The sequence below is a fragment of the Bos mutus genome, chromosome X (genome assembly GCF_027580195.1).
Source record: "Bos mutus isolate GX-2022 chromosome X, NWIPB_WYAK_1.1, whole genome shotgun sequence".
NCBI lineage: Eukaryota > Metazoa > Chordata > Mammalia > Artiodactyla > Bovidae > Bos > Bos mutus.
Window position 1 is genome coordinate 93545137 of NC_091646.1, and position 144179 is coordinate 93689315.

General features: G+C 40.1%; 1 protein-coding gene across 2 annotated transcripts; it reads right to left on the reverse strand.

Annotated features, from left to right (window-relative positions):
* Positions 1-1246: 1246 nt before the first annotated feature.
* On the reverse strand, positions 1247-106026 carry SYTL5 (synaptotagmin like 5). 2 transcript variants are annotated; one of them, XM_005889415.2, is made up of 17 exons: positions 105908-106026; positions 82804-83013; positions 59639-59754; positions 57082-57190; positions 53396-53530; positions 37695-37836; positions 31814-31943; positions 29581-29687; positions 26959-27051; positions 26284-26349; positions 21604-21782; positions 19582-19681; positions 17854-18015; positions 7211-7319; positions 5527-5662; positions 2472-2680; positions 1247-1409 (listed from the first exon to the last, which is right to left on the reverse strand). In XM_005889415.2, exons 1-17 carry the CDS (start codon positions 106024-106026, stop codon positions 1267-1269), a joined length of 2265 nt encoding a protein of 754 aa, XP_005889477.2. In that variant the 3' UTR covers positions 1247-1266. The 2 variants fall into 2 exon arrangements, with proteins under 2 accessions (XP_005889477.2, XP_005889478.2); XM_005889416.2 differs by lacking the exon at positions 26284-26349.
* Positions 106027-144179: the final 38153 nt, after the last annotated feature.

Here is a 144179-nt window from a genome sequence, read left to right on the forward strand (position 1 = left end):
ACCTCCCGCCATCTATGTGCTCTTGCCCATCATGATTAGCATAGGATCATGCCAAGTGGAAGACCACAGTCGACAGAACACTGGCTTAGGAGTTACACCCTGTATTTAAGTCCAGATACACTCGCAGATTTTATATGATCTTAGGCAAGTCATCTTTGCTCTATGGGCTTCAGATTTGGACTGTGTAAAATGAGGAACAGGTCCAAGGTCCCTTTTCAGCATTAACTCCCTTTGCATCTAAGTTTGGTGGCTAAAGCCTCTGCATTTCCAAGTGACAGAGGTAGGATGGAACTATTGGCCACAATCCTTCATCTCTTCCAGCACCCTCACTCTTGCCCTGGCTTCAGTGTGAGCAGAGTATATTTCCCTGCCTCTTGATTTGGGGCTTGGCCATGTGACTTCCTTTGAGCAACAGGATACAGCAGATGTAATACAAGTAGGGGCTCAAAAATGTGCATTACTTCTTATTCCCTTTTAGTTAATGGCTTAGAACATTTTATAAATGTTTACAACACAGCTCTCTCAATAGCTAGGTCATAATTAGGGTGACCCTACACCCCAATTTTCCCAGGTCAGTCCTGATTTACATCTGATGTCCTGGTGTAATGATTTAGGTCTCTTCACTCCCCCAAATGGGATGGTTTAGAGTATCAATTACATAGTCACCACAGGGAAAAAAAAACCTCAGTTCATCTTGAAAATTCACTCGGCTAATCCGCAAGTTAGCTACAACAACAGGACCACCCTCTTGCCCGAGCAACCATCACCACAGTGCCTTCTTTGGATTGTGGGGATTCCTGGGGTGAGGAAAGGGTAGCCAGTATCCCTTCTTCTTACTCTGCAAGAGGCCTACGTTCCAAGTGGTTCCCTGTTCCCTTCAACCTTGAGAAAACCGAAAGCCACTCACAATTAGAAGAAGCTAGGGGGCTCCCAATCTCAACTGTAGTTCCAAATAAACATATGCCATTTCCCCTATGAGATAAAGCCCATGAGCTATTGCACAATGTGTTTGTTAACAGGACCATGTGGTATACTTTTTATCATCCAAGTCAAAAAAGCCCTAGCCTGTGGACATAGAGAGTACATGCTTTTATAAGACAGCTGGCGAGATCCTAGCTATTCATAACACTGACATCTCTCCCCTTATGTCCCAATAGGCTCAGGTGAGAAATGGCAAGGAAGCCGACTCCAGGTCGTGAGCCTACCACTGGTAGGAAATAACAACCAGACAGTCCTGGGAGGCCTCACTTTTGAGAGCTGGTACCTTCAGAGCTTGGTCTTTCCCATGCTGGCACGGAGCATGAGTACGCCCTCTACAGGAGTACCGGGATTGTCTGCCATCTTCTGCCAGAGGCGCTGCTCTTCCCCTTGAGAGTCCATCCAATCCACGTTCTTCCCATGGCTCACACCTAAAGAAGCGAAAGGGGAGCATTACACTTTAGAAATGAAATGTTTTCATCTTCTGGACTGATACCTATCAACCTCTGCTGACCAGAAAGACCTTCACTGGTTTGTTCTCACCATATCTAGTGAGTGATGTTAGCGTGGAATACATCCTTTGCAGGCAACATTATTCTCTTCTGCCTAGGTGATGGGGAACAGATTATGATGGCCCTGGAGGCTTGTTTCTTACTCACTTTGGTAGCTTAAATAGAAAGCTGGCTCATCTTGACTGAGTTAACATGTCAGAAGAACAGGCTGAACTGGCTCCAAGGCTCTCCCTTTTGAACGAGGCCACTTCTGTGACCTGGGAGTTGTCATTTTAGTGGCAGAGACAGCCTTAATCTATACATAAGCAGAGCATCACAGGGGTGGGGTCGTTCTCCACAGGGAAGCCAACCCTGTTGCATGCAGACTGTGGCTGGCCTAGTGTTAGGATAATGAAAGTTTGCAGGGCTGCACCTGCTCTGCTGCTAAAACTTTCCCAATTCACTCTGTTATAGCTGTGTCTTGTGGCACCAATTCTGTGTTTCTGTGACCTGTCTGAACAACATGAGACATTATTTTTTAGGGAAAAAAATGGATTTCCTTTCAATTCAACCAGTGTTGAGTAAAGGCTGCAAGCCCTGGACAGCATTGAGAAGAACATGAAGTTGGTCTGGGAAGTCCTTCGCTGTGTATTGTCATTGTCAGAAGCGTGTATCATCACGGTGGTTGTCTCCTAAGCAAATCCTGAAGTAAGGCCCAAGAAAGTAGTTGAAATTCACTCAGACTAAAGTGTAAATGATATTTTATAAGAAGTTCAAATATAAGCATTATGCATCCCAGACTTCTAGCTGAAGGATACAAAGTTACAGAATACTATTTTTAACAGTGAGCCGAACCTTGGCTAAAGGAATAGAGCATCTATAGAAATCTCGAGAGTCAGCTAAGCAGAAATTACATATACACCTATGACACATTACACTTGTAGGAACCACTCCCCTGCCCCACGTCGAGTCAGACTATCTAAGGGTACCCTCATCCCTCACCGCTTCCAGAATTCAAACGAACTCCTCCCAGAAAGATGTTGCTGGAAAAGGCCTCCTTGTCCCAGATGGTAAGTTCTAGGCAAACATGCTTTATATCCTGGGGATGCAGGCCACTGAACACGAAAGTATGATTCCACTGAGGGTTCAGACTCTTTTTTATTACCAGAGTTTTGTGCTTGGTGGCTTTGCTATCATCAGGGAGCAGGTAGCTGCAGGAGAAAACACAATCAAGTCATCAGTGAGACAGTGAAGCAGAAAAGGGCATCCTTGCATAGTCATTTCAATTTCCCATAATTCCTGGTGTGTACCTGGATGTGTGTGTTTGATTATCTTTCCCATCACCTTATATGCTTACATCTGGGTTGATATAGTGGAATGGCTTATTATCTCTTGTAAGTGGGGGCAAGAGTAGAATGCCCACACTGTCCTTTCTAATCCTATTGGTCCTTCCCTCATCTTGAAATGAAAATACCTCCTGTGGGAGACACTCTGTAATAATGTCCTGCCTCCCATCATCACTGGCTCACCTCTGTGGGGACGTGATGCCAGGAAGAACACTTCCTGCCATGCTGACAGGTTCCCACCTTAGGCACCTGTGTCTCTTGGCTTCTCCAACTAAGGACTTTGGTGCTCTGTGAGCCAACTCAGCTTACATGCAGGAAACCCTGGATTACTGGGAATTTCATGTCCCTCGGAACAACCCTCAACCACTGAGTTTTAGAAATTGGTGGATGAGGAGACTTCCCTGGCGGTCCAGGGGTTGAGACTCCCCTGCTGATATCACATGTGGCACAGATTCATTCTTCATCAGGGAACTAAAATCACACATGTTGTACAGCACAGCTAAAAAATAAATTGAAGTGAAGGAAATTGGTGGATGAGTCTCCTAGCTTTCCTGTCCCTTGAAGGGACAATCCTAAGGTATATTTCAAAGAGCTGCTTAACACTTCATTAGTGAAAATGAGCCCCATTTGACCACAGTAGGAACCTGCCTAGTAACACTTTCATCAGCTTCTCTCCCTTCCCTGTTTCATTTTCCTTACTCTTTTTTTGATCATAGTACCTGATGAATCAGGCATTTTTGGGAAGGAGACTTATGGATATGGAATTAGTACATCAAATTAACATGAACAATACCACAAATGATCTTACAATAAAGAAGACACATTATGACACTTGAGATTTCACTTCATGTACCAAACAGATGCTGCTTATCTCCCAACATTCATTCTCTCTCCTATTTGTCTCCAAAAAAAGAAAGTCCTCATTTTTTCAGCTAGGCACAAGATTGTCCAGAATAAAGACTACATTCCCTAGCCTCCCTTATAGCTCGTATAGCCAGGTGACTAAGTTCTGGCCAATGGGATACCTTACCTTTAGTGTTTATTTCCATACAAAGACTGTTGTTTAAGACACTCTTATGTTGGCTCATGGACTGAGTATTTAAGGTTATATGTTATAATATTAAATTTTATAGAAGGGACTATTCTTGCTCTCTCATGCTCTTTAAAAAAAAAATTGAGGTCCTCTTAAAATCAGCTCAATGGTTAACTGTAACTAGGAACAGAATTTACTAGAAAGTTACTGGCCTTAAAAATACATCCTTTATTTTCTCTTCTTTCATACATGTTCAACATGATAAAATAAAAACTATTTCAGAAGAATGTCAGTCATTTGTGCAAGGGCACAAGGAGTTCATGAGCAAGGAGCCATCCCCTCATCCCACCAGTGAGCAGGAAGAGGCCTGAATGGGATGGTAGGGCTGGGGAGACACATTTCAGTGGCAGAATCCACATAAAAGGAAGGAAGAGTGAGGAAGAGTCAAGGACAGATGGCCGGGAATTCAGGCACACACACTCACCAGCAGGGAAGACCCAGACATCTGGCTTCCCTTTATTATTGCCCTTACCAAAGCTAGAAGTGTAAGCATAAAGGTTTGACTCATTTCCTCATGGAGGAAATTACACTTTTCTATGGAGAAGGCAATGGCACCCCACTCCAGTACTCTTGCCTGGAAAATCCCATGGACAGAGGAGCCTGGAAGGCTGCAGTCCATGGGGTTGCTAAGAGTCGGGCACGACAGAGCGACTTCACTTTCACTTTTCACTTTCATGCCTTGGAGAAGGAAATGGCAACCCACTCCAGTGTTCTTGCCTGGAGAATCCCAGGGACGGGGGAGCCTGGAGGGCTGCCATCTATGGGGTCGCACAGAGTCGACATGACTGAAGCGACTTAGCAGCAGCAAGGAGGAAGGAGGAGAGGAATGATACTGTCATCTGACAAAGAATTAACCTCACGGCAGGCATCACAGGAATTTGTTTTACCTTATGTAGCGTGTGGTACTCTGTGAGAGCAGGGTCCACATCTTATATTGGGAACTGCAAGACTTAACTGCTTGAAACATGCACATTTATGTGTTTGTCTGTATGGATGAAAAATATCCTTCTTGTCCTAGTTTTTCTGATTATAAGAGAAAAATCTCAAATAGAAATCAGGAGGGATTTGTCATTTGGGTTACCTCGAATGGGTAAGATGCCCATCAAAAGGGATGTATTCCCTCAAGAAACTGCCCTAGGTTCCACAAAGTGGGCACAAATGCCCAAGAGTCAGTCTTGGAGTTTCTCTAAGGCACTTCCCAGTGGATATCTTGAGGGACGATGCTCTGGCATCCCCACTTTTTACAATTTCCCCCAAGAGAGAAAAAAATCCCAAAGATCCAGTATTTTGGTTGTTGTCACATACTGCCAGCACCAAAAGATAGCAAAGCACAATACAAGAATATTACGTATAGAAAGCTAAACTTTTTCCTCCTTTGAGAAATAAATCTCACAGGAAAATTCGCCAGGCTTGAGGATGAGAGTCATGGGAAATTCTGAAATACGCTAGAATAAGCAGATCCCTCTTGTGTTGTTTGCAATGAAAGCACCAGCACTCAAGGGGAGCACTTTCCTAGCACACGTTTAGAATAAGAACAAGACAGAAGCCTCACAGCCACCCCTGTCTCCTGTTTCATCTCTCACTAAGTATCATTGAAAATGAGCTCAAACCAAATTACCCCTTCACAAAGCTATCAGAAGTGCCTCCTGATTTCACCGCAGTCAAATTCTTTGCCTCTTTGATGAACACTTCTAGGATTCCTCCAGAGATGATAGATGGATCCTTCTTTTTTCCTCGTTTAAAGGTCTTCTTTCCTGCATCAGTCATCAGACAAACAGAGAGAGATGAAGGGTGGGAAAGAGAGGGGGGAGGGAGGGGAGGGAGTGGGTGGAGAGAATGAAAGAAAAAGAGAGAAAGAGAATGAGGGAGGAAGAGAAAAGAAGGGAAGAAAAGAGAGATAGATCATAGGGTCCATTTCAAAACTGACAAAGACTACAAAGATTTATTTCATTTGGTGAGTGAATGAGCTATGTACATTACTGTATATGTTTCCATGAATTCACTTGAATGTTTTTTACCCTAATGGAATCTTTCTGGATCTATCATTCATTTGTATTTGTTGAAAAAAATAAACAAGTTAAAAAAAATACTCCCTAAATCGTATAAAGGAATAAAACAGAAAAGACCCCAAGAGCTGCCTGGGCCACATCCCTGCTCTCCATGAGAAACAGCTACAATGAAAGCCACACACATGTGCCAAGATGCACATAGAGAAAATTCCATAACTCCTGCCTTGGATATTATAGTCAACTCCACGCCTGGCTAGCTCTAAAGGCTAAAGCCCAGGCACAATGACATTTCAGGGTGAGAGAAAACACTCCCCATACCACATTTTTATTCTGATGAAATACTCTCAACATGAATAATGACCACTGCCACCACCACCTTTATTTAACAGTACTGTAAGCACTTTACAGGAATGAACCTATTTAATAGTTGCAGTATCCCTATGAAGTGAGGAAACTGAGGTCAAGAGATAGGAAATTACTAGCAAAGGGTCACCATGACAAGGGTGATATGAACAGAAAGATAATGCATGCTGCCTGTAGGAGCTGAGGAAACAAGGGCAAGAGTGACTTAAATGTGGACTCCATCTGGAATTTTCCTTTGTATTCTGTGTTCCAGGTTAATTTCTTTCTTAAGATGCCCTGAGTAGCTGTGAATCTCATAAATCCAGACAGCAGCTTCCTACACCTCCCCTCTTAGCAGACCATCCCCCATTTCTGCCCCCTCCCCCGACCCAGAGGAAGGTTCTATATACCTTAGACCCCCAAGAAACAAATATCAACATAAAGGTTCATTTCTAATTATGAACTCGGTCCTTTTCTTGTAACAACCCTTCCCCATATATTGCATGTGTGTGCGCGCAAAATCACTTCAGTTGTGTCTCTCTGCGACCCCATGGACTATAGCCTGCTGGGCTCCTCTGTCCATGGGATTCTCCGGGCAAGAATTCTGGAGTGGGTTGCCATTTCCTTCTCCAGGGGATCTTCCTGACCCAGGGATCGAATCCATGTCTCATATGTCTCCTGCGTTGGCCGGTGGGTTCTTTACCACTAGCGCAACCTGGGAAGCCCCGCATACAGTATATACTTCTCAACTCTCCATAAAGGACAGTGATACTTAACCCTTTTCACTTGATGTGAGTTGGCCAAAAAGTTCATTACAGAAGATATTACGGAAAATGCCAAATGAACTTCTTAGCTAACCCAATAACATCGTCCACCCAATCCCTCTCCCTACTTCCACACTTCTAGAAATGGAACATCACTGATCAAAGCCAATGATTTTTCTTCCTCTACCTTGAAATTGTCCTAGTGGAGGCATCAGTTTCTCTTCTGGTGGTATGTAACGTAACATGACTGTCAGCTCTCCTTTGTACTGAAGGCTAATATCAGCAGCACATTCCACCTGGCCAAGAGGAGACAGGTAAAAAGAAAAATTCAGAATGCTTATAATTTTGGAGCCTGTGTTTGAATATACAATATTTACTAGGTGGCTTAGATGTGACAATTTATTCCACTTCAATTATGTTGGCATTACTGGTTTAAGAGCTGCCTCAGGCATGACAAAAGAAAGGCAGGAAAACTCTATGAAGGTATTTGCATATAAATCCCTTTAGTCCCAGCGGACTGTGCGACCCTATAGACTGAAGCCTGCCAGGGTCCTTTGTCCCTGGGGATTCTCCAGGCAAGAATACTGGAATGGGTTACCATGCCCTCCTCCAGGGGATCTTCCTGAACTAGGGACTGAACCTGTGTCTCTTATGTCTCCTGCATAGGCAGGTGGGTTCTTTACCACTAGCACCATCTGGGAAGCTCTTTAAAAGTAAAAGGAATTTGAAAGGGGAGATATAACATGTTGACATTTGGTGAGTCAACAACGGACACTGAGCGCCTGTGATGCACTGAGGTCTGGACCCATCACTAAACATATATAAATAATTTGGGGGAATGAGGCAAAAATAAAGATCTCAGTGATAACAGCCCCAGAAGATACTTCTTTCTGTCTGCCCTTGATGTCACAAGGATTTCCTACTTCAGTGACCAAGAAAGGGAAAGCAGGCAGTAATGTCTGATTCAAATTGGGCTGCTAGCCACCAACTCTGAACAGCTACACTGGCAATTCACATCATTAAAATTCAACGTGGAAAAAATGGCACACTCCAACATTGCTGGTGCAACTGTAAAATGGCACAGCCTCTCTGAAAAACAGTTCGGCATTTTCTTAAAAGATTAAACAATACTTGGGCATTTATCCCAGGAAACTGAAAGAATGTGTACACTGAAAAATTCTGTACATACATATTTGCTTCATCTTTATTTGTAGTAGTACAAAACTGGAAAGAAACTGTATGTCCTTCAATAGGTAACTAGTTAAATAAACTGTGGTAAAGCCATACCACAGAGTACTACTCAGGAAGAAAAAGGAATGGCTAGTGATACCTGCAAAAAGTTGATTGAATCTCTAGAGAAGGATGCTGAGTGAAAAAAGTCAGCTTAATAGGATAACATACTATACGATTTCACTTATATAACATTCTTGAAAAGACAAAATAATAGATACGGAGAACAGATTCAGGGTTGCCAGGGGTAAGGAAAGGGGTTCTCAGGTGGCTCAGATGGTGAAGGATCTGCCTGCAATGCAGGAGATTCAGGTTCAATCCCTGGGTCAGGAAGATCTGCTGGAGAAGGGAATGGCAACCCACTCTAGTCTTCTTGCCTGGAAAATCCCATGCATGGAGGAGCCTGGTGGGCTGCAGCCCATGGGGTCGCAAAGAGTCGGACATGACTGAGTGACACAAACAGGTCTTAGGAATAGGGGTGGCAGGAGCGAGGCAGGTGTGGTTATAAAGACCACAAAGGATCTTTGTGAGGATGGACCTGTTCTGTGTCCTGGCTGTAGGGCTGAATACACAAAGCTCCAGTTCTGCAGTGCCAAGTCACTCAGTCATGTCCCACCCTTTGCAACACTATGAACTGTAGCCCGCCAGGCTCCTCTGTCCATGGGATTCTCCAGGCAAGAAGACTGGAGTGGGTTACCACGCTCTCCTCCAGGGGATCTTCCTGACCCAGGGATCAAATCTGTGTCTCTTACACCTCCTGTACTGGCAGGTGGGTTCTTTACCACTACTGCCACCTGGGAAGCCCAACACAAAGCTACACATGTGACAAAACTGCATAGAAATTAATACGCATGCACACAAATGAAAACTGAGGAAATCTGAGTAAGACAAGTGGACTATATCAAAGTTACCACCTTGGTTGTGCCACTGCATTATAGTTTTGTCAGATGTGACCACTGGGGGAAACTGGGTAAAAGGTATATAGGATCTCTCCATGTTATTTTTTACAATAGCATGTGGATCTACAATCTTCTCAAAATCCAGTTTTAAATTTGAAAATTCAGTGTGAGCACATACCCAAAGCCTTTGTTCTGTAGGTCTCCCAATGAGACAACTGAACTTTAGATTTTTCATAAATAGGGTAAGAAAAGTAGATACTTCCTCAGACTTTTCTTGAGGGAACTTGACTGCTGAGCAATTCTTCAAGGGCTAAGAGCTGCTCTGCTATGAGAGAGGGCAGACTGAAAGAATTCCCAGAAACCCCCAAACCCATAAGAAAGCCCGAGGCTATTCAAACCTCAGCAAAAAAGACTGAGACTGACAAAAGGAAACCTTGCTGACTTCCCTTCATTTCAGTTCAGTCGCTCAGTCATATCTGACTCTTTGTGACCCCCATGGACTGCAGCACACCAGGACTCCCTGTCCATCACCAACTCCTGGAGTTCACTCAAACTCATGTCCATTGAGTTGATGATGCCATCCAACCATCTCATCCTCTGTCGTCCCCTTCTCCTGCCTTGTCTTTCCCAGCATCAGGCCCTTTTCCAGTGAATCAGTTCTTCACATCAGGTGGCCAAAGTACTGGAGTTTCAGCTTCAGCATCAGTCCTTCCAATGAATATTCAGGACTGGTTTCCTTTAGGATGGACTGGTTGGATCTCCTTGCTGTCCAAGGGACTCTCAAGAGTCCTCTCCAACACCACAGTTCAAAAGCATCAATTCTTCCATGCTCAACTTTCTTTATGGTCCAACTCTCACATCCATACATGACCACTGGAAAAACCAGAGCTTTGACTAGATGGACCTTTGTTGGCAAAGTAATGTCTCTGCTTTTTATATGCTGTCTAGGTTGGTCATAACTTTTCTTCCAAGGAGTAAGTGGCTTTCAATTTCATGGCTGCAATCACCATCTGCAGTGATTATGGAGCCCTCAAAAATAAAGTCTGCCACTGTTTCCACTGTTTCCCCATCTATTTGCCATGAAGTGATGGGACCGGATGCCATGATCTTAGGTTTCTGAATGTTGAGCTTTAAGCCAGCTTTTTCACTCTCCTCTTTCACTTTCATCAACAGGCTCTTTTGTTCTTCTTCGCTTTCTGCCATAAGGGTAGTGTCATCTGCATCTCTGAGGTTCTTGATATTTCTCCCGGCAATCTTGATTCCAGCTTGTGCTTCATCCAGCCCAGCATTTCTCATGATGTACTCTGCATATAACACAAATAAGCAGGGTGACAATATACAGCCTTGACGTACTCCTTTTCCTATTTGGAACCAGTCTGTTGTTCCATGTCCAGTTCTAACTGTTGTTTCTTGACCTGCATAGAGATTTCTCAGGAAGCATGTCAGGTGGCCTGGTATTCTCATCTCTTGAAGAATTTTCCACAGTTTATTGTGATCCACACAGTCAAAGGCTTTGGTGTAGTCAATAAAGCAGAAATAGATGTTTTTCTGGAACTCTCTTTCTTTTTGATGACCCAGCGGATGTTGGCAATTTGATCTCTGGTTCCTCTGCCTTTTCTAAATCCAGCTTGAACATCTGGAAGTTCATGGTTCATGTACTGCTGAAGCCTGGCTTGGAGAATTTTGAGCATTACTTTACTAACATGTGAAATGAGTCCAATTATGCAGTAGTTTGAACATTCTTTGGCATTGCCTTTCTTTGGGATTGGAAGGAAAACTGACCTTTTCCAGTCCTGTGGCCACTGTTGAGTTTTCCAAATTTGCTGGCATATTGAGTGCAGCACTTTCACAGCATCATCTTTTAGGATTTGAAATAGCTCAACTCGAGTTCCATCACCTCCACTTGCTTTGTTCATAGTGTTGCTTCCTAAGGCCCACTTGACTTCGAATTCCAGGATGTCTGGCTCTAGGTGAGTGATCACACCTTCTTTTTGGTGGTGATAAACCTTATTAGTAAGGCTGGGAAAATCATTTGAAGCTTTTATTCAGCTACCTTGCCAGAGGCACAAATGAGATTAGGTGGTGAATCAGACTACCCATTTAACATTTAATCTTACTATTCTAAATCAAGTGCCTTATGTGAGGAGTTTTCTTATTGCTTTGATGGTTTCAGGAAAGTTTACTTTATGTGAAAGTCACAAATGGAAAATTACCGTGGATATTATGACAAATGAAAGAGGTCACTGGGTTTGTTTTTCTTTTTGATACTATAGCTAACGAGGGTTGAGGTATTTGCCCTTTCTCTTTGGATCTGAGTGGGCTCTATGACTGCTCTGACTAGTAGAATATGGCAGAAGTGACAATGTGCCAGTTTCTGGGCCCAGGTCTTAAGATGAACGGCTTCCATTTCTTCTCTTGAAATGAATATTCTTGGGATTCTCCCTCTGGGAATCCATGCTGTGAGGTCCACATCACATGGAGAAGCCACACATAGGTGCTCTAGTTGGTGGGCTTAGATGAGTTCTTAGCTGGCAGCCAACATCAAGTGTGAGACATCCAACTGGACCAACCAGCCCAGTCAAGCCCTCAGATGACTTCAGGGTGTTTTTGGGTGTACACTTGCAAGGAAGTTCCAGGGCAATGTCCTCTCCTGACATACTACCATTTTCCACTATTCAGTGAACTTTTGCTCAGAAAAAGGTTGCAGAATTCAATTCAATTCATTCCATTCTACCAACACATATGGAAGGTCTCCTTGTATTGGATTGGACAAAAAGTTCGTTCAGGTTTTCCTGTACAATGGTATGGGAAAACCTGAACAAATTTTTTGGCCCACCCAACAGTAATGATTCTTAAGGCATTTTGCTAAGTGCTATGGGGACACAGAGAGATCCTGCTTTCCATGAGTTTTCACTCTATCTAGAAGGAATATACTCCATAGCAACTCTATCCATCTGCTCTTATTTAACTGATTTGTCACATGAATGCTCTCTATTCCCACTGAAGAGCAGGATGCTCTATACAAAGACCATGTATGCCTGCTCCCATCAGTTGAGTCAGCTGCATTCGTCCCCAGAGCTCTTTATGCCAGGCATATTTGTGGCTCTAATTATATAACTGAATGGCACAAACTGAAGAGTCCCAAAAGACAGCTGCTACTATAAAAAATGAGGTTGACCAACTTATAAGAACTAAAGATGTGAAAATAAATTCGCTATTGGATTCTATTTGGGCTTGAAGCTGTAAAAGATTAGAGGAAAGATCATGAATATTCAGAAAGATTTTGCATTTGGTTGACTTTGCAAGTATTCTGAAACTTTTGTTTCACTCTAGAGAAACTCAAACAAGAAATTGTTGATTAGGATACATTAGGGGCAGAATGTATTCCAGGAGGATATGATAGAGTTTCAACTACTGAAACTATACTCAAAAAAAAAAAAAAGTGCCCCTGTATTAGAAAACTTGAAAATGAATACACATTTAAGTTAAAATAAGTGATTAATAAATGCATTGGAAATTCCATAAGGAATGCAATTGGAAAACATTGTATGTGTTTGACTTCTGTGACTTTGTCCATGAACTGACCTATAATTATTGGTCCTGATTTCTTGAAGAAGGTTTCTACCATAGAGCAAGCTCGGTGTCACACAAACCATTACAGTTGCTCCAAATACAAGTACCGTGCATTCCCTACTGAATGAGTTAAGTTCCAAGAGAGTGCATTTGTAAATCCAATTTGTTCATAAGTCCAACAAAGTTAGCCTAGGTACCCAACTTTATATATAATGCCAGAGACTTGAATTAACTTGCGTGATTGGACGTGCGAATGCACTTTCGCATCTTCAAAAGCTCACAACTCGAAGGTTCGCATGTAGGGGACCTACTAAAGAAACTACTCTGGGGGACTTCCCTGGTGGTCCAGTGGTTAAGAATTCACCTTCCAATGCAGGGGAGGCAGCTTCGATTCCTGAACAGAGAAGTAAGATCCCACATGCCTCAAGCAACTAAGTCCTTAGGCTTCAACTAGAGAAGCCAGTTCACTGCAAGTACTGAGCCTGCTCGCTCTAGAACCTGAGCTCCACAAGAGAAGCCCACAGGCCGCAACTTAGAAGCACCCATGCTGCACTAAAGATCCAGTGCAGCCAAAAAATACAAACTACTGTGGGAAGAGAGAGTAATCCAGACTGGGATAACAAGGGGGCCCTTGTCTGGTTCTTATAGGATGGCAGACATGATGACATATGAAGATGGGGGGTGGGGGAAGATTAGCCTGGGTTAAGGACAGAGGCACCTGGCTGGCCACGGTCCATAGGGTTACCAAGAGTTGGGCAGGACTGAAGTGACTTAACATATAAGCAACAAAGTAGGATGAGTGGAATTCAGTGGGGATTGTGTAGAATGTGAGCACTGGTTGGGAGGTGTGCTCAGATGTGTGTGTACAGGGAGGAAGCAGCAAGGAAGATGAAAACAAGGTTTCTACTCTGGGGTCTTCAGGAGACCTGAAGACACAAATTTCTATTATAGTGTTTTATTAGGATGGGCAGTAGGGTAGCTGGACAGTGAAGGGAAGAGAGGCTCGCCAAGGTTACAAGGTCAGGTCAAGTTCAGGGAGAGTAACCCTTGCTCAGTTCCACAGGGGAGCTCCAAAGACAAGACAGATCACACCTTGGAGTGCTCCTGATCAAAGCAAAGATGCTAGGGTGTTTATACTCCTTCACTCATCAGTTACTGACCAAGGGCTTTGCCCTGAACTCCCACAAGACTGAAATTCCCAGGCTATTCTGGCTTTGGACATCCACATTCCAAGCCCACTCCAGCAGCCTGAGGATGCCTATCCTACGAAGATTGGCAGATACTGGCTGGCAAGAGGGACAGCTGAGGGGAGCCATGTATGAATGAAAATGGGGATACAGGTAAAGCACTGACTCCTCTGCTCCAGAAAACTGGGCTATACCAACTGAGCGCTGAGGGCCAGGGTAAGGGTTAGAATTTACTCAAACAATATCCAGAGTCAATAGGGAAACAGTGAAGGAATCTGACTCAGCGGGGGTGGGGAATAATCTGATAATGCCCATTATCTTTTGCTTTTTGAAGAGACAGGGATCTACTGCCAATCAGAGTAGGAAGCAGAGTTCCCAGCACACTTACAGGGCTAAGGTGGGGTCATCTATCATGGACACAAGTCTGTCCAAAATACCACATAAAAAGAGCCCTTTAGCTAGGCAATGACTCTACAGGACGTCCTGTACATTGACTCTGCCTGAAGGTGGGACAGAGAAGGCTTCCTTTGAAAACCACTTAAGCTTGCTGTTGACATTCAAAGGTCCTTTTTATAATAGCACCTTCTGGGAATACATGAAAGGCAATTTACACTGACAAGCTCTTCTTGTTTTTCAGTAAGATAATGAATTACAGCTAATAAACAATCCCACATCATGCTGTAAAATGGGAGTTATACTGTGAAACTACTTTACAGTAAGTACACCTGGCATCTTGAGTTCTTTCTTTGTCTGCACCAGCCTCCTGATGGGTGGGAAGACATAGTAAAATCAAAGGTAGGTGTCCAGGGACTTTTCACCAACAGATAGTCGATAAGCAATAAGGCACTCTGTCTTTCCAATCTTCCCACTGCCAAAGGATGTCTGTCTTTCTGAATGTTTAAGGAATATTATTTCTGATCCTCTGTTACCAAGGAAATTGGTCCCTGTAGCTCACCCTTCAGCTCCTCAGCTGGATAATCTATGAGAAACATCAAGTGTCCAGGGTGGCTCATGCTAGAGCTATAGTTGATGAAGTGGCTACTGCATTGAAATGACTGAGGAGGGAGATGGAGAATCAAGTTTGGAAGGCATGGTACCTAAGCAAGTCTGAATAACCTGCAGCCTTTCCTCTATACATGTCAGAGAAAGCTTGGCAGGAAAAGATGACGTGGATTAGACACTAATTTAGACTGTGTTCCTAGAAGATGGTAAAGAATCCACCTGACACTGCAGGAGACGTGGATTCAATCTCTGGATCAGGAAGATCCCCTGGAGAAGGGAATGGCTACCCACTCCAGTATTCTTGCCTGGAGAATCCTACAGAGGAGCCCGGTGGGTACAGTCCATGGGTTCACAAAGAGTCAGACGTGACTGAGCGACTAACAGCTGGCTATTCAACTTCTTGCCAGAAACCAATGCTGAGATGAGGATTCTTTTGCAAGTGACCTATTAAGGAAAGGCTCCCAGGCCAGGCCAGGGAAAGGGCTGGGGAGATAGGTTGGGGAAGAGGAGGAAGCCAGGCGAGGGCTTCTGATCCAGCAGGAGAGCTCTGGAGGGTAAATAACACCTCAGAGCTCTTCCCTCTCTCAGTAATGGAACTGAGCTTTCAGACTCCACCATCTATCAGTTATTGGTGAAGACTTGACTTGCGGCAGGAGGGACAGAAGCTCCTAGGAATTTCTGACTCTCTGCCTACATGGGAAAAATCTACAATAGCCTGAGGACAGTCTTCTAAAAACAGTCAGGTAGAGGCAGTTGGAGGCAAAATTCACAACAGACATGGTTAAAGGAATCCAAGGGGTTCTGGCAGAGGACAACAGGAGTTCCACTAACATTAAACACCATCAGAATGTTTCTATCTCAAGCAGCCTCAGAGAGATGCTTCTCACTTGTAATAAAAAAAAATCAAACCACTCAATGTCAATGTGAAGGTGATTACCATGGAAAGCTGCTGGTCCCTAAGCCAAATCAATGCCTGAGAGAATACTGATATCATCTCAGAGCAAATCCTCCAACCATTTCCAAGAAACTGACTGGAAACCCTCCAAGCAGGTTTCCAAAACAGCTCCTCTGTGCTCTTCTGTTACATTTCTGATGGACAAGCTAATTTCACGGACTTAGATGCATGTTACTTGTCCTTCATCAGTGTCACACACCACATGATGTACTGGACATTTTCTATGATTCTTTGATACTCACTCATTATACACAAAAGGAAGCAAGTGCCAGAAGATTTAAATCAACTTAATTGCTATCCTTTATGGTGAGGCTTTTCATTCAAATCACAGAACTTTAATGCTGTAGTGACCAAATATTTCTCATATTTATTAATAATGTCAGAGAAATGTTACGCTATTGTGGACTTATTTGTTGTTAACATTGTACTTCCTCTCTCTACCATATTTATGTGAGTCACAGGAGTGAGGTTGTTTTCTGTTTGAGGATCCCTATTTCCTTGTCAATTTTACCCAGAGCCAAAGTAAACCTCCTAAAGGTTGTCCATGAGTTACTTATACCAAATTTTTGAGGTCAACACTTATAAAATCCACCAGAAAGTTACATTTAACTTCTGAGTCTCAAGCTCCTCATATAAAATGGGGATAACAATGCTTAGCGGTGGTTGTAACCATGAGATGTGAATGATGCTACTACTCATGATGATGAACAAACACTATTATTGATGATCAATGTTTGTTTTTGCTGTCTAGCACCCACTCACCATTTTTGTTTTTTAGTATTCCTGTACCTGGATTTATTTGGGGGTGATACCACCTTCAGGACCAGTTTTATGTTCTGATGGTCTTAAGCCCCTCAATGTATCTCTCCTCTCTGGCTGCAATGATTGGCTAAGGATGGGCAAATAATGTAATGAGAATTAGGAACCAGGTCCAGGATGTTGGCTTGACTATTGGAGGAGGAACTCTTTCCTGTCCTGGACAGTGTGAGGCAAGGATGAGAGGTTTGCAGCTGTTGTGGTGTTCAAGAGAAGCAGACCTGGGATTAGTGAGGGGAGGCCCACAATGCATGAAGTCTGCAAGTGAAGCCAATACAGAGAAGAGAGATCAGGCCTTGCTAAGATCTGAGCATCTGGATCAAGCCATGCTTGATCATCTCTGGTCAATAATTTCCTTTCATTTTTTGAGTAGTGTGAGCTGGGGTTTCTGTCAATTGCAATATAAGGATTCCAATGTAACAAACACTGCATAGCATTTATCCAGAAGCTTGCAACGTGCCTGACACTGCAAATATCACAAGGCAGGCTTCTTCAAGCCTCACAGCATCCCTAAAACTGATGTCCAATTCTTACATCACCAATGAGAACACCAAGGCCTGGGAAGTTAAGTAACTTCCCCAAGGTTACACAGAGAGTCGTGAAGCCAGGATTGAACCCAGGAAGTCTGATCTGAGTCCACTATCTTAACCATCATGTTCTTTTTTCCCTTTTCTATATAAAGAACAATCTTTCGTTACATAAGTGGGACCTTTATCCCATCTCACTTTTGACTTCAAAAATTACTGTAGACATGCCAACTGCATAGAGTGAATCCCAGGCACTGTTGGTTTAGTTTAGAACATACTATCGTAGCATTTAATTTCTAGTACCAGCCTTGAGAAAAAATTTTTTTGACCTAATAGGATCATATAATGTATTCTTTTGTTTATCCATGGTGACTACTGAATACTGACTATATTTTTAGCAGGTCAAATTAATAAGAAATATGATTATGCAAGATTATGGCTTGCATTTTACAGACAGTCTATATCAAAGAAGGGTTTCCAAAAGAGTGTATTTACATTTATTATATCATTCCAAAATAAGCTGCACTAATCTTTTCAGATTATCACTTGACAACTAGAGGTCTTCAGATTCTTTAGGCCTCTGACATCAGTTTTGCTCATTCCTTGTGTAAGTGTTTGACTTATCTGGAAGCATTTCCTACCTTGGGTTGAAGCACAAACCACTCATCACTTGGATTTTCAAAGTTCCATGAGTCAAAAGGAATCTCCACCTCCCCCAGGAAGCTATTCCGTCCAAATCGATCATAATGCCAGACTGAGAGCTGCAGAGTTCTCGTTTCCAGCTGGGCATGGCTGATGGTGTACTGCAAAACCAGATTTACAACATCACACTCCATATCCATTTCTAGGACAGGGTGAAATTTACTTCCACCGGCTTCCAGATCATATGCAGTAGTAATACAAACAAAACAAACCCAAGAGAAAAACACTTCATTTTTCTTCATTTCTGCTACAAGTCAGGTTCTATTCCATAAACTCATTTGCATGAGATCTAGCACTGAAAGATCTATTGACAGGCTTTTCATGGGGGTTTGATAAACTTCAGATATTATATAAAAAGTGCGAGGTGATGAAGCTTGTCCCCTTTTCAGCTTTACTTGCTTTTTACTTGCCTGATTATTTTGTCAACAACTACTTTGTAAGTGCAAGGTTTAATGTATCAAGTCTTTAATTTCTCTGTCTTATTTATAACAATAAGACCCAAATCCAGGAAAGTTTGACAGTGAGAAACTTGCAAATGTCAAACTTCATAAAGTCCAGCCTAAGTGCAGGGGTGAAATCGATATATACATAGATTGAGCAGAAAGAAAATATTGCTGGCATGGTTTTCCCTTTTCCAGCAGAACATTATCCAGGGCCACATACACACACCCCCTCAAAATCTCCTGATTGTCCTCCGCAAATACCACTTCAGACACACTTCAGACTGACTGATTCCTCATCTTGGATTCGCATCATCCTTCCTGTTTCTGGAATGATTCACCTTGGCCCTGCTTCCCAGATCTGCCACGTCATTCTTATCTGTTCTGCTTCGGCTCATCTTTGCTATCCTGTCATGGCTGCTGGATTCACCCTCTGCATATATTCATTCCTTTTCATTTTGATCTGTCTTGATACCGGCTCCTGCTTTCACATATGACCCTGCTGACATATGCCCCCACTCGCCAACTTCCTTCTGTGGTGGACTCCATGACTCCATTATTCTGGCTTCAAGATCCATAATTTACCCTGTGACTGGCAGTAACTTCAACATCCCCGTCCCCTTGGAACTTTCTCACCAGGCCAACTGTGTCCAGGGTGAGGGAAGAGGTTACACGGAGGCCCATGAGAAAAAGTAATGTCTCTAGAATTGGGGCCTGGGTTATATCTTACCTAGGCCACTGTCTCTGAGATTTTTCAAATCTAGCCCTGCATCTCCACTGTTGATTAACCACATGGATAAATTCAGCCAAATTCTGAAACCCTAACAAGAAACAGCACATTTTAATGCTGCATTAGCAGAACAATGAGTATGTATAGAGTGACCTGTTAAGTTAGGGCCAAAACTTTGACAAACTTCTTTAACAGGGAACTAGAAAAAAAATTGTTTTCCCAAGGGTGAAACATACTTTTGGACAAGAGGTATTAATACCAACTCAGATGTAATTTTCCTGGATCACCTCTACTTCCAGTGCAATCTTCAGAGCAGCAGAGAAATAGACTAAGAGTGGTTTACACCGCTTTCTTTTCCAGACACAGAGAGCCAACTGACTCACATTCTGCTTTTCTAAAATACATATAAGCCTTGACATGCAAACCCTTTACAGTTACATCTAAACCAATGAGGTAAATCGAGTCATTAAAGTTACCGTGAAAGAGTATTGATTTACCTTTAGGGTTTCATTGAATTCTGGATTGGTGCCTGTTCTTATTTTGGTCTTGCGCTTGTTATTTCTGGACTTGTCAGGAAGAAGATATGACTTGACATAACTGTATATGATTTAAAAAAAAATGAAAGTAATCCTTGGGAAACATCTACTTTGAGAGAAATGTTCAGGGACTTCAGTGAATAAAAAGGGTAAAAGAAACAGGCTAGTGAGTATAAGAGACAGAACCAAAGAGAACGTGGTTTACATACCAGGACATTTTGAAATATAACTCTGGCCCTTCAATAAGAGAGAAGTTGTAAATTCTTGTGGTAAAAAGAGTGGGTTCCAGAGTCAAGCCAGCTGGGTTTGAATTACTCCAGGTGTCAATGGTTTGGGGGAACTCAAGAGCTTACTTAATCTCTCTGTATCCCAGTTTCATCATCTGCAAACCTGGGATGATGACTTAGGGGATGATAAGGATCAAATGAGCTGACATATACAAGGAGCTAATATATTATACTACTGAATAAGTATAATCTATTATTATGAACAATGCTCTTGATCATAGAGGTAATTTTCCTCTCCACTCAGATGTCTGGACTTCTGATGAGTGGAGTCAATGAGTGAATAAAGAAAAATAGTGAAAAAGAGGAAATTAAAATTAACAACCTGAAGTCACAATAGCAATTCTCCCCAATACCTGGCCTTGAGCAGTCCCAGGATCAGGGCATCATGGCAGACTCAGAAATGCACAAGATGTACAAGACTGAAATGTAAAAAGATGCTACCAGAGTCCTGAAGTCCACCTACTGTGGCTTTAAATGATCCCTTTGAGACTGATGATACCAATCCTGAAGCTCTCTGATATTTAGCTAAGGAGGTAACCGGACCAATCTATTTGTCTACTCATTTGTCTGTTTTGGAAACAGATTTGCTGAGCTGTGTATTAAACCTAGGTTATCTATTATGTAGAAAAAGGGTAAACAGCAGGTCTGAGACTGCTCTCATTCGAATTATCTGTTTATAAGTTTGGCTCTTGGCTGGCATGCAGAACCTGGGTTTTAGGAGGATTTTCATCACTCCAGGAGCAGAAATAAGTGGCTCACTGTGCCAAAAATATTTGTGGAAATAGTATAGCTCCTGCTGAACATCTGCTTTCATGTAGGAGACTGAGATTTTGGTATGTGACCAGCTGAGTCTCTCAATGAGCTTCCCTGGTAGACAACACTCCCCATGTGTTTTCACCACTTGTGGCTGGAGGACTTAAGCACATCCTGTGTGACTCCACTGGGAGAGGTCCTCGGAAGCTTAAGCCTTGATTCTCTTGAACTTTGCCACATATGCCTTTTCCCTGTACTGATTATGACTGTGTGTGGAGACCTGTGAGTCCTCAGAGTGACTCACCAAACTGGCAGTTGTCCTGGGAAGCCCTGGGTCTTACCTTCCTATGGTCTCACCTGCCCTCCCAGGCTGATCCTGGAAATCCCAAGAGCCTCATAATTGCCCTTTCAGGTTGTTCAATTAGGCAAACAGCTTGGTAATTTTTTCTGGAGGGTTTCCCAGAACAAAAATTAACAGGATACTCTCATACAGCCTGGGGTGTGCCAACGTGTCAGCCTTGTATGACAAAGAAGCTGCCTCTGTGTGAACTACAAATCTGTGAGTCCTGAATCATGCTGAGTAATAGCTACTTTAAAATCTTACAGTTCCCTGGTGGTCTAGTGGTGAGGATTTGCTACTTTCAATGCCATGGCCTGGCTTCAATCCCTGGCCAGGGAAATGAGATCCCACAAGCTATAATGCGCAGCCAAAAAAAAATTTTTTTTTTAAATAAAATAAAACTCAGGTAACTACAAATGCGACCATTATATATGCATGTCAGAGAATATTTAGAAGTGTGGCAGAGGAAGAAAGTGATGATCAACCTTCTGATTCTAGATGAATGCTACAAGGCTTCTGAAAAAGAAACACACAAGCTGACAAATACATGTAATTCACATGGGCAGTGACTGAAACAGTCTGGGAAACATGCTATGTGCTTACGCATCTGTCCTCTGTTTCTTTTCATCTCCTATGGCCAGATTTCTGCAGTTCTTGACAAAAATGTAGAGCCCGCCAGTTTCATAGCTGTAGCTGATGTGCAAAAGAATTTCCCCGCTGACCTTCACGTTGCCATAGTCTCCTGTCTCACTGTAAACACTCATCATGCTGTTCAGGCTGGTCTGGAATCAACAAGATGAAAAGAGGCATCCAGGTTTATGCTAGTGATCTCGCCACAGAAGCTATCTCCCACCACTTAATTACAATTCCCGTTGTTTATAACGAGCAGGGAAGCTTACGGTGAAGGAAGAAAGCAAAAGATGGCTTGTTTTTCTGATGTTGCATAAAATCCAAGCCTGAGAAAGGACAATGTCTAGGACCATTAGTAAGGAAGGCAGGATGCTCGCTGAGAGGGGATTAACTTTTTGGGTTAGTGAATAGCCTTTGTTCATTCACTTCTAATGAATAGGGGGACACAGGCATTTCCCATTTCATCTCCTCTCCCCATCCCTGTAGCTTTCTCCTCTTTCACTGGGAGACTCAAGGTCACTCTACTTCAAGGTCTAGAATGCACTCATCAGGACAAAGAAAAAAGAACCCATATTTCTGTGCAAGGATAAGCTACAAGCTTTTCTCTCTGATACCTACATAGAGTATTCCATCCCATAAGTCTCTGAGAAGCCATACTATAACCCAGCAGGACCCTATGGGGCCTTCCCAATGTAGCCCCTCCCCTTTATCTGCTACTTTATTGCCTCTGAAGTACCTTCAATTCAGTTCAGTTCAGTCACTCAGTTGTGTCCGACTCTTTGCGACCCCATGAATTGCAGCATGCCAGGCTTCCCTGTCCATCACCAACTCCCGGAGTTCACTCAAACTCATGTGCATCGAGTCAGTGATGCCATCCAGCCATCTCATCCTCTGTCGTCCCCTTCTCCTCCTGCCCCCAATCCCTCCCAGCATCAGGGTCTTTTCCAATGAGTCAACTCTTCGCATGAGGTGGCCAAAGTACTGGAGTTTCAGCCTCAGCATCAGTCCTTCCAAAGAACACCCAGGACTGATCTCCTTTAGAATGGGCTGGTTGGATCTCCTTGCAGTCCAAGGGACTCTCAAGAGTCTTCTCTAACACCACAGTTCAAAAGCATCAATTCTTCAGTGCTCAGCTTTCTTTATAGTCCAACTCTCACATCCATACATAACCACTGGAAAACCCATAGCCTTGACTAGACGGACCTTGAAGTACCTAGATAATATTAATAGAATCTGATGCACATTTCCTGAGTTGTTTTACAGATGTTAAAACCCTCATCAAATGGAAGAAATTAATGATTTGATGACCATGAGCACATAGCCCCCAGACCTTCTATAGCCTAAGGATTGATCATCATCAACTAATCAAAGAACTGTGCACAAACTGATCACATACTCTGAGACCTGCGACCCTCATCTGGCCTTTAGAAATGCTTTGCTCAAACCCTTCAGGAAGTTTGAGGGGTTTCAAGCACCAGTCATCCATCCTCGACATTTACACGATAAACACTGCACTTTCCTTCACCACAACCTGGTGTCAGTAGATTGCCTTTACTGTACCCAGACAACCAGACCCAAGATTGATTCTGTAACATAACTACATCTTCCAAAAGGGCATGCCATGAGAACATCACTGCCCATAGCTGTCAGGACTCCCCTGACCAGCTGTGAGGCCACAGGGTTAGTAACTAATATGACCATGGCTTTCTACACATGTATAAAATAGCAACTCACAAACAGAACACTAAACAAGAAAATAATACACCAACCAATAAATAAAATTAAAATGCAAAAAGAAACCCTGTCCAAATGTGCCAGAATGAATGAAAGTTCTGATGGGATACTAATAACAAGAGATGCATTTTAAATTAAATGTAACAAAATTATCCTGTAGTGCCAGCAACATGAACTCTGTGTCTTAGCAACAGGATTGTCACAAAAAACCACCTGGAAGGCGTTCAGGAGTGATCTAGGCATTTCAAAAGCCCTGTCTATGAACGACTGGGAAGTAAAGACTATGGTGATTGAGAAGAGAGGTTAGACTGCATACCTTGTATATATTTTTTTGTTTATATATAAAACAAAAGTCATTACCTTCCTCCAATTGCTCAAAGTAGAGACTGATACAAAAGCAGTGGGTGATATGGCCAGTCTCTTTTTCAAGCTTAAATCAAGGGCAAGAGAAAACCAAGGATCCCATAATAATTTGGAAATTAAAACTTAAAGAGCCAGTGAGTGACCTAAGTTGTCTATTCTGTTCCTAAAACCAAACACCAGAATTTTCATGATAGCAGGTGTCTTTGCAAACTTTAATTGCCTACTGGTCACTTGGGGGTCTCATTAAAATGAAGGTTCTGATCCACACAGTCCCAGGTGGAGCCTGAGATTCTGTCTTCTTTTTTTTTTTTTTAAGATTTGTTTATTTATTTTTGGCTGTGGTGGGTCTTTGTTGCTGCACTTGGGGTTTCGCTAGTTGCAACGAGCAGAGGCTGCTCTCTAGTTGCGTTGTGCAGGGCTTTTCATTGCGGTAGCTTCACGTGTTGCAGAGCTCAGGCTCTAGGGCACTTGGGCTTCATAAGTTGTGGCTCCTGGTCTCCAGAGTGCAGGCTCCATAGTAGTGGTGCAAGGGCTTAGTTGCTCTGCAGCATGTGGAATCTTCCCAGATCAGGGATTGAACCAGTGTCCCTTGCATTGCAAGGTCGATTATTAACCACTGGACCATCAGGGAAGCCTTGCAATTCTGCTTTTCTAACAAACTCCTAGGTCCACAGTTCCCAAACTGTGTGTTAAGGCATCCCAGAGCACCAGCCCCAACTCACAAGGGGCACCGCAGCATATTTTAAAATTCCCAGGGAAACACCAGTGACAACTATTAGACACCATGCAAACTGCTAACAGTAGTTCACAGTGTTAACGTTCAATCCCACTTTCTTCTTTTTAATAAAGTCCTATCCATGCGAACCTGAGTTTTAGGCAGTAACTATGACAAAAAACATGTACTGCACAAAAATCCATGAGGAAAAGGAAATGAAAATGCTGCTGCCAACTCATGTAGTCCCCATCAGGCCCACACATCACCTCAGGGGCTATTTAAGAATGGAAAGAGTCGGACACGATGGAGCGAGACTGAAGAATGGAATAAAAATATTATTTTTTCAAATGGTTACTGTGCATTATATTTTCAAATGGCTACTAAGTTGTTAAGATACCAGTGCTTATTTTTTTTTCCAAGCTAACTATTTAACTGGGCTAGGTGGCTCAGACGGTAAAGCGTCTGCCTGCAATGTGGGAGACCCAGGTTCGATCCCTGGGTCGGGAAGATCCCCTGGAGAAGGAAGTGGCAACCCACCCCAGTACTCTTGCCTGGAAAATTCCATGGACTGAGGAGCCTGGTAGGCTACAATCCATGGGGTCACACAGAGTCAGATATGACTGAGTGACTTCACTTTCACTTGGCCTAGCAGCGCTATGAAATTACCACTGAGACACTAGGGGTTCTGTAAACTGACAGCCTTTTATAGTCTCTGTCCCAGGTCACTCAATATTGCTGGTCAACAGAACATGCTTTGAGTTTCAAGGGCTTTAAGAATAAGCCCCAAACCCCTCATGTCACATATGAATCAAGTCTGGCTCACAGAAATTATTGGCGGTGCCAAAACGTTGTGAAATAAAGTTCATATTTTATGGCAGAGCTTGAAAAATTTAAACATTCTTTTTTGTTTTTATTGAACCACATGGCTTGCATGATCTTAATTACCTGACCAACCTGGGCCCTGGACCACCAGAGAATTCCCCAAGAAAAATTTGAATGTGAAAAAGTTCATCTGCCCTTTGGCCTCCTTGCCTGACTTCTATGGGCAGAACAGTTCTCGGAGCTTTCTGAGATGCTGTTCCCAGGTTATAATCTTCAATACAGCACCAATAGAATTTCCCATTTCTTTCTTAGATCGACTGATTATTTTTTTGTTGTTGACAACAAAGCAAAAAATTTCCAATTTTTAGTCTGAGGACCTCCACACCATATCTCACTGACCCCTTGGGTCACTGACTTATATCTATACCACATCCTTCTGTAGCTACTCCTTCAAAGAGGGTCCTCTGTTAAAGCATGAGATCAGTACATAGAAAATTCAGTTTAAGAACCCACTACTGCAGAAGCTTGGAAGATACTGAAGAAGTTACAAGAATTTTACTGCTAACCAAACTCTATGCTTTTAACCAAGCCAATGCTGTGAATTAAACAGAGATGTTTATTCTAAGGGGCTTCCCTGGTGGCTCAGATGGTAAAGAATCTGCCTGCAATGCAGGAGACCCAGGTTGGATCCCTCAGTTGGGAAGATACCCTGGAGAAGGGAATGGCTACCCACTCCGTTATTCTTGCCTGGAGAATCCCATGAAAAGGTGCCTTGTTCACGGTAAACCATTCTGGACCATGTATCTTTTCTCTAGTCCACAGATTCTAATGTTTTAAAAATGTGTTTTCTTTGAAATACTTGGATTCTGATTATATTATTACCTTTTAAAAGAGGATTGCTGGTTAATGATACATGAGTCAGAAAGACTGGAAGAATTGCCTAGCTAATGAGATTTCCTGTACCATGAAATCCATGAAGTACAATTGGAAAAAAGAAAAAGGAAAGGTTGAACACTCACAGTGTCTGAGTCAGCATCAGGCACACTTAGGTAGGTCCATTTCCTGTCAGAGCCTGCTTGAGAATTCTTTAAGGAAGTTGCCCAAAGGTCAAAAGAGAAAAGCATATTAGAGCAACAGATGGAAATAAAAGACACCAAGAAAAGACCTGGAGACATACAGATAGATAAAAAGACACAGGAGCACCTAAAGCCCTCTCAAAGAAGGGTTCAAACACCAAAGTAAGATGGGATATTATTCTGTAGGAGTGGGAAGTTATGGACTTGATGTACGAATAGGGAAGAAAGTTACTTGGCTATGTGTTTAAGGAAAGTGAGGAAAGTGACTGGTGGTAGCAAGGAGGACATCTGAGGAACTGAGAGAATGGCAGCAGGGAAATTTACCAACCGAGAACCGAGATAATTCAGAGGGTTCAGCTGATGAGAGCCTGAACTAGGGAGTGATGAGGTTTTAAAATGTGGTAGGAAGAGGTTTTTTTAAAGTAGGAATCAGGACCCTTAGGAAAAGCCCCCACAAAATTTGAATAAAAGGTACTCTGTGGACAAAAGGCAAGCAGGAGATTATAATAACTTAATTCATGATCCTGTGTTTTCCAAGAACTTGATTCTCTTCTTTGGAAATGCAAAGAAAACCAACAAGAGAAAGAATATTCCAGTGCATGCTCAAGAATTGCTTACTGTTGACAGGCCACTCGCTAGACTGTGAGTATTTGAAGAAAACCGGGAGGACACTAAGTCATCAATGCCATCTTCCATCTCTTCTAAGGAATCCTAAGGAAGGATGGAGGGGAATAAAATCAGTGCCTTGGTGTCCTTCCTAGAAAGTCTTTTCACTTACAAAAAAACACTTTTTAAAATATTTATTTATAATTGACTTATGATTGCTTTATGACATTGGTTTTATTTCTGTCATACATCAAAATGAATTAACCGTAGGTGTACATATGTCCCCTCCCTCTTGAATCTCCCTCCCACCTCCCGCCCATTCCCACTCCTCTAGGTTATTACAGAGCCCTACTTTGAGTTCCCTGAGTTATACAGCAAATCTCATTGGCCATCTATTTGACCTGTGTTAGTGTATATGTATCCATGCTACTGTCTCCATTCATCTCACCCTCTCCCTCTTCTCCCCAACCCTGTCCATCAGCTTATTATCTATGTCTGTGTCTCCACTGTGGCTCTGTGAACAGATTTGTCAGTACCACCCTTCTAAATTTCAAATATATGCATTAATATATGACATTTGAGAACACTTTTCTTAAATACTTGAAATATCAGATACAAATATCTAGAAAAAACTCCATTCCTAGGTTTTGCTCTTTTGCTCTCCATTCGACCTGAATTACAACCATCTGAAGATTGGGGTCCCCTTCCTAGCGATGCTTGCTTTATGGAAAGAACATGAAATGTGGAATCACACAGACCTGGGCATTCACTTCCTCCTTCACTGCTCACTAAAGTGATTTACTTTGAGCAAAGTACTTATTTTTTAATTTAAAAAGTTGAGGTGCATTTGTGTATATATGTGTGTGTGTATGCACATTAATGTATGCCTGTGTATGTCTATACTGTTAAGACACGGAAATGTATCTTGAAAATCTCTTCAATAGAATAAACTATTTTACATATTGGTTTCTTATCCAAAATTCCAGATTCTACTTTTCTTTCCCCACTTTTTATCCCCTGGTTATTTAAATAATACATTTTTATAGTAAAAATTTCAAGTAATATAGATGAAAAAAACTTGTATCTCCACTCACATATTAATAATTAAATTTCAATAATCTTTGATGGATGAACAGGGTACATATACACACAGATAAATGGATTATATCATGCATACTATTTTCTTTCTTTTTTTTTTTTTTTTATTAAGGACACCTTTCTTTTTGGTTTCTCCCCTCTTCCCTGGTCCTCCTTACCCTGGGTGAAGCTAGTATTATGCATCCTGTTCAAATTACATTCTCTTTTTAAAAAGTTTTCTGCATCTATTGATGTAGTTTTTATTTTCTCCTTTAATATAGTGAAGGGGCTTTCCTGGTGGCTCAGATGGTAAAGCATCTGCCTGCAATGCAGGAGACCTGGGTTCGATCCTTGAGTCGGGAAGATACCCTGGAGAAGGGAATGGCAACCCACTCCAGTACTCTTGCCTGGAAAATCCCATGGACGGAGGAGCCTGATAGGCTACAGTCCATGGGGTCGCAAAGAGTTGGACACGACTGAGCGACTTCACTTTCATTTTAATATAGTGAAATATTAATTATGTAAAAGATATTCTTATGTAGATGAATTCTTCTATTCAAACCTAGAATAAAACTTGCTTATTGCAATATTTTTGATTCACTGCTAGGTTTGTGTATATATTCAAGTTTTCTGTATATATTTATAAATTAATTTACCTTGTAGTTTTCTTTTTTTAAACTATTTTAAAAATCAAGTTTGAGTATTCAGGTTATATAAAATGGCTTCATATCATGAATTTGAAGATTTTCAGAGTTTTGAATTTGAACATTTTCAGAAGATTTTCTATGATCAGTAATAGTTTAGTAACATTGGAATTATCTGTTCTTTAAAGGCTGAATACCAAGTAAGCTTTGAAACCATTTGCTCTCATTGCCCACCGCTACCACTGCCCTTTTGTGGTGGATTTAAAAATACTTTGTAGTTTTTTATTACTATAGTAAATAACATTGAGTGTTAGAACTAAGTTTCCTGGTTTGTGTCAGAAAAATTTTAATAATGTCATTTAACATTTGTCTTATCTTTCATCCCAAGGAGTTCAAATTGGATTATAGCTGTTGTAGAAATAAGAATTTCAGATTAGAACCTTCACCTTCACAATAATTTAATTCAACATTCTCATTTCATGAATGACTTTACCTTAAACATTAAATTTCACATAAGTTAGTCTCAATTGAGAAGATAGTTTAGGGGGATAACGTGAGATGTAGAAATGTTCATATAAAACATATAGTCAGATAAGTCTAGTAATGTTGGATTTAGGAAATGTTAGGATTCCTTACGTTCCCTGGGTTTAGATTAAGTGACACACTTTTTAATGAAGAACTGAAATCCCCAACAGGTGTTTTCTTAGAGATACTTGTCACTCATTAACCTGATCACCTGTTACCTTTTCTAAATCATATTTGTTTTTATATGTTAGTTGTGAAGACTAATAGGAAGAAATGATTGTATAGCCTCACTTCACTCTCAACTCATCCTCCCCGAAAGTGGACAGGTTTGGAATAAGCCTGTGCCGTTTCTTCATGACCATTAGACACTCTTCCATATCCAACTTACCAAGTCTTTGTCCAAAGCCCCAGGGACAGATTTGCTCCTTATGCTTATAGTATCCTCTAAGTCTTCTGTAAATGACCCGCTCAAATCTAACTCAGATCGACTCCGGTCTGTAGGAAGGAAAGGGGAAGAAGGGAATCATCTTGTTTTGTTAGAAGGGTTCACTTCTCATTGCAAATGTTTCATTGTTATTCCAATTCTTTCTAGGGATAGGGCACAGACAGTGTCATGAAAACAATAGTCAGAAACTTCATACTGTTTACGCTAACATGCTACCATTTATTAACAGTATTTTGAAAATTTCCTGGACTGACTTACCAACACTGATCTGTACATTTCTCCTTTGAGCATAGGAAGGCAAATGTTCTACTACTATAACATGATCAATTTGTAAGCTATTTAAGAATTTTGTTGTGCTCAAAAACCTTGGCAAACTCTCAAAGAATGGGCCATTAAGTTTAGAAAAAAATAAAACATTAAGTATTCCTTATTTATTAGAGAATCTATTGTCTACTCCATGGAGAGGAGCCTGGTGGGCTACAGCCCATGGGATCACAGAGAATCAGACATGACTGAGCATGCACACATACATTGTGTTTTTATATTTGACATAAAATGTAATGAAATGATGCAAGTTCTTTTCACACAAAAATGGAGTAGCTATAGGGAAATTGAAAGGAACTTCTATTTCTTTGCACACCAGAACATTCATCAGCAGAATTTCTTGCTTTTAAACATATAAAGAAAAATGCAAAACTCAGTAATGCTGTGGATAGCTTATCAACAGTTTATTTCCATAAAAGACTTCTATGTTGAAACCCTGCTGAGAGAGAATACTTGCTTATAAATGAGAAAGACTGAAGAGAGCAACTGATTAAGAGTGAAATGATAAATGAAACAGCACAGAACTGCTTAGCATAGCACCAGACACAGAGTATGTACTCAATCCACAGGAGCTACTGAGTATTATTAAGAGGAGAAATGAAGGGGCTTCTCAAATGGCTCAGCAGTAAAGAAGCCACCTGCCAATGCAGGAGACACAGGAGACATGGGTTCAAGCCCTGGGTCGAGAAGATCCTCTGGAGGAGGAAATGGTAACCCACTCCAATACTCTTGCTTGGGAAATCCCATGGATAGAGGAGCCTGGCCAGCTAGAGCCCATGAGGTTGCAAAGAGTTGGACACAACTGAACAACTCAGTATGAGCACGAGTAGTAGAAATACACTCCACGAGGTTGGCTTCTAGGCTAGTTTAAAATTATTCATAGAACTAGAGAACCAATTTTCTAGTCCTAAACCAAATGCAATAATAGCCATGCACATTTAGCCAACTGTTTGGGAGCGACTTGTCTTGGAGAGACACCCCCAACTCAGCACAGAGAATCCAGCCTTAGGCTTTATGTTAGCATTAGATATCTGGTGATTTCTTCCTTCTGGGGATCTTGTCATGATTTCAAATCTAGACATGGGACATAAAGTTCCTAATCATAACATATGTTTCTGAAGAGTTTCCTTATTCAAAGGTAATAAAATTATACCATAAAATAATATTTGTTTCACAGGGGTTGTTGTGATACTGAAGTGAAACAATATGTTTGAAGGGATCATACAAATGAAAGGGGTTATTAATAATCCTTTAATGCTGCTTGCAAAGAAGGCCTTATTTAAACCATGGAATAATGATTCATCTGTCTAGATACAGGGCACTTCTGACCGATGAGTCGATGGAATTACCATTTCCTTGAATTCTGGGCAAGTGTCTTTATCTTTTGTATTAAATGAGCCAATCATATTTCCTGAACTCCTCTACTGACTTCTCGGCTCTGTCACTCAGTCATGTCTGGCTCTTTAAGACCCTATGGACTGTAGTCCACCAGGCTCCTCTGTCCAGGGGATTTCCCAGGCAAGAGTACTGGAGTGGATTGCCATTTCCTCCTCTAGGGATCAAACCCGCGTCTCCTGCCTTGGCAAGCAGATTCTTTACCACTGCACTATCTGGGAAGCCCCATGACTGTATACTCTTATCAAATTCAGAATTCACAGATTTTGCAAGGGGCTCAAGGCATCACATGGGTCCATGTTTCAACAGTTCTTATGGAGTGGGCTGAACACCATGGGTCAAAGAGTGGATGATTATTTTCAAAGGCATGAAACAAACATTTAAGGCCCCACAAGGCAGTCAGTTTCACCTGATTTAGTCATTTTCACAACAGAGCAGTCAGGTTGGAAATACTCACCTGAGGAGAGGGAGGCCCGGGACACTGCTATGGATGGTGTGCTGGAAGGTTTTCGGCGATGAGTCTTTGTGAGGTCCTCAGAGGTGCTTTCAATGGCAGCCAAATCGGTGGAATTTTCAAAACCACGTTCCTTCTCACAAAGTAGAAATGGAAATATACATATAATATTGACTGTAATTGACTTCCAAATACTTCCGTCTACCAGTATAACCATATCTATCTTACTTTTCAAGAGGAGCCAGTTGACACCTAGAGAACCCTCAACAGGAGTCCGTAAGTCTAAAACTTACTATCAATACTCTCAAAAATATCTACCAAGAGTTTTGTTAACTAGCACAAAAGGTGTCTGAAATAATTATTTGTTCACAAAATTAGTGAATGTTATAAGGTTATCAGTAAAGATGGTGTAAGAACCTCCAAACTTACATGAACTATGTGTAAGAATATGGCAAGCTTTACACCCACAGAATAGTACTCAGGGTTAGAACTCTCGCTTCCACATTTGTCCTCATTCTCCACACCCTCTCTCCTCAACCATGCCTTACTTTCACCACCCCTCACTTAACAGAAAAGCAGGCCACCTTCCCCATCACATAGGCTGGATGATCAGAATATGGTTGCTTATATCGTTATTTAAGTTTTTCATTATTTTATTAAATTTATTTATCTGGCTGTGTGGGGTCTTAATGGTGGCAACACAGGATCTTCATTATGGCACTCAAGCTCTCTAGTTGCGGCACGTGGGCTTAGTTGCCACACTGCATGCAGAATGTTAGTTCCCAGACCAGGGATCAAACCCTCATTCTATTCAATGGAAGGCATATTCTTAACCACTGGACCACCCAGGAAGTCCTCCTACATCATTGCAATAATGTTCATAAAAGGATAAAGAATGGAGACTTCCCTGCTTATAGGAATGGGTGTTGTTGTTTTTTTTAATTGGGTATCTACTTGCTTATAGATGCTTGTTCATGTAATGGTATTCAGTCTAACACTTTATGTTTTCTCTTTTTTAAATTCTTTTATTGAAGTATAGTTGGCTTACAATGTTCTGAAAATCTCTGCTGTATAGCAAAGTGACTCAGTTACACAATATATACATTCTTATTTATATTCTTTTCTATTATGGTTCATCACAGGATAGTGAATATAGTTATCTGTGCTATATAGTAGGATCTTCTTGTTTACCTATTCTAAATGTAATAGCTTGCATCAACCAATCCCAAATTTCTAGTCCCTCCCCTGTGGCAATCACAGGTCTATTCTTTGCAAGTCTGTTTCTGTTTTGCAAATAAGTTCATTTGTGCCATGTTTTAGATTCCACATATAAGTGAAATCACATGGTATTAATCTAACATCACATAGTATGATGAATGGCATTATTTTGTTCTTTTTATGGCTGAGTGAAGCTGAGCACCGAAGAATTGATGCTTTTGAACTGTGGTGCTGGAGGAGACTCTTGAGAGTCCCTTGGACTGCAAGGAGATCCAACCAGTCCATCCTAAAGGAGATCAGCCCTGGGTGTATATTGGAAGGACTGATGTTGAATTTGAAACTCCAATACTTTGGCTGATGAGAAGAACTGACTCATTTGAAAAGCCCCTGATGCTGGGAAAGATTGAAGGCGGGAGGAGAAGGGGACGACAGAGGATGAGATGGCTGGATGGCATCACTGACTCAATGGACGTGAGTTTGAGTGAACTCCGGGAGATGGTGATAGACAGGGAGGCCTGGCGTGCTGCAATTCATGGGGTTGCAAAGAGTCGGACATGACTCAGTGACTGAACTGAACTGAATATTCCACTCTATATACATATCACATCTTCTTTCTTCATTCATCTGTTCATGGACATACGGGTTGTTTGCAGGTTTTGCCTATTGTGAACAGTGCTGCTATGAACATAGGGTGCATGTATTTTTTTCAATTATAGTTTTATCTGGGTATATTCCCAGGAGTGGGATTGCTTGATCATATAGTAATTCAATTTTCAGTTTTCTGAGGAACCTCTATTTTCCAGGGACTGCACCAACTTACATTCCCACCAACAGTGACACTTAATTTCATTATAAAGGAAAATTCTGTCCCAACATTGCCTGTGCCCACAGGGGCTTGACAATTGCATTGTTCCAAGTTCACTTAAGTATTAAACTAATTTTGCACTTCTGACAACTGGACTAAGGTTAAGTGTACATGCAAATGACACCATGATGTGATATGATTGAACCTAAAAGAGACTCTTTAGTTGCCCCTTCCAAAAACAACCAAAAACTGTCTTTAAATATCCTAGAGAAAGGAATCCCCTTCTTGGTGCCCTACATAATTTACCCCATAACTTAGACACTGAGGCAATGTTAATGAACTCATTCCAGAAAGATAGAAATGCAAATCAATGCAACTCCAATGTAGACTGGATTTGGTCTTTGAGTGTCGGACACGACTGAGCGACTTCACTTTCACTTTTCACTTTCATGTATTGGAGAAGGAAATGGCAACCCACTCCAGTGTTCTTGCCTGGAGAATCCCAGGGACGGGGGAGCCTGGTGGGCTGCCGTCTATGGGGTCGCACAGAGTCGGACATGACTGAAGTGACTTAGCAGCAGCAACTACCTGTAGCAGGAGGAATATAAGTCCTAACTTTTCTAATTGCCACCCATTCAAAAAGGTGGTCACACATGGATTCCTCTAATGAAGCAAGACCAACTGCCTTAGCAGCATTTAACAGTGACAGTAAATTTTCCAACTGGCACCCTGGGAATAACATTAATATTGAGCACTAATAGGCCAATTAATATTGCACAGTATGTAACACATACCCTGGAGATTCAGGATGTGAGGCCCAAAATTAGTTATATCACAGCAGAGCACAGGTTAGAGACTTTCATGTTTTAAGAAATTTCCATTTTAAAAAGGTACTTCTCACATGCTAAAGCAGACAAGAACACTGAAACAAAGAGACTCTGAGAAGTGGGAGAAATTGAGAAATTGTTAAGTTGATCATCATGTAACTCTATATGGGTCTTCTATTCATCATGAAAGAGCAAATATGCTTCATAAAGTACTGTGCTGCACTAAGTTTATCTGACAGAAAGTATTTCTCTTTGTGCCTCTTTTTCTTTTAGAAAAGACCAGCTACATCAGTTAGAATGTAAGCATGAGATTAGCACAAGCACCATATGTGTGTGTTAGTCGCTCAGTCGTGTTCAACTATGTGACCTCATGGATTATAGCCCGCCAGGCTCCTCTGTCGAAGGGATTTCCCAAGCAAGAATACTGGAGTGGGTTGCCATGCCCTTCTCCAGGGAATCTTCCCAAATCAGGGAACATAGAACCCTGGTCTCCTGCATTGCAGGCGGATTCATTATCATCTGAGCCTATATATATCAATACATATGTCTACTCAATCATAGGAAATTTTTGTTGTTGAATATCTAGGGCTTCCCTTGTGGCTCAGATAGTAAAGAATCTGCCTGCAATGTGGGAGACCTGGGTTTGATCCCTGGGTTGGAAAGATCCCATGGAGAAGGGCATGGCAACCCTCCTCAGTATTCTTGTCTGGAGAATCCCCGTGGACACAGGAGCCTGGCGGGCTTTAGTCCATGGGGTCGCAAACAGTCGGACATGACTGAGCCACTAAGCACAGAGCAGGTGTTGTTTAATTAAGAAGTATTCATATATTTGTAGCAACTTGGATGCACTGAGAGATTATCACAGTGAGTAAGTCAGAAGGACAAATCTTATCTAAAATATGACAAATGAACCTGTCTACAAAACAGAAAACAGAATTGTACACACAGAGAACATACTTGTGGTTGCCAAGAGAGAGGGTTTGGGGGGAGGGATGGAGTTGGAGACTGGGGTTAGCAGATGTAAGCCAATATATGTGGAATGGATAAATAACAAGTCAGTCTCCTATGATAAAGCATAATGGAAAAGAATGTAAAAAAAGAATGCATATATGTGTATAACTGAATCACTGCTGTACAGCAGAAAGTAACAACATTGTAAATCAATTGCAATTTAATGGTTTAAAGTTCTTAAAATTAAAAAAAATAGAAATATTCACCTAAAGGTTGTAGATATGAGGGGATTAGCACATGAGAAGGAGCTCCCTCCTTACCCCCCACCTCCAGTGATGATACTTAGGAAGATAAGCCTTGTTTTGAGAACAAACTTGACTAACTTACTAATTATTGGACTGACAGTCTGCTGCTTCCCACTAGCAGAGCTGTACCAGCTGTTAACATTTTTTTTTAATACTTCTGGATCAGTTGGTGAGCAGGGCAACTCCCTTCTTCCTGTGCTCCTGTCCTCCACAACCCTAGTTTTCCCCACAATCCAGGTCACTGCATGGCCTGGGAGGAACCTCAGGATGCTGCCTAATCTTGCACCAGGGTCTGTTCTGATGGCTCAATGCCCCTGACACACCAGTTTCTAAATATTTTGAATGTCACCCCTTTTCAGGCTGCCAGAGAAGTGAGTATAGTCACAACTGTGCATGCACTTTTCTGGCTACTGAACAATACTGTTTGTGGAGCTAAGTATAAATACTGATAAAATTTTAAATAGGCCTTTTATCTTATCAACAAGTTTAATTTAGACTAAAACTGTTTAAATACACTTATTACTATTATTCTTTAATTGTCTGAATGCCCTTGGACTCTTCATTAAAAGTATCTGTAGAATCTTGTTGTTCACAATCTCCACATCTATCTTTGTGTTCCAAAGCCCACTAATACCTCCTGCAGTAATACCATGGCCTCCTTCCTAACAGGCCTTCTGGCTTCCACTCTTGTTCCCAACAGGCTCTTCTCAGCACAGCCCTCAGTTCCAGCATAAACAGAAGCCAGATCATGTCATTAGTCTGCTGAAAATTCTCCAACTGCCACCATCTTCTCCAGAGTAAATGCCAAAGTGCACACAGAGTCCACACGGCCCATCTGGCCCTACTTCCCCTCTGAACTCATTTTCTCGTATCCCTCCTTTGTTCACTCATAACGGCCATACAGGGCTCCCTGTTCTTCCTTGAACACACCACATATGCCCCCACCTTAGGGTCTTTGCACTGGCTGCTCCTCCAGGGGCACTAAAGATCTTTCAGACTCTGGTGAAGCAAGAGCACTGACTATGCAGATGGTGGTCCTTGATGTAAGTGATTGCAATATAAAGTGATTCCAACAGCCTTCCCATAATGTATTTGCTGAACATCAGTGCTGTCCCAGTATGGATGACAACCTTGCAAGAGATGCTCGCAAGCTTAATTCTTTCACTTCTTTCAAGTCTTTGTTTGACCAGGGCTTGGCATAGAGAAGGTCCTCATTAAATATTGGCTGAGTCAAAGAATTGTAGTTTGTATGTAAAAACATAATATGTGAGCTATCTATATGGAGTTTCCTGCTTAATCAAACAATCTAGTAGATGTTCATTCACTCAAAAGAACAGCTTACACACACAACACACACAATGCAATTTAAATGCAGACTCTATCAGATGTATTGAAAAGAAAATGATAAAAATATTTTAAGAGTCTACCTTTCCTAATTTAAATCTGTTGGCAATATTTTAAACAGTCAAGTTCTTGACAAATAAAATGGATGATCAAAATCACAGAGTGCTAAACATGATTTATATTTTACTGAAACCATGTAGCCATTGAAACCCCCATCAAACAAATTCCACCTCTGAAACTGCCCTTTCCTTCACACTTGAGGCCTCCTGCCATGAGCTATGGATGTAGGAGGTTCAGTTCTGAGCAAGAAGCATCTATTACTGTTAAACAAGATCAACAACAGGCTCTCAGATTCAGAGAGCTGAAGGCTAGCCATGCCTTGGTGGTGAGGCTGAGTCCCAGATGGAGCTGTTCCTTCACATCTGTGAACTTACTCGACTGCTGACTGAGGTCACGCTGCGGGTGCTGGGGGCCGGTGACCTCAGAGTGCCTGGGGTCATGCCATTGCTCCGGACACTCTTCGGAGTTCCAGGACCAGCTTCTGGCTCGTTGAAATCTGATGAGCCAGTGCTTCCCCTGAATGAGAAAAAACATTCTGACTTTAAAATGGAAGTGGAGCAGTGACCAAAGACATAGTCAGGGAAAACTCCCCAGAAAACAATGGCAACACGTGGACCACCTGAGGTACACCTTCAGGGGCTCATGAGGTTCAGCGCCATTTGTCTGACTCCAGCGTCTTCGTAATTGAACTTACCTCTCCAACTATTTTCCCCACTGCTCAGCAGTACTCTTCTAGCCAGCCCAGGTTGCCAACTATTTTTTCAACTTACCATGCTTGCTCGTGCTCCTGCTTCCACGTCTAAGGTTTTTGCTCATATTCTCCCCACCTGATAAGCCTTATTCGTCATTCTTGGTTTATCCAAATCCTCCCATCCTTCAAGGGCCAGATGAAGTCCAGCCTCCCTGACTGTGCCTTCTCTGTCCATCACAGGCCTTGCCAACCTCTGCTCTACTCAATTCCTGGTGACTACAGTCTTTCCCAGACTGTGTAGAAGTTGCCCACATAATGTCTTCTTTGGCTGCTTAAAAGATACGTGGGCCTTGGGACCTCTTTCAACATGAGCTCCTTGGGGACAGAGCTGATGACACACTTACCATGACACCTCCAGCACCTTCACAGTATCTTGGTGCAAAGGACACACTCAGTTCAGATCAGTCGCTCAGTCGTGTCCGACTCTTTGTGACCCCATGAATCGCAGCACACCAGGCCTCCCTGTCCATCACCAACTCCCGGGGTTCACTCAGATTCACATCCATCGAGTCAGTGATGCCATCCAGCCATCTCATCCTCTGTTGTCCCCTTCTCCTTCTGCCCCCAATCCCTCCCAGCATCAGAGTCTTTTCCAATGAGTCAATTCTTCACTCAGTACATATTTAATCAAAGATTGGCAATTATATTTTATTTCTCAGTGTTTTAGTGACTGACTCATGGTGCACATTTAATAAACAAAGGCTAAAAACAATGACATTTTTGTAAATTAGTTTGATTCATTTTTATGTTTGCTAAAATGGATTCAATTCCATTCAGTAATGATTCATGAAAAAACAAACAAAAAAAAACAGTTCCTGCCTGGAGGTGATTGCAATTTTCTTATTAAATGGAATTTCATAAGTAAATAAGTGTTGACAAATTAAAGGGAAGTGTTTGTCCTTCTTTCATTCTTTGCCATCAGTGAGCACAAAATATGCTCAGTAGTAAAATGTAAGCCCTTGTGAATTTCACTCAGTTACTATTTTAATAATTTATAAGTGCACCTGTAATAACAAAATCTCCTTATTAAAGCACAACAGTGACAGTTAATAGTGGCTAGAGCTCACAGTTGAGCCAACTGGAGGAGAGACTTATATGAATAAAGAAAGGGCATATTTTAAAGAGAATGATGGCACATGGGTCATTAATAGAAGAAAAATCTGGCAGAAGAATTAGCAATAAACATTGGAGCTGTTAACCACAGCTTGTAACTTTTTTCAAGGCTCTGCACCAGAGAAGCCACCAAAATAAAATATGCCCTGATTGATACAACCAGCCACCACAACTATTGAGATTTATGCAAACAGCAGCTGCGTTTACTGAGTATTGTCTAGGTGTTCGACAGTCTCCATTCCACAACATTCATTTTTTTTTCTTAAAAAAAAAAAAAGGTATGAACATTCGTATTTTACAGATGAAGAAACTGAGGCTTAGAGAGGTTAGGCACTTATTCCACACATGCATACAGAATTAGTATTAATAACATACAGAGTTAGTATTAACATATGATAAAGTCAGAATAAAAACAGAATTATCTGCTTATCCAAAGATAGCATTCAAGCTCATGCTAGTTCTTCAAATTGTTTATGCATCATTTTGCCAATCAAATTGTTACAACCAGGCAGGTTCTACATGGATAGAATGTAGAAGAGGAATGCTATCAAGGAGAAGATAATCAAAGGGTTGAGAGAGCTGGTTAGTTTCTTAGATTTTGATTAAGTGAGCTTGGAAAATTTTCTGGGTAGCAGTCCTTCAATACTACACAGAGACAGTCCCTGACAAGTTATTTCTAGAACTGGTGGTCTGAATAAATTATAGTACTATGGACTCTGCTCAGAAAGGGTCTATGACTGTGTTTTTTGTGTCTGATGACAAGAAAGTAAAATTTGGGGATTAAATAGATTGATACAGTTTGAAATTCTTCGGTGATTTCCCTGAGCCCTCCGATCTCAGGTGCTACATTTCTACATTTGGCAAGTTAACAATGTTTGGACCTTTCTGAAGTGATGCTGTTCTTTCTCACAAGTTCAACGGAGAAGGGGCTTAGAGACCTACCCAGGGATGCTGTACACTGCCCAGAGGTTCTCTACTCTTACAGTAATACTACCAAAAAAAAGTCTCTCCCTACTGTTTTAGGTTTAAAAAAAAAGGGGGGGGGGGAGTCACTCAGGCATGTTCAACTCAAAAAAAAAGTGAAAGTTAGTCACTTAGTTGTATCTGACTCTTTGTGACCCTATGGTCTATAGCCCACCAGGCTCTCTGTCCATGGAATTCTCCAGGCAAGAATACTGGAGTGGGTTGCCATTTCCTCCTCCAGGAGATCTTCCCAATCCAGGACTGAACCCATATCTCCTTCATTGACAGGTGGTTTCTTTACCATCTGAGCCACCATACTGTTTTAGGTAAAGTCTCGAAAGATAAAGAGTTGGACTGAATCTTGCAGAAATGAACCAAAAGATTATGATCCAAGGGAATTTGTGTGGGTATTTCTGCTTATATCTGTGATGATGGTCCTCCCAGACCCAGGTGGTCTTGGAAAAGTCTCCACCATGGATTAGCTTTCCTAGAACCCAAAGTCCCATTTATGTGGAAGCTCTGGCAGAAGTTGATTAAGTGTGGTGATGACATTCAAGAGGCTATCCTGTAATAAGGGGGGAAAAAAGTCTTGTGCCTCATGAGCCAGCCATTTGAAATTACTGTTGCCAGAAGCATTATCTTAAAAATGACATACACTTTCACATTTATCCCTGACATTTACTGTGAGCTTATTAATAATATTTTCCTCTCAGTTGAATGCTTCATTTGATTAAACTAAAAAAAATTTAGTCTAATGAGGCAGAATATCATAAATACTTGTGTGCCAACTCTTTCAGATGTTATGCAAAATCTGACATAAAATATGTGAATCTTTGCCACTCAAATAGGAAGAGGATAAAATCCTCAAGTCAAAATTAGAGAAATTTAAAGTTCAATTAAGAAAGAGCTATTTTGGATCCATATATCATGTTGAAGTGAAGTGAAATGAAGTCACTCAGTCGTGTCCGACTCTGCGACCCCATGGACTGTTCCCTACCAGGCTCCTCCATCCATGGGATTTTCCAGGCAAGAGTACTGGAGTGGGTTGCCATTTCCTTCTCCAGGGGATCTTCCCGACCCAGGGATCGAACCCACATCTCCTGCATTGTAGGCAGATGCTTTACCGTTTGAGCCATCAGGGAAGCTATATATCATGTTAGTGATATTTAAATTAGAAATATTAGAAATCAGTGCTAACAAATATCATGTTAGTGATATTTAAATTAGAAATATTAGAAATCAGTTCTAACAAACCTTGAAGCTAAAATCTGCTTAGGGGGAAACTGACAAGAAAGGGATACATTCCTTTTGATCTAAAAGGCCCAAAGTATGGGGAATGTGACACTGTCTGGGGAGCTTGGAAATCCTGAGTTACTTGAAAGACACATTTCCTAGGGCAGGAAAGAGTTTCCCTTATTTTAGCTTACTTTTAAAAAGCCTTCTGTTTTGTTATCTCTAATTTCATGCTGGCCTCAAACCTTGATAATGGCCTCCTAGATATATCAATTTCTAGGTAAAGAATTCAAGGAGAAGGGACAGAAACTCTAATTTAACAAGTTCCCTTTCTGGTTTACAGTGTGGTCTCCCAGGAGTTGAAGCCTGCAAAGAATTTCCCAGGATTCAACCTTCCCAGAGCAGACGGACAAGGTTGAGCCTGTGCCTGCCTGCGAAAATGAGTGTTTTTATAAGAGATCAGCCAAAGACAGCATTAACCTGAAAGATACCATGCTCACTGGGACAATGAGGCTAGGGCATAACATAACACTAAGATGATATGATATTCATTCTGCAGTTTACATGCCTTCCTAACTCCTTTTAGTTATTTGAGATCTGAAATAAACACCTGAGAGACAGGCAAGAGAGGTTGTAATTAGAAAGTGAAGCGAGCCTGTTAAATGAGAAAGAGGTGCTAAAAATGAGAAACAAAAGGGAAAAAAGCTGAACATGGCTCAACCTTCCTGTTTTTGGAGATCCCCAAACTGCAACTTATTTGTCCCCACTGTCTTATGGGAGATGGGTGGCCCTCACCCTTGGCTGCGCATCAGAAACATCGTAGGAACTTTTAAACAACACCGTGCTCAGGCTGCACCCAAAACTAACCACATCAGACCCTCTGGGCATGGGATCTAGGCATCAAGATCCTTTCCCACCACTCCCCCATCACCAGTGACTGCAACATGTAGCCAAAGCTGAGAAACACTGGTCTCAACTGTGGATGAGTTTGTTTCTATAGGGCCAAACCACACAACAAGTGGGATCTTCCCCTGACCAGGGATCAAGCCTGTGCCCTGCACTGGGAGCGTGGATCTTAACCACTGGATGCCAGCAAAGTTCTGTGGATGAGTTTAAATTCACTCAACTCAGGCATATCTCCAACTGTACTAGGCCTCCCTCTCATACCACGATTATTCAGCACACTGCTCGCATCAAGAGACCTGAGCTATCCTCATGGCTTAGAATATGATGAATGGAAGGATGCTTTCTGTGTCAGTGAGCAAATGTGTGGCACCAGAAGAGTCAGCAAACTATGGCTCCTGGATGGAACTGGGGTCACCACCTGTTTTTGTATAACTTGTGAGCTAAGGGCGATTTTACATTTTCAAGTGGTTGAAAAAAATTAAAAGAAGAATATTTTATAACATGTGAGAATTATGTGAAAGTCGCATTTCAGTGCCATAAATAAAGTTTTGTTAATATGCAGGCATTCACATTCACTTTATACATTGTATACAGCTGCTTTTACAAAACTGCCAACTAAAAATTGGCACTTGCCATTTGCCTCTATAATAATGAAATCATTTAGCCACTGTGGTCACTGACCTTCAGATACCTTAAAAGGAGTCCAGGGTGGAGATCAGGAATGAGGCACTCTGTGCCTTGTATCTATAAAATTACTAAAATCATTAATAGTGACATCTGTTCCTTTTGACTGGTAACAATCTTCTGCCAAAATCTGTGTTTGACTGCATGTACCCTCTTCACTAAAATCATATAATACTGACTGACCTTCCCCCTTGCCTCTTTGGAGCAGTTTCTCAGAGCTATCTGAGAGGCTGTCTCCAGGGCTGTAGTCCTCATTCTGCCCCAAATAAACCTTAACTCACAGCTCTCGGGTTGTGGGTTTTGTTTTTCAGTTGACACTCTAACAGCAGAGTAAGTAGCTGAGACAGACACCATCTGGCCCCCAAATCCAAAAATATTAACAATCTGTTGTTGTTTGGACGCTCAGTTGTGTCCAACTCTTTTTGACCCCAGGGACTGTAGCCCACCAGGCTCCACTGTCCATGGAATTCTCCAGGCAAGAATACTGGAGTGGGTTGCCATTTTCTTCTCCAGGGGATCTTCCTGACCCAGGGATTAAACTTGTGTCTCCTGCATTGGCAGGCAGATCCTTTCCCACTGAGCCACCAGGGAACAATCTGTACCTTTACATAAACGTTTGTTGACCCCTGTGTGTGTGCCTGAGAACACAGGCTCATGAACACACAGGTATGTGTGTCTCCACTTAAAAACCATACTCTTGAGACTTCCATGGTGGATCAGTGGTTGGGACTCTAAGCTTTCACTGCATGGAGTGAGGGTTCAGTACCTGGCTGAGGAACAAAGATCCTGCATGCCATGAATGGTGGCCAAAAATTAACAAAAATTAATTAAATAAGTAAATAAATAAACACCAAACTCTTTGGAGAGGTCAATACATCCCAAAGCAATGAACAATACATGTGTGTTTGTGCGTGTGTTAATCGCTCAGTCATGTCCTACTCTTTGCAACCCTATGCACTGTAGCTCACCAGGCTCCTCTGTCCATGGAATTTTCCGGGCAAGAATACTGGAGTGAGTAGCCATTCGATTTTCCAGGGGATCTTACCAATCCACAGACTGAACTCAGGTCTCTCACATGGCAGGTAGACTCTTTACCATACTTAATGCACAAATGAAACAACTTAAGAGCTCTTGACCACTGAATTAGGGAAGCAGAGAAATACCAAAACTAGAAATTCATTAAGCAGTTTCTCTTGCTGCAGTTTCCTCTGAAACCACTGATTTTATGTGTCTGAATAACATATATTTTCCTTCTTTTTCCCTTTTGGAGAAAGGACAAATATAATACAATGTGGGAGGTGTTCAGTGAAATTTTGTTCAATGAATTAATGTTAAGAACATAAAGAGCCTTGATCATTCAATTTACTAAAACAAAAGCTGATTTGTTTGATGGTCTTAAAATGTTTTGGGCTTCCTCAAAATATCTCATTTCTTTAAAAAGACTCTCTAAAATGGAAGAGACAGTCATCATGTAGGAGGGACTCTGGGTATGAGGAAAAAGAAATTAAGGACAAGTAGAAATCTCAGTCTGATAATATTTTGTCATTCACAATCACAACAAAATCCTGTTCCCATGTCTTGTTTTTAAAGAATAGCTGGAAGCCAGTTGGACGAGAGGCCAGCAGCCATGACAAATATTGGGTGGACTAGAAGTTATAAGTGAGAAAGCCAGTTGCCCTCACCTCAGAATTTAGCTTTCAGCAACTAAATGGAACAAGCACTTACTCTGTACTTAGTATTGGGTTGGCCAAAAAGTTTGCTTGGCTCGTGTTTTTCCAAAGAGTCTTAAAAACCTGAGTGAATTTTTTGGCCAACCCAATAGTTTGGATTTCCTAAACTCTTGTTCTACATGGGATGCTATGTTGCTTATAAGAAAAAAGCTATCAAGGTATCAAAAGCCATCCACATCCTGCTCAATGAAACTCTCCATCTCATCTTTTGTAAACCACATTTCAATTTTACACTCTAAAAACTCTGAACTGGGACTTCCCTGGTCCAGTGGGTAGGAATTCGCCTGCCAATTCAGGGGACACAGGTTTGATGCCTGATCCAGGGAAATGCCACATGTCATAGGGTAACCGGGCCTGTGTGTCATGATTACTGAGGCCCAAGCACTCTAGGGTCTTTGCTCCACAAGAGAAACTACCACAATGAGAAGGCCCTGCATCACAGCTAGAGAGCAGTCCTCACTCACTGTAACTAGAGAAGACCTGCGTGCAGCAACAAAGACTCAGCAAAGTCAAAAAGAAACAAATGAATACAAATAAAAAAGATGGTAGCTAGAAAAAGAAACATTAAAATATATTTTTAAAAAACCCTTGAACTGTTTGTTTTCTAGCACATGCAAAATTGCTTTATGTATCTTTTCCTTTGAACTTTCTGCTTCCTCTACCTAGGATGTGCTCACCTCTCTTTGTGTGGCCACGTCCTCCTCACTCCTTCAAATTGCTTAGGCATCATTTCCATGAAGCTCCTCTGATTCTCCTGGATGGTTAAATGCCTGTCTCTGGCTTTTCCATAGCACGCAGATGATCTTTTTATCATGATACCATGTTGTTGTTCAGTCGCTCAGTCATGTCCGACTCTCTGTGACCCCATGGACTGCAGCATGCCAGGTTTCCCTGTCCTTCACCATCTACAGGAGCTTGCTCAAACTCACGTCCATTCAGTCAGTGATGCCATCCAACCATCTCACCCTCTGTCGTTCCCTTCTCCTCCTGCCTTCAATCTTTCCCAGCATCAGGGTCTTTTCAAATGAGTCAGCTCTTCACATCAGGTGGCCAAAGTATTGAAGTTTCAAATTCAACATCAGTCCTTCCAATGAATATTCAGGACTGATTTCCTTTAGGATGGACTGGTTGGATCTCCTTGCAGTCCAAGGGACTCTTAAGAGTCTTCTCCAACACCACAGTTCAAAAGCATCAATTCTTCAGTGCTCAGCCTTCTTTATAGTCCAACTCTCACATCCATACATGACTACTAGAAAAACCACACCTTTCACTATATGGAATATGGGGGCAAAGTAATGTCTCTGATTTTTAATATGCTGTCTAGGTTGGTCATAGCTTTTATTCAAAGGAGCAAGCGTCTTTCAATTTCATGGCTGCAGTGACCATCTTCAGTGATTTTGGAGCCCAAGAAACTAAAGTCTGTCACTGTTTCCATTGCTTCCCCGCCTATTTGCCATGAAGTGATGGGACCGGATACCATGATCTTCGTTTTTTGAATGTTGAGCTTTAAGCCAACTTTTTCACTCTCCTCTTTCAATTTTATCAAGAAGCTCTTTAGTTCCTCTTCAATTTCTGCCATAAGGGTGGTGTCATCTGCATATCTGAGGTTATTGATATTTCCCCCAGTTATCTTGATTTCAGCTTGTGCTTCATCCTGTCCAGCATTTCACATGATGTACTCTGCATATAACTTAAATAAGCAGGGTGACAATATACAGCCTTGACGTACTCCTTTTCCTATTTGGAATCAGTCTGTTGTTCCATGTCTGGGTGTAACTGTTGCCTCTTGACCTGCATAAAGGTTTCTCAGGATGCAGGTAAGATGATCTGGTATTCCCATTTCTTGATGAATTTTCCACAGTCTGTTGTGATCCACACAGTCAAAGGCTTTAGCATAGTCAACGAAGCAGAAGAGGATGTTTTTCCGGAATTCTCTTGCTTTTTCTTTGATCCACCGGACGTTGGCAATTTGATCTCTGGTTCCTCTGCCTTTTCTACATCCAGCTTTAACATCTGGAAGTTTTCAGTTCACAAAATGTTGAAGGTTCACTTGGAGAATTTTGAGCATTACTTTGCTAGCATGTGAAATGAGTACAATTGAGTGGTAGTTTGAACATTCTTTGGCATTGCCTTTCTTTGGGATTGCTGAGTTTTCCAAATTTGCTGGCATATTGAGTGCAGCACTTTAACAGCATCATATTTTAGTATTTGAAACAGCTCAACTGGAATTCCATCACCTCCACTAGCTTTGTGTGTAGTGACACCATATTGTCTTGAAATCGTTTAGTCATCCCAACCTTCCCTGACAAATTGGAAGTTCACCAAGGGATAGAAAAGCAGCATTGTCTAAGAACTTCCACATTTACCACTTGGCATATAGTACTAGGGGCCTTCCCTGGTGGTTCAGTCAGTAAAGAATCCACCTGCAATGCAAGAGATCTGGGTTTGACCCTTGGGTCAGAAAGATCCCCTGGAGAAGGAAAGGGCAGACGAGCCTGGCAGGCTACATACAGTACATGTGGTCACAAGACTCAAACTCAACTTAGCAACTAAATGAACACATACAGTACTAGGCCAATAACATTGGCAGAGCTATATGTTGAATTTATTTGTATAAATAAAATACATAGGTGAGCGAATGATTTAGCTCTACTCGTCAGTGATCTAACAGAATAAGAAAGGCCATTACTCTGTCTTAGCTACCCTGAGCATGTAATGTGTCACCTAATACACCTTAGGTGAGAGTGAAGTAAGTCCGAAAGAGAAACACATTAATGCATGTATGTGGAATCTAGAAAAATGGTACAGATGATCCTAGTTCCAGGGCAGAAATAGAGACAGAGATGTGGACATGGGAAGTAGGGAAAGGAGGGTGGGACAAATTGGGAGATTAGGATTGACACATATACACAACCGTGTATAAAACAGAGAGCTAGTAGGGAGCTCTTGTGTAGTACAGGGAGCTCAGCTCCGTGCTCTGTGATGATGGAGAGGGGTGGGGTGGAAGAGGGAGGGAGGTCCAAGAGGGAGGGGATCTATGTATACAAATAGCTGATTCACTCTGTTGTACATCAGAAACTAAACTCAACATTGTAAAGCAATTCTACTCCAATTTAACAAAAAGAACTCAGAACCCAGGGGTAGTTCAACCTAAGTATGGTGTCAAGGGTCTGGCTGAACTCCCGATCTCCATACTGCCTCACATTATTGACATTTATAATGAGGAAAGTCACATGTATACAAAGAAAACACAAATCAGGGGCTCCGGCAGTGTGAGACACTGCACCCTTGGAAAAGGTCTGAGAGCAGTTATGGGGGGATGCTGCAGCAGAGGGCAGTGTCCCACCCATTCCCGCTCAGCACTCACCCTTAAGCACAGAACTCTGTTTACTAGGAACACACACAACTCTACCAGAGAGGATTTCTTTTCAATCCTAAGAGCCTGGAGCTCCTGTGCGCAGAACAAGTCAGAATAAGTAAGAAATCTTCCCAACTCAGGGATCGAACCCAGGTCTCCCACATTGCAGGCAGATTCTTTACCATCTGAGCCACCAGGGAAGCCCACTCTAGACCTCATGTAACTCTAATGGATACAGCCACAGTTCAAGTAAATCACATACTCTCATAACTCCACTATTTCTCACTTCTTCTGTCACCTGTCTATCACTTCATGGAAGGAAGAGTCATTTTTCTCAGGACACCAGGATTTTGCAAATTGCTTTAGGCTTAGTATCTGTGAAGCTTGTGGCTTTAATTGCTCACCCTTTGCTGCCACTAAGAAGGGCTGAGCTTACTCAAAGCAGGTTAAAATAGGAAGAAAGGAATTAGCACCGGACAAATTAAGCAGAGGCACAGGAAAGAGGTGAAAGTAATTTTCCTTTGGAGAACAGTCCTTATAACCATTATTCTTTTGCATCACAAAACTCTCACAGCTAGGATTACAGAATGAACTGGATGTACTTTTAGAGATGTACTATAAATTTGAACAATTTTTAAAGCCTGGTAAGGAAAGGAGTTTGCTCAGAGCATTAGAAACTAGCTATACAGCATTTTATCTACTGCACAAAACAAACCAGTATTAACTTTGTGGAAGTGGTCCTGACTCAGAGCTAAAACACTCCCAGCTTGCTAATATTTCAAATAGTAGTATGAGGATGCTGCCTAATTGCCATCTTAATCTCAAAGATGTTAATGAAAATGACATTGGGGACAGGAAGATGATTTTACTTGTGATGAAAAAAGGATGCGTCACAAAATGACAGAATGGGTTTCATCAACCTATTTTGCCCAAAATAATAGATATGAGGAAAGAATGACTTTTTTAGTCATTAAGATACCAAACATGTCTTATTTACCGGAAGGAAAGAGAGAGACAGAGGGAGAGGGTGAGACAGAAGGAGGGAGCTGGGGGAAGGGTAAGAATGAGGATCAGCTAAGAAGGTAAGGGCTGCCATGAATGGTGTGGTTTCTGCTTTTGGATCAGAGCTGACCAAATCAGCTTGTGAAGCTTCACAGAGACTGTGACAGTCAGTCCCGGGCCTCCCAGAGAGCAATTAAGAACAACTGGATAAAACTAGAATGTGCTTGGGCAGGGGGTGGGGTTGGGGGACAGGAGAAACTGGTTGGTTGCCAGAGGTACAGGTTCCTGTGGTTCAATACTTGCCGTATCCTCCAATGTCATGATAGAATTGCTGCTGAGAAACACAACAGCATCCTTTATCCATCTTCTTACTGAACAAAATCAATTTTTCAGTTCTAAGTTCCACTATTCCTGTATTTTAGGGGACAGTATTGATGTCCCCTTCCAGATACCCTCAGATCCCTTGCAGCAGGCTCCACCTACCCATCCCAAGCTTCTGGGTACTTTTCTGCTAATGGTTTGCACTTATGATGTTCAGAGCTTTGTCTTTAGTGCTGGAGGCCAAGCATGCCTTGAAATATGCCTCCCCTGACTCTCAGTTAAATCTGAATTTCAGATAAACAATCAAGAATTTTTTAGTATAAAAATATACTACTATTTATGTGGTACATACAAGTAAGATTTCATGAAACGTATTTTTTTTTAAGTTTTTTACCTGAAAAATTTAACTGGACATCCTGTATCATCATTTGCTAAATCTGGAAACCCAATCTAAGGGAACCTATAAACAATGACTTATTGGGACAGAAGTGCAATGGTCCAGCTCCTCAAAATGTAAAAACCTAGAGATACCAATACTTTATGCCCCAGGATCTCTTGCAGGATTAAGCTGAGTTCTCAAACTCATACCTCACCAGAGACAGCAAATTTCTCATCTTCTTTGCTTTTTTAAAAAATTGAGGTATAGTTGCTTTACAATATTTTGTTGGTTTCTGCTTAGAGCAAATTGAATCAGCTCTATGTAGACATATATCCCCTCCCTCTTGGACCTCTCTCTGACCCCTCTCCATCCCACCCATCTAGGTCACTTACTCCCTTACTGGTAGCTCATTTCAATTCTGGTAGCCCAGAATCATTTCAATTAATAAATTACTCACTTAAGAATCCTTGTCTGAGGATTCATTTCTAGGAGAGTGGGATTTTTTTTTAAACTTTTTATTTTGTATTGGGGTATAGCCAATTAGCAGACAGTGTTGTGACAGTTTCAGATGAACAGGATAGGGACTCAGCCATGTATATATATGTACCATTCTCCCCTAAACTCCCCTCCCCTCCCATCCATGCTGCCACATAACATTGAGCAGAGCTCCCTGTGCTATACAGTAGGACCTTTTTGGTTATCCATTTAAGTATAGCAGTGTGTACATGTTCATCCCAAACTCCCTAACTATCCCCTTCCCCCACTCATCTCCCTAGCAACCATAAGTTCCTTCTCAAAGTCTGTGAGTCTATTTGATTTTTTGTTGTTGTTTTCAGTATTAGCTAAGACTTTTTTTTTTTTTTTTTTAAGATTTAAGATAGATATCTCACAAATCACACCACACTGACAACTCATCACAGCGTGAAAGGAATTAGGAATCACTGCCTTGAAGAGTATTCTGTTAATTACAGTTCACATTTATATGCCTTTAAAAAAACAAAACGCAGCTGTCTCATGTGTCAAGTCCCAAGAAACCAGTGAAGAGCCATTTGCCATGTTCCTCTGAGAGGCTGCTGCACCTTGCCTAAGCCATTCACACATTTCCCTGCTTTGAAACTCCTGAAAAGAAATAAAGTCTAACCAGGCATCTGAAAAACAATCATTTCCACTCCGATATGAGTTTTTAAAAACGATGCTCAAGCCCAGCTGCTCCAGAAAAAGAGCAATGAACTATGAAGAAATATGCGTGGAAGAGGAGAAGGGGGAATTAACTGCTAAGCTAGGCCAGGTAATAGACGGCAAAGGCCAGAATCTTGCAAATTCTTTTTTGGGGAATCTGCTGTTACAGGGGAGGCTGCAGTTCTGCTTGAAGAACCTAATGAGAAAAGAAGTTCTGCAAGCTTGACTACTTGGCTTTGCAGAATTCCTCCAGCTCCAAGAAAATAAAAAAGGAGTTAACACCTTTTAGGGATGGGAGTGAAGAAAAGATAGGCCACCTCCTGCTCCCACTTCCTAAGGAATAATTTGGGGATAATGTAACTCATCTCACAGTGGCAGTCCTTTAATGAATGAGTCATCATTACGATAAATACATGTTTCAGGAAAAGGACATTGTGCTCTACTGATCTCCTGAACATCTTGACTCTCCTTCTTATTGGGAACACATTGTTCTTGGCGTGGTTCCGTCGAAGCACCCTGACTGTTATTAATATATTCTATCTCTAAACCAAAGCACCCTGACCATTATATTCTATCTATTGATCTTGGGTATTTACAATCTCAAAGATAAAGTCTGTTTAGTGACAACCTTCCAATTTACAACAAGAGACCCCTGGGTCAATACACCAGTCTTTGGTAAAACACATCCATATGGCTTTATAGCTTTACGTGTGTGGTTCTCTTTATGCATGGATTTTTTTTTTTTTTTTTTTTTTTTTACCCATAGTAAACACTACAGTACGCCAGGATCCTCAGTTGGGTAAATCCTTGGATATGGAGCTGCATGAGGATACAGAGGAACTGTGGATAGGAAAAGCTTACTGTCAAGTTATACTCGGATTTTTGACAGGTAAAGTGAGGGGGTAGGGTCAGCATGTTATTTCAGGGTCAACTATATCTACACGCAGAAGTTGTTAAGACTCAAGGAATAAACCCAGGCAGGTAGATTCTGAAACAACCGTGTAAGCACTGTGATATTGGAGAGTATGACCCTTACTCTTAAGTAACTGTAAATGAAATAATTTAATTTTCTTCATTGAGCCAGGAGACTAAGTGTTTTGAACGGGGGACTCCATCTTTCCTCTTTATATAGATATATTGTTCCTTTTAAATGCCAGCCTGAAATATGAGCCAAGATAGCTCATCCAGCGAGTCCCCACGAGGCTGAACAAAAATAGCATCTCTAAATAATTTTGATCCCTGTCTGAGAGTTAGGAACTCAGCAATCAAAACCAAAAATGAGATTTTCCTACATAAGGTTTTATGGGACAAGATAGAGGGCCACCCCAAGAGAAGTCAAAGGAAATGATTTCAAGGACAAATGCAATGAGGGTTTAAAGTATTTTTTATCATAAAGGAAATATAGCTACATTCTTTGAGAATTTGGAAAGGACTGAATACAATCATAATCTTTTGATAGTGGATGAGAAATGATTTGTTTTATTTTTTTCTTTGAAGTTTTACATAAAGTGACACAAGTTTGTAGGAATGCTATAGGAAAAAAGATATCGGTATGGACACTACCTGTGCTCTTAATGACCCATGAGGGTAGATCTTTTTTCTCATCGTTGCCTTTGATAATATACCAGTCATGAAAATCAGCCTTGACTTCTGTTCCAAAAGGATAAAGAACATTTCAGCCTGATAGGAGATGACTAGGCTCTTGGCTATCTTTTCTCTCTTTACTTTTCTTAACAAGGTGCTAGCTCTATGCATGGGAGATTTGAGGAGCTGGCCCTTTGATAACAAGTTAGAGGTGGTAGAACTATAAAGAAGTGGACTTTGTGGAAATTCTCTGAGGCAATTCAAAGGAAATTATTATTAATTTTTTTAAAGTTGCAAGCAATTGACACCTAGAGGTTTCTTTTTCCAAAGCTTAAACAGAAAAAAATCAAGAAATCAATGAAAACAATTTATTTTCCTGGATTTATCCATGTGAACTGCAGCCCTGAGTCCCCAAAAGACATCAAGTCTCAGCCATGCAAGTGCACAGATGATTTCCATAGCTGTAATTCCAGAAATATAAGTGTTTACCATTTCAACTAAAAACTATCCTCCTGGGTTTTCACGTTACGTATTAGAAGATCTCTGAGAGGGAATACATTGCAGGTATCTAGAAGCATCGTTTGGATAGAAATATACAAACCTGGGCTTCCCCGGTGGCTCAGCTGGTAAAGAATCCACCTGCAATGTGCAAGACCTGGGTTCCATCCCTGGGTTGGGAAGATCCCCTGGAGGAAGGCATGGCAACCCACTTCAATATTCTTGCCTGAAGAATCCCCATGGACACAGGAGCATGGCAGGCTATAGTCCATGGGGTCACAAAGAGTCAGACATGACTGAAGTGACTGAGCATGAGTGCACATACCAACCCTGTCCTCAGTCTATTCCTTTGGCCAATCTGTTATGTGTCTTACCTGTCAGAACCAAGGGCTGACTTTAAACTCCAAAAATTGTGGCTGTCTAAGTCCAAGCTGTAGCTCCGCCCACTTTCAGTTTTTGGAGTGATGATTTCTCCTTTGGTTGCTGATCTGAACTTGCTAAGAAGAAATCTGAAATTACATATATACGTACATGTATTTAAAAGGAAAATAATAAAACACTTAAGTATATCATTTTAAGAATACCATTTATTGTACTTCCAACATATATAATTCTTCAATGAAGCTGACTTGAGGCTGAGAAATTCTGGGGAGTCCCCATGGCTTCTGCAACAGAATGTCAAAGGTATCAGTAGAGGTGGTGAGGGCATTCTCCCAAAGCCATACCAGCTGCTGGTAAGCTAGGACTCTGTCTTTCAAAGAAAAATACCATTGACTTTGGGGACTCACCACTATCACCTGAGAATGGAGAAGCACTGACGGGGCTGAACTTATTTACACATTGCTGAGAAAAGGGGAGTTTGAACTCACCTTGCTCAGACAGAAGAGCTATGATGATCCTCTGGGATCAACTAATGTAGCAACTTACTAGACTGTAGCCCCATGAGAAGGACAACTCTTGTTCTTCTTGTTTCCTGTCAGATCCCCTAAGGTTAGCGGGAGGCCTGGCATGAACTACAACCCAGCCAGTTCTTGAGGAATAAGTGACTGCATGCATGCCCTGGGGTAATAAGTCTGAACAATGGAATGGCTCACACCACATCAAACTTGACTGCATTCCCATTTCCCGAAATTATTTGGAACTTAAGCAAAAAGAGCTTTTCAGAAACTAACATTCAGGTCATGATCCAAGCTACCAAAAGCCTCAAACATGCATCTTTTCAAATGCACTCACATAAAGACAAACCAAAGCTATTTTCCTTTTGTGTGGTATTGGTAGAGACCAATTCATTTACTTCACTGGCTATAGTTTTCTCATGGGGAAAAACTATTCCAGAGGTACTAAGACAATTTTAATAGGATCTGCCAAGTTGTCTGTTTCAAAGACCACTGTGTGGAGTGTCTCGTCAAAGTGTTAGAAGCTTCAGTCTGCCTGGAAATTACATTTTTGGTGAGAATAGCACTTAATATCATGTCAAATGATGTTACTTTGAGAACCACTGTGTACATGTCCTTACCTCTGCATAGCTGCTTCCTGTCTCCTCCATGTGAACTCACTCTTCCTCCTCTTCTGTTATACTGGGCCCTCTCCCTCCTTCAAGCTCCTCATCAAGTCCCACTTAGAATTTGATTCCTTTCCCAATGGTCCCTGTGCCCTCCCAACATTGATAATCTAATATTTAATTATTTGTTCTCATATCTTTTGTAGTCATACAGCTTCCCTGGTAGCTCACTGGGAAAAATTCCACCTGCCATGCAGGAAACAGAGGTTCAATCCCTGGGTCGGGAAGATTCCCTGGAGAAGGAAATGGCAACCCAGTATTTCTGCCTGGAAAATCTCATGGATAGAAGAGCCTGGTGGGCTATAGTCCACGGGGTCGCTAAAGAATTAGACACGACTGAGCTACTGAACAACAACAACAAACTTCTTGCCATGTTTCAAAAGGGCTATCAGGCTGCTCATATTGCCATCTTAGATTTTCCTAAAATCCTTCTCTACATTATTAACTTTTCAAGTGTGGACCTTTAAACCTTTCTTTCCAACTAGGTGTTACATTCTTTGACGACAGAACAATCAGACCCCAGTTTGGAGTTTCAGCAGAGCTCAGTCCAGCACTAGGACTCTCTTGACAATTCAGGATGTATATCATTCATGGTACTGTTTAGCTCCTTACTGTCTCCCAGCTCCAGGCTCGCCATTCTGTAACCCACATAGTGATACCTGGCCTGGGGTCCACACACTCTACCTCCTAGAGGCCCTTGTGGGCTCCACACCGAATTCAATCAGATCACTGATTGTTTTTGATGGGCCAGGCACCATGCTGAATACTGCAGCACAAAAGTAAAAAAGCCAGTAGAAAAGCTTACAATTAAGAGGAGGGGAGAGAGGGGGTGTATCTGGCGAGATCAGTTCATTTACTTTACATTCTTGTGTAAGGAGGGGCTTCATGTCAGAGTACAAAATCAAGAGTGATGCAGAGGCACAAGCCATTGTGGGAGCCCCAAGGGGAGACAAATAGGTTTAGAATGGTAGGAAGGCTCAAGATATAGGACATATGGCCCTTCTAGCTATCTTTCCCATTCATCACTGCTAATTAACGAAGTCATGGTTAGTCATGAGTGTTTGAGTCAAATGACATTTAGGATTCACACCTACTCATAGTAAAAGATTCTTTAAAAAAAGAAAAAAAATACACTTTCTGTAGAGACAGATGAAGGCTCAGGGACTGGCAGCCTTTCACATTGGCTTTTGCTGAGAACAAAGCCATGCTACCCAATGTGTGTGTATGTGCTCCATCATATCTGACTCTTTGTGACCCCATAGACTATAGCCTGCCAGGCTCCTCTGGCCATGAGATTTCCCAGGAAAGAATACTGGAGTAGGTTGCCATATTCCCTTCTCCAGGGGTTCTTCCAAGCCCAGGGATTGAACCCACGTCTACTGTGTTGGCAGGTGGATTCTTTACTACTGACTCATCAGGGAAGCCCCACACTACTCAGAACAAACCATAAAGCCACTTGGTATAGATTAGGATTTTCACTACCTGGACCACAGAACTGGCCACCAGCTGACTGAGAGATAGAGACTATAGAGACTGCAACAGGCAGGGCTATGAAGCAATACTTTGCCCTTTGGGTCCTTCTTAAATTTTTGATGTGGACCACTACAGTCTGTATTGAATTTGTTACAACATTATTTCTGTTTTATGTTTTGGTTTTGTGGCCATGAGGCATGTGGGATCTTAGCTCTCTGACCAGGGATTGAAGTCACACTTCCTGCATTCGAAGGCAAAGTCTGAACCACTGGACCACCAGGGAAGTCATGCCTTTCAGTCCTTATAACCTGCATTTTTGGGGCCTATTGACTCCCCTGATGGAACCTTCTCATTTCCAGTTTCCCAGCGCCTCCCTATTGGCCTCCCATTCCTATTCTCAGTACATGACACATAGATTTGCTTTCTGAATGTAGTGAGGTAGCCAAATGATTCTTTCCTTAAGGAGACCTGCATTTTAAACAGGGGAGACAGTGTTTTAAGCCCTATTAAGAGTTGATGTATGGCAAAACCAATACAATATTGTAAAGTAATTAGCCTCCAATTAAAATAAATTACTTTAAATAAAAAAAAAAAAAATCTTGGATTTGGCCGTTTCATACATCAGCCCTCAGGTTGGGCGGGTTGGGGAGGGTGGAGGGGTTGGTGTCGACTACAACAAAGGTAGTCATCACCTCCTTACAGGCAACACTGGCCTGAGCGTGAAGCCTTCTACCGAGAAATAAAGGGATTCACTTTGTATAAGATTAGATACGTCAAATGAAAGCAAAATCCTCACAGGTTCAGGTCAGAAGGGACCTTTATCTAAAACTGAAAGTAATTAAAACTGCATTTCCTGAGGCAAATGATAAGAAAATGTTACCTCAGTCAAGTCTCTGACCTTTTCTGGGTCACTTAAGTGACATTAGACTTGAAAAACAGCGGGGGCTGGAGTGGGGTGGGGGGGTGTCTATGTCACAGGTGACTGGAACAAGGATCAAAGATTCCCTTAAAGAGGCTGTGTCTTACCCCTTTCTCCTGGGTCCATCGTGGCTGGCCTTCTGCCCAGAAGAAGGCAAAGCATCTGACTTTTCTGTGTTCTGGTGGGTTTGTTCTTGGCTTTGTATTTCTCCATCTCCTCATTAAAAACAATCAGAAGACAAATTTACACACAAAATGGCAAGAAATGAAAGCTATTTCCTAGTCTTCATTCATGTTTCTACATTAACACAGGACAGAGTAACTGGCAATGATGTTTCCATCTTATGTTTCCCAGTCACACATGTATTTTTCATCTGTCGAGTTAAAAGAAGATTAAGATTGGGACTCACCTGTGGGAGTTTTGCTGAGATAAGCTTTGCAGAGATAATCACAATGGAGGAATTAAACATCCTCCTCTACAAATATTTTTAGGGCAGAGGATCCAAGGTTCAGGAGAACTCCAAATACCTAGAGGCTGAATTGTAGCATGGGATTCTAGAAACAATATCATGGCATCCAGTCCCATCACTTCATGGGAAATAGATGGGGAAACAGTGGAAACAGTGCCAGACTTTATTTTTCTGGGCTCCAAAATCACTGCAGATGGTGACTGCAGCCATGAAATTAAAAGACGCTTACTCCTTGGAAGGAAAGTTATGACCAACCTAGATAGCATATTCAAAAGCAGAGACATTACTTTGCCAACAAAGGTCCATCTAGTCAAGGCTATTGTTTATCCTGTGGTCATGTATGGATGTGAGAATTGGACTGTGAAGAAGGCTGAGCGCCGAAGAATTGATGCTTTTGAACTGTGGTGTTGGAGAAGACTCTTGAGAGTCCCTTGGACTGCAAGGAGATCCAACCAGTCCATTCTGAAGGAGATCAGCCCTGGGATTTCTTTGGAAGGAACGATGCTAAAGCTGAAACTCCAGTACTTTGGCCACCTCATGCGAAGAGTTGACTCATTGGAAAAGACTCTGATGCTGGGAGGGATTGGGGGCAGGAGGAGAAGGGGACGACAGAGGATGAGATGGCTGGATGGCATCACTGACTTGATGGACATGAGTCTGAGTAAACTCCGGGAGTTGGTGATGGAAGGGAGGCCTGGCGTGCTGCGATTCATGGGGTCGCAAAGAGTCAGACACAACTGAGCGACTGATCTGATCTGATCCTGGGAGGGTGAGTAGCCCTGCACATACCTTCTGACGGTCTACACTGCTGAGGTTTGAGTGGAGGAAGCAGCCAGAACTGACTGCTTCCTTGTAACTCGACTATGCTCTCTCTGTGGCATTAGTCCCAGAGTTACCCATCTGGGAGAGCCCTTCCTTGGTAGTGCAACACCAAGAAGGGGCCCTGGAAGCAGGTCCAAGCCTCCTAGCCAGGCTTCAAAATCAGGGCATTTTTATCCAGTATGTGAAAGGTGAGATACCCTAGGAACAGACCCACAGATGTCTGCTCCAGCTTTACTGTAGCCCAGATGAGAAATATGATTCTAAACATACGTTTCACTCAATATTTAAGCAGTTAAATTGTGGTCTGAATGCACAGACTAGCGTTCTCAAAGTGGAGTGTTACAGTAAATCCCTACATATGAACAAATTCCATTCTGAGAGTGTGTTTGTAAGTCCAACAAAGTTAACCTAAGTACCCAACAGTATAGTTGGCTGTTATTTATGTGAGAAGTTTGTAATACTTCTATGTGTAATACTTTTATGTGTAATACGACACATAAAAAACAAATACAAAAAGAAGACACATTAGTACAGTAGTACAGTTCAACAGCTGGCATATAGGGGCTGGCATTGAGTGAACAGGCAAGAAGAATTATGAAGTGGAGGAGGGAGAGGAAGTGGGAGATGGCAGAGCTGAAGGGTGATCAGCAATAGGAGATGAAGGGCAAGCTGCAATTTCATTCACATCTGATTTAACTGGACATGAAAAAGCACATTGTCATGTTTGAGAGTTCACAACTTGAAGGTTCATGTGTAGGGAACGTACCGTATTTGCATTTGGTGACAGTATAATTCTTCACTGAGTCAAACTGCCTTGTGTATTTCAGGCCATTTAGCATCCCTCAATGCCACTGATTCCCCCACAGTCACTGGGATAACCAGATAGGGCCCCTAGCATTTCCAAACACTTCCCTTAGCCTGATTAGGGGAGGGGGCACATTATAAAATATCAGCACTTGGTTGAGAATCCCTGGATGAGAAAAAGTAACATTTAAATTAAATCTGAAATATATCTTTATTGAAAAACCAAAGATTTCTTCCACAATGTGAATCACATAAGGCATCTGTTTTATGTTCCTTTAACTGTTTAGTAAAATATTGGAAGTGCATTCAGGAAAAGAAGTCTGTGATGAAGAGCAATGCCTTCCCTGAAAACCTCAGTGTGCCACATATGAGAAAAATGACCGTGGATTTCATTTTCTACCAACTTCATCTTCCCTTGTACGAACTGAAGATTTAGATTTGATGCCACCAAGTTTTGAAATGATCTAAGGGAGTCAACAGAGGAAATTCAACTATGGTCTTTGATACATAATAAAGAGAAGTTATTTAGCCCACCAAAACGAAGATTAAAGCAGTTTTGCTTTAGTTACCTGGACTTCTTCTTAAGATGGACTGTCGGACAACATCAGTGCCCAGAACATTGACGTGCTTGAAACGCTTTGCCTTCTCTTCAAAAAACCACTCACCGGTTACAATCCTTAGCTGCCTACTCAAAAGAAAAGAGGAGAGCATTGGAATTCAACTGTTCAGCCAAATAATTAACTCAAAAACCCCTAATTGAGTAAAAGATAGCCAGTTACAGAGTCCATCTCACTCCTTGGAGTAATTTATGGTGATCATAATCCACTGTTAGTTGAATATGTACTATATACAAGGCACTCGCTAATTGCTCTTCATACTTACTATATTTTTATCCACTCTGTAAACATGATTATCCCCATTTTATAGATGAGGAAACAGAGCAATAAAATGATGTGTCTCACACATAAAGCCAGGATCCCACCCCAAGCAGTCTGACCTATAGCTCGACTTCTTTTTTGTTTGGTTTTTTTAATTTTTATTTTATTCAGGTAGAGTGGATTTACAATGTTGTGCTAATTTCTGCTTTAAAGTGATTCAGTTACACATACATACATTCTTTTTCATATCCTTTTCATTATGGTTTATCAGAGGATATTGAATAGTTTCCTGTGATATACAATAGGATCTTGTTGTTTATCCATCCCATATATAATAGTTTGCATCTACCAACCCCAAACTCTGAATCCACCCCTCTCCCATGCCCTTGGCAACTACAAGTCTGTCATCTGTGTCTATGAGTCTTCTGTTTTGTAAATAATTTCATTTGTGTCGTAGATTAGACTCCACATATAAGTGACATCACATGATATTTGCCTATCTCTGTCTGGGTTACTTAACTTAGTATTATAACTTCTAAGTCCATCCATGTTGCTACAAATGGCATTATTGCATTCTTTTTTATGCTATAGTTCAAGTTCTTAACCATGACCTGTGCTAAGTCACCTCAGTCATGTCCAACTCTTTGCACCCTATGGACTGTAGCCCGCCAGGCTCCTATGTCCATGGGATTCTCCAGGCAAGCATACTGGAGTGGGTTGCCATGCTCTCCTCCAGGGGATCTTCCCAACCTTGAGATCAAATCCACATCTTATGTCTCCTGCATTGGCAGGCAGGTTCTTTACAGCTAGTGTCACCTGGGGAGTCCTAACTACCGCATTAGTGAATAAATAAGCTTCAATGGAAACAATGGGGAACAAACGGAAGTTTTGAATTATAAAGGGGCAGTGATCACACTCTGCTTTAGAATGATATCTTGATGTAATATAATGACTGGATTAAAGAGAATGGGACAAAGAGACAGGTTGGCCATGGCAATAGTCCAGGAGAGAGATAGCCAGACTCAAGCTAGGGCAATGACAAGACTAATGACAATGATAAGACTAATGACAAGATCAATGACAAGAGGAAGAACCAAATTAAAAATGTATGTGGTAGAAGGACCTGTCTGGTTTTACAATCAATAGAATGTTGAAGGTGGAAAAGAAAGACCTTGGAACAATCACAACCATGTGCAATGTTTATACAAACCCTTTACCCCAGTTATATAGGCCTATTGATCATTCTTAGAACATGGCCCATATGTTCATCTACTACTTGACCTAAGGCCTCTATGAAAGTGAAACTGAAGTCGCTCAGTCATGTCCGACTCTTTGCTACCCCGTGGAGTATAGCCCGCCAGGCTCCTCTGTCCATGGGATTTTCCAGGCAAGAATACTGGAGTGGGTTGCCATTTCCTTCATCCAGGGGATCTTCCCAACCCAGGGATCGAACCCAGCTCTCCTGCATTGAAGGCAGATGCTTTAACCTCTGAGCTACCAGAGAAGCCCAAGGGCTCTATGGAGGACTGTAATGGAAAATGAGGTTGAAAGGTAGAATTGAGTCACAAAATGGAAAACCCTGAAAGTCAAGCTAAGGAGTTGCAATGCCATTTTGGAGGCAATGGGGAACACTGGCAGATAATCTAAATTTCAAGTTGAATTATAGAATCTCTGAAGTATTATATGGGGTAGAAACCAGAAGCGGACAGGCCAATGAAGAAGTAACTCAACAGATAGGACAGGAAATGATGAAGATGTGTATCTGGGTATCATGGGGGTAAGGAGTGAAAAGAAAGATAAAAGATACTTAGGCCACTATGTAAGCAGATAGGTTACAGAGTCCCTGGCAAAATATAACCAGGAATGGCTTTCTTGACATAGAATCAATTTTGGCCTGAGCCATTTTGTTATGTGAGCCTGGCTACAGTGCTCGCCCTTGAACAGGTCTCAGCAATTAATGATCTTAAGGGAGGGAATGAAAAAACTCAGGAGAAGCATTCAAGAAACAATGGTGGAGCCATGGGGAGGGTCCTAGTTCCTCAAGGGACATACTTAGCAACGTATCTTTCAGTTCTACAGGAACTAAGGCCCTGACAAGGGTGGAGGATAGGAAGATGATGTTGATCCTTCTGACTCCAACTGAAGCTGGACTCTGTGGACCTTTGCCCCCAATACTATGCTGAATTCTCCTCTGCTCAAGCCCCCTCATGAATACTCATGTACCTTTAGCTTAAAACTTCTGCAATTTTGATGTTGGGAAGACAATGCTTTGAGAAAGATCCCTGGTGTTCCCCTTAATTGTGCGAGTGCTCAGTCACATCTGACTCTTTGTGATCCCATAGACTACAGCCTGCCAGTCCGTCTATGAAATTTTCCAGGCAAGAATACTGGAGTGGGTTGCCATTTCCTCCTCCCAGGGATCAAATCCATGTTTCCTGTATCTCCTGCATTGGCAGGTGGATTCTTTACCAGAGTCACCTGAGAATCTTGTTCTCCTTACTTGCTGCAAGTAATAATAAATACTTCCTTCTTTTGATCCTTGGCTTGGTTGCATCTACTGACTCAACACTCACCAAGAGGTGAACCCAGTTTTCAGGTTAACAACTGAAGATGAAAATCAGCAAGATTGGTGGCAAGTCTGCCATGGCTAAAGTAAAGCAGCTAAGAGTCAAATAGAGATCTCTAGCCCCATAGTATTATATCCATGAGATTCAGTACCTCCTTGACTGAACTGAGAAATTAACAATTGGATCCTAAATTAAAAAAAAAAAAAAAAAACACTCTAGAAAAATATGCCAATTTGTTCTCTCTAGCAATTATCATAAAATACTTACTTATTCATTTATGTCATGTTGTGCAGTATGTGGAATCTTGGTTATCTGACTAGGGATCAAACCCATGCCCCCTGCAGTGGGAGCATGGAGTCCTAACCACTGAACTGTATTTCAGGTGAGTCCCTGAAATACTCCTCCTAAATGTAGGAAAGAAAGATAAGTTACCTATGAAACCCAGTTCCATCACTGGGGAAAAAGTGAAAAGGTTATCCTTGGAGTAAATTATTCATTGAATGACCATAGCTTGTACATCTGAAATTTATCTTCAAGTGGCTAGATCACCTATCAAGAAGCAAGGATTATTGGATTAGCTTCAAAGCTGTATAAAATACAGCAAAAACTAATACTTGAGTTGGTTAATACTTAATACTTGAATGGGCTCTATCTGGATATATCTCAGGTGATCTATAGGCATACATCAGTACTTATGTTGGAAAAGCAGGCAGTAATAAGCAATTCTAAATTCTAAAGGTACTGTACTGCCTCCAGATTTCCAGGCCTTGTTTATTCAATCAAATGCTAAATGAGGTAGTGCTGTGATTGAACTTTGCAGAGGGAACTGAAGTTATTCATCACCTGACCTTAACACAGGAATATGGTCATGGATGATCTGGGTGGGCCCATAGTAGTCACTGAGCCCTTGAAAACAGGAAGAAAATGAAGTTGGATACTGAGAAGCTGTGGAATGGGAAGTCAGAGGGATTCCAAATGTGAAAAGAGGGCTCTGAGATGCAGATATCCACGTGTAAGAACCAGAGGGAGGGTCCTCTAGGAGCAAAGGCTGCCTCTTAGCTAACAGCCAACAAGAAATGGGAGCCTAATTCTCACAGTCACAGGGAATCAGAATCTGTCCACCAAAATGAACTTAGAAGTACAATCTTCCCAGAGCCTCTGGTAGGAACTCAGCCAGCTGACACCTTGATTTCAGCCTAGTGAACCGTGAGTAGAGAAATAAGACAAGCCAACCTAGGTTTCTGAGCGACAGAACTGTAAGACTGAAACTGAGCTGTACCCTATGGGGCTCCTGGGCATGGAAGCCTTTCTGTCGTTTCTTGTTTGTAGGGAACAGACTCCAGACTCCATGACCTAACATGAGTTACAAAGGGCAGACCTGAACAGTTGCTAATCAAGGAAGGGAGGGGATATAACACAAGGGAGGAGCAGCCAAGAAACAATAGTGCAACATTAAGTCCTAGTTCCCTCAAAAGGGATATACATAACAATATCTTTGAGCTCTTTACAGAACTAAAATCCCCCAACAAATGGCAGATGTCAGCAGTCTTCATTTCTAAAAAGACCACCTGTTAGTTAGTTCAGTAGCTCAGTCGTGTCCGACTCTTTGCGACCCCACACACTCTAATCTTATCAGCAACCCTGCCCTTGAAGCTTTGCTGTAAAACTCCTCACCAAATTCTCCAGGATTGACACAGTTTTCCAGGGGCATTAGCATGCTGTGTCCTCCTTTTCCTGCAAATCAATAAAGATATTCTTATCTACTTCACCCAAAACTCTGTCTCCAAGATTCAATTTTGCACTGGTACACAGAGGCTGAGTTTGCAGCATCAAGATCATATATTTACATTGCCTACTGTCCATGGAGTCAGAGTCAGACACGACTGAAGCGACTGAGCACGTATGAGCAAGCTGCTAAATTGTGGCAGTTTGTGATGATGGCCACACAAAACTAAGAATAATTATACATAAAAACCTACTTGTCTTAATGTTCAACTCAGGAAATAATTTGCACAGATTCTAAAAAGATACCTATGAAAAATTCAGAACAATAGGGTAGAGGTAAGCAAACTATGGCTTGTAGGCCAAATTCTTCACTACATATTTCATACAGATTATGAGCTAAGGATTTAGAAAAGGCAGAGGAACCATAGATCAAATTGCCAACATCTGTTGGATTATCAAAAAAGCAAGAGAATTCCAGAAAAACATCTACTTCTGCTTTACTGACAACACCAAAGCCTTTAACTGTGGAAAATTCTTAAAGAGATGGGAATACCAGACCACCTGACCTGACACCTGAGAAATCTGTTTGCAGGTCAGGAAGCAACAGTTAGAATTGGACATGGAACAACAGACTGGTTCCAAATTGGGAAAAGAGCACGTCAAGGTTGTATCTTGTCACTCTGCTTATTTAACTTATATGCAGAGTACCTCATGCGAAATGCCCAGCTAGATGAAGCACAAGCTGGAATCAAGATTGCCAAGAGAAATATCAATAACCTCGGATATGCAGATGACACCACACTTATGGCAGAAAGGGAAGAAGAACTAAAGAGCTTCTTGATGAAAGTGAAAGTGGAGAGTGAAAAAGTTGGCTTAAAACTCAACACTCAGAAAACTATGATCATGGCATCCAGTCCCATCACTTCATGGCAAATAGATGGGGAAACAGTGGAAACGGTGACAGACTTTATTTTTTTGGGCTCCAAAATCACTGCAGATGGTGACTGCAACCATGAAATTAAAAGACGCTTGCTCCTTGGAAGGAAAGTTATGACCAACCTAGACAGCGTATTAAAAAGCAGAGACGTTACTTTGTCAACAAAGGTCTGTCTAGTCAGAGCTATGGTTTTTCTAGTAGTCATGTATGGATGTGAGAGTTGGACTATAAAGAAAGCTGAGCGCCAAAGAATTGATGCTTTTGAATTGTGGTGTTGGAGAAGACTCCTTAGAGTCCCTTGGACGGAAAGGAGATCAAACCAGTCAACCCTAAAGGAAATAAGTCCTGAATATTCATTGGAAGGACTGATGCTAAAGCTGAAACTTCAATACTTTGGCCACCTGATGCGAAGAACAGACTCATTTGAAATGACCCTGATGCTGGAAAAGATGGCAGGAGGAGCAGGGGACGATAGAGGATGAGATGGTTGGATGGCATCACCGACTCGATGGACATGAGTTTGAGTGAACTCCGGGAGTTGGTGATGGACAGGGAAGCCTGATGTACTGCAGTCCATGGGGTCCCAAAGAGTCAGACACGACTGAGTGACTGAACTGATACTGATACTGATGAGCTAAGGATGGTTTTTATACTTTTAAATGGTTGGGGAAAATATTACCCCAAAGCTGAATATTTCATGACCTGTGAAAATTATATGAACAATATTTAAAATTCAGAGTCTGTTAATAAAGTTTTATTGGTACACAGCCATGCTAATTTGTTTATATATTGTCTCTGGCTGCTTTTCTGCTACAACTGCAAACTTGAGTAGTTTTAACAGGAACAACAGAGCCTACAGAGTCTAAAATTCTTACTCTTTGGCATTTTATTTTTTAAAAGATTTGTCAACTTCTGCAATACGACAAAGAATTTACACAAAAAGATACAAGGACAAGGGGAATAACATAGATCAGTGATAGAGAACCACCTAAGAGAGGCATGCCAAAGGCTTGTCTTATTTTTTGGTTTGTTGGGTTTTTTTTTTTTTTTTAATGGCTGCACCACATAGCATATGAAATCTTAGCTCCCCAAAGATAGAACATGTGCCCCCGGCACTGGAAGTGTACAGGGAAGTTCTGTTTGTTTTGTTTTTGTCATTTTCTTGGGATACAGAGTAAGGTGGACACATATAAATAGCAGTTTCAGGTGTCACAGAAAAGTGAGCCACATCAGGTCTACATGCCCCAGCAAATGGCCCTCCACATTATCATCTTTACCATATATGCCTAGAGCTGGCAACACCTAACACAAATAAGATCTTCCCAGAACTGTTAGTCATTACCTCTTACCATCCTTGTAAGAACAACAACTATAGCCCTTGTATTTGCTCAACTCAAATATGGACCTGAGTCATTTGTTACTTTAGAACTCTGCAACATCAGAACCACCTCTTGGGACTATGCCTCTGCCACTTTCTTGGGTCCTGGAGGTGTAGGTGGAAGGATTAGTTGAAGAACAGGGAACAAATACTGAATGTGTACCATGCACCAAGCCACGTGCTAGGCACTGTATACATGGCATCTCTAATGTTCACTATATGTCATAAAGTAGCTATATCATCCTTAGTTTTCAGATGAGGAAATCAAAGTTCACATGGCTGAAATAACTTGCCCAAAGTTGTACAGTATCATGACAAAAACAGGATTTATACTAAAAGCCCCTACATTTAGCAAAGCTCTTCAGAAAAGAACCAGCTATGACAAGGCTTTGAGTAAGGGTGAAAAGGTATAGAAGCCAAGGAATAACATGCAGTATTTCATATGATGGGCTGTGACTGGCTGTGTGTGCGTGCACACATCTGTGACTATGTCTCTCTGTTTGGAGCAGAGTGACAGGAATAAAGGAGTGAAAGAAGAAATAAAAGAAACATGAAACCTACTATGAACTTTTTCTCTCTGCCATATCAATCTAATATTTCAGAAATACAAAGCTTTGAATAAACAGTGTGTTTCCTACAAGTCACTCTGAAGAGTTTGACTGAAATTGAGTTACACTTGTGACACGTGATTAATGATTACTGAATATTTAGAATTTGCTAGGTTCTAATTTTCTTTAACATTAAACTCTTGGGACCACAAACTTTTGCTTGATGGCTTATTTAAATGTAAAGTCAAGTTCTCCTTAGACTTATAGGGAAAAAGTAGGCAATCATATCCTAAAAAAGAAGAGTGCCCTAAACATTCATTTTTTCCCTTTATTTTCTATTAACTTGCTGGAGAGATCTGAGATAAGATATGGTAGTTAGATACACTGAAATATAACGTTTCCTTCTTATCATTCACAAGGAAGCTAGAATTATTTAATTCATTCATTACATATCAATTATTTATTGCATTCTTGGCTCAGGCAGTAAAAAATCTGCCTGCAATGCAGGAAAGCTGGGTTTGATCCATGGTTCAGGAAGATCCCCTGGAGAAGGAAATGGCAACCCACTCTAGGATTCTTGCCTCAGAAATGTCATGGACAGAGGAGCCTGGTGGGCTACAGTCCATGGGGTCCTAAAAGAGTCAGACATGACTTAGCAATGAAAAAAAAAATAAGGCTAAGAGTACAGAAGTGAAAAAGACGAAAAAGACCCTGGCGTTATGGAGATGATGGTATATATTTACTCCTTTCTTCCTTTCCAACAGGAAAAGTAACAAGAAATCCTTCAACACATTATGAACTCTACAGATAAAGAGAATATCTTTAAAACAGCTAGAGAGGAGAAAAAAACATATTACAAACAAAGGAATGATGATTAGAATGACAGGTGACTTCCATTAGAAATAACGAAAGCTAGAAGCCAGTGAAATGATATCTTTAAAGTTCCGAGAGAAAATATCTATTTAAAATCATGTATCCAGAGAAACCATTGTTTAGGAGTGAGATAAAAGAGTGAGATAAAAAATGTTTCAGTACAATAAAAACTGACATAATTTACCATTAATAGATTTTCACTAAAGGATCTTCTAAAGAGGAGGTAAAGCAATTCCCTAGCGGTCCAGTAGTTAGGACATCGTGCTTTCACTGCTGTGGTCTACAGTTCACTCCCTGGTCAGGAAACTAAGATCCCAAAAGCTGTGTCACATGACCAAAAGAAAGAAAGAAAAAGAGGAAGTAAAGTAGATCTAACATATAAAAAGGAATGGTAACAAATGGAATTGGTAAAACACGTGGATAAATCTAAACAAATGTTGATGTAAAACAAACATGATATCAAAAATGTTGAATTGAAAACAGATGTTTCTAAAACATAGGACAAAAAGTATATATAAGCCTGGGTGAAGACAGTTGGAATTTAAGAATATCAAGTTCCTTTTGTTGATTAGAAGAAGGGTAAAACTAATGATTCATGAAATTAAATATGAATGGTGTAATTTCTAGGGTAACCACTAAAATAAAAACTCATATAATATCTATACTAGTAGAAAGGATAAAATGGAATGAGAAAAATATAGTATTTCCATCAATGTATAGATAATATAAATAAAATCAAATATTAAGTAATTACAATGGATACAAATAGACTAAACTCTATACTTTAAGAAAAATACTGTCAAGTTAAACTTAAAAATTATATATATATAGTATACATGCATAGCTTGTATATATAGCATATATGTATAGCAAATATTTAAATATATATACACATATACAGCATATATTGCATCTATGCTATATAGTCTCCTTGCAAGCATATAGACACAGAAAGGTTGAAAGGCAAATGGTAAGAAAAAATATACCATGTAAATATTTACCAAAAGAAACTTTATATTACTGTATTAATAGCAGACAAAACAGATCTTAAGGCAAAAGGATTTTTACAAATGAAGGGGGTCACAAACACCTTCAAATCAGTAAAGAATAGACTAACAGCCTAAGAGAAAATTGGGCAATACATAAATGGTCATATCACAGAAAAGGAACCCCAAATGGCCAATAAACCTATGAAAGGATACTCAACATCATTAGTAATCAGAAAAATTCAAAAAAAATCATAGTTAAGATATCCATCTGGATCTACCAGTTGAACAACAATCAAAAATTTTCATGATGCCAGGTGTTGGTAAGATTGTAAAGTTTTATAAAATGTTGGTAGAATTTAAATTGGTACAACAATTATAAAACACAATTTAACATCTTAAAAAGCTGAAAATGTTCATACCATTTTGCCCTACAATTTCATTCCTAAGGCACACTTCCTACAGGAGTTTTCTCAAACATTTTTGACAGATGGTAACTAGACTTATGTTGTACACCAGGAACTAATAGTGTTGGAGGTCAAGTAAGAAAATCTCCAAACGCATAGGGAAAGAGATTATATCTGTGCTTATCAGAGGTGGGGTGGGGGTTGGAAGGAGGGGGAATTGGAAAGAAAAAAAAAGTTTTACATCATAATCCAGAAAATGAATACACATATTCACACACACACACACACAATGAAGTATATGTAGAATTGCATACATATAATTATATGTATACTGACATTTTCTGTTTCCCCTTCTTTTTTTAAATGCTGGCCAGGACCCATCAATGGGTCATGACTCAGTTTTAAAAACCCTACAATAAGGAAACTGCTGTACATGTTTGTTAGGCCATACGTACAAGCAGGTGATACCAGCATTTTTGGGGTAACATTATAAACTAAAACAATAAAAATGTCCATCAACAAGAAAACAGGCACACTGTAGGATGATGCAACAGTGAAGAGGAATGGAATGATATTCACATAACCATAGATAGAGGGACATCCCAGGTGATCCAGTGGTTAAGACTCTATGCAATGGCAGGGGACAGAGGTTCGATCCTTGGTTCGGAAACTGAGATCCCACATGCCATGCTGCACAGCCAAAAAGTAAATTAAAAACAAAAAAAGTAAACATGGATAGATTTCACACACAAAAAAATGCTGAGCTAAAAAAAGTCACAAAGAACACATACAATATAATTTCCATTTCTACAGAATTCAAAATTGAAAAATTAGAAAATATATTATTTAGGGATATATCCAAGTACAATAAAACCATAAAGTAGAGCAAGGGAATAAGAGATGGAAAACAAGAATGGTCTCTTAAACTGAGTGATAAATACATAGATACTTTTTACTATTGTTTAAACAGTATATATAGAGTATCTTGATATATATGATACTTCTACATTTAAAAATCCCTCTAATCTATGTGGGTATTAAGATACTAAACCACAGTGAACAAAGTATTCTAAAAAAGGGAGAAGGCGCTCGCTCATATATGATTAATAAGTGATTTAAAGTAGTATGTCAAAGTACTCCAAACAGCTTCTTATCACCCTCAAAAGTTCCCTGGTAGCTCAGTTGGTAAAGAATTAGCCTGCAATGCATGAGACCCTGGTTCAATTCCTGGGTCAGGAAGTTCCCCTGGAAAAGGGATAGGCTACCCCCTCCAGTATTCTTGCATGGAGAGTCAAATGGCAGAGGACATTGGTGGGCTACAGTCCATGGAGTCTCAAAGAGTTGGAAATGACTGAGGGACTAAGCACGCACACATCACCCCCAAAATCTGTGGCTCAGTTTGGGATTACTACAGTGTGAATTTTCCCTTGTAGCTAGATTATAGAAATTTGCCTTTAAAAAAAAGGAGTGATGTTTAAATGAGTATGTGGCAATTACTAGTACCCATGAGGACCAAAAGATCTCCAGATACACGGGTATAGTTTAACGAAAATTTTGTTCATTGCAATAAAGGAAAACATGTCATGAAAAACCATGGGAAGTCTCGAGAAGAAGGCGTTTGAAAGAATTTAATATAGGATTGGGGGTTATGTTGGGCTTCCCTGGTGGCTTAGAGGGTAAAGATTCTGCCTCCAATGCAGGAGACCCAGGTCCAATCCCTCGGTTGGGAAGATCCCCTGGAGAAGGAAATGGCAACCCACTCCAGGATTCTTGCCTGGAGAATCCATGGACAGAGGATCCTGGCAGGCTGTAATCCACAAGGTTGCAAAGAGTCAGACATGACTGAGCGACTTTCACTTTCACTTGGGGTTATGTTAGGTAATTTTAGGGAGATTTCAAGAGAGCAGGAATTTGCTGTAGACTACATGATGTCAGGGAGCAGGGACAAGGCTATCATTGATAACTTAAGTTTTACCTAAGAGAAGGGCAGTCTAGAAGAAGGCTAAGGCTGTAATTAGTAAGGAAGTAGGAGGAAATTCATATTAACCAAGAAACGGGGATGTGTGATACATTGTGGCTTGACCAGTCACCTTGTTTTCATCTATGCTAAAATAAGATTATGAAGCATTCTTACTGTGTCTCACTTCATCATGGATACACAGTGATCCTGTGGGATGCTGGTGCTCTGAGGTCATTTAAGTCTACTAGGAGAACACAGCCTGCCCCAGATCACCTTCTAACAACATCAAGACCTACATGTAAATGTCAGATCAGTTTTCAGATGTCAGGGTCTGTATTTCTCCTTCTCATAACAAAGCACTATGCATTCCCTCTGTACCCTCTCTGTATATGTTCCAACCACTGGTACTATCGTCTTTCAAGTTAGTGACAGGGACTCATATTTCATCTATCTCAGGTCTATTTCATCTGTTTTCAGTCATCACTACCAATTCATCAAAAATAAAAACACCGGACTCCTCCTTAAACATGACAAAGGCTTCCACAAGGACAAATAGCAGCATGAAATGTCACCACATGGCATGAATATAAATAAGATCAGCTCATCAACATCATATCAGAAGTATTTCATTTTTGGGCTCCTGATCATGTTGTTTTTATATTTGGAGTCTGAGTTCAACTGAGGTGCTAATTAGGAAAACTGATCATTATCGCTGTCTTTGTTGGAAAGCAACTGCCTCCACTAACATAATCATGTGGAATTTTGTAGGTCTCATTAGGATAGCCACATGAACTAACTGGCTGTGTCAGGGTCACTTTTATTCTGTTTCTATAGAGTTAATTTTAAAAGGAGACCAACAGCAGCCAACTTGTTAGAACCAGAAGGGGCTGCAAAAAATGTCAAGGGCTGATCATCCCATTGAAGGAGGTAGCCTCCCTTTATTAGTTTTTGCTGTAATCCTTTTCAGTGCTACAGCAATTAAAGCTCTTTACTTTTACCAAATCCAAGGTAAATGACAACAAAGGTTGTGCTTTCCAACTGATTAGAGAATGAGTCACTTTCTGACTCATCTCATCTCTTAGAGGTCAGGGGTGGGAATTTCAATTTTATGGTCTATTGAACATAGAGACAGCCCACTGGCACTATAGCATTCTCTCACAACAAATTAAGGGTGTTCACTGCCAATAGAGTATCATTCATGCTTCCTCTCAAAAACCACTCCATGAATAGCAAACAGGGTACTTCCAACACTGACAGATAATATCTGAGATCACATAGACTCATAGCTGGAGAAATAATGGTCTCTGTTTTCAGTTTTTAAAATGAGGAGAGATTCTGTTTCTACCAAGTGAAACACACATCTTGTAAATTTCCAGCTGTCACACAGATGCTACCACTATAAGTTGTTGTCCAAGCTGGTGCTCTGGGACAACCCAGAGGGATGGGGTGGGGAAGGAGTTTGGAGAGGGATTCAGGATGGTGGGACACATGTACAACCCATGACTGATTCATGTCGCTGTATGGCGAAAACCACCACAATATTATAACTAACCTCCAATTAAAATAAATAAATTAACTTTTTAAAAAGAGGTATAAGAACCATACCTTGAAAGCTGTTTTTTTCTCAGAACATTGTAATGCACAAATACAGAATTTATTCTAGTGATGAGATAATAATGTAATAAACTCCTCCTCCTTAGACTATGAAACCATTGAGGGTAGTCTATGTTTCATCTATCTTTGTATCCTTATCCGCTAGTATTCCAACAGGTTATCAATAATTGTTGTAGTGAGGATGGACAGATGGGTCAAAAGATAGGGCAAGTGGATAGGTGGATAGTTGGGTTTATTAAGTTATTATCACATCAAAGAAAAAAAGAAGTACAAGTAATTCTGAGGTTCTGTATTGAGGTTTTAACATCCCCTCAGGAAGACACAGACCTTTCATTTTTTTATTATTTATTCTTATATCCTTCTGACAACAACTTGTCATATCTTTCTGTGACAGCTGGAAATTTACTCTCTTCAGAGGGCAAATATGTGTGCCTGATGTGTGTCCATGCATATGTGCGTGTGTGTGCGTTAATTCCGAAGAAAACCACATTTGTTCCATAACATGCTTAAGCCTGAAATGCTTTAAGTGGGGCCTTGCCATCTATTTACTCATCATTGAGTATTTATCATAGGTATTCTTTTAGGCACTAGAACTACTTCATTCAACACTACAGATAATAGGCCCTGCTCTCATGGTTGTGAAGCTTATATTCTAGTGGAGGAATAGGAAAGTATATACCATATAAGTATTAAGGGAAAAAAAAAACACAGGAAGGGATTATGTTAGTTATGTTAGGTAAGCTAACTTCCGTAACAAACAACTTGCAAATTCCAACGACTTAACACATTAAAAGTTTCTCTCTATATACATATATAACCTAATATTGATCTGACCAGATTGAGGGGAAATTTTTTATGAATTAGACCTCCAGTTACCATCTATACTGACTACCAGATGAGCTGATGGCAAAACTTTCAATTAGCAATGCATGAATACACAAACCTCTTGGGTCTTATATTGAAAAGAGTGTTTCAGTAATTACAACTGACATTTAGAAATTAAAGACAAAATTCCTCTCCCCATACAAAAGCTTGAGGCAACTCCTGATTGATTGAAAGGCTCATGAGTCACAGTCCCTCGTTACTGTTGTGTGAGCAAATGAGGGTTCAGGATGTAGAGAAGAGGTAAACAGAAATGGAATAAAAACTGAAAATGATAAAATATTAGGGATCAAATAAACTAATATGGTATAAGAAATGGAGAAACAGTTACTGAGATATTCCTTATAAGTCTTCAGACTCTGCAATTAGTAGGTCAGTCATTTGTTAAAATCCCTTTTCCTTTCATCACTTGAAATAACAAACCTCAACTTGGCAGAGTTTGGTGGGAAAAGAACTTGGTGGAAAAACAAACAAATTTTGATATTTATTCAATCCAACTGTACTAACACACATTCTGAACTCTTGGTGAGCTTATTTCCACTATTTATAATACAGAAAATCAATCACCTCTCTTATCTAATTGGTATATATTTTGAGACCTTGTAGGACTATTAGTATTATCCAGGAATAAATGTGATCTCAAAACAGATCCACTCTCTCAAGGACTAAGGCTTCAATTTTGAAATTAGCTTAAACCATGATCTGATTAAGGTAATCTTGAATATTTACAGGCCCTATCCAATTTCCTTGCTAGAAAAAAAAAAGTATATTCTCAATTGATACATATTATTAAACAGAGTCTCACTAAGCTTTCAGTTCAGTTCAGTTTAGTTCAGTGGCTCAGTCGTGTCCGACTCTTTGGGACCCCATGAATCACAGCACGCCAGGCCTCCCTGTCCATCACCAACTCCCGGAGTTCACTCAGACTCAAGTCCATCAAGTCAGTGATGCCATCCAGCCATCTCATCCTCTGTTGTCCCCTTCTCCTCCTGCCCCCAACCCCTCCCAGCATCAGAGTCTTTTCCAATGAGTCAACTCCTCGCATGAGGTGGCCAAAGTACTGGAGTTTCAGCTTTACAGTTTTTCAAACATGGTTGACCCTTGAATAACATGGGTATGAACTGCTCAGTTCCACTTACACATGAAATTTTACTATCCATGATTAGTTGAATTCAAGGATATGAAAATAGTTATGGAAAGGGTAACTAAGTAGTAAATCTAAGTGAAATAATGACTATAAAATAACAATATTTTGTGGGATTAATTATGTTATAGACTGAATGTACCCCTTCCATAATAATTCATATATTGAAATGTAACCCCCAGTGCAATGGTTATTTGGATGGAGTCTTTGGGAAGTGATCACTCCCTTTATAAAAAGATTCTCCAGAGAGTTCCTTTGTCTCTTCTGCCCTCTTCTGCCAGGTGAGGACACAGTGGGAAGACAGATGGCTATGAACCAGGAAGCACACCCTCACCAGACAACAAATCTCCCAGAACCCTGATCTCCAGGACAGTGAAAAATATATTTCTGTTGTTTAACAGCCACCTAGTCTATTACATTCTGTTACAGCCACCTAAATAGACTAAGACAAATCATACATACATACATAAATACATATATGTATATACACACACACTCAGCTATGTGTATATATGTGCATGCATAGATATAGATATACAAATATTTAAAATATACAATAGCACTAGGAGGGGAGTAAAGGCAATCAAAGTGTTTTTAAGTCCTGACATTGTCTTTGAAGTACCAAAACTACTAATTAATACTATATGTTAACAAGTCAAGGATGTATGCTGTAATCTCTAGAGTAATCATTAGATGAGTAGTAAAAAATGTATAAATATTAGAGGAGATAAACAGAAAAATATTGCAACAACCTAAATGAAGGCAAATGAGTAAAGATAAAAGAACAGAATAGATGGGACCAAAAAAAGAATAAGTAAAAGGGTGGTAAATTTTAAATAAAATATATGGGTTATGTTATTACTACAAATGGGACAAATATCCTAATTAAATGACAACTGTCAGCCTAGATTTAAAATATGCACACACGATAATATTCCACTTATAAGAGACATATGGCAAATATAAGGAAAGAAAAAAAGTTGCAAGTAAAGGATAAAGAGGATTCCCCAGGCATATGCCAACCAAAAGAAAGCAACTGAGGCCATACTAATTATAAAGTAAACTTTAAAAGGAAAAAATCATAACTAGAGATAAGAGAGTTTTCATAATTATAAAGGTTTCTGTACAACTATAAAATCTCACAATTCTAAATACTTAAGCAATCAAGACTCTAAATTCAACATACACAAAGCAAATATTATCAAGTTAAAAAGGAAAATAGAAAATCCACAATCATTATTGAGAGACATTAGCATATATTTCCCTCAATATCACATAGAATATATAGATTAAAAAATCAGTAGAGATATGGAAGATTTGGACAACACAATTAACAAATATCATTAAAAGACAAAACTAAGATATTCAAATCAATACTGCAGAATGCATTTTTTCAAGGAAATTGGAACATTTAACAAAATTGAAGATTTTCTGGGCTGAATTTCAAAGAATGAAATCATATAGAGTATGTCCTCTGACCAAAGTGAAATAAAGCTAATTTCAATATCAAAAAGATGTCAAAAGTCCCCATGAAGTTAGATATCAAAAGATAATTGTAAATAACTCGTAGTTGGGGAAAAAAAAGGTGACAGAAATTAGAAAACAGAATGAAACCAATATCATAAAAAATAATGGATATGAAAATGTGTGAGATGCAGCTAAAGCAGTGCAAACAGGGAAATTCATATCCTTAAATGTATATGTTAGAAAAGGACAAAGGATGGAAAAAATGTAGTATCTAAACATATGAATCAAAACACTATTAATGAAAAATTCTAAAAAAGTAAAAGAACAAGAAATGAATAAAATTGAAAACAAATATGCAATACAGAAAGAAAAAAAGATGTTAAGTGTTAGAAAAGAAGACACACTTGTGCAAAAATAAAATTTGAATGGTGCCACAGGAATTATTTTAATTAATAAGTGGGTTTAACAAGATTTCCAAATACAAAGTTAGACTACCCAAATCAACTGCATTTCTCCATATCAACGACAATTAGAAAATAAAAAAAAAAATTAAGGATACTATTTATAATAACACAAAAATCAAATACTTGGATTAAATCTAATGATATGTAAGATGTATCAGGAAAATTATTATATGAAATATTACTAAAAGAAATTAAAGGTAAATGAATGAAAGGGCCCATAGTGTTTGTGGGTCAAAAGACTAAATATTGAAAGACATCAATTCTCTCCATAACTTTCTGTAGATGTAATGTCCCTATAAAAACGCTAGTAGGACCTGTTTTCTGGAAAGCTGATTCTAAATGTATTTGAAAATACCAGAGACCAATAATAGCCAGGGCATTTTGAACAAAAACAGCAAAGTGGCAAGCCCACTGGATATAAAGTTTTATAAAGCTACACTGAATTAAAATAACGTGTCATTGGTACATTACACATGTAATAGAGTAGTCAGAAATGAAACTTGATTTGTGAAGGTGACACTGTAGAGAAATGAAAAAATGGTCCTTTCAATAAATGTTGCTGGATCAAATGGATATTCATATCAAAATATAAAAATGAATCTGTAACTCACAACACATGCAAAAATCAGTTCCAAGTAGATTGTAAGTCTAAAAAGGTAATACAATAACACTTACAGGAGATCACACGGAAGAATATTTTCATCAACTTTTACAAAAAGCTTTTTTTTTTTCTGTTAGGATACAGAAAGAAAAAACCCACTAATCTCATACAGGAAAAGATGAACAAATTGAGTTACTAAAAAATTAGAGATTTCTGTTCTTCAATACACCACTGAGACAATGAAAAGGAACATCAGAAGTTGGGGAAAAAATATCTGAAACACAAGGAACCAACATGGTTTGTACACAGAATATATAAAGAACCCCTTCACACTAGTCAGTAAAAGGCTGATAACCTAACAGAAAAAAGGCAAGAGACCTGAACCAGCACTTCACAGAAAAGGATGTTCAAATGGTCAGTCAACATATGAAGATATCCTCATTCTCATTGGTAATAAAGAAAAATGCAATTAATCTGCTACATACCCAACAAAATTAGAAAAATAGAAAAACAAAAACACTGTTGTAAAAATATAAAGTAACAACACTCATGTATTGCTAGTGAGAGGATAAGTTGGCACAACCACTTTGGGAAACAAATTGGCATCGTGGAGCTTCCCAGGTGGCACAATGGTAAAGAATCACCTGCTAAGGTAGGAGACATGGGTTTGATCCCTGATCTGGGAAAATCCCCTGGATGAGGCCCTGGTAACCCACTCCAGTATTCTTGCCTGGGAAATCTCATGGACAGAGAAGCCTGGAGGGCTACAGTCCACAGGGTCACAAAGAGTCAGACATAACTTAGCTACTAAACAACAACTGAAATGAAACACATGCATAAATTATATGACCCAGAAATTTTACTATGTACATATTCAATGGAAATACATACACATATGTACCAAGAGACATGTGCAAGAATATTTATAAGAGGTGAAAGCTAGAAACATCCCAAATATACATCAATGATAGAATGGTATATGAATTCTTATATAGTTATAAATACAGTGTTAACAAAACACTACAGTGAAAATGAGTGAAATGAGTATACAAGTGAAAATGAGTAGACATCTGCCAAATGCAACAAAAATGGATGTCTCACAAACATAATGTTGACCGAAAGTAGTTATGAACAAATACATACATCCTGTATGAGTCAATTTAAAGTAAAAAAATTTATTTTTTTAATATTTTAAGTATAAAATAAACAATTTAAACAATTAAAATCAATTTAAAGCATAAAATCAATTTAAAGTATAAAAAAGTCAAAGTTAACCTATGGTCTTAGCAGGATAATATTTATCATTGGAGAATAAGAAGGGACTAGTGATTGGGAGGAGGAAGAAGAAAAGCTTCTGGGGCATCAGTAGCATTTCTATTTCGTTGCCTGAATGGTAGTTACATAGAAACTGTGATAATTTGCAAAGCTGTACATCAGTGCTTCTCAAAGACATTTGCTCTTTACGGGACATGTGGCAATGTTGGCAGGAATCTGTCATTGTCACCACTGAAAAAGGGAGGAGTGCTACCAGTGTCTCCTGGGCAGAAGCCATGAACACTGCTAAACATCTTATAGTACCTAGGACAGCCCCTCCCTCCCCCACAAAGAACCATATTGCCAAGAATTTCAGTGATGCTGAAATCGAGAAACCCTGTTGTACACTTGCCATTTATGTCCTTTTGTGTAAGTTAACTCTAGTTAAAAACAAAAGCCATGTGCATTATGTTTTCATTAAAAAAAAAAGGGGGGTGCTAGTCTCTTTCCAAGTTTTCCTCTTCTGATTTGTTGTCCGCAGCAGTGGTCACTAAGAGTGGAGAGGGATAAATGCTCCTGCAAAATTATATAGAGGCAAAACTATAACTGAGGAAATTCTGTCCATTATTTCCTCTGTAAGTCATTATTTGACTATACAGTCATAGTCGCTCAGTCGTGTTTGACTCTTTGCGATCCCATGGACTATAGCCCGCCAGGGTCCTCTGTCCATGGGATTCTCCAGGCAAGAATACTGCAGTGGGTTGCCATTTCCTTCTCCAATTTGACAATACTGGAAGAGCCTTTATATCCAACTCTGAAATGTGAAGTAAAGGGGAGCAGAGTTGGAAAGACCCATTATTTCACACTGAGAAAAACTTTCTGAGAAGAGTTCAGGGTCTAAAATAGTGAGTTTTACATTATGCACTTGAGTCACAGATATATCATGCTCCTTTTAAATAGAAAGCAAAGTGCATTACTGATACTTTTTCTGTACACATATATGGAGAAATATCCCAAGTAAACAATTTGATTTCATGGGAAAGACAGGAAGATATACTGAGTTATTTTTGCACCTTGATTTGCAGATTACTAAACCCAGTTACCAGCAAATTTGGAAAACTCAGCAGTGGCCACAGGACTGGAAAAGGTAAGTTTTCATTCCAATTCCAATAAAAGGCAATGTCAAAGAATGCTCAAGATCAGATCAGATCAGATCAGTCGCTCAGTCGTGTCTGACTCTTTGCGACCCCATGAATTGCAGCACGCCAGGCCTCCCTGTCCATCACCAACTCCCGGAGTTCACTCAGACTCATGTCCATCGAGTCAGTGATGCCATCCAGCCATCTCATCCTCTGTCGTCCCCTTCTCATCCTGCCCCCAATCCCTCCCAGCATCAGAGTCTTCCAATGAGTCAACTCTTTGCATGAGGTGGCCAAAGTATTGGAGTTTCAGCTTTAACATCATTCCTTCCAAAGAAATCCCAGGGCTGATCTCTTTCAGAATGGACTGGTTGGATCTCCTTGCAGTCCAAGGGACTCTCAAGAGTCTTCTCCAACACCACAGTTCAAAAGCGTCAATTCTTTGGTGCTCAGTTTTCTTCACAGTCCAACTCTCACATCCATACATGACCACAGGAAAAACCATAGCCTTGACTAGACAAACCTTTGTTGGCAAAGTAATGTCTCTGCTTTTGAATATGCTATCTAGGTTGGTCATAACTTTCCTTCCAAGGAGTAAGTGTCTTTTAATTTCATGGCTGCAGTCACCATCTGCAGTGATTTTGGAGCCCCCCAAAATAAAGTCTGACACTGTTTCCCCATCTATTTGCCATGAAGTGATGGGACTGGATGCCATGATCTTTGTTTTCTGAATGTTGAGCTTTAAGCCAACTTTTTCACTCTCCACTTTCACTTTCATCAAGAGGCTTTTTACTTCCTCTTCACTTTCTGCCATAAAGGTGGTGTCATCTGCATATCTGAGGTTATTGATATTTCTCCCAGAAATCTTGATTCCAGCTTGTGTTTCTTCCAGTCCAGCATTTCTCATAATGTACTCTGCATATAAGTTAAATAAACAGGATGACAATATACAGCCTTGACGAACTCCTTTTCCTATTTGGAACCAGTCTGTTGTTCCATGTCCAGTTCTAACTGTTGCTTCCTGACCTGCATACAAATTTCTCAAGAGGCAGATCAGCTGGTCTGGTATTCCCATCTCTTTCAGAATTTTCCACAGTTTATTGTGATCCACACAGTCAAAGGGTTTGGCATAGTCGATAAAGCAGAAATACTACCGCACAATTGCACTCATCTCACACGCTAGTAAAGTAATGTTCAAAATTCTCCAAGCCAGGCTTCAGCAATACATGAACTGTGAACTTCCAGATGTTCAAGCTGGTTTTAGAAAAGGCAGAGGAACCAGAAATCAAATTGCCAACATCCTCTGGATCATCAAAAAAGCAAGAAAGTTCCAGAAAAACATCTCTTTCTGCTTTATTGACTATGCCCAAGCCTTTGACTGTGTGGATCACAATAAACTGTGGAAAATTCTTCAAGAGATGGGAATACCAGACCACCTGCCCTGCCTCTTGAGAAACCTGTATGCAGGTCAGGAAGCAACAGTTAGAACTGGACATGGAACAACAGACTGCTTCCAAATAGGAAAAGAAGTTTGTTAAGGCTGTATATTATCACCCTGCTTATTTAACTTATATGTGGAGTACATCATGAGAAACGCTGGGCTGGAGGAAGCACAAGCTGGAATCAAGATTGCTGGGAGAAATATCAATAACCTTAGATATGCAGATGACACCACTCTTATGGCAGAAAGTGAAGAGGAAATAAAGAGCCTCTTGATGAAAGTGAAAGAGAAGAGTGAAAAAGTTGGCTTAAAGCTCAGCATTCAGAAAACTAAGATCATGTCATCTGGTCCCATCACTTCATGGCAAATAGATGGGGAAACAGTGGAAACAGTGGCTGACTTTATTTTTGGGGGCTCCAAAATCACTGAAGATGGTGATTGCAGCCATGAAATTAAAAGACACTTACTCCTTGGAAGGAAAGTTATGACCAACCTACATAGCATATTACAAAGCAAAGACATTACTTTGCCAACAAAGGTCCATCTAGTCAAGGCTATGGTTTTTCCAGTGGTCATGTATGGATGTGAGAGTTGGACTGTGAAGAAAACTGAGCACCAAAGAATTGACGCTTTTGAACTGTGGTGTTGGAGAACTCTTGAGAGTCCCTTGGACTGCAAGGAGATCCAACCAGTCCATCCTAAAGGAGATCAGTCCTGGGTGTTCATTGGAAGGACTGATGCTGAAGCTGAAACTCCAATACTTTGGCAACCTCATGCAAAGAGTTGACTCATTGGAAAAGACCCTGATGCTGGGAGGGATTGGGGGCAAGAGGAGAAGGGGACGACAGAGGATGAGATGGCTGGATCGCATCATTGACTCGATGGACATTAGTTTGAGTACACTCCAGGAGTTGGTGATGGACAGGGAAGCCTGGCATGCCGTGATTCATGGGGTCGCAAAAAGTAGGACATGATTGAGCGACTGAACTGAACTGAAACCCAGTTTTGGACTTCTCAGGCTGCACTAGTGGTAAAGAACCCGCCTGCCAATGCAGAAGATGCAGGTTCAATCCCTGGGTTTGGAAGATCCCCTGGAAGAGGGCACAGCAACCCACTCCAGTATTCTTGCCTGGAAAATTCCATGGGGCCATAAAAAGTCAGACAGGACTGAGCACACACACCCTAAGAAGCTGGGTGGAGCCAAGTGTGGCTCTAAGAAAGCCTGAGGGTGGTGTTCAGATGCGGGAAGAGACCACATTCTGTGAGGCTTCCAACTGTATAATGTTTCTGTCTCAGACACACACAAATACACATCACACCCTGCCAAAGCACTACTGAACTTCTAGTGGGGCTATACTTTCAATTCTATTCTCTATCGCTACCTTTTATGTATTCTTCCTCCTTGCTTTCCCCTTCCCCAACTCTTCAGTCATCAAAACTGACTTTGCACACAAAGGCAAGAAACTCACGCGACTCTCGCACAGATGGTGCACCGCCAGCTGCCATCAAGGCCTGAGACCCGGCACTGGCTGCACACTCTGAGGGAGCAGGCCTGGCACGGGTCTCCCCGATCGAATATCAAGCCCAGGTTTCTCTGACAGTGGGCACAGACCCTGGTGGTCTCCTGTTGAGTCTTCCCACTTCTGCGTTTTGCTTCCAAGAGTTCATTCTTCAGCTTCCTGGAAGGAGACGGAAAAAAATCACTTACAAAAGAGGAGCAGAGCTATCTATATCTAAGGGATGTGTTCACTGGGGAGACTATTTGAAAGGATCAAGGAGTTACATTCAAGTGACTTTCAAAAATCCATAATTTCTTCTTCCAGAATCAATAATCCTTTGATCTCATTAGTGGAAAAGTATGTTTGTGTCTTACTCTTGGATTTTGAAATCTTATCCAGGCACTTCTATTTGCTATTAGTATTTATTTACATTCTATGCTAACTTCTCCAGGGTGTCTTTGATACCATAACAAGGGAGCACAATGCTATGTTGTCTCCTTGCCTAGATATGAGGCTAGAGTGTGAAATCAAACTTGGCATCATGGGTGCTTTCTTTAAGTCAGGGGTCCCCAACCCTCAGGATCTAATGCTCGATTATCTGAGGTAGAGCTGATATAATAATAATTGAATTAACTGCACAATGGGCTTTCCTGGTGGCTCAGATGGTAAAGAATCTGCCTGCAATGCAGGAGACCTGGGTTCCATCCCTGGGTTGGAAGATCCCCTGGAGAAGGGTACAGCAACCCACTCCAGTATTCTTACCTGGAGAATTCCATGGACAGAGGAGACCGGCAGACTGTCCATGGGGTCACACAGAGTCGGAAACGACTGAGCGACTAACACTTTCACTTTAAGTGCACAATAAATGTAATATGCTGGAATCATCCCCAAAGCACCCCACACCAGGTCCATGTAAAAACTGTCTTCCACGAAACTAGTCCCTGATACCAAAAAGGTTTGGGATTGCTGCCTTAAATGAGCCAATGTGAACTTTGCTACAAAGACATTGCCCATCATTGAATATCAAACAATTGCCACTAACCCATGGGCTTTGCTGTTAGATATACATTTGTTTGAATCCTGGGTCCATCATGAATTACCTATTCAAACGTAAACAATGATTTACCGACTCAACTTCGGTCTCTTCATTTCAAAAACAGGAGTAATAATATCCCAAAGTGACCATTTTTAAGACTAAGTAAGAAAATATATGGGAAGATACCAGCTTGTTTCCTGCCACACAAGTACTAAATAAATGCTATTTCTATGCCCCTCCTTTTACTATATGACATGATCTATTTACATACGCTTTAGAAAATAGCTATTCAAAAGGAAGACTACTCAGTCATTAAAAAGGATAATGCCATTTGTAGCAACATGGATGGACCTAGAGATTATACTGAGTTAAATAAGTCAGAAAGAAAAAGACAAATACCACTTAAAGGTGGAATCTAAAATATGATGCAAATGAATTTACTTACGAAACAGAAACAAACTAATAGACAGAAAACAAACAGATGGTTACCAAAAGGAAAAGGGCATGGGGGAGGGACAAATTAGGAGTGTGGTGTGAACAGACAGAAACTATTATATATAAAATAAACAATAAGGTCCTACTATATAATATTCAATATCCTGTAGTAATCCATAATTGAAAAGAAAACAAAGTTCTCCCTTTCTTGTCCAATTGAGTACAAATGACAAGAATACACAACACATGTTTTCTACTCCCTGATTTAGAACTTACAAAGCATCCTTATGTCTTTTTTTTCATGAACAACCGGCTCCTGAAATTGGGTGTAAGAAAAGCTCCACACAATTTACTTTAAAAAACCTGTAAAAGCTACAACTTTTAAAATGAGATGAATTCTCATTTGAAAACTCCAATTGTATTATTTGGAAAATAACAACAGACCTTTCTAGGTGGTGCAGTGGTAAAGAACCTGTCTGACAATGCAGGAAACTCAAGAAGACACAGATTTGAACCCTGGGTCGGGAAGATATGCTAGAACAGGAAATGGCAACCCACTCCAGTATTCTTGCTTGGAAAATCCCATGGAGAGAGAAGCCTGGCAGTCCAAGGGGTTTCAAAGAGTCAGATATGACTGAGTGCACACATGCGTGCATGCACGCGTGCACACACACACACAGAAACCTTTAAACACATCAGGGCACAGGAGAAATAAAACACTGCCTAGTCATAATCTGTAACACTTAATGCAACAATCATAAAGAAAAAAATGATCAAAATGAGTGAAACAAAGAATAATCGTAGACTGCAGTCCTATCCCAGTAGGATAGTGGGCCAAAGAATAAGAAATTGAGAACATGGGGTATTTCAGGATACTCCAGAGACAAAAAAAATAAATAAATAAATTTTATGATCACGTGCCTGAAGTTTAACTACTTGGTTGCTCCTTAAACTAGAGCTTGAGACCATTTGGAGAAGTTATGGCCATAAAGTCAAATATTTAGATTGCATTTTTCTTTGTGTTCTATTCACAGGCCTTCATTTAGCAATCAGTGTTCACTTAGCTCCCAGTTCCAAAGTCTGAAAAGATGTGGGCCACCAAAGGAAGGACACAGAGAACCAAGAATTTCAAGGTCCAAACACGTCAGTTGGGAATTCCTAAGACAACCAGCATTAACTGTCCCACATATTCTGAGAGGAACCTCTGAGACTGTGGGGAAACCTGGGAAGAATTCCACAGGCAGCACAAAATATTAAGCATGTCGAATGAAAAAAAAATGGATAACCTAAAAATTGAGAACTGTTTTATTTGGCAGACTTGCTGAGGACTGAAGCCTGGGAGGCCGCTGCTCAGCTATAGCTCTGAGGGACTGCTGAGAAGAGAGGAGCCAGGATACACAGGAGTTTTGCAACAAGGAGTAGGAACATCAAACATCACCATCTGCAGTGATTTTGGAGCCCCCCAAAATAAAGTCTGACACTGTTTCCACTGTTTCCCCATCTATTTCCCATGAAGTGGTGGGACCGGATGCCATGATCTTCATTTTCTGAATGTTGAGCTTTAAGCCAACTTTTTCACTCTCTACTTTCACTTTCATCAAGAGGCTTTTTACTTCCTCTTCACTTTCTGCCATAAGAGTGGTGTCATCTGCATATCTGAGGTTATTGATATTTCTCCCGGCAATCTTGACTCCAGCTTGTGTTTCTTCCAGTCCAGCATTTCTCATGATGTACTCTGCATATAAGTTAAATAAACAGGGTGACAATATACAGCCTTGACGAACTCCTTTTCCTATTTGGAACCAGTCTGTTGTTCCATGTCCAGTTCTAACTGTTGCTTCCTGACCTGCATACAAATTTCTCAAGAGGCAGATCAGCTGGTCTGGTATTCCCATCTCTTTCAGAATTTTCCACAGTTTATTGTGACCTGTATCTAAACAGAAAAGCAAAAGTTGATGTAGAAGTCCTCCAATGAAGATAGGTTCACTTGACCAGACAGTGTCACAGCATCACCATTAGCTGAAAGAGAGGCTGGGTAGGTGGAACAAGTTGGAACTGTAGATACTGCCCTCTCGACATTGGATGTGGTCAAGTGACTCCCGCTGGTCCATGAACTGTGATATGTGACTCCAGGTAAAAACTTTAAGAGCAAATCACCAAGTTACCACAAACCCTCTTCTTCCCATGAAGGATGGCAATGTCCCAAATAGTGTCTGCCTTGTAAGTGTGAGTCCTGGTCTGAAGATGCCATGAAGTAGAGACCCTAGCCACTCAGTTATGGACATGGAACATCAGAGAGAAATAAACCTTCATTGTTTTAAACCAGTAAGAATTTGGAACTGCTCTTAAAGCATCACTTAGCCTACCCTGAATGATAAACATACAGCCTAAGAACTTCCCTGGTGGTGCAGGGGGTAAGGAATCTGCCTGCCAATGTGGGAGAGATGGGTTTGAACCCTGGTCCATGAAGATTCCACATGCCATGTAGCAACCAAGCCTCTGTGCACAATCACTGAAGCTTGTACACTCCAGGCCCCTTCAACAGCAACTACTGAGCCCGAGAGCTGCAACTAGAGAAAGCCCACACAAATGTAAGGAAGACCCAGCACAGACAAAAGTAAATAAATAAATAATTTTTTAAAAATAAGCCTAGTTTCTTCATCTGGCTAGCTTTCATATATTCTTTTATTGTAGCTTTACTGCTGCTTACCCAGAGTGGCTTTCTCTGATTACCAAATCTACTGCAGATTCCTGTCTTATTCTCATTCAGAGAACTGTGTTCTTTCTCTTCACAGAACTTAGCATATTTCTTAGTTGTACTTTTTTTTTTTTTTTACTGGTTTCATGTTTGTCCTGCGAACTGCTCTGAAATTTCCATGAGGGCAAGACTGCATCTGTTTTGTTCAGTTTTTCATTTTATAGCATCTAAGCAGTGTCAGGAACATAATAGTGATCATTTAATTGAATGAAAAAAAGAGAGCATAAGCAAAAGCTGGTGAGTGACAGAGAAAGAAGACAAGAAGAAGGGAGAAAGGAAGGCAACGGGGTGGGAGGGAGGAAATCTCAGGCATACTAGGTATTACTGGGCATTCCACTTAATCTCTCCAGGTCTCAGTATTTTGACTTCAAAATGAAGATACTTATTCCTTTCCTATCTTCCTCAAGGGTGGTTGTGAGAGCCAGAGGCAGTTAAGTATGGTAATATGTTTGGGGAATTATAGAGGACTTTACAATGTGAAGCCATTATTTTTTTTTTTTAGTTGTAATTTTATTTATTTTTTATTTTATTTTTAATTTTACAATATTGTAATGGTTTTGCCATATATCGAAATGAATCCACCACAGGCATACATGCGTTCCCCATCCCGAACCCTCCTCTCTCCCCGCTCCCCATACCATCCCTCTGGGTCATCCAATTGCACCAGCCCCAAGCATCCAGTATTGTGCATCGAACTCAGACTGGTGGCTCATTTCATATATGATATTATACATATTTCAATGCCATTCTCCCAAATCATCCCACCCTCTCCCTCACCCACAGAGTCCAAAAGTCTGTTCTATACATCAGTGTCTCTTTTGCTGTCTCGCATACAGGGTTATCGTTAGTGTCTTTCTAAATTCCATATATATGTGTTAGTATACTGTATTGGTGTTTTTCCTTCTGGCTTACTTCACTCTGTATAATCGGCTCCAGTTTCATCCACCTCATTAGAACTGATTCAAATGTATTCTTTTCAATGGCTGAGTAATACTCCATTGTGTATATGTACCACAGCTTTCTTATCCATTCATCTGCGGATGGGCATCTAGGTTGCTTCCGTGTCCTGGCTATTATAAACAGTGCTGCGATGAACACTGGGGTACACATGTCTCTTTCAATTCTGGTTTCCTCAGTGTGTATGCCCAGCAGTGGGATTGCTGGGTCATATGGCAGTTCTATTTCCAGTTTTTTAAGGAATCTCCACACCGTTCTCCATAGTGGCTGTACTAGTTTGCATTCCCACCAACAGTGTAAGAGGGTTCCCTTTTCTCCACACCCTCTCCAGCATTTATTGCTTGTAGACTTTTGGATCGCAGCCATTCTGACTGGCGTGAAATGGTACCTCATAGTGGTTTTGATTTGCATTTCTCTGATAATGAGTGACGATGAGCATCTTTTCATGTGTTTGTTAGCCATTTGTATGTCTTCTTTGGAGAAATGTCTATTTAGTTCTTTGGCCCATTTTTTGATTGGGTCATTTATTTTTCTGGAATTGAGCTGTAGGAGTTGCTTGTATATTTTTGAGATTAGTTGTTTGTCAGTTGCTTCATTTGCTATTCTTTTCTCCCATTCTGAAGGCTGCCTTTTCACCTTGCTTATAGTTTCCTTTGTTGTGCAGAAGCTTTTAAGTTTAATTAGATCCCATTTGTTTATTTTTGCTTTTATTTCCAATATTCTGGGAGGTGGGTCATAGAGGATCCTGCTATGATGTATGTCGGAGACTGTTATGCCTATGTTCTCCTCTAGGAGTTTTACAGTTTCTGGTCTTAGGTTTAGATCTTTAATCCATTTTGAGTTTATTTTTGTGTATGGTGTTAGAAAGTGCTCTAGTTTCATTCTTTTACAAGTGATTGACCAGTTTTCCCAGCACCACTTGTTAAAGAGATTGTCTTTAATTCATTATATATTCTTGCCTCCTTTGTCAAATATAAGGTGTCCATATGTGCGTGGATTTATCTCTGGGCTTTCTATTTTGTTCCATTGATCTATATTCCTGTCTTTGTGCCAGTACCACACTGTCTTGATGACTGTGGGTGAAGCCATTATTTTTAAAGAAAGAAAATGCAAAGAGAAAAATGTACAATGTTAGATTTCCTGAGAATAAAATCAAAATTGGCTAAAACTGATATCAGACACACTTTGAAAAAGTAATGCAAGCCTGGGAAAACTACAGTAAGGATTTCTAGAACTTTTCCATCTTCCTTAACCTTATTTGTACACTTTTGATCAGAAAGAAAAACTACTTTGATTCTTTAAAATATTAAAAATCTCACCATTTCCTCTATGTTCTTAGTTGGAAACAAAAACAAAGAGTACTGGATAGGTATAAAAAAAAGTGTAGTAGACATAAATATGGCCCCAAATCAACTGTTGAAAAGTAATGAATATACAAAGAAAAAAAAATGTTATGAAAAAGATATTTCCCAGACATAAAAAAAAAGATTAATGTCATTTGCAGCAACATGGATGGGTCTTATCCCTACTGATTATCATACCAAGTGAAGTCAGACAAATACTATATATCCCTTACATGTGGAATCATAAAAAATGATACAAATGAATTTATTTACAAAACAGAAATAGACTGATCAACATAGAAAACAATCTCATGGCTACCAAAGGAGAAAGTAGGGGTAGGGGGAGATAACTTAGAACTTCAGATTAACAGACAGTCACTATTATATATAGAAAATAAACAAGGGCCAACTGAATAGCATAGGAAACTATATTCAGATTATCTTATAATAACCTATAGTGGAAAAGAATCTGAAAAAGAGTAGATATACATTATACATGTATACTTGAATCACGTTGCTATAAATAAATGGAATACTGCCTGCCATATCAGTAAACAAACATTGTCATAGTCATCAGTGATTGTAGCCACCACAGAAGGTGAGCAGGTACACACTGTATACTTGAAAGTAACACATCATATATCAGCTACACTTAAGGAAAAAAAGCTGTTGAAGACATTTAATTCCAGCTAAGGCCAATTTTTCACCTAAGATAAACTCAGGGTGCCTTTGTATTTTAAAAACATCAGTTCATTTAAAAGAATACATTTGAATCAGTTCTAATGAGGTGGATGAAACTGGAGCCGATTATACAGAGTGAAGTAAGCCAGAAAGAAATACACCAATACAGTATACTAACGCATATATATGGAATGTAGAAGGGTGGTAATGATAACCCTGTATGCGAGACAGCAAAAGAGACACAGATGTATAGAACAGTCTTTTGGACTCTGTGGGAGAGGGTGAGGGTGGGATGGTTTGGGAGAATGGCATTGAAACATGTATATTATGATATGTGAAACGGATCGCCAGTCCAGGTTCGATGCATGATACAGGATGCTCGGGGCTGGTGCACTGGGATGACCCAGAGGGATGGGATGGGGAGGGAGGTGTGAGGGGGGTTCAGGATGGGGAACACATGTACACCCGTGGTGGATTCATGTTGATGTATGGCAAAACCAATACAATATTGTAATTAGCCTCCAAAACATAAATAAATAAATAAAAGAAGCAAACTTTAATACAATCAATCAACTAATCAGTTAAAGAATGAATAAATATTTTGCAAATATAAATGACTGAAGGAAATTTGAACATTGACTGGATTTTTGATGAATTTAAAGAACTCATATTAAACTTTTTAGATGTGATCATGGAATTGTAGTTATGTTTAAAAAGAGATATGTTCTGAAAAATTGGTGGATGAAATAATATGATGTATATGATGCTCTATAAAAAAAATCCAGTGGAAGGATCCAGTGGGGAAAGACACTGAAGGTATAAGGATGTTCTTAAATCAATAAATGTTGTGCTGGGTGATGGCTATTTTAGGTTCATTTTACTATATTCTTGTGAATCTTTGAAATTTTCTATAATAAAAAGTAAAACAAAATAGAACAACAACAAAAAGATAAATTCAGGGTGCCTTTGTATTTTAAAAACATCAGTTCATTCTTTAGGTTTGCTTGTTGCTACACAGATAAATATGTATTAACATGCGAATTGATGACTTATATGTAGTTGAAATCCTAAATATTACAGAGACCAACAGTCTCAACTGTTGTTAAATGACAATATTTTCATTTCTATATTCTGGTGATATACTGAAGTCAATTTATTCTATCCCATAATCAAAACCGTTCAATGCAGTACAAAGAGTGCTTGCTTTATCGTGGCATAGACATATTGCTTTCAAATCAGGAACTGCTTTCATTAAAATTCCTGTCACATGTGTGTGTGGTGTTGCTTTTCTTTTGCTACCCTGTTTAGACCCAATTGTGCTGAACACAATTTTGCATCAAATAAGCTAGAAGTTCTAGAAGGGAAGCAGTTAACTGCCTGGAAGAGCAAGCAATAGAAGCTTCACAAAGCTTCTTTGATTCCTTGATGCCTTTCAACAATCCACAGTTTCATCTAGCAGAGCACATCAAGGCTTGAGAAAAATACTGAGCAAGCCAGAACTATACAGTGGTTCATAGCATAAGGCTCCAAAGTCAGACTCCCTGGGTTCAAATCCTGGCCTTGCCCCTTATTTCCCTTGAGACTTTAAAAAAATTACGTAGCCTCTCTGTGTCTCAAGATGTTTTAAAAAGACTTAACTTCTCTCTGTCTCAAAATATTCCCTCTGTTATAAAAAAAATTCATAGTAATTACAAGCTCATGGGGTTGTTGTGAGCATTAAATAAGATGATGCTGTCATGAGCATAACTATAGTGTAAAGCACAGCATGGCACATAGTAGTTGTGGAATAGACCATTCCAGTATGCATCTCCTAATACGTGTTCTCCATTTTTCTATTAGTGGAATGTCTAGCTAGGCTCATGGCCACTCAAAGACTACATTTCCCAGCATGTCTTACAGTTAATTTTGCCATGAGACCAAATATTAGCCAGTGATATGATCAGAAATGATACAAGTAACCTCTAGGTCATGGCCCTAATGGAAAAGGGGTATCCCTGTCCCACGAACCCTTCTTCCCTGCCAGAAGCTAGGATGAGAATATAGGGGTGAGTCATCTTGGAAGAAGAGCCAAACTTTCAAGATGGTAGAACTACAAAAGACAAGGCACCTAGATCCATGCAATAATGGAGCCACCATTACATCACAAAGCTGCCAACCAATTCAGACTTTCCTGTTAGAGAGCAATGTACTTCCATCTTCTGTAAGTCGTAATTAAAGTATGTCTCTGTCACCCACAGACAAACCTATCTCTCAACAAATAAAAGAAGAACTCAGCAGATATTAGCTCTTTTTATTATTGTCCACTTGCACAGATGTTGCTACTAGGTTTTGCTTCAGCCTCTGCTGCAGAGCCTACCAGCTAAATCATTGTCTAGAGCTAGAGTTTCATATTCCTTTAAGAGAACAAAACCACGGTGACTGACAAAAAAATACTGTGAAACCAAAAACAATGGAAAAAAAAGCACTTGAAATAATAAATGTGTGTAGAACAATGTCACAGCAGCCTGATGCCGATGGCTGCATGCCTCCTGCACTCCTGACTTTTTCATTTTGATTGTAGGCCTATGTGTGTGGCATCTATTATTAAAACCTAACCATCACAACACTTAGCCACTATAATGACAGGCCCTCTGCTTTAAGTGTCACGCCCATAAACGCTGACAATGACCCATGAAAAAGACATTATGATTCCAATTTTTACAGATAAAAAAGTGGAATCTCAGAGAAGAAACATCACAGGGCTATTAAGTGGTGCACTCATGATTCAGATCCAGAGTTTTATATTCCCAAATCTGTACTTTTGCCCATCCAAGACTCCCCTCATTGCTTCTCAATTTATTAAAATACTGTGGCTCAGAATGAACACTGGGAATACTAGCAATTGGTATCACTTTCCCAGCTGTAAAAAGCCAGACTGAACATATTCAAAGTAAAGATTCAAACATGAAGGGTTTCTCCTATCTGCCCACCGAATGATGCGCCCAAGTTGCCTCTTATCACAGAATCTCTCCTGGTGAACATTCTCCAACAGAGCTGTTCCTCATCAAATACCACTATAAATTTTATTAAGCTTTTGATTAATTTGCAAGTCAATGGCTATTAAAAAGAATCCAGACCATCCAAGAATGAGGGGAAAGTTTCACTCAGAGAGAAAGCTACTTGAGAGAACATAAATAAGGAACAGAATTGAAGGAACCCTTGTCTAGATAAAGAAATCTTGCCATCTGTGTCAATTTACTAGGTTTAGAAACTGTCTCGCGAATTCCCTGCTGATCCAGAGGTTAGGATTCTCTGCTTTCAGTGCTGAGGGCCCAGGTTCAATCACTGGTCAGGGAATTCGCATCAGGTGGTCTGGTATTCCCATCTCTTTCAGAATTTTCCACAGTTTATTGTGATCCACACAGTCAAAGGCTTTGGCATAGTCAATAAAGCAGAAGTAGATGTTTTTTTGGAACTCTCTTGCTTTTTCCATGATCCAGTGGATGTTGGCAATTTGATCTCTTGTTCCTCTGCCTTTTCTAAAACCAGCTTGAACATCAGGAAGTTCATGGTTCACATATTGCTGAAGCCTGGCTTGGAGAATTTTGAGCATTACTTTACTAGCATGTGAGATGAGTGCAATTGTGCAGTATCTTAGGAGGGCAGAAATGAAAAGGAAGAAAGAATTCAACCTTGAAGCCTGGGAAAAGGAGACCTAAAACACAGTAAGTTAAAAAAAAAATAGTGAAAAGGGAGAGAAATACTACACAAATGAAGGAACAAACTAGAAACACAGAAGTCCAAATAAATGAAGAGGAAATAGGCAAACTACCTGAAAAATAATTCAGAATAATGATAGTAAAGATGATTCAAAACCTTGAAAGCAAAATGGAGAAAATGCAAGAATCAATTAACAAAAACACAGATGAACTAAAGAATAAACATGAAGAGACAAACAACACAATTACTGAAATTAAAAATACTCTAGAAGGAATCAATAGCAGAATATCTGAAGCAGAAGAATGAATGAGTGAGCTAGAAGATAAAATGATGGAAATAACTTATGAAGAGCAGAATAAAACTAAGGATAGTCTCAGAGACCTCTGGGACAATATCAAATGCACCAATATTTGAATTATAGGGGTTCCAGAAGAAGAAGAGAAAAAGGGTATGAGAAAATTTTTCAAGAGATTATACTTGAAAAATTCCCCAACGTGGAAAAGGAAATAGTCAATCAAGTCCAAGAGGCACAAAGAGTCCCACACAGGATAAACCCAAGGAGAAACACACCAAGACACATACTAATCAAACTAACCAAGACTTAACAGAAAGAAAGAATATTATAAGCAGCAAGGGAGAAGCAACAAGTAACAACAAGGGAAACTCATACACTTAACAGCTGATCTCTCAGCAGAAACTCTGCAGGCCAGAAGGGAATGGCAGGATATATTTAAAGTACTGAAACGGAAAAATCTACAACCAAGATTACTGTACCCAGCAAGGATCTCATTCAAAATTGATGGAGAAATAAAAAGCTTTTCGGACAAGCAAAAGTTAAGAGAATTCAGTAACACCAAAAGTTTTAGAACAAATGTTAAAGGAACTTATATAGTCAAGAAATAGAAGAGAAGAAAAAAGATCTACAAAATCAACCCCAAGCAATTGAGAAAATGGAAATAGGAACATATATATCAATAATTACTTTAAATGTAAATGGATTAAATGCTGCAACCAAAAGACACAGACTGGCTGAATGGATATGAAAACAAGGCCCATATATATGCTATCTACAAGAAACCCACTTCAGACCTAAAGACTCATATAGACTGAAAGTGAGAGGATGGAAAAATATATTCCTTGCAAATGGGAAGCAAAAGAGAGCTGGAGTAGCAATCCTCATATCAGACAAAATAGACCTTAAAATAAAGAATATAACAAGAGATAAGGAAGGACACTACATAATGATCAAGGGATCAATCCAAGAGGAAGATATAACAATTGTAAATATCTATGCACCCAACATAGGTACACTTTAATACATAAGACAAACACTAACAGACATAAAAGGAGAAACTGACAGTAACACAATAGTAGTAGGAGACTTTAACACCCCACTCACATCAATGGACAGATCATCAAAACAGAAAATTAATAAGGAAACACAAATCTTAAATGATACATTAGATGAGATGGATCTCATTGATATCTTCAGGACATTCCATCCAAATGGAGAAGAATACACCTTCCTCTCAAGTGCACATGGAACATTATCTAGGATAGACCACATCTTGGGTCACAAATCAAACCTCAGTAAATTTAAGAAAATTGAAATTGTATCAAATATCTTCTCTGACCACAACACTATGAGACTAGATATCAATTACAAGAAAAAACTGTCAGAAACACAAACACATGGAGATTAAACAACACGTTTCTACATAACCAACAGGTTACTGAAGAAATCAGAAGGGAAATCAAAAAATTTCTAGAAACAAATGACAATGAAAACATGACAACACAAAACCTATGGGATGCAGCAAAAGCAGTCTTAAGAGGGAAGTTAATAGCAATACAATCCTACCTCAAGAAACAAGAAAAACATCAAATAGCAACACAAATTCAGCAACACATCAAAAAGCTCATACACCATGATCAAGTTGGGTTTATTCCATGGATGCAAGGATTCTTCAATATATGCAAATTAAACAATGTGATACACCATATTAACAAATTGAAAGATAAAAACCATATGATCATCTCAATAGATGCAGAAAAAGCCTTTGACAAAATTTAGCACCCATTTATGATTAAAACTCTTCAAAAAATGGGCATAGAAGGAACCTACCTCAACATAGTAAAGGCCAGATATGATAAGCCTACAGCAAACATTATTCTCAATGATGAAAAACTGAAAGCATTCCCTCTGAGATCAGGAACAAGACAAGGGTGTCCACTTTCACCACTATTATTCAGCATAGTTCTGGAAGTGCTAACTACAGTAATCAGATAAGAAAAAGAAATAAAAATAATCCAGATCAGAAAAGAAGAAGTAAAGCTCTCACTGTTTGCAGATGGCATGATACTGTACATAGAAAACCCTATGAAGATAGTATCAGAAAATTACTAGAGCTAGTCAGTAAATTTAGCAAAGTTGCAGGATACAGAATCAATACACAGAAATCATTTGCATTTCTATATACTAACAATGAAAACTCAGAATGAGAAATTAGGGAATCAATTCCATTCACCATTGCAGCAAAAAGAATTAAATATCTAGGAATAAACTTACCTAAGGAGACAAAAGAACTGTATACAGAAAATTATAAGACACTGATGAAATAAATCAAAGATGACATAAACAAATGGAGAGATATTCAATGTTCCTGGGTAGGAAGAATTAATATTGTGAAAATGACTATACTACCAAATTGCAATCTACAGATTCAATTCAATCCCTGTATCAAATGGCCAATGGCATTTTTCACAGAACTAGAACAAAAAATTTCACAATTCATATGGAAACACAAAAGACCCTGAATAGCCAAAGCAGTATTAAGAAAGAAGAATGGAGCTGGAGGAATCAACCTTCCTGACTTCAGATTATACTACAAAGCTACAGTCATCAAGACAGTATGGTACTGGCACAAAAACAGAAATATAGACCAATGGAACAAGATAGAAAGCCCAGAAATAAACCCATGCACCTATGGGTATGTTATTTTTTACAAAGGAGGCAAGAATATACAATGGGGCAAAGACAGCCTCTTCAATAAATGGTGCTGGGAAAACTGGTTAGCTACATGCAAAAGAATGAAATTAGAACACTTCCTAACACCATACACAAAGATAAACTCAAAATGGATCAAAGATCTAAATGTAAGACCAGAAACTATAAAATTCTTAGAGGAACACATAGGCAGAACACTCGATGACATAAATCAAAGCAAGATCCTCTATGACCCACCTCCTAGAGTAATGGAAATAAAAATAAAAATAAACAAGTGGGACCTCATTAAACTTAAAAGCTTTTGCACAGCAAAGGAAACTATAAGCAAAGTGAAAAGACAACCCTCAGAATGGGAGAAAGTAATAGCAAATGAAACAACTGACAAAGGATTAATTTCCAAAATACATAAGCAGCTCATACAACTCAATACCAGAAAAACAAATAACCCAATAAAAAAGTGGGAAAAAGACTTAAACAGAAATTTCTCCAAAGAAGACATACAGATGGCTAACAAACACATGAAAAGATCCTTAACATCACTCATTATTAGAGAAATGCAAATCAATACTACAATGAGATACCACCTCACACCAGTCAGAATGGCCATCATCAAGAAGTCTACAAACAATAAATGCTGGAGACGGTGTGGAGAAAAGGGAATACTCTTGCACTGTTGGTGGGAATCTAAATTGATACAGCCACTATGGAAGACAGTATAGAGATTCCTTAAAAAACTAGGAATAAAATCACCATATGACCCAGCAATCTGACTCCTAGACATATACCCTGAGGAAACCAGGGTTGAAAAAGACACGTGTATCCCATTGTTTATTGCAGCACTATTTACAATAGCTAGAACATGGAAGCAACCCAGATGTCCATCAACAGATGAATGGGTGAAGAAGTTGGGGTACATAAACATAATGGACTATTACTCAGCCATACAAGGGAATGCATTTGTGTCAGTTCTGATAAAGCGGATAAACCTAGAACCTATTATAAAGAGTGAAGTGAATCAGAAAGAGAAAGATAAATATCGTATTCTAATGCACATATACAGAATCTAGAAAAATTGCACTGAATACTTTATTTACAGGGCAGCAATAGGCAAACAGACATAGAGAATAGAGTTATGGACATGGGGAGAGGGAAGGACAGGGTGCGATGTATGGAAAGTGTACTGTGGACACTTAATTACCATATGTAAAATAAATAACCGATGGGAATTTGCTGTATGGCTCAGGAAACTCAAACAGGGGCTCTTTATCAACCTAGAGGGGTGGGATGGGGAGGGAGATGGGAGTTCAAAAGGGAGGGGATATATGTATACCTATGGCTGATTCATGTTGAGGTTTGACAGAAAACTACAAAATTCTGTAAAGCAATTATCCTTCAATAAAAAGATAAAATAAAACCTCCACATTCAAAAAACTAAGATCATGGCATCTGATGCAATCACTTCATGGCAAATAGATGGAGGAAAAATGGAAACAGTGACAGACTTTATTTTCTTGGGCTCCAAAATCATTGCAGATGGTAACTGCAGTCATGAAATTAAAAGACACTTGCTCCTTGGAAGAAAAGCTATGACAAACCTAGACAACATATTAAAAATCAGAGACATCACTTTGCTGAAAAAGGTTTGTAGAGTCAACACTATGGTTTTTCCAGTAATCATGTACAGATATATAAAGGAGGCTGAACACTAAAGAACTGACGCCTTCTAACTGTGGTGCTGGAGAAGACTCTTGAGAGTCCCTTGGATAGCAAGGATATCAAGCCAGTCAATCTAAAGGAAATCAACCCTGAATATTCATTGCAAGGACTGATGCTGAAGTTCCAGTACTTTGGCCACCTGATGTGAAGAGCCAACTCAATGGAAAAGACCCTGATCCTTGGAAAGATTGACAGCAGGAGGATAAAAGTATGACAGAGAATGAGATGGTTGGATGGCATCACTGACTCAATTTTAGGAGTTTGAGCAAACTCTGGGAGATAGTGAAGGACAGTGAAACCTGGCATATTGCATTCCCTTGGGTCGCACAGAGTCAGACACGATTGAGTGACTGAACAACAACAATAAAGTTAGAGGATACAAAATTACATATATAATATGGTCCCAATTATATGAACATTTCATGTACACACATAAAAGTAACAGAAAAGAAATGCAAAAGTGGAAATTATCTCTGTGAAGAGGGTCCCATGTGGGTTTTTAAAGTTCATATTGTATGCTTTTTCTAACTTTCTGTCATAAACATTATTTCCATAATAAAAAGTGTATCAGAAAATGCTAAATATTCCTTTGTGAATTAAGAATTAATAATACAAAACTACTGTAGTTATTGATGCTCTTTATAGATCTTAGTGCATTAAGTTTAGAAACCTAAAACAGTCCTTTGCCATGTAACAGCTGTATCAATTTTAGATATTTGTATGAAATGTTTACCAGATATGCTTAATTACTCTGCAAAGAAATAATGATTAGAAAATTTATTAAATACATGTTAGCCTATTCTTATTACAGAGTTAAATCAATTAAACCCTAACTCCTATTACTGCTGCTGCTGCTGCTGCTGCTAAGTCGCTTCAGTCATGTCCGACTCTGTGCGACACCATAGACGGCAGCCCACTAGGCTCCCCCGTCCCTGGGATTCGCCAGGCAAGAACACTGGAGTGGATTGCCATTTCCTTCTCCAATGCATGAAAGTGAAAAGTGAAAGTGAAGTCGCTCAGTCGTATCCGACTCTATCGACCCCATGGACTGCAGCCCACCAGGCATCTCCATCCATGGGATTTTCCAGGCAAAAGTACTGGAGTGGGGTGCCATTGCCTTCTCGGAACTCCTATTACTATAGGAACCTTAATACTAACTTCATATAAAATGGTCTTATTACTGAAAACTAAAATGTCAGAGGTAACATTTTTGTTAGTAAAGCTTTCATGTGTATTTATCTAGGGGAAAAAAATGCACATTTCCCCAGGAATACAGTTAGTATTTGCTTAATTAAATCTTTCCTTATGAACTGACCTAACTGTGGAAGATGAATTCATTCTCCCAGCCCTGACATCTTACCCTATGGACATCCAGCCGTATTGTAGATTACATGGGCTAAAAGGGAATGGCACCTTCCTAGACATGACTGCAAATGAATCTCTGCTGCCTAGGGTCATGTCCTCTACACCAAATCTAGCTAGAGACAGTATGCAAGGAAAGGAAAGGATAATGAAAGAGGAATTCAGAGAATAATCAAAGAGATGTACACAAGTGATTCTTGAACAATACAGGTTTGAACTGCACAGGTCCACTTATACGCAAATTTTTTCAATAGTAAATACTACAGCATTACATAATCTATGGCTCATTGAATCCTCAGATGTAGAACTGTGGACACAGAGGGCCAACTGTAAATTATACTCCAATTTTTAGCTATACAGAGGGTTGTTGTTGTTATTCAGTCACTAAGTCATGTCCAGGTCTTTGTGACCCCATGGACTGCAGCACACAAGGCTTCCATGTCCTCCACTATCTCCCAGAGTTTGCTCAAAATGATTCACTCAATGATGCCATCCAACCATCGCATCCTCTGCCGTCCCCTTTTCCTCCTGCCTTTAATCTTTCCCAGCATCAGCATCTTTTCCAATGAGCCAGTTCTTTACATCAGGTGGCCAAAATATTGGAGTCCTTCCAATGAATATTCAGAACTGATTCCTTTAGGATTGACTGGTTTGATATCCTTGCTGTCCAAGGAACTCTCAAGAGTCTTCTCCAGTACCACAGTTTGAAAGCATCAACGCTTCGGCACTTAGCCTTCTTTATGGTCCAGCTCTCACATCCGTACATGACTACTGGAAAATCCATAGCTTTGAAAATAGAAACTCTAGTAGGCAAAGTGATGTCTCTAGTTTTTAATAGGGAGGTTGAGAACCCTTAACCCCTGCACTATTTAAGGGTCAACTGTGTGTGTATTAAGACATATACACACACATATATTTATATACACATATATGAATACTTATATATCTACATAGGTAACAATTTTACTCATGACTATGGTGACTATATTATTTCAAACAAAAACAATATCCAGTCTGACAAGTGTAAGTATAATTATTTAGACAATCTATGGTTTGAAATGTCATCAAATATCAGGTATTTGTGGCCCTGTGCCTATGATGAGACTTACAATATGAATCACTTGAAGGAAAATGGTATAGAATCAAAATTAACTTAGTTTCCCTATGTGTGTATATATGTTGGAATTAATAAGGTATTTAGTGAGAAAACCCCTAAGGTTTTAAATTTGTTTAAGGCAGAGTCAGATATTTTCCCCCAGGTCTCTGTGACTCACTAAGAGTTTGGGTTCTATTAGAAAACAAGGATGTTCATGCTGAGAGTTTCTGTTAATCTATTAAGCTTTGTGGCAATTCTATTTAATACTAGGAATAAAACAAGATGTTTACCAAACTAGAAGTCCACTCCAATAGTTCTCCTGGTGTTTAATGGGAACAGTGTGTCTTTAGGCTCTTGAGAAGGTCAAACCAATTTCATTCTTAGTGGCAGTGATAAGATTTGAAAAAACAAACAGCCCAATAGATCAAACATTTGTAGAGTATTAAGAAGATACTGTTGTTTGGCACTTACTGGTTGCCCTTACTTCCTGGGTGAATGGGTAATTCTTGAAATCGCTTCAAATCCATTTGAACCAAATATTTAGCTTATCTGAAGGATTCCAAACAGCTAATTTAAATGCACTCTCCCCTTTTGTCTCTCCGTCCTCCTCTTTCTTCCACCATTGTGCTGGAAAATGATGGAATCAAACACTTAAAGACAAAGCCATAGGGTTCCCAGGCTGGGCACTGTGGTCTTTTGATGACACTAATTCCTGTTTGCCTGGTGGCCCATCTCAGCTGAGCTCCCTATGTGGAACTCGTCATTATGTGCTTACACTTTGGTTTTCAACCAGCATAAATGGTAGAACCACATAAGAAACTCCTGTTAGTTTTTGTTGTATAAGAGCAACACTTAAATAAAAGTTGTATTATATATTATATAGCTTGTAGGTTAGAGCTGTCAGTAAATACCAGACTATAGAACTGTTTTCTGTTCTGTTCCATTTCTCTGACAACTATTAGTAAAGCTGCGGATGGGCTTTCAACAGGGTCAGAATAGGTGCAGTTCCGCAAAAGCATCAAAGCATTGAGGGAAAGAAAGCAATTATGCAATGAGAGAACATGGGCTCTGATCTTTACCAGCTGGACAAATGATTTAATCTAAGGTTAAGTTGTCACAGATCTAAAAGCTAATGTTCAGTTGCTATAAGACATTATAGAAGGGGGCTTCAATGGGCAACTAAGCCCATGCACCACAACTACTGAGCCTGTGCTCTTGAGCCCAGGAGCCACAACTATTGAGCCCATGCGCCACAATGACTGAAGCCTGTGCATTGTAGAACCTGTGCTCAGCAATAAGAGAAGTCACTGTAATGAGAAGCTCATGCACCGCAAGGAAGAGTAGCCCCTGCTCGCCACAATTAGAGAAAGCCCGTGCAGCAATGAAGACCCAGAACTCCCCAAATAAATAAATACATAAAATTACAAAAGAAAATCTCCTAGAGGTGGAAGGACTCTGTCAAACCATCTAACCTCCCAAACAGAAGCCTTATGTTAGCTCTTCTGTGAAACCATTCCTTCACTTTCTATCTTATTCATCATAACTTACTCATCCCTCCAGACTCCAACAAAGTACCAACACGCACCGCTGTAGCCTAGTGAAAACAATGGTTGTAAAAGCTAGCATCAATGTTTACTGTTACAATAAAATCTGCCACACCATAAATTCTTTGTGTTGATGATTTTGGAGGATATAGAAGAAAATTAACTAAGTTCACTGCCTGGTCTGACCAATCTCCTGGTTGGGTTTTTGAGGAACTTGGAGATGTAGATACCCATGCGTGTGACTTATGAACTGCTCTCAGGAGGAACCTGTGAGGGAGAAGGGCAGAAGGGAGTAGGAGAAGGAGGAAAGGGAAGAGAAGGGAGGTTAGGAAGGGTGTGACTTATAGTGACAGGCCAGTCTCAGCATGATCCCATGGGGAGCTCTGAAGCAGAAGTTGCATTGCAACCTATCTGCAGGGCAGGAATAGAGACACAGACCTAGAGAATGGACTTGTGAAAATGGGGATTGACATATATACACTAGCATGTGTAAAATAGAATGTTAGAGGGAACCTGTTGTATAGCACAGGGAGCTTAGCTCAGTACTCTGTGATGACCTTGATGAGTGAGGTGGTGGGGGTGGGGGGTGCGGTGGAAGGAAGGCTCAAGGTGGGGGGATATATGTATACATACAGCTGATTCACATTGATGTACAATAGAAGTTAACACAGCATTGTAAAGCAATACTCATCCAATAAAAATTTGGGGAAAAAAGTAGTTGTATTGCAGAGTCTGGAGGCAAGAGGTTTCTATACCCATGAGCCATTGGCTTGGGGCAACCCAGTGGGGACAAAAATGCAAGTTTATCTGGTACATGTGGTTCTTTACACCTATGGGCTACTCCAGCCACCCAAAGGTAGTCCTCCAAAGAAGGTGGAAGGCGCCAGTCTTTAGAAGTAAAGCACGTGGAAACTGGGAGATAAGAGCACAAATCCAGCAAAGGGGCTGAAAAGGATTGGAGTGATGGTGTTTACAACAACTCATAAGATCAAGGGCAACACAAACCAGCAATAAGCCCTAATGATTTTAGCCAGCCATTATTAAGTGCTTACTGTAAGTCAGTCTTGTTCTAGGCTCTTGGTAATATTACCTTATTTAATCCTTACAACAAGCTCATGAGGTAGCTACTGTTATTGTTTCTGTTCTGTCAATTGAGGAACCTAGATCTATACAGGCAGTTAGTCTAAAGTGATGATAAGACTTCATGGTGTAACTAAGATTTGAATTTGCAAACGGAGATGGGTGATTTGACAGCAATGTACTCGAAACACCGCACTACCCACTTTGGCATGGCTTCTCAATACAGGAAGCTGTGAAGAGGGACAGAGCCTGAGTCATTTCGTCTGGGCTCCTATCTTGATAGCTCACAATAAAATGAGACAGAGCATCTAACACAGTCAGTGCAGCAAAAACCTGCACTAAATATTAGACAGTGTTGTTATTAAGGAAGGGAATGACATTGCCTCTTTCAAAAAAAATCTTTTTTCTATAACAACATCTCTTAGGTCTGTAAAAGTCTTTCTTCTGCTGTCCTCCCAATGTTTAAAGAGCCAGGGAATCAATGTTTATTCTTGATAGCTCTATTGTATATTACATGATTTGGCCAAATTTCCATTACAGAGAATAAGGAAAGAAGGCAAGGGAAGGGAGAGAAAAAGAGGGAGTATACTAGATCATTACTAAAAGTTACTGAGAATGACAGGAACAAATATTCTGAACAAAGTCCTGTTCACTGTACTTCAGTCTTTCCTGGGATCTGATTATTAAATTGCTTTTTCCTGAACAGAGTGATTTTTAATTCCCCAGAGAGTGTTATCAATAACTCCTTAGTACCCTGTCTCCCATAAACAATAGAACTTTTTCAATGCCATTAGAAAATTTAGTCACTTTTCAAGACTGGACTATCAATGCCAAAAATATCACTTTGGAATTCTTTAAAATCATTATTAACTGGATTTCACTGCCACCTGAATTCTAGGCATAGAAAAAGTACAGCATATTTCATCAAAGCCTTTAAGATTAGCTGAATGCCTTAGAATAATGAAAATAAAAACTCTGAGCTCTTCATTATGAAATAAGCATCAATCAAGAATATTTCAATGTCATTCCAATTCTAAGCATCCTAGTTCCTTTAGGCACATTGAATATTTTTGCAACATATAAGGGTAATCTTATGATGTGTTTTCTCAAGTAAAACAAACATAAGCTTCTGATTGCAGTTTTCGGAGATACTTGATACACAAAACTACACGTTACACAGTAGACAGGGACTGAGGAAGGAACTCTGCTTATTTCTGTCCCTCTACTCAGGGGTGAGACATAATGCTGCTGCTGCTGCTAAGTCGCTTCAGTCGTGTCCAACTCTGTGCGACCCCAAAGAGGGCAGCCCACCAGGCTCCTCTGTCCATGGGATTCTCCAGGCAAAAACACTGGAGTGGGTTGCCATTTCCTCCTCCAATGCATGAAAGTGAAAAGTCAAAGTGAAGTCGCTCAGTCGTGTCCGACTCCTAGGGACCCCATGGACTGCAGCCTACCAGGCTCCTCCGTCCATAGGATTCTCCAGGCAAGAGTACTGGAGTGGGATGCCATTGCCTTCTCCATGAGACATAATAACCAAATACATTTAACAAGCAGGACAGGTCAGGCAGCAACCAATCATAATGAACATAGTAACCAATCAGAATGATGCTTTGATCATTGGGAACTGATGATGTAACCAATCAGAATGGATGCTGGCTGAAACACAGATGAGGCCACACCTAGGGATTCGGCTAAATATCAACCCTGCCTACAACCCATGTGAAACTCAATTCTGTCCACATTACTCAACTTTCCTCACACAGAAACTTATTTCAAAAAATTCAAATGATTTCTGGGATACAATGCGAACTTATCAGTTTCCAGACACCCTTCCTCTCACAGCTCTGGTCGATAAAAATTTCCACTAAGACTGACCAAAGAAAGATATTATACAAATAATAGATAAAAATTACTGTGCACTGAAGTATCAGGCACTACACATTATCTTCCTTAATCTTTGCAACAGCCCTATAAGATGAGTGCTATACCTACCCCTGCTGTTTTGATGAGGAAACCAAGGTATAGAGAAGTTGAGTCACTGATTCAAGGTCACACAACTAGTACATCCCAGGGCTGGTACTCAAACCTGGGCAGTCCTTCCACTTAACTACAAATTATGATGTCACTGGCAAACGAACATCCTCATCAACACCATATTTACCACTCAATTCCAACCTTCTTTCTGGCTAAATGATAAAGTGCCAAAGATGTTTTCTAATATCTATGCTATTGTTTGGAATCCATGAAGACACTGACGTACACTGGTCTCTAGTGTGGTTGGAGTTGCCCCAATTCTGATCTAAATTATTTCCAAAAAATAGAAAACAGTCAAGGAAGGCAGACAAGTTAAAGAATATTACCTTATTCTCTTGTCCTCTACTTTTTTCAAATATTCATCTCTCTTTAGGACTCCCAGGATCATCTCCTTCTCATGATCTAATAAAAATGACAAGTTGATGAACTCAGAGTTCTTAGACATGGTATTTCAGCAGTAGCCCTGAGTGGCAGTGGTTGAATTTTCCAGGTAAATTGATACCCGCAGTTCTTAAGGTCCCCGTGAATATCTCAAGAGTCACTCAGTTGCTTGATGAACAGAAGCTTTTATGAGGTCTCTGAAGATCTGATGATGGTAGGTAAGGATTCTTCCAGGCAACACAGAAAACCAGCTCCACTGGGATTACATTTCAAGAAATTCATTATTGTTTTAACTGAAAAGATCTCCAAAGCCTTCGTTTTGATATACAGTCCAATGGCAGCTGAGTTCCCCTAATGATGCTCAGCATTACTCCAGGAAGCTACAGAGCAGAAAACAGATCTGCTGGGACGGAATCCAGAAAATACTGCAAAGGTGGAGGGAACAAAGGAAAGAAAAATTAATTAGGTGATTTTCCCCAAAGCACTTGTAAATGTGTCTAGTATTCGAAACAGTGATGTACCTAACCCAAACACCACTTTTCAATCTGTAAACAGGCACTGATGAGATATCTATTGTACTTACTACAGCATCAAAGAGTTACTTATATTTTGTTGATTCCAAGTTCTCTATGCCAATTCAGTTTCTTCCATTATAACGAGCATCCTCTACCAGCCAGATCCTGTCACCACCCTTACAGCTGACCCATGGGTGTACTGGGTCACTAGGACAGCCTGGACTGTCCACAACAGGACAGGTCCCTTAAGAGGCTCCATCCTGCCCTCCCGCCCTCCCTCCCCGAAACTAGAACCACAACATAAGAAAACACTACTAACAAAACAAATACGAACCAGTGCTGCACGTATCAACCTAAATTTCTCTCACAAACATAATGTTGAATGAAAACACTTGCAGAAGAATTCATGCAGAATAATATGAACAGCTTATGCATGAAAGAAATAATTTTCAAAGACATTACATCTAGTTTAAGGCTACAAACATTCATAGTATAAATACAAGGAAATTCATGGGAAATTCAGAGATGCAATCAGAGAACACAGGAACTTCAACTACTGGGTGACATTTTATTCTCAATGTAGGTTTATATCTTATGACGTACATGGTTGTGAATTATACCAGATCTATATTACATACTGCAAGATAGTTGTTTTAAGACTCCCATTTTGTCAACATAAGCTCACCAGGCCCTCTCCTTCATATTAATTCTTGAGCACATTCTTTCATTGGCTTGGTACTTCGGTTCTCTCTGTGCATCCCCTTAAGAATGATAGCTCTTAGCATGCCCTACTGGGTTTTGGGATTTGGCATCATCCCACAACAATGTTCCTCAGCCTCCCTCTAGGTCTCTGAACTACAATCTACATGCATGTGACACTTGGTTTGGTTGATTCTAGCCAGATTTCCAAGTGCAACTAGATACTTACTCCTAGACTGCTTTGGGGTCTCCCAGTTACCATAAGTTCAGATTGACCTCAAATTCTCAGATCTGAAAGGACAGGCTCTAGTCCAGGGCCTCTTTAACTTTCCAAAGTTCCCATGTGTTTGTTCTCTGCATAGTATAATGAAACCAGAACCTTGCTGAAATGACCTAGAACTGAACTGCTTCCCACAGAACAAGAGCGATTCCACTTGGGGGAAACTGACCAGATCTCAGTGAGTGTAGTAGACTCTTTAAATATACTGCAGGCCTTTAACCCATTTCCAAAGTCCTAAAGGCTGTAAGGCTCAGAGGATGCCAAGATTGACATGAAAAGGAAATAACAAGGTTAAGAGTAAATGGGGCTCATCAGAAAGGTTTAGGCTTTTTAAAAAAAACACGGTGGCACTAGTGGCAAAGACTGCCTGTCAATGCAGGAGACACAAGAGGTGTGGGTTAGATCCCTGGGTTGGGAAGATCCCCTGGAGAAGTAAATAGCAACCCATTCCAGTATTCTTGCCTGGGAAATCTCATGGACAGAGGAACCTGGTGGGCTACAATCCATGGGGTCACAAAGACTCCACCACGACTAAGAAACTGAGGACATAGCTGATTTACAATATCATGTTAGATTCAGGGGTACAGCACAGTGATTGTGTGTGTGTGTTTCAGATTATTTTACCATATAGGTTATTAAAAAATATTGAGTAGAATTCCCTGCACTATACACTAGGTCCTTGTTAAGTTATCCATTTTATATATAGTAGTGTGTATGTTAATCCCATCCTCCTAATCAATGCCTACCTACCCTTCCCCTTTGGTAACCGAGTTTATTTACACAGCAGAAATAGACCCATAGACATAGAAAGGTTTGGTTTTTCCAACAGATGCAGTCTCTCTCAGATAAATAGCACAGCTGTTGTTTCTGCCCCTTCTGTGTCTCATCTATTTTCAGGTAAAAATAGGAAAAGCACTTGGTAACTCAGATAATGAACATGTTATCATCACAGCCAGGTTCACTTAACACATACTGTGTATTTGCAATGTCAGATTTAGAATGCCCTATGTGACTCTTCAATAGAATTGTATTTAGAATTCATTCAGAAGATTGGAAGCTATAAAAATGCTTGACCTGAGGCTTCTGGTTATTCTTGCCTTGGGCTTAAGTTATGCAAGTCTGCCTTCTAAAAGTCCAAGAGTCTACTGAGGAGAAAAGAGGGAGGGGTGGAGTAACACCATGGGGCTATCGCAGGATGGTGACAGAGAAGATGGGAAATCAAACATGGATATAAGAAAAACGAAATTAGTCAGTAAGAGTTTAACGAAATTAGCCCTGAATGGATTTTTACCCATCTATACTTGGACTAATAGAAATGATTTATAAATGAATGACCAAGGAGATCAGAAATAGCCAAAATTTTATCAAGAAAATCAAGATGTTTCCTCCAGAAGGCAGGATGGGACTGTATCATTTAGTAACATGGAATCAAAATGCTGGGCATCCAGTCCTTTTGGAAAAACACAGGATGGAGAAGATGAGACAATGAGCGTGGAACAAGACAGAGGAGATCCAGAGAGCTACATGCTGACGGTGCCCAGCCAGACTCAGACCTGAGCAGAAGTATTTGGGCCCCCAAGTGAAAGTTAACTATTTGTTCCCAATAGTACATGCTCCATGTTGGGTGATGAGGACTCAGTCTGGCAAATTTTCATGTCTCATGTCATCAATACCTCAAAGCAGACAACTATTTCACTCTTGCTTGAGTTTAACTTTCTTCTGGAGACTTCTGGTTGCAATTGGCTTCCCCTAGAGCTCTCCCTTCAAGAAATGGATGTCCTGGTCCTCCCAAAGGAACCCTCTGTGTCTAGTTTAGTTTGAACCCATGTCTGATCTGCTCTCTGTATGCTAATCAAATCACATTTCTGAACCCTTGGAGGACCAGCATCTGGGCTGTAATTAATTTATTTAAGTAGGTACCATTTTTGTATTATTTATTTTTTTTTTGGCTGTGCCACACAGCATGTGAGATCTCAGTTCCCAGACCAGGGTTCAAACTCACGCCCCCTGCATTGGAGGGGCAATGACTCTTAACCACTGGACCACCAGGGAAGTCCCAATATGTACCATTTTTGGATGACTGTGTTAAGCTAGTTCATATCCTCTGCTATTGAATCCCTTACCCACTATGTACACATTTTAATCAAGTGACAAAAAAGAATAACACTAATCAGGAGTGTATTTGATCTAGAGATGAGTCTCATTCTCTTTTGAGTCTCATTCTTTCAGTTAAATGGACCCAGTGAACACTAGTTAAAATCAGGAGGGACAAACTCATGTTTATTTTCTTCTTCAAAACCTTCACTTACAAACAGATCTCTCTCCTTCAGCATTTCAGATATGGAATTTTCCCTCTCTGGCCAGTAGCCTTGCCAAACTAAGCTAAATATTTAAAAAGAGGACCAGATGGTTTGGATGTCATTCTATTGCTAGATAACTCCAGAAAGGTCATTCCCTCTGCTCAGTACCACACAAAATGCAATAAGGAAAAAATCCCACAACATCCTGCAAAGACCTAAGTTTCTTTAAAAGCATCTGTTTTGAGTAACACACACTTAAAATTCATCAGGGTTGGAATTGTAGGCAAAGGAAAGGGTATATCTGAATGAATTTCATTATGAGGTACTTGAAATGCAGCTTTAAAAATAGTATGTTTTGGGACATCCCTGGTTGTCCAGTGGCTAAGACTCTGTGCTCCCAATGCAGGGGGCCTGGGTTCGATCCTCCGTCGGGGAAGTAGATCCCACAGGCCACAACTAAGACCGGTAGAGCCAAATAAATAAATAAATAAAAACATGTATGCACATTTAAAAAAATAGTATGTTTTACAAATATAAAATGGGAGTACTTCACATTCTGGATTAACCAACACATTTCCAAGTCAATGACAAAAAAAAAAAAAAAAGAAGAAGAAAATGGATGAACTCTTATAGATTAAGAGTCCAAAGAGCCATATAACCAAATAACTAAATACAATACAAAAACCTTGATTATTTAGATTAGATCCTTTAAAACAAAAGTTATAAAAAAAAAAAAAAACATTCTAAGGACACTGAGGACATGTGAATATGGACCAGATACTAGATAATATGAAATTACTAATCCTTTTAAGTATGAAAATAATATTGTGGTTATTAGTAAGAATATTCTTTGAAATGTTCTTATTCTTAGAAGGTGCATAAAGAAGCATCCAGTTGGTAAGTGTATTATTTGTAACCTATTTTCAAAGAATTTTCAAAGAAAGTATTAACTATAGAGATGAAATAAATATGGTAAAATGTTAATAGCAGAACCCAGTTGGCAAGTCCATGAGAGTTTACTGTATTTCTTTTCAACATTCCTGTATGTATGAACATTTCATTAAAAGAATTGAAAGAAAACACATCGGGAAATGATCATGATAAATGAAAGTCTGCAAAGCTGAATTTGTGATGACAACTACACTGTGTGCTATAGACAGTATGTGCCCCTTCAAAATTAATACGTTGAAACCTAAGCCCCTATGTGATGATGTTTGGAGGTGGGGCCTTCGGAAGGTGATTAGCTCAAGAGACCAGAGGCCTCGTGAATGATGAGAGCTCCCTCCTCCCTTCTGCCATGTAAGGAGACAGGAAGAAGATAGTATCTAAAAGCCTGGAAGTGGGCGTTCACCGAACACCAAATATGCCAGCACCTTCCTCTCGGACTTCCCAGTCTCGAAAAATGTGAGAAATAAATGTTTCTTGTTTAAGCCATCCAATCTATGGTGCTTTTTTTGTAGCCCAGACAAACCAAGATACTGTGAATCATTTTCTACAGAAAAATGCATTAGAAATTAGAATTATTGTAAATTACTTTTAAAATGATTGAATTACATTTCCTAATCTCAGGTGGGTAATTGATGTCTCAAACCTCTAGGAAGAATGACATGTCACAAATAATCCTTTAACCATTTTATCATCTTTAACAAATAACCATAAAACACTGTGATTAACGGCTAAGGAAGTGATAAGCCAGTCTTATCCCTAGAATTATCTTTGTAAAGACGGTTTCTAGCTATGCTTCTTCCATCACTTGAGAAGATTATGAGATGAAAAAAAATTTTGTTGCATTGTTATTTAGTTATAAATTCAGCTAGTCATGAAAAAAAATCACATTTTTAATGAAAAAAATGCTCATTTTAAAAAATGCACTGCCAGAGGGAATATAATAGTTATGAAATAGAGACAATGAGAACTTAGATCTTTGGCAGGTAACTGTTTCTAATGCAATATGAAGGACATTAACTCCAAGACTTTTATCACTGGAGGTGATCTGGCAAGGAGTGCATGAACTTGACCCTCCAATTTCAAGTATGAACTGTGTCCTAAGGACTAGTAAGAAACTTGTGAGATTTGCCAGGGCGCTGCTTGATAGCTGAAAATTGGAAGCAATGTCAGATCACAGGAAATGGATACATCGATATAACATATTATGTAATATTAAGGTGGAAATACGCAGAATTAACTGGCAACCCACTCCAGTATTCTTGCCTGGGAAATCCCACAGACAGAGGAGCCTGGTGGGCTATAGTCCACAGGGTCACAAAGAGTTGGACACGACTTAGTGACTAAACAACAACAAGGTGGAAACATACATACTGTATGTCAAGTTAAAAAACCAGGTATGTCAAGTTAAAAAACCAGGTTATTGAACAATGTATCACAGAATCCTTCTTTATAAAGCTAAACATACTTACATATCAATTGGAAAAAAAATAGTATGTTTCTGGAAGTACTCTTGTGAGGAAATTAACACAAAATTAATTTTCTGTTGCCTGTTACTGACAGCACAACAGCAAGATGAATTTTTAGCACACTTAGAGGGATATTTAGGATGCTTAGAATAACCAGCAAAATAGCATATGCAAAATTTACTTGAGATCATCTTTCAAATAGATAAGCAGGGAGGACTGCTGCTGCTAAGTTACTTCAGTCCTGTCTGACTCTGTGCGACCCCATAGACGGCAGCCCACCAGGCTCCCCCGTCCCTGGGATTCTCCGGGAAGAACACTGAAGCAGGGAGGACTACACATGACTATCAAGAGGTTAGAACTGAGAGAGAGAGAAAGATGCTGTGAGGAGAGAAATGAATAGTTCCTTAACTATGAACACAACCTGAAAGATTCGAGGGCCAATGCTACAGAACTGCAAGCATTTACTTTTAATTGAGCAGTTTCTTCTCCCGTGGACATATCTGTGTGGCACATTTCATAGGGGTGCAGTAGTTGAATTTCTTTTCAAAATGGTATTGATTCCCTGAGCAACAGTAGGATGGTCAACTAATAAGACCAGCAGCTTTACCATGATGCTCCAAGAACAGCATCCTCAGAATGTCCCAAAATAAAAACAGCTAGTACATAGATGATTCAACTAATCCTCATGACCCTCTCACAAAATAAGTTCCAATACCCCCATTTTATAGATGAGAAAACTAAGGCAAAGGACATTAATTACCATGCCCCAAATTATGCAGTCAGTAAGTAACTCAGAGCAGTCTGGTTTCAAGGACCCTGCTTCTAACCATGATAGTGACTACCTCTCAGGGCTTCCATGGAACAACCTGCATGCTCAGTCATGTCTGACTCTTTACGACCCAATGAACTTCAGCCGCCCAGGCTTCTCTGTCCATGGGATTCTCCAGGCAAGAATACTGGAGTGGGTTGCCATTTCCTCCCCAAGGGAATCTTCCCAATCCATGGATCAAACTGCATCTCCTGCATTGGCAGGCCAATTATTTACCACTTAGCACTCCACAACTTATCAGAATCTTTAATGCTCTGATGTTCACTGTGAATTTTCACAGAACCCTCAATTTGAAAAAGATATTTAACATTGTTTGTTCTTAATCATGGCATCACATGTTTTGATATTTTTAAAGAGGAGACTATGTCTATTTTTTTTAATAAAAAACTGGTCAGGAATAAATCTAAATAAATTCAAGAAAGAAAGATTTGAAGGAATTAGTAGATACACTTGTACCATAATATCTGGTAATTCCTCCATATGCTTTTTAACTAGCAAGACCCACAAAATCCTGTATTGCCAAAAAAAGTTTCACACAACAGACCATATATAAATTTTAAGTATCTATACAAAAGAAGCCAGTATAAATAAAAAGAAAGAAGAGACAAGCTGGGAAATAAGATTTTTCTATATAAAGCAGAAAAAGGATAACATAGAAAGTATAAACAGCTCCCATAAATCACAGGAAAATGAACCAGTAAAATAAGGGGCAAAAACAAGAACAGGTAACCCATAGTATTAGCAATTTACAAGCAATTCATATAAATATGAAATAAAGCTTATTTGGTCATTCAAAAGAAAATTATGACAAGGAAAACACTTTTTAGTTTTTCATTAGATTATGAAAATGTAAAAAGAAGCAAATCCACTGTCATCCAATGTTTGGTGAGGGTGTGTAGAAATGGGCATATTCATGCCCCATTGGTGGAAGTGGAAATAGGTTCAACTCTTAGCTGAAAGACAGTTCTCCATGGGCTCTTCCATATTTACATGTCTTGTGAGCAGAGGCACTAACTGGCCTTTTATTCTGGACAATCCTTCCAGAACTGTTTGTAGAGTGACTAGTGAATGACATAGTCTGCTTCTCTTTGGAGCAGAGGGAAGATTCCCTTACAATTTGTTTCAAAAAGCAAAACTCTCCCTCAAGGGCCAAGGGCAGATTTCCTTGCAGTCCATTGTAAAAAAGTTGAATTCCCTACTTTCAGGGTTCCTCAGCTGTTACACAAATCCACTGCATGCACACAGTTTCCATCAGGGCACTTGTGGGCAAGGGGAATCAATGCCAATGTGAAGCTCACAAGACTAGCTGTCCTGATAATAATAAAATCCATTGTATCTGACCCAGGATCATGTTTCTCCAACCACCATACATAAAACTGACAGAGCTACTTTATAGCTTGAAAGTAGGAAAAAATCTGAGCTTTTATGGATCTTACCATAACCCTAACCTTTTTAGAGGATGAATTGAATCTTTCAAAATTGGTCAAAGGGTACAAAGTTCCAGTTATGCTAGATGAATAACTCCTAGGGATCTACAGGACAGCTCAGTGACCATAGCTAACAATACTGCATTGTTTACTTAAAAATGTGCTGTCTTTACAATAAATACACACAAAGATAAATATTCACATACACACATATACATTCTAAATGTGTTAAATGAAATAAATACACACCTAAATATGGAAAAAAGGATGGGAGGAAGTCAAAATATTAAGTTTATCTTTGGGTAGTTATACTATAGTTGTATTTTAATTTCTTCTTTATAATGCTCATTTCCATGTTTCTACAATGAATGAGTAGTGTCATATAGTTTTGTGGTTAATAAATGTAATTTTAAAATAATGCTTAATTCACTAAGGCATGTTCAGGGTGGGAAAAAATAAAGCCAAAGAACAGATACAATGGGTTACAGAGCATATAAATGTTCATGCAATGAAATGCTGAATCTAGAGGACACATAAATAAATAAAGCATGGGCTCTGTTCCTAAAGAGTTTGTCTATTTTGTAGTGAAGACAGACGAAAACATTTTAAAAAAAGGTCATAAATGCCAACTTGGCTTTGAGAACACAAAGAAAAGGACAGTGAGGAAAAGGAAAGTGGTCATTGTGGGATGTGAAGATGGTAAATATGAAAAGCCACAACTACACAGAACTGGTCCATGGAATAGTGAATAATCCCAAGGCTGGGGTCTGAGTTCATGGTGGAAAGGGAAGAGGAAGGAAAGAGCCAGCCAGGGAGGAATTTGATGGCCAAATAAATCACCTGGACTTTATCCAGTGTTTTCCACACTGTGTCTTGTGGACTCGTTTCTTAGGAAACACAGCAAGGCAGGTTGCATGGCCAAGTCTGTGGCACCGACCCCTGCTTCAAACAGCAGCTCTGCTTTTATCTCTTCTATAAGTTGGATTTTCTGGCAGTGTTTTATTTGAAGAAAGAGCTCCATGACCTTAAAAAGTCTGAACACTGCTCCCATGCCATCAAACTGTTGGATGCTTTTAAGACAAGGAATAGCATAGTCAGGTTTCTATTTTAAATGCGTGTTTTGAAAGACATCAGTATTCAGTGATTGTCTGAGAGGGTAGAGGTAATGTAGACAATGAGGAGGATCAGGCAGGAGGACCAGGGAGAGACTGGGAAGTGAAGTTTGTGGGGAAGGAATAAAGGATCATCTTTCATATATTCAGGGATAATCTCATAAGGTCCAGTTACCAACTAGATGTGAGTGGGAAGAGAGAACCACTGAAGTTTCTGGCATGGGGAAATGCAAAGATTCTTAAATTTTAGTGTACATTAGAACCAGCCATGGGACTTGTTCAGACATAAGATTCCTGAGGCTCCATCTCCAGAAATCCTAATTCAATAGGACTGGGGTAAAGCCTAGGAATGTTGATGGTAATATTACTAACAGAGATAGAGGATACAAAACAAAAAAGGGTAAGAGAAAAAAAGTTATTTAAAATCTGAAGATGTTGGGGTCCAGGTGCTTAGGAGGCAAATATCAAAAACAAAGACCTGTTCAGAAGGGCATTTGGTATGAATAGAGTTTATCAGAGAAGTCTATACAAGAGGCATTTAAATGAGAATTACTGATACCTACATGGTGGCTGAAATCATGGAATTGAGAATACACAGGAAGAGAAGAGGCAGAGACAAGATCATGAAGATCAGTAATTTTTAAAGAAGACACAAAGAAAGAAATGCACTGATGAAAGAAACTAGGGGCAGAGGATAATCAACACAGCAAAAGATACAGTTGAGTCTAATGAACTGGGAGTCAAGCATATCACTCAAAAATCAATGGAGGCCACTATCATGTCCAGGGAGGCTTCCCTGGTGGCTGAGACAGAAAAGAGTCTGCCTGCAGTGTGGGAGACTGGGGTTTGATCCCTGGGTCGGGAAGATCCCCAGGAGAATGAAACAGCAACCCACTCCAGTATTCTTGCCTGGAAAATCCCATGGATGGAGGAACCTGGCAGGCTAGAGTCCCTGGGGTCGTAAAGAGTGGGACACGACTGAGCAACTTCACTTTCACTTTATTATGTTCAGATTTCAATCAATCAATCAAGTAAACTGTTACAAACAACTCCAGTTGCATGATCTCCATTGGGTACCACACTAAACCCAGAAACTCTAGCAAATGTACCTTATCAGTACATTGAACTCAATCCAGTGTTATATCACATATTCCTTGGCCATATCCTAGTTTCTAATAATATAGATCAGTAAACCTTGCAATTATTTGGGGGGGCGGTAATCTAATTCCTTCAAGGTCATACTTTGTACTTGTCCCCCCCCAACTCAGAGCATACTAAAATATGATCACAGTTAGGGGTCTTGTGGGAACAAGGATTATTTGCAGCAACTGTTGATTGTTGGATAAGTTCTTGCATCCAAAAAGAAAAAAGAGACAGCCTGAAAATCAGCCATCAGCTAGGAGACCTAAAATTGTCATTGACCAAGACCACAGGAAAGAAGAGTACAAGATAGACATCTGGGGGGAAGCTCTACAATAAGTTATGTTGTAGGAGACAACTTGAAGCCTGGAGAGTTTTGAAAAGTCATCTGTGTTCTAGTATGAGTATACCATAGATCCTTCAGGGTAAAGTGAAGTGAAGTCGCTCAGTCGTGTCTGACTCTTTGTGACCCCATGAACTATAGCCTACCAGGCTCCTCCCTCCATGGGATTCTCCAGGCAAGAGTACTGGAGTGGGTTGCCATTTTCCTTCTCCAGGGGATCTTCCTGACCCAGGGATTGAACCCAGGTCTCCTGCATTCCAGGCAGACGCTTTAAGCTCTGAGCCACCAGGGACTCCTTCAGGGTAAAGCAGCTTTAAAGTTGGCGTAAGAGGAAACAATATTCTACCCATAAGTTCACCTGTCATCCAAACCTGATTAACCAAGCTCTCTGTATGGATAACAAATTACTGCTAGGAAATTCTGCTTCCAAAATCTTATTGACATGACCTAGCTGAGAAGACTAGGTCCTTTGTGGAAACCTACCTAGGCTACTCGAGCAAGTATCCTGCAACCCAGGAAGATCTATTTTTAAACAAAATCTGAAGCTGATTCTCATGAGCTCAGACAGCTCCTCCTGGGTAGAGGGGGGTTGGTTACCCATAAATATGGCCAGTTTGTTGCCCCTCTGACTTAGTTTGGATTCCTATCAGTCTGATTACTAATGCCAAGTCTGACAAACACAGCAAGCAACTGGGGAGTAAGATGAACAAGATTCATGCAACTTAGAGGTGGTCTTACACCATGCTCTATACTGTACATGTGAGCTCAGTTGTGTCTGACTCTTTGTGATCCCATGAACGTAGCCCACCAGGCTCCTCTGTCCATGGGATTTCTCAGGCAAGAATACTGGAGTAGGTTGCCATTCCTTTCTCCAGGGGATCTTCCCAACCCAGGGATTGAACCCACGTCTCCTGCCTTACTGGTGGATTCCTTACCAATTGTGTGCCACTGGGAAAGCCAGATGCTCTACACTCGGGGCTGGCAAACTTCTTCTACTGAGGGCCAGCCAATAAATATGTTAGGCTTTCTGTTACAAGAGGAAAAATCATGGTTATATTGTAGCTATTTATATAACAAGAAAGAAAAATGTCTACAAATATTTTACTGAAAAAAAATCAAAATATAATAATGATTGAGAACAGTCATTTTGGGGGGAGGTTTTGGTAACACATAACTACGAATGAGAAGAATGGAATTACAGGAAAGATAGCATTTCACTTAACTGGGCTCCAATGTTAGTATTCCTATAGCCAAGTTGATGAAAGTAGGCCTGATCTCACCCCAAACCTACTAAATTTGAATGTGAATTTTAGCAAGAGCCCTCAGTGGTGTTTGTGCACCCTGAAGTTTGAGAACACAGTGGTCGAGTTCCTTAATACTATCTGAGCTGCGTTTCTATGCTTTTAAAGAAGAAAATGAGGATTTCTTTGGTGGTCCAGTGGTTAAGAATCCACCTGCCAATGTAGGGGACATGGATTTGATCCCTGGTCTGGGAAGATTCCACATGAACTAATCCCATGCCCCACAGCTACTTAGCCTGTGCTCCGCAACAGAAGTCACTACAGTGATAAGCCCACCTCACCGCAAAACTAGAGTCACACTGGCTCTCCACACCTAGAGGAAGTCTGCACACAGCAACAGAGTCCCAGCACAGCCAAAAATAATAAATTGAAAACAAAAGAAAATGAAAGTTGTGTGACTTAGAAAACATTCTCAAACCATTCTTGCCTGGGAAATCCCACAGACAGAGGAGCCTGGCCGGCTACAGCCCATGGGGTCACAAAGAATCAGACAACTGAGTGACTAACACTTTCACACTTTCAAAGTTTCACTTCAAGAAATCTTACAGGGTCTCTGGCCCTGAAGTAAAGACCCAAGGGACTCTATTGTCAGGCCTACCACCAAGATGAAAATGTTCTGCCACTAAATTGTGGTGATGGTGTTTAACCTCTCAATATACTATAAAACACTGCATTTTATATTCCAAATGGGTGGATTCTATGGGAGGTGAATTGTCTCAATGAGGCTTTTTAAAAAAATCAAATTGAAGAATTTGAGTTTATAGGTGAATTTTAAATGCATTTTTAAAACTTCACATAGTTTTTCAATAGACAGCTCAAGTAGAGAATTGCAAGGACTCCAGGTTTCTGATTCAGGAAGCTCTGAGTACAAATTCCAGCTGTACTACTGACTGTGTTACAGACACTAAACTACTTAACCTCTCTGAACTTCAATTTCTTCTTTTGTAAAGTAGAAATAATAACAGTACCCATCACATAGGGGTACTAGGGGCATAAAAAGTAACTGTTAATGCAAAATGTCTAGCACAGTCCATGTCACACTCTTGAAATCATGACATACTTCACATTAACCAAGTCATAATTATCCATGCCTGATCTATTATCCATGTTGTATTATATTTTCTATTGGATAGACTATCTTCAGCTCCATTATCAATCATATTTGCCTTAACGCCTTTTCCTAATGGTTCATGGTAATAATGACAGTAAACACACAGCATGCATGCATGCCTGCTAAGTTGCTTCAGTCATGTCTGAACTGGGTGCAACTGTGCAAATTCATGGACTGTAGCCCGCCAGGCTCCTCACCCATGGGATTCTCCAGGCAAGAACACTGGAGTGGGTTGCCATTCCCTTCTCCAGGGGATCTCCCCATCCCAGGGATGGAATCTACATCTCATGTCTCCTGCATTGGCAGGCGGTTCTTTATCACTAGCTCCAGGTGGGAAGCCCAAACACATAGAATTCATATCCAAATATCAGACCTTACTCTGGGGTGCTGATTTATACATATTAACTCATTCAATCTTAACATTAACCCTTTGAGTTATTTTTACTATTTTCATATTACAGATATGGAAAATTAGAAAGAGGGAGATTAACTTGTCCTGTGCCACAGAGCTCAAAAGTGCTGGAGCTAAGATTCAAATTAAAGCAATCTTCCTCTGTCCATGATTACACTGTACCATAGAATGAAATATATATACATATGCACACATATATGGGATTCCCTGGTAGCTCAGAAGGTAAAAAATTTTGCCTGCAATGCAGGAGACCCAGGTTCAATCCCCTGGAGAAGGGAATGGCTACCCACTCCAGTATTCTTGCCTGGAAAATCCAATGGACAGAGGAGCCTGGTGTTCTACAGTCCATGGAATTGCAAGAGTCAGACATGACTTGGTGACTAAACCACCACCACCATGTATATTTTTGTCTTGGTCAACATTATACCAATGCCCAGCCCACTGGCTTTTGGAGGGTCCACATTTGTATACCAAAGGAACATACAAAGATGGATACGCAGGCACACCTGCAAAACAAGAAACAGACTGAGGGAAAAGCAGATTCTTTGTACCTTTTTTTTCCCATGAAAAATGATCTCTACAGTAATGTTGCTCTGAATGTGGTTCATGGACATAATAGTGCTGTTCAGTAAACTTGTAACAGGCAAGATGTGTACAGAATTCAGAGCATTCAAGAACTTTCATGGGACTCTGACATTGACATGAGAAAGGAGCATATCATCAGTGGACTCACTTCACTGTACAGGGAATTTTACAAAAGTATTAAGAGTTCAAGGTGGCTTGGAAAATTCAAAACAAAGAAACTGGGTCTTTATCACATATAGTTGGGAAAGAATACTGGGAGGCGATCCTCAATGTTTTCTTTTTCTTCTAATGTACCTCAAACTAGCTGTTCTCTCTGCCAAGAACAAAGCTTGGAGATCTGAACACTGAAATCTATTACGAGACAGTGGAGAGAGGAATGTAAGATACAACACTGAGGCAGCCTCTCCTGAGTGAGAAAGGATGTGAAAGCTGCAGCAGTGGTCAGAGTATGGAGAGAGTAGAGGAAAATGAAGCAAGGAAGGGCCTGCTGCTACATGGGCTCCTACAAGCATGGTCTGAACAGCTCAGCTGGGAGAGAGGAAATTAGCACTGTCTGTGGGAACTCAAAGTGCTGAGGGGCCAGCTGACCTAAGAACCTTGAATAATGACAAACATAGGTTTCCCTCCTTCACACACACCTTGATAGAAGGTCACAGAGAGTATGTAAGTCCCGAGACATTGGCATCAGGGCCAGATCAGGGACAACTTTACAGATAAAGACCAGCACAGATTGGGTGAGCCTGTGAAACAGGGAGAAAGGTAAAAATTGAGTCAGCACAGAAAAAAAAAATATACCAGGGAAATGCCTTTAGAAGTTACTTAACTTGACCAGGGTAACTTGCATAGAACAGGGACTCTGGTTCAAATCCAAGCTCTGAAATGTGTCACACTTGGGATCTTGAAGATATGGTTGAATGAAGACATGATCTTGGTTACATGGAAAGCATATGAATAGGGCTTAGTTCATAGGAAATCCACAGAGAAGATGAATAGTTACTATTATTATTGGTGGCAGTATTGCACCCACATTTTATATTTGCTGACCCGGGTTCAACAGTTATCCCAATGTGTGTGTGTGTACTGTGCTTAGTCACTCAGTCATGTCCGACTCTCTGCGACCCCTTGGACTATAGCCTCCCAGACTCCTCTGTCCATGGGGATTCTCCAGGCAAGAATACTGGAAAGTGAAAGTGAAGTTGCTTAGCCGTGTCCGACTCTTTGTGACCCCATGAACTGTAGCCTACCAGGCTCCTCCCTCCATGGGATTCTCCAGGCAAGAGTACTGGAGTGGGTTGCCATTTTCCTTCTCCAGGGGATCTTCCCGACCCAGGGATCGAACCCAGGTCTCCCGCATTCCAGGCAGATGCTTTAACCTCTGAGCTACCAGGGAAGCCCCAAGAATACTAAAGTGGGTTGCAAAGCCCTCCTCAGGGGATTTTCCCAACCCAGGGATCAAACCCAGGTCTCCTGCATTGCAGGCAGATTCTTTACCATCTGAGCCACCAGGGAAGCCCCAAGATAATCAGACAAATATTACCAGTGGATTTTATCTTCAATGTTCAGGAATCTACTCTGTAGATCTGACTGCTGCTAATATGTAGTTATATCCTACTGTGCTTAAGTATAAAGCTAAACATATAGCTATTACTCACAAGAACAATGAGACAAACAGGAGTTCACTTGAAAGAAAATCAATAGGTATTTGATTTTGTTGTGTGTTAGAAATAACCTTGCTGTGTTTAGAGCTCAAACATAGTAACAACAAAATTAGAAGACAACTGTGAATGGTTTGAAGCAGGTTAAATTCTTCCTTCTGTACCATGGCTACTACAAAGAGAACATTCCAATCTTTTTTTTTTTTTTTTTAACATGTTACTGACTGAACTCCCTGGAATTATTTTTCCTGAGCTGGTCTCTCAGTTAGAGGACAGTAATTCATTGTCACAAAATGTGTTTTAATACACTTCCAGTTCTACCCAAAACATGCAACTTGAAAATTATACAGGCACAGACATCATGGAATACACCATTATTTGTGGAAAGTTGGGGAAAACTGCCTGTTTTGTATCAGGTACTTAACTACTTTTAAAAATTTATCCTTGATATCACATCACTAGATTTATTATTTTTTAAATTAATTTTTATTGATGTATAGTTGATTTACAATGTTGTGTTAGTTTCAGTTTGATCTAGTTCCTCTGCCTTTTCTAAATCCAGCTTGAACATTTGGAAGTTCACGGTTCATGTGCTGTTGAAGCCTGGCTTGGAGAATTTTCAGCAATACTTTGCCAGCGTGTGAGATGACTGCAATTGTGGGATAGTTTGAACATTCTTTGGCTTTGCCTTTCTTTGGGATTGGAATAAAAACTGACCTTTTCCAGTCCTGTGGCCATTGCTGAGTTTTCCAAATTTGCTGGCATACTGAGTGCAGCACTTTCATGACATCATCTTTTAGGATTTGAAATAGCTCAACTGGAATTTCATCACCTCCACTAGTTTTGTTCATAGTGATGTTTCCTAAGGCCCACTTGACTTCACATTCCAGGATGTCTGGCTCTAAGTGAGTGATTATCACCATCTACCATCGTGATTATCTGGGTCGTGAAGATCTTTTTTGTATAGCTCATCTGTTTATTCTTGCCACCTCTTCTTAATATCTTCTGCCTCTGTTATGTCCCTACCATTTCTGTCCTTTATTGAGCCCATCTTTGCATGAAATGTTCCCTTAGTATCTCTAATTTTCTTGAAGCGATCTCTAGTCTTTCCCATTCTAAAATAGACCCTTACTACTTAGAAAATCCCTGTTTGATATTATATCATTTGATTTAAATGAAATTAAGTTCAAATTTTTAAATCATATGCTAATGTTAATATAGTTTCACACTAGGAGACTAAACTCTATTGATCTCTATACACAGGTCTTGGGAGGATATATCAATGGATTTGTCTATATTCTGATACTTGAATTAGAGAAATATATTTCATATGATCTCTTGGTCTGTGTTTACCAAGTGGGCTGTTGCTGAACTTAGCTTTTGTAATCCAGATAAAAACATGTTTTTAAAGTCTATTTTTGAACCTTGGAACATCATTATTTAATGGCTAGATTCCAAATATGATTTCCCTACACATACAGAAATCTTCCCACACCCTATCTCTACTATAATTTCTGCTTCCCTGGTAGCTCAGATGGTTAAGAATCTGCCTGCAATGCAGGAGACCAGGGTTCAATCCCTGGGTCAGGAAGATCCCCTGGAGAAGGGAATGGCTACTGACTCCAGTTTTCATGCCTGGAGAATTCCATGTACAGAGGAGACTGATGGTCCAAGGGGTTGTAAAGAATTGGACACGACTGAGCAACTCACACTTTACCACTTTCATTCTTATGTTACATGTCAATGTCAAGTGATTTTTTTACATTATATTGTTTGTTTTTAAGGATTTTGCTTGCTAATGAAATATATCTTAGAGTTTTTTTTTTTTTCATTATCTTAATTTTCCTTCAAGTCCTGACTCTTGGAAATATTTTCTGACTGCACAACACCAAAAATGAAAATGTCACCAAAATCTATTTACATGAACCAGAAATCCTTAAATGAACTGGATGTGTTCATAATGTAGGAACAGAGTGTTCCTGGCATTTGGTTAGAAAGATTAAATCAAATTAGCCTGGATAAGTCAACTGTTACAAGGACTGGAAATTGCTAAATTAAACGTTAACAAGAGTTACAAATGGTACTGTACCTACTTGGAAATGAATAAGGTTATTAAGGGGCTCAGAGAAGGTAAGTCAGATTTTAATATTTTTATTCAGTGAAGCAGAAAATGAAGCAAAAGTCTAACAAATTATTTTTGTAGCTGGTAAGACTTAGAGAAAATAATTTTTAATTAGGTGAGAGAACAATTAAATGGACAAGAAGTTATTAAACAAAGAAACAAAAAGTGGCAACTCTAAAAACTGAGCTTAAACTTCTGTTGGCAAAAACAAAGATGCAAACTAACAGACAACAAAGATGGAAACTAACAGGCACACAAGAGAGCATCCCCATGGCAGGGGCAACAATGAAGCACAGTGCAAAGTACCTGCCAATTCACAGTATAATATGCTGTCTAGGAAAGAGGGCATCACTATTGGAGAACTGTGAGGCTCATATACAGAATCACAGGTGAGAAAAATCAGACTCTTCTTGAACAGATATTGGAATACCTAGTATAAACCTTATTTTTATATATTCTGAGAAACTAGCAAACATTTAATACCACTTGTCAAGGAAAACTGAAACAGTAACATCTAACAGCTGCCCAAGTCACCACAGCCTGTTCTCTTAAGTAAGACATAAGAGTACAGAGAGGCTAGGATGATAGGACTCAATGGGTGAGAATACGGGTGCTTGATTCTAGACTACCAGGGTCTGCAGCCTAGCTCAATTTTTCATTAATTATGGACAACCTCTATGATCCTGAGCTTATTGTTATGTAAATGGAATGAGGATGATGAAGCCTATCCCATTTGGTTATTGTGAAGAGTAAAGGGAGTTAAACAATCTAAAGCACTTAGAACCACTGCTGGAATAGTCTAAGTATCGTTTATCCTTTCTTAACCTAGATAGCATATTCAAAAGCAGAGACATTACTTTGCCAACAAAGGTTCGTCTAGTCAAGGCTATGGTTTTTCCTGTGGTCATGTATGGATGTGAGAGTTAGACTGTGAAGAAGGCTGAGCACTGAAGAATTGATGCTTTTGAACTGTGGTGTTGGAGAAGACTCTTGAGAGTCCCTTGGACTACAAGGAGATCCAACCAGTCCATTCTGAAGGAGATCAGCCCTGGGATTTCTTTGGAAGGAATGATGCTAAAGCTGAAACTCCAGTACTTTGGCCACCTCATGCGAAGAGTTGACTCACTGGAAAAGACTCTGATGCTGAGAGGGATTGGGGGCAGGAGGAGAAGTGGACGACAGAGGATGAGATAGCTGGATGGCATCACTGACTCGATGGATGTCTCAGTGAACTTGATGACGTCATCAGTTGGTGATGGACAGGGAGGCCTGGCGTGCTGTAATTCATGGGGTCACAAAGAGTCAGACATGACTGAGCGACTGATCTGATCTGAACATAAAAAAAAAAAAAAACCCTCACCCAAAGTGAATACTGTGTGTTAGTAAAAATACATACTCTGGTCAATGATCCTATAAATTGAGAGAAATTTCTAAGGTCCCTTGCACTCAGAAATGCTAGAAGCGTATACTTGTTAAAGAAAGAGATTCCTAGGGACTTCCCTAGCAGTCCTGTGGTTAAGATTGGACAGCTTCCACTGCAGGGGGTGAGGGTTTGACCCCTGGGCTTCCCTTGTAGCTAAGTCGGTAAAGAATCCGCCTGCAATGCAGGAGGCCTGGGTTCGATTCCTGGGTTCAGAAGATCACCTGGAGAAGGAAATGGCAATGCACTCCAGTATTCTTGCCTGGAAAATGCCGTGGACAGAGGAGCCTGGTGGGGTACAGTCCATGGGGTTTGCAAGAGTCAGACACGACTTAGTGACTAAACCACAAGGAACTAAAGATTCCACATGCCTTGCAGTGAGGCCAAAAGAAGGCGGCAGGGGAGAGAGATTTCTAGACTGCAGAGGATACGTTTGGTTTCTTAACATTTGGATACTGATGTGTGTGTGTTTTATTGGAGAATAATTGCTTTACAACAGTGTATTAGTTTCTCCTGTATAACCAAGTGAATCAGCTCTTTGTATACATATTATCTCCTAACTCTTAGGCCTCCCTCCCACCCCTCTGGGTCACCAAAGAGCACCAAGCGAAGCTCCCTGTGCAATACAGCAGCTTCCCACTAGCTAGCTATTTTACACAGGGTAGTTTAGATAACTTAGTTCTTATCTCTCAATTCATCCCACCCTCCCCTTCCTCCGCTATGTCCCCATGTCCATTCTTTATGTCTACATCTTTATTCCTTTTCTACAAATAGGTTCATTGTGTACCATTTTTCTAGATTTCACGTGTCAATATACAATACTTTTCTGACTTATTAATACTTCTCTCTGTATGACAGACTCTACATCCATTTACATCTCTACAAATAACTCAATTTTGTTCCTTTTTATGGCTAATATTCCACTGAATATATCTACCACACCTTTTTTATCCATTCATCTGTCGATGGACATTTAGGTGTCTTCCAGGCAATGGCACCCCACTCCAGTACTCTTGCCTGGAAAATCCCATGGACAGAGGAGCCTGGTAGGCTGCAGTCCATGGGGTTGCTGAGGGTCGGACATGACTGAGCGACTTCACTTTCACTTTTCACTTTCATGCATTGGAGAAGGAAATGGCAACCCACTCCAGTGTTCTTGCCTGGAGAATCCCAGGGACGGCGAGCCTGGTGGGCTGCCGTCTATGGGGTCGCACAGAGTCGGACACGACTGAAGTGACTTAGCAGCAGCATGCCCTGCCTATTGTAAACAGTGCTGCAGTGAACATTGGGGTGCATGTATTTTTTTGAATTATGGTTTTCTCAGGATATAAGCCTAGTAGTCGGATTACTGAGTCATAAAGTAATTCTATTTTTAGTTTTTTAAGGAAACTTCCTACTATAATCCATAGTGGCTTTATGAATTTATATTCCCATCATTTTCAATGAGGAAAACCTGAAAACATTTCCTCTAAGATCAAGAATAAGACATGGATGTCCACTCTTGTCATTGCTATTCAACATAGTTTTGGAAGTCCTAGCCATGGCAATTAGAGAAGAAAAATAAGTAAAAGGAATGCAAATTGGATACTGATATTTTGATTCCATGACATATCAACATATTTCATGACTCTATAAGGGCTAACTGCTTACCATTCTTTTCTCTTTAACAACAACAAAAATGTGCCTGAAATACCATTATCTCCAAATAGTTACTCAGAATGTTCGTATCTCCTTATGCACATCTATTCACACAAAAGGACAGCCATTTGTGATGACAATGATGACAGGGCCATTTGTGATCTCAATGATGAGGGATTCAGCCAGGTTTAAGTGGCTGCTCCACGGCTCTGTGTTTCCATCTTTACTACACCTGATCCTCACCTGGTGACTCAGTTCTATTAATAATAACTCACTCCCACCTTGTATCTACATGTCACTGGCCTCCAGCACCACCTCTCACACTTATAGAGCAATTACTATAGGTCAGGCACTGTTTTGTAAGTATTTTACATCTGTTAATCCTTTAAATCAAACAACACCTCTCTGAGTGCAAACAATTATTACTCCTATTTTACTGATGAGGACACAGGAACAGAGAAGCTAAATTTTCTTAGTTTCACACCTGGTCAGTAGCAAAAGTGGGATTCAAACTTAACCCTACACTATACTTCCTGGGTATAGTTAAGACCCAGAACCTTGGTCCCCGCCCCTGAGTTACTCTTATATTAACAAATCTTACTTTAATATTTACCTAGTGCTTCATGGTTTTAAATGACTTCACCTCCATGATCTTATTTGTTCCTTGTGACCATTATGCAAGATAGGATAACTATGAGGAAACAGGCTCACAGACAGCAAAAGTGTAAAGGAGGTAGTGACAGGTAGAACAGAGCTTAACCCTGCGTCTTTGGCTACCAAAACCTGTTATTCCCATCACTTCCATTATTTTGTTCTGAAGGTTTAGAAAAAGAAGATACCTATGAGATAGGGACTTTCTGGGGATGGATTTTCTGATGGAGCTAGAATATAACCAAGACTCTGAATTCAAGATGACTCTCGGGGAGGGGAGGATGAGAAAACAAAGGAGATGAGAAAGGATAGATAGTAGCTAGATTATCATGAAAGAAATGAAAGAACTTGGTAGTGGTTTAGGTATTGAGAGTCAATGAGAAATTAAATGCAAAACTGATTTCAAGGTGTCAAACATGAGAAGCCAGGAGACCATCAATGCCATTAACAGAAACATGGATGAAAGAGGAATTGGTTTCACATAAAAGTGAGTTTGGCTACAATCCTGAAGAACACTGGGTGACAGTTGGACTTGGATGTACAAGTGGGAAAACATACAGCAGATAGAAAAACCTAGAAATGGATAACTTGGAGGCATTCACTTAGAGGTGATATTTAAAACTATGAGTCAATAGAAGGCACAGGCCAAGAAAACAAGTAATTCATTATGGCCCAAATGCTAAACCTAGGGGGAAACCATCACTTAGGGAAGAGAAGAAGAAACAAGAGGGAAAGTGGTAGAAAAGTAGCTGAAGAGATAGTATAGAATAACAGATATTAAGATTGGAAAAAATTCAAGTAGGAAGTGACAATGAATGCTACATAAAGCAAAGGAGTCAAATGGAATGAGGATTCGAATAAGTATGCCTCACAGCACTTATTACATTTATAATAAATTACTTGAGTAAATTGGCATCGTTCCTAACTAGAATAGAGGTACTTAAAGGCAAACTTTCAGTGTTTCCTACTGTAACTTCAGCACATAGTAGTGCCCATGTTTACATGTTACTAAATAAACAGTTACTGAATAGGGGAATCAATAGATAAATGAATGAACATAATTAGATTTCCTAAAAGCACCACAAATGACCCTTGGAAATACAGTGTCAATAAACCAATGAACGTAGATGTCATGTCATAGGGCAATTTACAGAAAGTGGGATTTTAAAACAGAGAAAGTGGGTAGTATAATAATAGAGGCAGATTTAATTAACCATTTCTTAGAGATGTGTTCTTGCTCAAATGATATAACAGATCAGGTGGACTTCCTACCCTAGGACACTATATATTTATCAGATTTTGTCCTTCTAACAGCTCTGCCTGACTTCCAGATGATCTTCAAGAACTTAAGGCAGTCACTATAGTTGCCAACTCTACAAGTGATGGAAGTAAGGGGACCTACCTGCTTTACTAGTGCTATCTTGAGTAGAATCAGAACTCCATGGACTAGGCATCAAGGAAGATGGAATAAAGCAGGGTAAAGAAACAGAAGTCAAGAAAATGATACTACCCGCAGAAAGACGTAGCCTGGAATGGACCCACATTCAAGGCAAATTTCAAGTCCCTTGATGGGGTTTTCCTTTGTGGTCCAGTGGTAAAGAATCTGCCTACCAATGCAATGGACACAGGTTCGATAACTGGTCAGGGAAGATCCCACAGGCCACGGAGCAACTCAGCCCATGCACTACAACCACTGAGCCCACGCTCTAGAGCTCTGCAACAAGACAAGCCTCACAATGAGAAGCCTGAGCAACACAACTAGAGAGTAGACCCTGCTCGCTGCAATGAGAGAAAACCTGCGTGCAGCAACGAAGATCCAGCACAGACGGAAATAAGTAAAAAGAAAAAAGCATTCCATGAAATCATCCAAAATATGTGGATGTGTGTGGGAGTAAATGGGTGAGAGTGAGTGCAAACACAAACAACATATGGGATATACAAAAACGTAGTTACAAGTAAATTCTAAATAGAAAGGATTATAGCTAAATGTTTACATATGCTGGCAAGATAGCCATAACATATGTCATTGAGTAATAAGGCTTAGGTAAAACAAACTGCATATTTCACAAATTCAAGTTGCACTTCCTTCTCTTAACATACAAAATGATTATAAGAAAGTCATTTCAACAAAAATACTAGATGTGTCTCCAGGACACAAAGAAGTAAAAAGAAGTATTTTATTATTGTATTCCCTAAATTATTAGAACACGTTGTCAAACTTGAATAAGTTGAATGACAGCACAGCTAATTACCACAGACTGGTAGAGCATTTCAGAAATCCTAAGTACATAGAATAAACATGATTTGACAACAAAAAGACATCTTCTCACCTTTTTCCTTATCTGTTTCCCAGATATTAGTTGCCCATATGTAAATACATATTTGGGTACATGTTTTTATGCACACAGGGATAGAGGGATCTGTTTAAGAATTTGATTGATGTCCAATTGAATGTCTTTATGCACTTAAGCCATAGGCTTTAAATTATAACAGTCTTGTGTTTAAGCTGTTATCTAAACAACATACAAACTGTATTATGAAGTGAAAAATTTAAACACTCAGTGTCTATGCTTGAAAGACATTTTAAGGAGGCCAAGATTTAAGCAGTATTTAAAATTTATTATCATATATAATATTTTCTAGTCATGACTTTGAATGCTTTAAATAGATACCTCCTTTGTTCTCCAAATACATACTCTGATATGTTGCAAAATGCAGCTTTGACTTAAATGAGGACGATGGTCTAGCTAATTAAAACAATCCATATTAAAGAGAAATATTTTAAAACCTGATGCATCTCTCTAGTGTATTATATTCATATTCACAGTCAGTATCTCATCTTCCTGTGGTGTTAAAAACATCATATCCATATTGAACTTATTCCAAGGCTTTCAAACTTCAGCAATCATACTAAATATATATCCATACTAGATATGTCACCGTATCAAGAATAGGAGTGAAAGCAAAGAACAATTCAATGGTGCTAAATAAAATCTGACTTATCTAACAAAGAAGAGAAATTCAGAGCAAAAGGACTACTACTTTATACCTAGAGGTGTAATAGATTTGGCAAAATTACACAGTACTTCTGTTATGAAATTGATTATGTCATAGATACATAATTGCTCCTATGTTCAGTGGGATCTAGAGCAGTGCTTCAATTTGTAGATTAAATTAAATGCTAATAACAAGAAGATACCTATACCTCCCTCCTCATTCCATCAAACTTACAGAGCAGCCCATTGGCCAAAATGCCCCTTCTTTATATATTCCTGTCTTTTTCCTTTTAACCAAATGGTGAGATTAGTCTTTCATTTCCTGAAACCAAACCCCACCTCACAAACACAAAATATAAAAATCAAGAAAGAAGATGTCACACTAAAGTCCACTAGACACAGTATTCTTACCTCAATCTGATGGATAGAACACTTTTGTAGGCTTACTTTTCTTTCAAATGCACAAACTGTAGAATGCTGGACTACCTGACCCTCATGGAGTGCAAGGAGCAGAAACTTGAAAAACTAGCCTCTTGTATTCCCACGATCTATTTACACACTGAACACACCCAGTAGCACAAAGTAATATTTATCTGTGGTGGACAGCTATTCCAAAGAAGCAGGCATATCTCTACTTTAAAAAAAAAAGAATCAGCAGGGGAAAGGTAAGAGCTGTTTTAGCCTTTAAAGCACACTGACATGAGTTACTTTTTAAATCAATGTTTTCAAGATGATTTATTCATTGAGTATTCTATTCCCCCAAACTCGTATTATTAAAGGACCTGGGGGAAAATGTATCTAATGATAACAGCCAACACATATCTGCCAGGTACTATTCCAAATGCTTTATACATATCATTTCCTATAGTTTCCAAAACTTATGAGGTATGAGCTATTATCCCCATAATACAGATAAGGAAACTAAGAACTTTGCCCACAGTTACCCAATTCGTAAGTGGTACATCCAGAAGTTAAATCCAGGCATTCCAGCAACACAGTTCATGTTTCTAACCATGAACCTGCCCTGTGTACGTATGACTTTTAGAAGGTAAACTGTAACAGGATGTGGCTGCTCAGCTGAACAGTAGATAATGAGTGAACTCTTCTTAGTACTTGTACTATGTTGGAGTAAGTGAAAGTTTTGGAAGATTATTTCCCCAAGATGAGTATTCATTTATATTATCATAGCAGGCCTCTTTTTCTGTTTTTCTGCAATGGTCCTTTGAGGTTCTGGGAAATTAAAACAAAACAAAACAAAACAAAACACATGAGTCCAGCTTAAAGTGGCAGTAAAGTTATTAATTTAAGTCCAAAGACTAATACAGGAGAAGCCAATATAATACCTTTCTGTTTTAATTTAAATTTATTTATTTTAAAGGATAAATGCTTAATTCTGTTTTTCAGATTAGATCACTTCAGTTCAGTTGCTCAGTCATGTCCGACTCTTTGTGACCCCATGGACTGCAGCACAACAGGCTTCCCTGTCCATCACCAACTCCTGGAGCTTGCTCAAACTCAAGTCCATTGAGTTCGTGATCCCATTCAACCACCTCATCCTCTGTCGTCCCCTTCTCCTCTGCCTTCAATCTTTCCCAGCATCAGGGTCTTTTTCCAATGAGTCAGCTCTTCGCATCAGGTGGCCAAAGTATTGGAGCTTCAGTTTCAGCATCAGTCTTTCCAATGAATATTCAGGACTGATTTCCTTTAGGATGGACTGGTTGGATCTCCTTGCAGTCCAAGGAACTCTCAAGAGCCTTCTCCAACACCATAGTTCAAAAGCATCAATTCAGATTAGATAATTCCTACTAATTTGTCTTCACATTCACTGATTCTTTCTTCAAGGTGATGTTGAGCCCATCTTTTATGTGTTTTGTTTTGCTGATTGTAAGTTCTAAATTTTCATTCGGTATTTACACTTTTCCATTGTCTGTTAAAATTTCTAATCTGTTCATTCATTAAGACCATATTTCCTTCATTCACTGAACATTTGTCTTTAGTTCTTTGACTATAGAATAATTGCTTTAAAGTCTTTGTCTATAAAATCCAACAACTGGCCATCTTGGGGCTTTTCTCTATTGACTTTTTCTTGACTATTGACAGGTCCTATTTTCCTGTTTTCTCCATGCTGAAGATTTTTACTGTATATTAAAAATATTGAGGAATGCTGGGTTCTGAAGAGTTGATGTTTGTTCTGTTTAGATCTTTTAGGAACGCTGGGTTCTGTAGAGTGTCGATGGTTTAACAGGTAGTTTGATACCTTGGATCTTATGCTGAGTATTAAAGTATGCAAAAAGCCCAAGTTAATTTTGAGGAATCAACCTCAAAATTCTATCTCTTGTTGGGTTTTAGGATTGTTGAAGAATGAATCTACTGTAGGCCTTACAATGGAACATAATCTTTACTCCTAAAGCTTCTGATGTTTCAGCTGGATACCCAACATATTAGGGAGGTATTATCAAGGACTCATTACTTGTTTCCTGTATCTGCAACATTCCCCAGCATGGGTCAACTGGTAGTATCTCTGTTCCTCTCTTAACCCTGTACCCTCTGGTCAGTCTCAGTAGTCTTTCCCTATGACTATACAGCTCAGTCCTCAGGCAAAGACTCTTGGGAAACCTCCAAATGAACTTTTGAAGATCTTCCTTTACATAGCTCCCTCTTCTCTGATGCCTTGTCTTGCAAACTCCAGCTGCTTTAGCTTTACTGAAACTTGATTTCTACCTCATCAGCCCAGCAGTACCATTGTGTGTTGCCTAGAATCCAGCTTACTGTGCCATTGGAATGTTTTCCCCAGGCAGACAACTGGAGTGATGATTTAGCTACCTGTGTGCCTCCTTTAGGAGAAGGCAATGGCACCCCACTCCAGTACTCTTGCCTAGAAAATCCCATGGATGGAGGAGCCTGATGCGTTGCAGTCCATGGGGTCGCTAGGAGTTGGACACGACTGAGCGACTTCACTTTCACTTTTCCCTTTCCTGCATTGGAGAAGGAAATGGCAACCCACTCCAGTGTTCTTGCCTGGAGAATCCCAGGGATGGGGGAGCCTGGTGGGCTGCCGTCTATGGGGTCGCACAGAGTCAGACACGACTGATACGACTTAGCAGCAGCAGCAGTGCTTCCTTTGTCTCTGGAATCACAACCTTCTGCTGCATGTTGTACAATGCTCAAAAACAGTCAGCTCACATATTCTGCCCAGTTCTGTTACTGTTTTTGGCAGAAGGGCTACTCTAGTGCCAGTTATTCCAGAGTAAAAGTCTCCCAGCGAGCTTCATCTCTGACAAAATTTAAATGATAATAAGAGACCTATTTCTTCTGTTTCATCTTACACAGTCTTGCAAGGCTTTCAGTTCAGTTCAGCCGCTCAGTCGTGTCCGACTCTTTGCGACCCCATGAACTGCAGCACGCCAGGCCTCCCTGTCCATCACCAACTCCCAGAGTTCACCCAAACTCATGTGCATCGAGTCGGCAATGCCACCCAGCCATCTCATCCTCTGTCGTCCCCTTCTCCTCCTGCCCCCAATCCCTCCCAGCATCAGAGTCTTTTCCAATGAGTCAGCAATTCGCATGAGGTGGCCAAAGTATTGGAGTTTCAGCTTCACTTTCAGTCCTTCCAATGAACACCCAGGACTGGTCTCCTTTAGGATGGACTGGTTGGATCTCCTTGCAGTCCAAGGGACTCTCAAGAGTCTTCTCCAGCACCACAGTTCAAAAGCACCTATTTTTCGGCACTCAGCTTTCTTCACAGTCCAACTCTCACATCCATACATGACCACTGGAAAAACCATAGCCTTGACTAGACGGACCTTTGCTGGCAAAGTAATGTCTCTGCTTTTGAATATGCTGTCTAGGTAGGTCATAACTTTCCTTCCAAGAAGTAAGCGTCGTTTAATTTGCACGGCTTTACCCAATCTCAAAACATAATCATATGCATCATATGTCAGGAAGGTGGTGGGGAACAATCAATCAACTGGCTGCTACATCCTTTATCCTCACCGAGCATCTTAGTTTGGGTTCCCTTAGAAGCAGATGCTGAGACATGGATTCAAGTAAAAGTAGTCTGAGAGAAGTTTTAGTTACCTATGGCTTCTGAAACAATTTATCATAATCTTCGTGGCTTAAAACACATGCACACAATCATTGTCTTACAGTCTAGAGGTCAACAGGTTTGAAATTATTGTTACTGGGCTAAACTTGGGCACTGGCAGAGCCACACTCCCTCCAGAGGTTCTAGAGAATTTGTTTCTTTGCCTTTTCCAGCTCCTAGAGGTACATTCCTTGTCTATGGTCCATTCTACCATCTTCAAAGCTAATAGTATAGCATCTTGCTTCAGTAGTCACCATGCCTTATTCTATGTCAAAACTCTCCCTCAACCTTTCTCTTATAAGAACACTTGCAATTACACTAAGGGTCCATGCATAAAATCTAGGATATTCTCCTCCACTCAAAATCTTCCACTTAATCATATTTGCAGGAAAAAAAACTCTTTTGTCATATAAGGTAATATTCACAGGTTTATGGACTAGAACCTGGATATATTTTGGAATCACTATCCAGCCTACCTAAGTCCACACTCTGGCCCCTAGAGGTTCATGTCCCCCCCACACACACATGCAAAATACATTCACTGAACTCTTCAATCCCAAAAGTCTCAAACTATTTCAGAACAAACTCAAAGTGTAAAATCTCATCATCTTGATCAGGTATGAGTGAGATCCTCAAGCAAAATTCTTCTCCATTTACAGACTTGTGAAACTAGAAAATAAGTTATCTACTCTCAAAATATTGTAGTGGGACAGGCATAGTTATGGATATTCTCATTTCACAAGAGAGAACAAGGAGAGTCACTAGCCCAAGCAAAAGCAAAATCTAGCCAGGAAGTTACCTGAGGTTTCAAGGCCTGAAAATAATCCTTTATGGCTTGAAGTCCTTGGCCTGTGATTCAACCCTGTGGGACACAGTCTTCACCCTAGGGCCTGTGGCTCTGACCTCTAGCACATTTCAATACTACCGAACAATATTCTTGTATCTCTTCTTTGTATTCACTTTGCTTTTTTTTTAATGGTTTTAACATCTTCTGGTTCTCTCATGACTCAAGTAAAATCTTTCAACATGTGTTCATTTCACATCTGCATTTACATGATTTATTTTGTTCTAAAAATCTCAGGCGCAGGAGGGCTGAGAGGAGCTACTCCACATTGAAGGTCAGGGTGGGTGGCTGTGAGGAGATACCCCTCATCCAAGGTAAGGAGCAGTGGCTGTGCTTTGCTGGAGCAGCCGTGAAGAGATACCCCACGTCCAGGGTAAGAGAAACCCAAGTAAGACGGTAGGTCTTGTGAGAGGGCATCAGAGGGCAGACACACAAACTATAATCACAGAAAACTAGTCAATCTAATCACATGGACCACAGCCTTGTCTAACACAATGAAACGAAGCCATGCCGTGTGGGGCCACCCAAGATGGGGCGGGTCAAGGTGGAGAGGTGTGACAGAATGTGGTCCACTGGAGAAGGGAATGGCAAACCACTTCAGTATTCTTGCCTTGAGAACCCTATGAACAGTATGAAAAGGCAAAGTGATAGGATACTGAAAGATGAACTCCCCAGGTCGGTAGGTGCCCAATATGCTACTGGAGATCAGTGGAGAAATAACTCCAGAAAGAATGAAGGGATGGAGCCAAGCAAAAACAATACCCAGTTGTGGATGTGACTGCTGATAGAAGCAAGGTCTGATGCTGTAAAGAGCAATATTGCATGGGAACCTGGAATGTTAGGTCCATGAATCAAGGCAAATTGGAAGTGGTCAAACAGGAGATGGCAAGAATGAATGTCAACATTCTAGGAATCAGCGAACTAAAATGGACTGGAATGGGTGAATTTAACTCAGATGACCATTATATCTACTACTGTGGGCAGGAATCCCTTAGAAGAAATGGAGTAGCCATCATGGTCAACAAAAGAGTCCAAAATGCAGTACTTGGATACAATCTCAAAAACAACAGAAATATCTCTGTTCATTTCCAAGGCAAACCACTCAATATCACAGTAATCCAAGTCTATGCCCCAACCAGTAATGCTGAAGAAGCTGAGGTTGAATGGTTCTATGAAGACCTCCAAGGCCTTTTAGAACTAACACCCAAAAAAGATATCCTTTTCATTATAGGGGACTGGAATGCAAAAGTAGGAAGTCAAGAAACACCTGGGGTAACAGGCAAATTTAACTTTGGAATACAGAATTAAGTAGGGCAAAGGCTAATAGAGTTTTGCCAACAGAACGCACTGGTCATAGCAAACACGGTCTTCCAACAACACAAGAGAAGATTTTACACATGGACGTCACCAGATGGTCAACACCGAAATCAGACTGATTATACTCTTTGCAGCCAAAGATGGAGAAGCTCTATACAGTCAGCAAAAACAAGACCAGCAGCTGACTGTGGCTCAGATCATGAACTCCTTATTATCAAATTCAGACTTAAATTGAAGACAGTAGGGAAAACCACTAGACCATTCAGGTATGACCTAAATCAAATCCCTCATGATTATACAGTGGAAGTGAGAAATAGATTTAAGGGACTAGATCTGATAGATAGAGTGCCTGATGAACTATGGAGGGAGGTTCATGACATTGTACAGGAGACAGGGATCAAGACCATCCCCATGGAAAAGAAATGCAAAAAAGCAAAATGGCTGTCTGGGGAGGCCTTACAAATAGCTGTGAAAAGAAGAGAAGTGAAAAGCAAAGAAGAAAAGGAAAGATATAAGCATCTGAATGCAGAGTTCCAAAGAATGGCAAGGAGAGATAAAAAAAAGTCTTCCTCAGCAATCAATGCAAAGAAATAGAGGAAAACAACAGAATGGGAAAGACTAGAGATGTCTTCAAGAAAATTAGAGATACCAAGGGAACATTTCATGCAAAGATGGGCTCGATAAAGGACAGAAATGGTATGGACCTAACAGAAGCAGAAGATATTAAGAAGAAGTGACAAGAATACACAGAAGAACTGTATAAAAAAGATCTTCATGACCAAGATATTCACGATGGTGTGATCACTCACCTAGGGCCAGACATCCTGGAATGTAAAGTCAAGTGGGCCTTAGAAAGCATCACTACGAACAAAGCTAGTGGAGGTGATGGAATTCCAGTTGAGCTACTTCAAATCCTGAAAGATGATGCTGTGAAAGTGCTGCACTCAATATGCCAGCAAATTTGGAAAACTCAGCAGTGGCCACAGGACTGGAAAAGGTCAGTTTTCATTCCAATTCCAAAGAAAGGCAGTGCAAAAGAATGCTCAAACTACCGCACAATTACACTCATCTCTCACACTGGTAAAGTAATGCTCAAAATTCTCCAAGTCAGGCTTCAGCAATATGTGAACCGTGAACTTCCAGATGTTCAAGCTGGTTTTAGAAAAGGCAAAGGAACCAGAGATCAAATTGCCAACACCCGCTGGATCATCAAAAAAGCAAGAGAGTTCCAGAAAAACATCTATTTCTGCTTTATTGACTATGCCAAAGCCTTTGACTGTGTGGATCACAATAAACTGTGGAAAATTCTGAAAGAAATGGGAATACCAGACCACCTGACCTGCCTCTTGAGCAACCTATATGCAGGTCAGGAAGCTTGACATGGAAGAATAGACTGGTTCCAAATAGGAAAGGAGTACGTCAAGGCTGTATATTGTCACCCTGCTTATCTAACTTCTATGCAGAGTACATCATGAGAAACGCTGGGCTGGAAGAAGCACAAACTGGAATCAAGATTGCTGGGAGAAATATCAATAACCTCAGATATGCAGATGACATCACCCTTATGGCAGAAAGTGAAGGGGAACTAAAAAGCCTCTTGATGAAAGTGAAAGAGGAGAGTGAAAAAGTTGGCTTAAAGCTCAACATTCAGAAAACAAAGATCATGGCATCTGGTCCCATCACTTCATGGGAAATAGACGGGGAAACAGTGGAAACAGTGGCAGACTTTATTTTTAAAGCTCCAAAATCACTGCAGATGGTGATTGCAGCCATGAAATTAAAAGACACTTATTCCTTGGAAGGAAAGGTATGACCAACCTAGACAGCATAATCAAAAGCAGAGACATTATTTTGCCAACAAAGGTCTGTCTAGTCAAGGCTATGGGTTTTCCAGTGGTCATGTATGGATGTGAGAGTTCGACTGTGAAGAAAGCTGAGCACCGAAGAATTGATGCTTTTGAACTGTGGTGTTGGAGAAGACTCTTGAGAGTCCCTTGGACTGCAAGGAGATCCAACCAGTCCATTCTAAAGGAGACCAGTCCTGGGTATTCATTGGAAGGACTGAAAGTGAAGCTGAAACTCCAATAGTTTGGCCACCTCATGTGAAGAGCTGACTCACTGTAAAAGACTCTGATGCTGGGAGGGATTGGGGGCAGGAGGAGAAGGGGACAACAGAGGATGAGATGGCTGGATGGCATCACTGACTCGATGGACGTGAGTTTGAGTGAACTCCGAGAGTTGGTGATGGACAGGGAGGCATGGCGTGCTGCATGCAGTTCATGGGGTCTCAAAGAGTCAGACATGACTGAGCAACTGAACTGAACTGAAAAATTATCTTTAAGATAAATTTAATATAAAGAAATTGACTGCATTTCTTCACACTAACAAAATATCAGAAAAAGAAATTAAGGAAATAATTCCATTCACCATCGCATTAAATAGAATGAAATACCTATGAATAAACAAACCTACCTAAGGAGGTCAAAGGCCTATACTCTGTAAACTAAAAGATACTAATGCAATATATTGAAGATGACACAAACAGTTGGAAAAATATACCATGTTCTTGGCTTGGAGGAGTTAATATTGTTAAAATGACCATACTACCCAAGGCAATCTAGAGATTTAATGCAATCCCTATCAAATTACAAATGTCATTTTTCTCATAACTAGAAAAAGGAGTTTAAAATGTGTATGGAAACACAAAAGATCCCGAATAGCCAAAATAGTCTTGTGAAAGAACAGGGCTATAGGAATCATGCTCCCTGACTTCCCACTGTATTACAAAGCTACAGTAATCAAAACAGTATGGTACTGGCATAAAATCAGACACATACACCAATGGAACAGGATACAGTGCCCAGAAATAAACCCACTATGGTCAATTCATCTATAACAAAGGAGGCACAAATATACAATGGAGAAAAAACAGTCTCTTCAATAAGTGGTGCTGAGAAAACTGTAAAAGAATGCAATTAGAACATTCTCTAACACTATATACAAAAACAAACTCAAAATTAATTAAAGACATAAACGTAAATGGAATACCAAAAAACTCCTAGATGAAAACAGAGGCAAAACACTGTAACATAAATCACAGGAATATTTTTTTGGATCTGTCTCCTAAAGTAAAGGCAATAAACAAGTTTTTTCATACCAAAGGAAGACACTGACAAAATGAAAGACAATCTACTGAATTCGAGAAAAAATTTGCAAATGATATGACTAATAAGGGATTAATACACAACCTATATAAATAACTCATACAACTCAACATCCAAAAACAACTTGATTTAGAAATGAGTGAAAGAAATGAATAGACATTTTTCTAAACAGGAAATGAAAAACCGCAATGAGATATTGTCTTACTTTTGCAGTATGCCTATCATCAGAAAGAGCACAAATAACATATATTGATGAGGATGGGAAAAAGGAATCCTCATATACTGTTGGTGGGAAATTAAATGGGTGTAGCCACTGTGGAAAACAGTGTGGAGCTTCCAAAAAAAAGGAAAAAAAAACTAAAAATAAAACTACCCAGCAATTCCACTCTGGATATATAGCCAAGAAAAACAAAAACACTGATTAGAAAAGATGCATGCACCTCAGTGTTCAAGTGAAGCATTATTTATAATTGTCAAGATAGAGAATCAATATAAGTATCCATCTATAGATGAATGGATAAAGAAGATGTGATACACACACACACACACACACACAATGGAATACTACTCAACCATAAAAAAGAACAAAACTTTGCCATGTGCAGCAACATAGATGGATTTGGAAGGCATTTTGCTAATTGAAATAAGTCAGACAGAGAAAGACAAAATACTATATGACATCACTTACATGTGGTATCTAAAAATTACAATAATGAATATTACACAAAAGCAGTAGAATCATGGATATAGAGAACAAACTACTTGTTACTAGTGAGGAGATGGGCAATTTTGGGGTAGAGAAGTGAGAGGTGCAAACTAGTGGGTATAAGATAGCCTACAAAGATGTATTATACAACAAGGGGATTACAGCCAATATTTTGTAATAACTGCACACAGAATATAGACTTTAAAAATTGCATAAAAATAAGTTTTTAAAAATGAATTAAACTAAACCCTCCAAAAGAAAAAAAATTATCTTTCAGTTATCTTAGAGGTCAAATTAAAATGTCTAATACATTGATATCTACTAGAGCAGATCAAATTCAAAGATAGACAATGTGTACCTTGTGCAGAATTTAAGCCCAGACATGTCTTTTCTTGGTGGTCTAGGTAAACCCAAAGCACCAAAGCAATGTTTTTGACTCTGTTTCTCTAGTTTTAATTTAGTAATCTACTAACTAAGTCTTTGTTTTACTTCAGATATGTTATAGCCCCATAGGTTATTCTCCACTGTTGGCAGGAACAGATAGGAATTTCGTTTTAGGGTCAGGTCATTTAGAGATCTCTCTACATGGATTGATGGTTTATAGAGATCTCATCTCTGATGCATGAGACAAACATACGTTTATATGGTTTTTCAGTCTTTTTCTTTTGTGATTTACCTGTTATTGAGCTCATATCAATTAAGAATTTCATACCCTTTAGGAGGAAAAACAGCATTTTGTTATCTGGACTGTTGAGTTCTTTGGTTTCTGTGTCTATCCTTAACTCATGGCATAGTTGTAGAACTGAAGCTATAAGCTCTGTTTCTCTCTGCTTATACGTCTATGTGGCTCTAATTCAGAAATGTCTTCACCTCTTATTATGTGCGTAATGTTTTCTTTCATCTGTGTGTGCTTAGTTGCTCAGTTGTGTTTGACTCTTTGCAACCCCATAGACTGTAGCCCGCCAGGCTCCTCTGTCCATAGGATTTTTCAGGCAAGAATACTGGAGTGGGTTGTCATGCCCTCCTCCAGGGGATCTTCCCCACCCAGGGATGGAACCTCCATCTCCTGCCTCTCCTGCATTGGCAGGTGGGTCCTTTCCCACTGAGCCACCTGCAAAATCACACCTCCAAAGCCCTTTATTTCATCTGGGAGATATTAATATATTAGATCATGAAAACTGAATTTAAAGGAGCTCTGTTCTGATTGTCATACCTAATAAATCATTAATTATATAAAGGAAGTATTCTTTAAATTCCCTGAAAATAAAGAAATTGAACTGTGACACTTAAAATGAGCTAAACTGAAATAATACATATTCTCTAAGAAACTAACAACCATTTTAAGAACTCAAATGTGGCTTTGTGGGGGAGGAGCCAAGATGGCGGAGGAGTAGGACGGGGAGAACACTTTCTCCCCCACAAATTCATCAAAAGAGCATTTAAACGTCAAGTAAATTCCACAAAACAACTTCTGAATGCCGGCAGAGGACATCAGGCACCCAGAAAAGCAATCCAACTCTTCGAAAGGAGGTAGGAAAAAATATAAAAGACAAAAAAAGAGACAAAAGAGGGAGGGACAGAGTTCCGTCCCGGGAAGGGAGTCTTAAAAAGACAGAAGTTTCCAAACACCAGGAAACCTTCTCACTGCCCGAATCTGTGCCGAGCTTTGGAAGCACAGAGGGCAACATAACAGGAAGAAAAAATAAATAAACAATTAAAACTTGAAGATTGCGAGTCCTACGGTAACTCCCCCAGTGGAGAAGCAGCGCAGACGCCTGCATGCGCCATTAGCAAGCGGGGGCTGGGCAGGGAGGCGCAGCGCGGGCTGCATCGCTTAGAGTAAGAATCTGGCCTGAATACCCTGAGCACTATCTGAGCGAAATAATTTGGGCTAGCAAACCAGACTGTGGGATATCTACCACACGAAAAGCCAGCCCCAACCTAAGACACCGCCAGGCCCGCGCACGGAACAAAGAATTGAGCAGAGATAGCCAGCTGCAGACCTTCCCCCTCCGGTGACAGGCAGCCAGAGCCGGAAGGGGGGCAATCGCAGCCCCAGAGAGACATTATCTATAAAACTGTAAGCAGGCTTCTTTGCTAACTAAAACTTCTTGGGGGTCTGGACGGTTAACATCTGCCTGAGAAGGTGCGCCGGTTTTACACCCAGATAACCGAGTGGCGGGGAGGCGATAAGTCGCAGCATTGGCGCTCGCCAAACACCTCATCACTTGAGCTGCTCGGACCTGGGAAGAGCACAAAACTCAGGCCCAACTGAGTCTGCGCCTCTGAGGACTACCCAAGTGCCTGAACCTGAGCGGCTTGGACCTGGGAGGTACATGCAACCCAGGGCCAGCCTCGGATTGTTCCCGGCGGAACAACCTAGAGCCCGAGCAGTGTGGGCAGGGAGGCTACACGCGCCGTGAGCGGGGGCAGACCCAGTGTGGCTGAGGCACTGCGAGCGCACGCCAGTGTTATTTGTTTGCAGCATCCCACCCTCCCCCCCCCACAGCGCGACTGAACAAAGAGAAGAAATACAGCTCCACCCATCAGAACACCGACACAAGCTTCCCTAACCAGGAAACCTTAACAAGCCACCTGTACAAACCCACACACAGCGAGGAAAAGCCACAATAAAGAGAACTCCACAAACTGCCAGAATACAGAAAGGACACCCAAAACTCAGCAATTTAAACAAGATGAAGAGACAGAGGAATACCCAGCAGATAAAGGAACAGGATAAATGCCCACCAAACCAAATAAAAGAGGAAGAGATAGGGAATCTACCTGATAAAGAATTCCGAATAATGATAGTGAAATTGATCCAAAATCTTGAAATTAAAATGGAATCACAGATAAATAGCTTGGAGACAAGGATTGAGAAGATGCAAGAAAGGTTTCACAAGGACCTAGAAGAAATAAAAAAGAGTCAATATATAATGAATAATGCAATAAATGAAATTAAAAACACTCTGGAGGCAACAAATAGTAGAATAACAGAGGCAGAAGACAGGATTAGTGAATTAGAAGATAGAATGGTAGAAATAAATGAATCAGAGAGAATAAAAGAAAAACGAATTAAAAGAAATGAGGACAATCTCAGAGACCTCCAGGACAATATTAAATGCTACAACATTCAATCATAGGGGTTCCAG

Excerpts from the sequence above, each read along its gene's own strand:
- SYTL5 (XM_005889415.2), bottom strand. The coding sequence starts at position 106,026 with ATGTCTAAGAACTCTGAGTTCATCAACTTGTCATTTTTATTAGATCAT. Across the intron at positions 5,663-7,210 it reads TCCACTAGGACAATTTCAAG|GAAAGAAGACCTTTAAACGA; the intron begins GTAGAGGAAGAA and ends TGACTGATGCAG. Across the intron at positions 1,410-2,471 it reads TCGTTTGAATTCTGGAAGCG|GTGTGAGCCATGGGAAGAAC; the intron begins GTGAGGGATGAG and ends TCGCTTCTTTAG.